The 116325-nt window shown below is 40.0% G+C and overlaps 3 protein-coding genes and 1 long non-coding RNA gene across 4 annotated transcripts; 2 read left to right on the forward strand and 2 right to left on the reverse strand.

Moving 5' to 3' along the window:
• Nucleotides 1–9561: 9561 nt before the first annotated feature.
• Nucleotides 9562–10078, reverse strand: LOC120873695 (60S ribosomal protein L32-like). The gene has a single exon (XM_040254528.1). It carries the CDS (start codon nucleotides 10028–10030, stop codon nucleotides 9623–9625), a length of 408 nt encoding a protein of 135 aa, XP_040110462.1. The 5' UTR covers nucleotides 10031–10078; the 3' UTR covers nucleotides 9562–9622.
• Nucleotides 10079–16374: 6296 nt separating this feature from the next.
• On the forward strand, nucleotides 16375–58440 carry KIF11 (kinesin family member 11). The gene is made up of 22 exons (XM_040254529.1): nucleotides 16375–16747; nucleotides 21545–21677; nucleotides 21904–22001; nucleotides 22089–22167; nucleotides 23245–23430; nucleotides 23550–23674; nucleotides 26237–26327; nucleotides 26867–27109; nucleotides 29150–29245; nucleotides 32549–32637; nucleotides 34131–34218; nucleotides 34965–35153; nucleotides 36052–36259; nucleotides 37069–37241; nucleotides 38960–39085; nucleotides 40495–40653; nucleotides 43007–43113; nucleotides 49792–50071; nucleotides 52289–52511; nucleotides 53848–53996; nucleotides 54860–54976; nucleotides 56985–58440. Exons 1-22 carry the CDS (start codon nucleotides 16671–16673, stop codon nucleotides 57114–57116), a joined length of 3168 nt encoding a protein of 1055 aa, XP_040110463.1. The 5' UTR covers nucleotides 16375–16670; the 3' UTR covers nucleotides 57117–58440.
• A 6370-nt stretch (nucleotides 58441–64810) lies between these two features.
• Nucleotides 64811–77978, reverse strand: LOC120873697. Its single transcript, XR_005723510.1, has 3 exons — nucleotides 77559–77978; nucleotides 66967–67050; nucleotides 64811–66859 (listed from the first exon to the last, which is right to left on the reverse strand). It is a non-coding gene; the product is annotated as an uncharacterized LOC120873697 (long non-coding RNA).
• Nucleotides 77979–78213: 235 nt separating this feature from the next.
• Nucleotides 78214–84163, forward strand: HHEX (hematopoietically expressed homeobox). The gene is made up of 4 exons (XM_040254530.1): nucleotides 78214–78633; nucleotides 80786–80964; nucleotides 81136–81186; nucleotides 83066–84163. The coding sequence occupies exons 1-4, from the start codon at nucleotides 78267–78269 to the stop codon at nucleotides 83282–83284; spliced, it is 816 nt and encodes a 271-aa protein (XP_040110464.1). The 5' UTR covers nucleotides 78214–78266; the 3' UTR covers nucleotides 83285–84163.
• The last annotated feature ends 32162 nt before the right edge of the window (nucleotides 84164–116325 follow it).

Raw genomic sequence — 116325 nt, forward strand, 5'->3', positions numbered from 1 at the left:
TGCTGAACCACGCAAAGACACCGGGATTCTTGGCCTCCAGAGGAGAAGAATTCAATCCAGTGCCAGAGACGAGGCTTGATTGCCCAGAGCTTTTGTGTAATAAAGTTCGGTTAAAGTATAAAGGAGATGGAAAAAGCTTCTGACATAGGCATTAGAAGGGGGCAGAAAGAATACCCCCTTGCTAGTGTTAGCAATGGAGTTATATACTCTCCAATGAATCCAAAGAATGTCTGGAGATTGTAAAGACCTCACCAGATCTACTCCCATAATTTACAATTTAAGATAACAATTAGCCAGAAGGTTTAATCCAGAGACTGTCCTCAGGCAGGATACATTATTGTTATATAATCCGCCCGAGGCCAGGGGCAGTGGCCCTGAGGAGCCACCCCTCACCCGAGGCCAGGGGCGGCGGCCTGGAGGAGCAACCCAAGGAGCAGTTGCTGCCAGGGCGTAGGAGGGTGTAGAGGAGCTATCCCACATTGAAGGTCAGGAAGGGCAGTGGTAAGGAGATACCCCTCGTCCAAGGTAAGGCACAGCGGCTGTGCTTTGCTAGAGCAGCCGTGAAGAGATACCCCATGCCCAAGGTAAGAGAAACCCAAGTAAGATGGTAGGTGTTGCAAGAGGTCATCAGAGGGCAGACACACAGAAACCATACTCACAGAAAACTAGTCAATCTAATCACACTAGGACCACAACCTTGTCTAACTCAATGAAACCAAGCCATGCCTGTGGGGCAAACCAAGACCGGCGGGTCATCCCAAGATGGGTGGGTCATGGTGGAGAGGTCTGACAGAATGTGGTCCACTGGAGAAGGGAATGGCAATCCACTTCAGTATTCTTGCCTTGAGAACCCCATGAACAATATGAAAAGGCAAAATGATAGGATACTGAAAGAGGAACTCCCCAGGTCAGTAGGTGCCCAATATGCTACTGGAGATCAGTGGAGAAATAAATTCAGAAAGAATGAAAGGATGGAGCCAAAGCAAAAACAATACCCAGCTGTGGATGTGACTGGTGATAGAAGCAAGGTCTGATGCTGTAAAGAGCAATATTGCATAGGAACCTGGAATGTCAGGTCCATGAATCAAGGCAAATTGGAAGTGGTCAGAAAGGAGATGGCAAGGGTAAACGTCGACATTCTAGGAATCAGCAAACTAAAATGGACTGGAATGGGTGAATTTAACTCAGATGACCATTATATCTACTACTGCGGGCAGGAATCCCTCAGAAGAAATGGAGTAGCCATCATGGTCAACAAAAGAGTCCAAAATGCAGTACTTGGATGCAATCTCAAAAACGACAGAATGATTTCTGTTCATTTCCAAGGCAAACCATTCAATATCACAGTAATCCAAGTCTATGCCCCAAACAGTAACGCTGAAGAAGCTGAAGTTGAACAGTTCTAGGAAGACCTACAAGATCTTTTAGAACAAACACCCAAAAAAGATGTCCTTTTCATTAAAGGGGACTGGAATGCAAAAGTAGGAAGTCAAGAAACACCTGGAGTAACAGGCAAATTTGGCCTTGGAATGCAGAATGAAGCAGGGCAAAGACTAATAGAGTTTTGCCAAGAAAATGCACTGGTCATAGCAAAAACCCTCTTCCAACAACACAAGAGAAGACTCTACACATGGACATCACCAGATGGTCAACACCAAAATCAGATTGATTATATTCTTTGCAGCCAAAGATGGAGAAGCTCTATACAGTCAACAAAGACAAGACCAGGAGCTGACTGTGGCTCAGATCATGAACTCCTTATTACCAAATTCAGACTCAAATTGAAGAAAGTAGGGAAACCGCTAGACCATTCAGGTATGACCTAAATCAAATCCCTTATGATTATACAGTGGAAGTGAGAAATAGATTTAAGGGCCTAGATTGGATAGAGTGCCTGATGAACTATGGAATGAGGTTTGTGACATTGTACAGGAGACAGGGATCAAGACCATCTGCATGGAAAAGAAATGCAAAAAAGCAAAATGGCTATCTGAGGAGGCTGTGAAAAGAACAGAGGCGAAAGCAAAGGAGAAAAGGAAAGATATAAGCATCTGAATGCAGAGTCCCAGAGAATAGCAAGGAGAGATAAGAAAGCCTTCTTCAGCGATCAATGCAAAGAAATAGAGGAAAAGAACAGAATGGGAAAGACTAGAGATCTCTTCAAGAAAATTAGAGATACCAAGGGAACATTTCATACAAAGATGGGCTCGATAAAGGACAGAAATGGTCTGGACCTAACAGAAGCAGAAGATATTAAGAAGAGGTGGCAAGAATAAACAGAAGAATTGTACAAAAAAGATCTTCACGACCCAGATAATCATGATGGTGTTATCACTAATCTAGAGCCAGACATCCTGGAATGTGAAGTCAAGTGGGCCTTGGAAAGCATCACTAAGAACAAAGCTAGTGGAGGTGATGGAATTCCAGTTGAGCTGTTTCAAATCCTGAAAGATGATGCTGTGAAAGTGCTGCACTCAATATGCCAGCTAATTTGGAAAACTCAGCAGTGGCCACAGGACTGGAAAAGTCAGTTTTCATTCCAATCCCAAAGAAAGGCAATGCCAAAGAATGCTCAAACTACCACACAATTGCACTCATCTCACAGGCTAGTAAAGTAATGCTCCAAATTCTCCAAGCCAGGCTTCAGCAATACGTGAACCATGAACTTCCAGATGTTCAAGCTGGTTTTAGAAAAGGCAGAGGAACCAGAGATCAAATTGCCAACATCCACTGGATCATGGAAAAAGCAAGAGTTCCAGAAAAACATCTATTTCTGCTTTCTTGACTATGCCAAAGCCTTTGACAGTGTGGATCACAAGAAACTGTGGACAATTCTGAAAGAGATGGGAATACCAGACCACCAGACCTGCCTCTTGAGAAATCTGTATGCAGGTCAGGAAGCAGCAGTTAGAACTGGACATGGAACAACAGACTGGTACCAAATAGAAAAAGGAGTATGTCAAGGCTGTATATTGTCACCCTGCTTATTTAACTTATATGCAGTGTACATCATGAGAAACGCTGGACTGGAAGAAACACAAGCTGGAATCAAGATTGCCGGGAGAAATATCAAAAACCTCAGATATGCAGATGACACCACCCTTATGGCAGAAAGTGAAGAGGAGCTAAAAAGCCTCTTGATGAAAGTGAAAGAGGAGAGTGAAAAAGTTGGTCTAAAGCTTAACATTCAGAAAGCGAAGATCATGGCTTCCGGTCCCATCACTTCATGGCAAATAGATGGGGAAACAGTGGAAACAGTGTCAGACTTTATTTTGGGGGGCTCCAAAATCACTGCAGATGGTGACTGCAACCATGAAATTAAAAGACACTTACTCCTTGGAAGAAAAGTTTGAGCAACCTAGATAGTATATTGAAAAGTAGAGACATTACTTTGCCGACTAAGGTCCGTCTAGTCAAGGCTATGGTTTTTCCTGTGGTCATGTATGGATGTGAGAGTTGGACTGTGAAGAAGGCTGAGCGCCCAAGAATTGATGCTTTTGAACTGTGGTATTGGAGAAGACTCTTGAGAGTCCCTTGGACTGCCAGGAGATCCAACCAGTCCATTCTGAAGGAGATCAGCCCTGGGATTTCTTTGGAAGGAATGATGCTAAAGCTGAAACTCCAGTACTTTGGCCACCTCATGCAAAGAGTTGACTCATTGGAAAAGACTCTGATGCTGGGATGGATTGGGGACAGGAGGAGAAGGGGACGACAGAGGATGAGATGGCTGGATGGCATCACTGATCGATGGACGTGAGTTTGAGTGAAATCTGGGAGTTGGTGATGGACAGGGAGGCCTGGCGTGCTGCGATTCATGGGGTCGCCAAGAGTCGGACACGACTGAGCAACTGAACTGACTGAAGGCATATAGAGTGAAAAAAAGATTTGTCCTTTCTTCCTCCTTGACAATTCTAGACCCCTCTCTCCTTGGGGACCCCTAGACTTATCAACCTGCCTAGGAAATGACTCTCTCAATAGATATATGGAGGATATACTAATGCTATTCTCTGATTTTATTTATGTTTAAAATTTTCCATCATAAAGAGTTCCGTAATGTATATTAGTCTTAAGTGCAGTAGTATGGTAATAAAATACCTAAACGCAATATGAATTTTAAAAAATGTTTATAGATCAGTGATTTATTAATTAAAAATTTGTTAAAAGTTTTCCTAAATGACTCCTCCTTGCTAGTCCTTAATGGTAAGTTTGAGTTACTTTATGTGCAGTACTTGAAATAGTAATGTAAAAATCTATGTCATATTTTTTATAGTTAAGAGTGCTCTTGATTTATCCATTTAACAAATATAGACCCAGGCTTTGCTCTAGATGTTGAGGATACCTCAGAGAAAAGATGAGCCAGGTTTCTATTCTTTTGGGGTTGATACTATACTAAGAGAGATAAACAAGTCAATGAATATTTTATATAACTATATAATGTGGTTAAAATAATGTTAGAGTAACTATGATGGATCTTCATGCTGTCAGTGGCACCCAAATAACAGTTCTGGGAGTTTCCCTCCATCATCACTACTGCCTCTCTGGGTGGAGGAAGGTAACAAAGATCTCGCCATTTATATTCAGGGGGTTTATGCATGTCCTGGGCTGTTGAGTGTACACATGGGACAGTTTAGGTGGATGCTCAACAAAAGCGCAGAGCATGGGGTTCAGGGTTTGGACTACATAGGCAGGTGCCATTGGAGAGCCAGCTTCTGTGGCCCTTTTCTTGGGCTAACTCTCCACCAGATTTTCTCTTGGGATTTGTGCATATGCGTGTGTTTTAACAGTTCCTGACCTCCATTAGCTTCTTCTTTCTACATTCCTTTCTGTCCATCCAATGTACCACTCAGGAGTTGAAAGTTGTGGAGGGGCAGTCACCTGTTTCTCCGTTTCTGCCTTGCTTCGGGTTCTTCTCAGGGCCTCCCCTTAAGAGCCTAGCTTGAAAATTACACATACTGAATATGTTTTTTCTCTTTGCATTCCCTAATTCTCTGGGACACCCTCTATCTCCAGGAAAAAATCCTGAGGTAACAGCTGATAAAGGGAAACATGAAGCATAAAATTTCAACATCTCCTTTTGCTATGTGGAGAAAGAAAGAAATGGGGTTTTGTTAGAGAGCTTAAGGGTCTCCTTTAGACAGAATAGTCTGGGGAAAGACTCTCTGAGGAAGTGGTATTCAAGTTAAGACTTGAAAGGTAAGAGGGAGCCAATTATAGGAACAGATGAGGGAAAAGACTCTAGGCAGTGTAAACATCAATCACAAAGGTTCAGGACAAGAGGGAGTCTGAAATGTTCTGGAATTTGACAGAAAGAGTACTGGAAATTTCTTTCCTTTTCTCTTCCAACTAATCTTTGCTATTGAGATGCTACTATCAGAATGCACTATAAATAGTAACCAAAATTTGGGTTTGGAGTCACTCAGTACTTAAGCATTTCAGGACTTTTTTGTTGTTCTCTTTGGCATTCATACCCCATAGACATACAATAATTAAACCTAACTTGGGGACCTTTCTGGTGGTGCAGTGATTAAGACTCCATACTTCCACTGCAGGGGCTGCAGGTAAGATCTAGTCTGCTACCAAAAAAAACACCTAACATGATTCTGGCAACCATTGAAAATGATAGCTAAAGTCAATTACTACCAAAATTATTCACTAAAGAAGAGCATAGATGTTGCTCAAGAGCCTTAAAAGGTCATACAAATAAAAATATTTATGAAGACATTTTTAGAGCTTGGAATAATAAGTTATGTTAAATAAAAATTCAGGAAGTGAAATTACGTATTTAACTATGATTTCGATTATTAAAAATATAAGTATAGATATTGGAAAAAATATTAGTAGGACTTCCCTGGTGGCTCAATGGTAAAGAATCTGCCTACCAGTGGAGGAGACAGAGGTCTGATCCCTGGTCCAGGAAGATCCCACATGCCTCGGGGCAACTGAGGCCATGCTCCACAGCTACTGAAGGGCACGCACTCTAGAGCTTGTGCTCTGCAGCAAGAGAAGCCACCGCACTGAGAAGCCCGAGCCCCACAGCTAGAGAGGCGCACCCACTCACCGCAGCTAGAGAAAAGCCCTGGTGGCAACGAAGACCCAGCATAGCACAGCCAAAAGTAAATAAATAGATATTAAAAAGGTAAGAAAATCATCATTAAAAAATACTAATAGTTATCACTAGGTAATGAGAATCTATTATACGCATATAGGAATTTAAGAAAGAACAGGAAAAAAAAATAGTAGAAATGTTCAATGAATACGTCAAAATTATTTTCCAGAACTGAAGGAAATGAGTTGCCAGACTGAAAGGATCCACCAAATGCTCAGTTCGGTGGGTGAAAACAGACACATACCAAGTCAGATTATTGCAGACTTTTAGCACGTTGAAGGGAGAGAGCTGATTATTGAGGTTCCAGAGAGAGAGAGAAAAAAAGAAGCCACCCACAAATGTTCAGGAGTTGGAATGACTTTGGACTTCTCAGCAGTAGCAGAACCTAGAAAACATTGTCTTCGAAGTCCTGGAGCAACAATGCCCTTGTCCTAATGGTGGCCCCAAAGCAGCAGAGTTCCCAGTCTTAAGAGGCAAGTTGCACAATAGACATATCAGAAGTAACTCATAAATCAAATCAAAACTTGGAGGGCTCTCCCCACGTGTTTTTTTCTGTGTGAACCCCTGGGCCTTTGCACATCCCAGAGTATGAGTTGTGTGGGGGAACTTGCAAGAGTAATCAGTTGAAGTTTCCAGGTGGAAGCAGAACTCACATTTAATGTCATTTAAATAAAATAATGTGATATTTCTTATACCACTCAAAATCATGGTTGTAAAATCATATCTGCTATCACAGTTATTAGAGTAAAATTTAAGGACATAAAAATTATAGTAATAATCATAGGTATAAACTAATTACTATGGAAAATCAGATGTTCATGAGCTGGTGGTTTATATAAAACTCTATAAGTTCTCCAGATTACTAATAACTTCCAACAGGTTTCACATAGAAAGTCCAAGATAGTAGCCAACACTTGCCATCCTTAAATTGTTCTTCAAAGAGGCCTAGCTCCCTGCTTGGAAGAAAATACAGTGAGAACAAAACACAGATTTACATTTCAATAAAATATAATTCTACACTAGGACAATAGGATCCCTATTTAATATGCTTTTCTTTATTTTGATGATAAAAGTAAAGCTCTGTGAAATGACCAAAGATACTTCTTAAAAAAGGTTTGGAAAACTATTCTTTGAGAGCAGTTTTAGTTTCACAAGAAAATTGAGAGAAAGGTCCGAGATATCCCAAACATACCCCACCCATACATGTACATGGTCTGCCCTATTATCAAACATCCCCCACAAGAGAAGTACATTTATTACAATTGATAAACCCACATTGAAACATCCTTACTACCCAAAGTCCACAGTTTACATTAGAATTCACTTTTGGTGTTAGACATCCTATGGATTTGGACAAATATAATAACATGTATCCATCATTATAGAATAATACAAAGTAGTTTCATGGCCCTAAAAATCCTCTGTGCTCTGCCTATTCATCCCTCAGTTCAGTTCAGTTGCTCAGTCATGTCCAACTCTTTGCAACTTCATGAATTGCAGCACGCAAGGCCTTCCTGTCCATCACCAACTCCTGGAGTTCACTCAAACTCACGTCCATCAAGTCAGTGATGCCATCCAGCCATCTCATCCTCTGTCGTCCCCTTCTCCTCCTGCCCCTAGTCCCTCCCAGCATCAGAGTCTTTTTCAATGAGTCAACTCTTCGCATGAGGTAGCCAAAGTACTGGAGTTTCAGCTTTAGCATCATTCCTTCCAAAGAACACCCAGGACTGATCTCCTTTAGGATGGACTGGTTGGATCTCCTTGCAGTCCAAGGGACTCTCAAGAGTCTTCTCTAACACCACAGTTCAAAAGCATCAATTCTTTGGCATTCAACTTTCTTCACAGTCCAACTCTCATATCCATACATGACCACTGGAAAAACCATAGCCTTGACTAGACGGACCTTAGTCGGCAAAGTAACGTCTCTGCTTTTTAATACGCTATCTAGGTTGGTCATAACTTTCCTTCCAAGGAGTAAGTGTCTTTTAATTTCATGGTTGCAGTCACCATCTGCAGTGATTTTGGAGCCCCCCAAAATAAAGTCTTGACACTGTTTCCCCTGTTTCTCCATCTATTTCCCATGAAGTGATGGGACCAGATGCCATGATCTTCGTTTTCTGAATGTTGAGCTTTAAACCAACTTTTTCACTCTCCACTTTCACTTTCATCAAGTGAACTTTTTAGTTCCTCTTCACTTTCTGCCATAAGAGTGGTGTCATCGGCATATTTGAGGTTATTGATATTTCTCCCGGCAATCTTGATTCCAGCTTGTGCTTCTTCCAGGCCAGCGTTTCTCATGATGTACTCTGCATTTAAGTTAAATAAGCAGAGTGACAATATACAGCCTTGACATACTCCTTTTCCTGTTTGGAACCAGTCTGTTGTTCTATGTCCAGTTCTAACTGTTGCTTCCTGACCTGCCTATAGGTTTCTCAAGAGGCAGGTCAGGTGGTCTGGTATTCCCATCTCTTTCAGAATTTTCCACAGTTTCTTGTGATTCACACAGTCAAAGGCTTTGCCATAGTCAATAAAGCAGAAATAGACGTTTTTCTGGAACTCTTGCTTTTTCCATGATCTAGCAGATGTTGGCAATTTGATCTCTGGTTCCTCTGCCTTTTCTAAAACCAGTTTGAACATCTGGAAGTTCACGGTTCATGTATTGCTGAAGCCTGGCTTGGAGAATTTGGAGCATTACTTTACTAGCCTGTGAGATGAATGCAATTGTGCGGTAGTTTGAGCATTCTTTGGCATTGCCTTTCTTTGGGATTGGAATGAAAACTGACCTTTTCCAGTCCTGTGGCCACTGCTGAGTTTTCCAAATTTGCTGGCATATTGAGTGCAGCACTTTCACAGCATCATCTTTCAGGATTTGAAATAGCTCTGCTGGAATTCCATCACCTCCACTAGCTTTGTTCATACTGATGCTTTCTACGGCCCACCTGACTTCACATTCCAGGATGTCTGGCTCTAGATGAGTGATCACACTATCGTGATTATCTTGGTCTTGAAGATCTTTTTTGTACAGTTCTTCTGTGTATTCTTGCCACCTCTTAATATCTTCTGCTTCTGTTAGGTCCAGACCATTTCTGTCCTTTATCGAGCCCATCTTTGCATGAAATGTTCCCTGGGTATCTCTAATTTTCTAGAAGAGATCTCTAGTCTCTCCCATTCTGTTCTTTTCCTCTATTTCTTTGCATTGATCACTGAGGAAGGCTTTCTTATCTCTTCTTGCTATTCTTTGGAACTCTGCATTCAGATGCTTGTATTTTTCCTTTTCTCCTTTGCTTTTCACTTCTCTTCTTTTCACAGCTATTTGTAAGGCCTCCCCAGACAGCCTTTTTGCTTTTTGCATTTCCTCCCCCAAACCCTGGCCAACACTGAGCTTTTTACTGGCTCTACAGTTTTGCCTTTCCAGAATGTCATATAGTTGGAATTATTCAGTGTGAAGCTTTTTCTTTCTTTTTTTTTCGGGTTTCATGCTTTTATTACCACAAACAAAATGTGCACACAGGCTGTCTATTCATTTTCCTCGCTGTGCAGCCTGGCATTGTGATTGGTGATTCTGATGGCCAGCTGAGCTGCTCTTTCCACAATGGCCTTGCGGTTCTTGGAGGAGACGTTGTGAGCAATCTCAGCACAGTAAGATTTGCTGCACGTCAGCAGCACCTCAAGCTCCTTGACGTTGTGGACCAGGAACTTCCGGAAGCCGCTGGGCAGCATGTGCTTGGTTTTCTTGTTGCTCCCGTAACCGATATTGGGCATCAAGATCTGGCCCTTGAATCTTCTGCTCACCCTGTTGTCAGTACCTCTGGGTTTCCGCCAGTTCCGCTTGATTTTGACATATCGGTCTGACTGATGCCGGATGAACTTCTTGGTCCTCTTTTTGACGATCTTGGGCTTCACGAGGGGTCTGAGGGCGACCATGATGCCGAGTCAGAGATGGCTGCCACCTCCGTAGGCAGCGCCAAGGAAGAGAGAGGACTGAAGCTTTTTCAAATTGGTTTCTTTCTTTTAGAAACACATTTTAAAATTTCCTGCATGTCTTCTTACGGCTTGATAGCTCATTTCTTTTTACCACTGAACAGTATTAACTTCTTTGGATATAGCAGTTATGAAAAGGACATCTTGTCAGCTTTTAAGTTCTGACAATTTTGAATAAACCTGGTATAAACATCCACTTGCAGGTTTCTGTGCAGATGTAAGTTTTCAGTGTTTTTGGGTATATACAGTCATCCATCAGTTCTCACAGGTGTTGGTCCCAGGACTCTCATGGATATAAAAATCTGTAGATGTTCACATTCTTTATACAAAGTGGTATGATATAGGTGGTCCTCCATATCAACGGGTTTCACATCCTTGGATTCAACAAACCACGGATCAAAAATCAATCTACAAGGAATTCCCTCGTGGTCCAGTGGTTAGGACTCCACTCTTTCACTGTCAGGGGATCGGATTCAGTCCTGGTTGGGGAACTAGAATCCCACCAGCTGTGTAGTGCAGCCAAAAAGACAAAAAAAAAAAACAAAAATCGATCTACATCTGTGATCCCCAACAAATTCTGATTTTGTGAAGGATGTAAGTCGATGTCTAGAGTCATAGTTTTGCCAGAAGCACATTTTGTGCTTAAAAACTAATCTCTGCAGAGAAGACGCAGAAGTACTTCTGTTTCAAATACCAAAACTCATGCTGAAGAATTTTTTTACTGAGATACAATTTACATACCATACCATTTGCCATTTAAAAGTGTATAACTTAGTGGTTTCAAGTATATTAACAAGGTTGTGCAAACATCACCACTGTCTAACTCCATAATATTTTAATCACCCTCAAAAGAAACCCGATCAGCAATCATCACTCCACTATATCCTCCTCCCTGAGACCCTGGTAACCACTAATATACCTTCTGTCTTTATGGATTTTCTTATTCTGAACATTTTGAATAAATGGAATCATAGAAAATGTGGTCTTTTGTGTCCAGCTTCTTTCACGTATCATAATCTTTTCAAGGTTTATCTGTACTGAAACATCTATCAGTACTTTATTCCTGTTTATTGTAGAATAGTAAATATTCCATTGTTTAGATGTACCACATTTAAAAAAAAATCCACTCGTCAATGGATGGACATGTGGGTTGTTTCCACCTTTTTTTTTTTTATACTATTTTGAATAACACTGCAATTGAACATTTGTGTACAGTTTTATATGGACATTTGTTTTCAAATCTACTGAATGTATACCTAGAAGTGGAATTCCTGGGTCATGCAGTAACTCTATGTGTAAAGTTTTGGGGAACTGCAAGACTGTTTTGCAAAGTGGCCACACCATTTTGCATTTCTGCCAGCAATGTATGAGGATTCCAATTTCTCTACATTCTTACACTTGTTATTATTCATTTCTAAAAAATATAGCCATCATAGTATATGTGAGGTAATAGCTCCACACTGAGATTTTGAACATATTTGTGGAACAATTACTAATTGTGGACAAAATACTGATTGTAGAACAAATATTGATTATTTTAATCAGTGAAAGAGCTTTTCAAAGCCCAACATTGTTATTTCTGAAGAGATTAGTGAGAATGTAATTAATGAATAATCATTATCTCCTACTCTGGCCATGTTTTATGACTTCTCACAAGCATCTAACTCAAGTTATACAACCCAGACAATTACACAAATATTAGATAATTATGTTTGTGATGAATATAAATAGGTTATACAGTAAAACCACTGACAGCTAGAGAGTCCCATATGGCAGCTCACAGAAAGAGAAATCTACTTTTGATAGAAAACAGACTATAGCTACATTTAATCTTATCTGGGATCTTTGTATTTGCTAACCAAAGCTCTTTAAAAAATCCATTAGAATATAAATTCAGATTCCTCATGAGCACTAAGACATTTAACAGAACAACATCAGAATAAATAAGGGACTTTTATGATATCCTTCCTGTGGTAGGTTGAATAACTATACCCCTGAAGATATTCACATCCTAATTCTTTTGAATGTCACCTTGTGAAACAAAAAGACAGAAGGAGATTTGACATAGAGGAGAAAGCATGGAAGTACTGGAGTGAGGTACCACAAGCAACAGAAAGCTAGCAGCCACCAGAAGGCTGGAAGGCACAAGAAACAGATTCTCCCTGGAAAGCCTCCAGCAAGAGTCTGGCCCTACTGACAGCTTGATTTTGACCCAGTGAAACTCTGTTCAGACTTCTGGCCTCTAGAACTGTGAAAGAATGCTTTTGTTCTAAAACCAACAAGTTTGCTGTGAATTGTTACAGCAGCTGTAGGAAGCTAATACACTCCCTCAAAAAACAAAAAAACTTGACATAAAAGTACTTAGAATCTGGAATTCTATGTATAATTTACCTAGAAATCACAAGTCAGAGTAGAATAAAAACATTTTCAGACAAGCAAGTTCTCAAAAAATTTATCTCCTCTGTACTGTTTCTCAGGAAGTTACGGGAGTAAATAAGAGAGTAAACCAAGAAAGTGTACACACATCAGATCCAGAAACATGATCTCCAATATGCTGCTCAGCATGGCCAAAACAACAGCAACAACAAAAACAACCAAGGGAAACCCTTGGATGGCAGCAGAGAGTAATCAGCTCTGTTTGAAACTGATAGATTTCTAATGTGACTGAACTAGTGGAAAGTTTTACTGAGAGGATATAGGAAGAATTAAGAAAGCAAGGAAAGCTAATCAAACAAAATTGGGCAACGATTAACTTCAGGATAGGCAAAAAGCAAAGGAAACATAATCTCGCTAGATTGAAATGCTCAGCTCTGAATAGGCATATAAGCTAAATACAGGTCTTTGATTTAAGAAAAATTATAATATTGAATGTATGGCAAAGGGAAAGCAGAGGGGATGGTAAGATTCTATCTTTTGTTAAGAGGAAGTCAATAAATAACGTTGAAAATTGATTAATCAAAAGGTAATAGTATATACAAATTCTTTATAGAAATGAAATATGTGTAAATGATACAAAAGTAGTTAAGTTGAAAGTAGTTATTTCTGACATGGAGGTCTGGGATGAGATAAGGCAGGAAAATAGCTTTGTTGTTGTTGTTGTTATAAGCCTTTTAGAAAGTATTTAACTTTTAAAATAATGTCCATGTTTTACTTTCAGAAATATAAAATTCAATTAAAAATAATTTTTACAGGATATATACAGGCTCTTGAAAGAGAAAATATCAGGACAAGCACAAGGCCAATGATATTACTTTGGTAGAATTTACGTTAACTATTCTTAAGAGTATTAAAAATAATTTCTAAACATGGGCAAATTTTCAAGAGAGAGGCATTGATTCGTCTGAGTAGGTTGAGCTCTACAGTGTAAAATAACCTGCCTAGTGTAACAAAACTCTCACAAATGTCTGTAAGACCCCAGCCATCTCCATTAGGTTTAGTCTTGAGGGCAGGAACTACAATTCAACCTATTTCTACAATGCCTGGCTCATAACAAGCAACTCAATTAGCGTATGGTGAAAATGGGGTGCAGGAACACTAACCACACGGACCACATGAATAACCGAGGTGAATTAGGCGAGGCAGATAGCAGTTAACAATCAGGGAGGGCTCAGAATGAATATAAATTTATATTGTTACTTATTAGATGTAGACTATAGAAAATATGCTAACTTGGCTTCTTTTTCATAAAATAGTGAGAAATACTAGTTTCTGCTTCAAAAAGTTGTCCTGAAGATTAAATAAGATGGTGCACACGAAGTATTTCATGGTCTGACGCATGAGAACCCTAGATAAATGTCAGCTATAACTATTACCAAATGGAGACTCTTTAACTTCATGTGTCAACTCAAGTGACTGCTAGTGTAAACACTGGTTTTGTTTTTGGCCATGCAGGGCAGCTTGTGGGAACTTAGTTCCGGGACCAGGTATCTAACCAGGCCTCAGTGGTAGAAATGCCCAGTCCCAACTATTGGACCACCAAGGAATTCCCTAAATATTGTTTAGATGTCTACCTTTTGAACTGTGGTGTTGGAGAAGACTCTTGAGAGTCCCTTGGACTGCAAGGAGATCCAACCAGTCCATCCTAAAGGAGATCAGTCCTGGGTGTTCTTTGGAAGGAATGATGCTAAAGCTGAAACTCCAGTACTTTGGCCACCTCATGCGAAGAGTTGACTCATTGGAAAAGACTCTGATGCTGGGAGGGATTGGGGGCAGGAGGAGAAGGGAATGACCGAGGATGAGACCTCTGGATGGCATCACCGACTCGATGGACATGAGTTTGGGTACACTCTGGGAGTTGGTGATGGACAGGGAGGCTTGGCGTGCTGTGATTCGCAAAGCGGGTCGCAAAGAGTTGGACATGACTGAGCGACTGAACTGAACTGAAGAAATGGCCAATGCTAGAGGGACTCTGACTCTCTGTATCCTTAGGAGCAGGAAATAATCCCTCACAGGAAAGGTGCACTCCGAGCATCTGGCAGTAAAAGGACACCCTCTGGCCAGAGACAGGTAATTCAGGCAAGAAGCCTAGTAAAACAAATCTTGTTACTTTAATTTGCTACCCAAAACCTAAACTGTTTAGATTCTTCACTAATTGAGCACTCAAAACTAAGTTTCTTTGTCTTGTCAATTTTTCACAAATTTATTGCTTCTTTGTCTAAAATTATAAGCTGCCTGCTTTGCCACTTCCTAGGTCCCATTTCTATGAGAACTCCCTCTGTTCCAATTAAAATTTAGGTTGTCTTTTTTCTCCTGTTAACCTGTATTGTGTCAATTTCATCATTAGTCCAGCAATAAGAACTCAAAATAGTTTACCTTCCCTAAAAATTTCTCCCTTCTTGACAAGGGCCGTACAGGACATTGTAAGAAGCTTGGGTTTTATCCCAAGTACAATGAAAAGCTAATATAAGGCTAAAAAGTACACAAAGAGCATGATCTGTTCTGTTCTTTAAAAGTGCCTTCCCTTTGCTAAGCAAGAGATGGGAATGGAAAAGAACATAAGTAGGGAAACCTGTTAAGGAGGTTTATTAAGGACAGTTATTCAGGGTGGAGATAAAAGAGACTTGGACTAGAGTGGCAGGCAGAAGTGATAAAACCAACAGGTCTGCATTGGACAAGGAGAACAAAGGAATCAAAAGTCTGGTGTCTAAACCAGAAAGATCAGGGTGGACGTAAGGGGGGTGAGGGTGAAGAGTTTCATTTTGGATAGGTTCATTTAGATGCTGGTGAGCCATCTAAGAGGAGATATCAGACAACTGGCTATGCAGGATAAGATGACCATTTCCATCTAAGCTGTAGATGTGTCGATTCCTTGGGGGAAGAAGGCAAGTTAATAAGCAGAGGAACACTTTAGGAGGCCTGCGAAATTTCCACCCCATCTGGCCATCATCACATCAGAAACTACAAAAATATTTAGGTTCCTGTGGGCTAAGGATGGTCCCAAAGCGAAGTTCCCAGAGCCGAGTATAGCACAGCCCCATGATTCTTTATTTCCTGGGTCTGCGACCCACATCTAATCTGGTCGAGTAACCGTAAACACTGCCAAAACGCCCAAAGTACTTCTGCGGAAGCCGGCGGTCACTGAGCGGCAGAGGAGCTGGGTAGCGTTGCCTGCCGGGAGTTGTAGGCTGACGGCCGTGGGCGTTTGCGCAACCTCCTTGAGATGCCTGTGGGATTCTGCGCCACGTAGATTGAATCTGCAACAGCTACTGCAGGACCGTGGTTGGAAAACGCAAATCTGACCTTGCTTTCTTGCTTGGAATCATTCGGCGAGGACGAGTTCTCATCAGTCAAAGAATAAATTAATAGTCCTAAAGTAGCATTCAGTTCTTTTTTCCAACCCGGGTCTCCTGCATTGTAGGCAGACACTTTACCATCTGAGCTACCAGGGAAGCTCTTTTTAGGGCTAATTATTTCCTAATTATTCTTCAAGACGATTAAAGGGGCTTGCTTCGGAACTCTCTTTTCTGTGCTTCCACAGCACTATGTTACAATTCTCTAATATCATTTACCATAACGGCTAGGTTTCCCGAGCGCTTACATGGTCGTTCTAGTCTAAATTATTTACCCTCACCAGTGAGACAGTTGCTATCAGTCCCATGCTGCAGATGAGGAAACTCTGGCCTAAAGACGTTCTGTAATTTAAGCAAGACCACGTCGAAGTGTGACACTACTCACGGGGAGTCTCCCACAAGAGTACGCGTTCCAGGGTGCCACCACGAGACCAGCTATTTACCTTCCCGCGGGCCACGGCCCGGGGGCGGGGGTCTGGTGACGACACCGCGTCCCATGGTGCTTTGCGCGCCAGCGCTGCCATTGGCCCGGCCAGTCGGCTCCTTTTTCAAATTGAGGCGCCGAGTCGTTGCTCGGTTTCCTGGGCTTCGGGCGGAGACTAGGTTTGGGATTCCAGGGCTCCGGCGGGTGCGGGGCAGACGCCGCGGTCAGTCACGGTGGCCGTGACTGGTGGATAGCAGTTTCCGCGGGCACGCCAGCACCCGGCAGGGGAGGAGAGCACCTAGGTCCGCGCCGGCCGCCCAGCCGCTCCACGCCCCACGGCGAGTCAGTGACCCGGCCTTAGGGGACAGTCATGGCGTCTCAGCCGAATTCATCGGCGAAGAAGAAGGATGAAAAGGGGAAGAACATCCAGGTGGTGGTGAGATGCAGGTAGGGCGAGCTTGCAGGGTTCCGAGCCCTGGGCTTTGCTGCCGGGCTCCTTCCTGCGCGGTCCGAGGAGAGGGATTTTGTTGGTAATTTTCTGAAGGAACCAGACCTTCCTGTTCTTAGTTTCCTGCCTTCTGTTCGAGAAAATGACACCAGGTTACTGTGAGGAGTAAATTAGTATTTTTGGTTTTTGTTTTTTTTTTCAGAAGAAAGGATATTTGTATCTGAGTTTATAGTTTAAACTGCTATTGAAGAGAAGTTCGTCGCTGTTCTTTAGTGAAAGGTGTTTTGTTTTTTTAAAATACTGTCGACAAAGATTTAGGTGTCATTATGCCACTCCTTGCAGTTGATCAGTTTGGAAACGACTGCACACCTATTAAACAGATGTTTTAGCACTTAAGTTGTTGTTACCATCCTCTCCATCATCTCGAAAAAAGTAATCATTTACCTCTTCACTTTGTTCTAGAAGCAATATTTTCTTAATCCTTAGTAAACAAATAAACATCTTTGTTTTTAAGATTTAAGTTGTAGAATGAGTTTATATTTTAAAAAATCAAGGAGACAACTGAAGTTGTGCTACATTTTCCAGTGGGTGGGTGAAGGTGTTCATTCAGCTTTCTCCTGATTAGTTTCCGCATCATTTCCCAGCTTTAAAATGCACTAGGAGTGGAAGAACATACTTGTACAATGTATTGCTTAACTAAATATTGGATTGATTTGGCTTTTTAGATGCCCTACATAGTTTGCTGGTATATGTGTATTTTGTGTCTCTGTTTTTGTTGCTGTGATATTAAAAACTACCAACTCTAGAAACTTTTTTGTAAATCCAAACGTATTCTAAAATTAAAAGGTTATTTTAAAAGTGTATTAACAAACTTTCTTAGGTTATTGCCTACACAGCTTTGGTGGCTTGAGTTGTATATATCAAAGGTAATAGCTAACTCTAAAGTAGGTGCCCGAGAAGACACTTGGTGGTAATCCGAAGTCAAGCCAATTACCAATTGCACTCTGGGGCCTCTGTTAATAGTTACTTGTCTCGAAGATTAAAAAAACCAGCTCATATTCAAATACAAACTTTTATATGATTTTGATCATTTAATTACTTCAGGCAATATTACCTTTTCTGTGTGGCTTTATTTTCTTTAATTTCATTTTTATTGTTAAAAAATCGGTCAGACCTATAAAAAATTATAAAGAATATAACAAGCCTGTATGTTTAGAAACAGAAGAATTATTACAGCTAGAATCCCACTGTATCCCTCCGCATCCCTTTCTTCTACAAGAGTTGAACATTATCCTGAATTTCATGTTTATCACCTCCATACATTTAAAGCTTTAACTTAAAAGAGATTTCTTTTATCGCTAATGAAAAGTGCTTAGTGTCCAATGTTTACAATAATTTCAGTACAAAGAGATGTTTTTCTTTTCAGATTAGCCTTTTCTTTTTCAAAGAAAAAGATTTCTGTTCTTGGTGTGGTGGTGGTGGTGGTGGTGTGTGTGTGTGTGTGTGTGTGTGTGTGTGTGTGTGTGCTCAGTTGTGTCCTAATCTTTGCGACCCCATTGTCTGTAGCCCACCAGGCTCCTCTATTCATGGGATTTCCCAGGCTAGAATCCTGGAGTGGGTTGCCTTTTCCTTCTCTAGGGGATCTTCCTGACCCAGGTATTGAACCTGTGTCTCTGCTGTCTCCTGCCTTGGCAGGTGGATTCTTTACCACTGCTCCACCTGGGAAGCCCAATGTGTCCTTGCTGCTGCTGCTGCTGCTAAGTCGATTCAGTCATGTCCGACTTGGTGCAACCCCATAGACAGCATGCCCACCAGGCGCCGCCCCCCCCCCCCCCCATTCCTGGGATTCTCCAGGCAAGAACACTGGAGTGGGTTACCATTTCCTAACTTTACTAAATAACTTATGCTCTTGAGGGTTATCAAATCTTTTCTCACAGGGCCCAGATAGTAAATATTTTAGGCTTTTCAGATTACATGTGGTTTCTGTCATATAATCTTGTCTGATTTTTTTCCCCCCAGTTTTAAACTTTTAATGGCAACAGTTTTTGATAACCTAAGAGATCAACCTGAGGGGTTCCTTAGTAGCTCAGTTGGTAAAGAATCTGCCTACAAGGCAGGAGACCTGGGTTTGATCCCTGGGTCTGGAAGATCCTCTGGAGAAGGAAATGGCAACCCAGCCCAGTATTCTTGCCTGGAGAATCTCATGGACAGAGGAGCCTGGCAGGCTATAGTCCGTGGGGTCGCAAGAGTTGGACACGACTTAGCAACTAAACCACCAAGAGATCAGCAAAATTTTAAGAGAGATGACTTCAGTTTTTGATTACAATGAATGCAATCTTTATGATAACCTAAGAAATCAGCAAAATTTTAAGAGATGACTTCATTTTTTGATTACAATGAATACAATCTTCATGATGTTCTTTACTTGTACAGTAGCTATATGAATATTTATGGAGTGAATGAATGAATTTAGTGGACAGGACTGTTTTTTTTAATCCTCAGTCTTTCTTTACCATTTTGGTTGTTTGAATTTTAATATGACTGTAGTGAAAGCATTAGTGTTAGTCGCTCAGTTGTGTATGACTCTTCGCGGCTGTATAGACTGTAGCCCGCCAGGCCCCTCTGTTCATGGAAATCTCCCAGCAAGAATACTCTAGTGAGTAGCCATTCCCTTCTTCAGGGTATCTTCCCCACCCAGAAATTGAACCCGGGTCTCCTGCATTGCAGGCAGATTCTTTACTGTCTGTACCACCAGGGAAGGCCAACTACAGTTGATGGTTTTGCTGGTGTCATCAGCAGCAACCTTGCAATTTCTAATTAAAGAAGTCTGGATAGGAAAATAGTTGGTTGACAGTACTCTTTATTGCAGTATAAGCAGTCCCTAAAGCTCCTTTGTGAAAGCTTTGATAACTTTTAGGAATGTGTGATTTGTGGGAATTTCTACTACTTTCCGAAAACAACTTGAATGGTATTCATTTGGTAACTTAATCACACATCCAGACAAGAGATTAGACCAATTGGAAAAGCTTTAACCACAGGAGAGCAATTCTGCATACTGTGACTTTTGTGCATTGTTAGGTTTCAGTACATTTAACAAATGATAGCAGGACAAGATAGTACTTGGAAGTTACTGAGTTAGATTTCTCAGGATCACAAATGTGGTTTTCAAACATGGGGGTGGGGCATGCCAGAGGACTTTGAGGTATCCTTAACATAAATAGCGGTTTGGTTAGTCTAGTGATGAGGGGAAAGATAACTTCCCTATTTGGCATTTCCTGTCACAGTATGTGATAATGAATGGGAAAAGTGAACTCAGGGCAAGAATACCTCTCCCTTTGGCTCAGATTTGTGTTAAGTATGTCAGTATCTTATGGATGCTACTCTGTGGACTGTGGTTCTTTTTAGCTTTCCTTTCTGTTCCCCTAAGGATGACATTTATTAAGCAGTGTAATATAACAGATATTATTAATATTTCAGTGTCTGCTAAGCAGAGTAGTAGATGCTTGGGAAACAGTAAATTACGTAGGACTTGTTTCCCTACATTTTGAGGTTGGTACTATTACCAACCTTTAAATTTTCAAATGAGACAGACACAAAGGGTTCCATTGCCCAGGCAGACTGGATGAAGAGTCCTCATTCTACTGTAATGCCCAAGGAGGCATTTATCTTACTTCACATGGAGTCTTTCCCATCAGGCCTCCTCTGTCCTGCTCTGTCCTAATCAAGGCCCCATTAAGTTTCTGCTGTAAGTTCCTACAGCACCTTTTACTTTTACTAAACATCATCTCTCTTACAATCACTTGTTTTATGTTCCCCTCTGGACCTCAGTGTCTTGAGGAAAAACTGAATTAACACGTGTGAAACACTTGGAACTGTGAGTACCTGGCATGTAGTAAGTGCTCTATATATTAGTCATTATTTTAATCTATTTTTATTTTGTGCCAGTTATCCCTTGGCAGGTTAATATTTTGGATGCAAATTTGGCATGTTCTTTCTAATACATCATAACCTAACTTGGCCGGATTCCAGGAACAGTGGAAATAAAATTCTGAAAAATAAGTTTCACCTTTTTTACAAATTCTCTTAGCGTCTACTCCGAGAACCTGTCAGAATTGTACATATCTTTCAAAGCTTTTTAAACTAATTTTATTTCTGGCGGTTGAAACCCTTAAAATTCTGCTGTCTGCATTAGCAGTGTCATTTAGGCCCCATTTAATCTCTGTCACCAACAGTGTGGTTAAAACTTCCCATTGTTCTTGTCTGAGATATTAACAAAAATGTCATCAGTAACCTGATAACTAAGAGTTCTTAATTCTTAAGTGAACTTACTTACAAAACAGACTCACAGACTTAGAGAACGAACTTAGGGTTGCTGGGGAGAAGGGATAGTTAGGGAGTTGGGGATCGACATGGACACACTGCTATATTTAAAATGGATAACCACAAAAACATAGGACTCTGCTTAATGTTAAGTGGCAGCCTGGATAGGAGAGGAGTTTGGTGGAGAACGGATACATTTATATGTATGGCTGCGGAGAAGGCGATGGCACCCCACTCCAGTACTCTTGCCTGGAAAATCCCATGGGTGGAGGAGCCTGGTGGGCTGCTGTCTATGGATGGGGTCGCACAGAGTCGGACACGACTGAAGCGACTTAGCAGCATATGTATGGCTGAGTCCCTTAGCTGTTTACCTGAAACTATAACAACAGTTTTAATTGGTTATATATACCCCAATACAAAATAAAAAGTAAAAAAAAAAAAAGTTCTTGAATAACCTTGTGTGTTTCATTTTACAGACCATTTAATTTGGCAGAGCGGAAAGCTAACGCCCATTCGGTAGTAGAATGTGATCATGTGCGGAAAGAAGTTAGCATTCGAACTGGAGGACTGGCGGACAAAAGCTCAAGGAAAACATACACTTTTGATATGGTACTTACTTCCTAAAGTGCTGCTACTTCTTATTATCCACTAATGTAAAATTATCCTAGTATGTATATTTTCTGTAGGTTCTGGTGTAGTTAGAAATTTCAGTTGATCCTTTGAGTTGTCAAATGGTTTCTAGTGGGCTGGATAAGTTAATATATTAAAAACAATTATTAAGGAAATTTTGAATTTTTTTTTTTTTTTCAAGAAATGCCTTTTGTTTTTTGGCTAGGTTTTTGGAGCAAATACTAAACAAATTGACGTTTACCGAAGCGTTGTTTGTCCAATTCTGGATGAAGTTATTATGGGCTATAATTGCACTATTTTTGCGTGAGTGAAACACTTTTCAAATTGATGAAAAGTTTTAGATGCATGTAATCATTTATTTTTGCTTAACACTTCTGTTAATTTTGACAGATATGGCCAAACCGGCACTGGAAAAACCTTTACAATGGAAGGTGAAAGGTCCCCTAATGAAGAGTATACTTGGGAGGAGGTATTTATTGTTTATATCAGACTTCTGTCTCTAAAGTGGCTCAAGTGCAGCTGAATAAAACTTGGTTGGATGCCTCTGTCTGAAATAGATCAGAGTACCATGTCAAATGTGAATTTAGGATGAACTACTAGTATAATGATATTAAAGTGTATGTAATGGCTTCTGTTTAAGAAACAAAGTCTTCCTGGGAGAGAGAGGAGCAATTCATATGGTACAGTTAGATGATGAGAGAAGGGTCTCTTTGGGACAGAGAGTTGGAGCAGATTATTGTGGGAAAGTGGAATGTGAGTAGGACTGGAAGAGGAGGGCTTTGCAGTGAGGGAGTGAGTCTTGTAAAGTTAGCACAACCACAGGAGCAGTTTGGTACTTTATTAATGATGACTTTGAGTATGAAATTAAGGTCACTGTATTGCTGAAGATTATAGAAAGCACATAGTACATTTCACAAAGAAATGTGTTTAAACCTAAATGAGTTTAATGACTGATATTTTCCAAATTACCAACATTTAGGTAAATCCTTTCTTCTAGTGGTTGGGGCATTAACTTACTTTATGCATGGGTAATAGTGTTATGGAATTGTAATCATAGAAAATATGGACTAGGCTTAAAGCACAGTTTCAAAATTTAGAGTCATAAGTTTTATTAAGGATAATTAGATATTTGAGAAACAACTTTGTTTTATGTCAGAATTAGGGAATATACTGTTAGATGAGCCACTTTTCTGATTAAAAGAATGGTACTATGTTCTCATGAGAAAAGTTGGAGAGGATTATTGAACTTGGCTTTATAAGGAACTTGATTCGGTTGGTTTCTATATAATGCTCAGGCATGAACTAGCTGACTGGAATGACAGATTTGTGGAAGGTGTAAGGAAGAATAATTGCTATTGAACAGATTGTTGTAAATGGCTTATAAATGATTTGGCTTCTCTAACATTAGTTTATTTAAAATTTTTTTTAAACCTGTTTTGACATATTTATGTTTAAATGTATTATAAAGGAGGCCCTTGTTATATATGTCTTTTAACTATTGCAGTAAATGGTATTCTTTAAGTCTTTATTAATATTATAATTTCAGGATCCTTTGGCTGGTATAATTCCACGTACTCTTCATCAAATTTTTGAGAAACTTACTGATAATGGTACTGAATTTTCAGTGAAAGTGTCGCTATTGGAAATCTATAATGAAGAGCTCTTTGATCTCCTTAATCCGTCTTCTGATGTTTCTGAGAGACTGCAGATGTTTGATGATCCTCGTAACAAGGTAACTTGAGTCTTTGACAGTGAAATGTCTCCAAATGTTAATGTGTGATATTTTGAGAAATATATATATATGTTTTCTTTTTAACCAATTTAATGGGTGCTCTTCTGATATTTGGTCAGAGGGGAGTGATAATCAAAGGTTTAGAGGAAATTACAGTACACAACAAGGATGAAGTCTATCAAATTTTGGAGAAGGGGGCAGCGAAAAGGACAACCGCAGCAACTTTGATGAACGCCTACTCTAGGTAAGAAAGCCCTTGTTTCCCCCGCTGCTTCATTTTGTTTTCAAGAGGAATATCCAAACTTGGGAAATCAGATTGGGGCGTGTCAAGGGAGGTGAGTCACACACCTAGATTGTGTGCTGGATTGCTTGCCTTAGCAGTTGGCTTGAGGTTTATAAGGAGAGCACCAAGATTGGGAGAATGTTGAAAGGAGGACAAAGACAAGTTGAACTTGAGCAGAATTATTGTTTTTTTAAGTAGATTTCTTTTCCCAAATGAAATTATACATGGGAGCCCTGATTAAAATGTGGCTGGGGTAGTTGATTTGGCAGTGGGATACTCAGGGGGCTTACCTCCTCAGCCTTCAGGAGACTTGCCCTGAGTACTTTTCTGGAGCCCCTAAGGATACTTGGAATACAGTTTGAAAATCCCTTATTTGAGTAAAGATTAGAAGAAAACCAAATGGCCTGTTTTTTTTTCCCCCCAGCTTAATCGAGGTATAAAGGGCAAAATTTTTTATTTTTTTAGGTTGTACAACATGACTTCTTTCTTCTCAGATGGCTTCACTTTAATGTAGGAAGACACATGATCACTAACAGAATACACATGATCACTAATACAGGCTTTCAAGGGGAGAAAGTCATATTTGATAGTATCCCTTATAAGATGAATCCCAGATTCTACAAATGCACTTTACCAAATCGGAGGTGATTTTTTTTTTTGCTTGTCTTTGAAGGAAACAACAGAATGTAGTTGAAAGAGTTGTAGATTAGGAGTTAGGTATTTGTGCTTAGTTCCAGTTCTGCAGTTAACTAAATATGTTACTTCAGGTAGTTAAACTTACCTGAATATCATTTTCCCTGAACTGCAAAATTACTTTGAGGTCTTGCTCTCTTATAGTTGCTCTCTTATAGTCGGACATTCTACAGTATGTTATAGCAATTATAATTGTAGCTCTATATAAATATGTGTGTATTTAAAGAAAGAAGAAAAATAGCATAACATGAAAGTAATCAGTATCATGGAATTATGAGTGATTTTATAATTTAAATTAAATTTCCTATAATAGCTTTCCATTAAAAATGGAGTTATAAACAAATCATAGAATGAAGTTTCCATTTGAATTAAATGTTTGCTTTATAACTTAACTTGATTTAGACTTTGGAAGAATGAATTTAAGAAAATTTCTTTCTCTAAATACTTTTCTCTGAAATATAAAATTCCCATTATTCTGTATATTTGAATAATTTAAAATTCCCTAATTTTCACTGAAGACTGGAGTAAAGATATCTTCTTATCAATGTATGTGATAAAGAAAAGAAACGTGATTCAGTTTTCCAAAATCAGAATTGACTTTTATGCTTAACAGCATTAATTCTATTATCTTGAATTCAGTTCAGTTCAGTTCAGTTCAATCGCTCAGTTGTGTCCGACTCTTTGCGACCCCATGAATCACAGCATGCCAGGCCTCCCTGTCCATCACCAACTCCCGAAGCTTACTCAAACTCATGTCCACCGAGTTGGTGATACCATCCAGCCATCTCATCCTCTGTTGTTCCCTTCTCCTCTTGCCCCCAATCCCTCCCAGCATCACAGTTTTTTCCAATGAGTCAACTGTTTACCTGAGGTGGCCAAAGTATTGGAGTTTCAGCTTCAGCATCAATCCCTCCAATGAACACCCAGGACTGATCTCCTGGGCAAATAATGGCAGGAAAACATGAGATTATATTTTATAATTCAAATCTATAGTTTATATTTTTCCCTGTGTCCCTCCCCTTTTCTGTTATTTAAAATAACTTAAATAATTTTGTAAAAATGACATGAAAAGTACAAATGAGAAAATTAGAAATTACTATATTCCAAAAAAAAGGAAATTACTATATTCCAACCATCAATGACATTAACAAACATAATGTTCTTCATCAGATATTGATACAGAAAGGAATGCTGTCTTTGGTTATCTGTATTGTTTTTATATCACTAAGATAAAAGTTGAGTGTCAGTATACAGCATAAGAAGGACTTTGGAAAACCTTGTAGTCTAGCAGTGATGACTTGTGGTGTTTCAGTGAACACTGCTATTTACTATTTGTGCTGTTCAGAGGAAGGACCTACCTGTCTCTGGTGACCTTCTCGAGGCAAAGCAATGTACTTTTAAGATAGTTGACGCTGAGGGGAAGTGATCTGGTAGCTTGCCTGATGCTGTTTGAGTTTAAGGTAATGATATTTCAAGTGGTTCTTATAAATAGATCAATTGCAAGCCGTCTTTTCTGACACACCAGGCAGCTGTTCAAACACTATTCCACATCCAGCTTTCAGAGGTGCCTGAGGATTCTAAGTCATTTAAGCTGTTTTCAGGTAGCTTATTATTGGTTTCCTCTGTGCAAGCAGCAGGAGGAAGAAAGCCAAAACCTAGCATCATTCTATCTATCCACTGTCTTCCAAAATCTTACTGATATCCTGTCTGATACTATCTTTCTCTACCCTGGTGGATGTAGATCTTTCTTTGCTGTTTCATTAGGTTATAGAAAGAAAACAAATAATGTTTTGCATTATAATGATTGGGCAACTTGGTCTTGTTTTCCAGTCGATCCCACTCAGTTTTCTCTGTTACCATACATATGAAAGAAACTACAGTTGATGGAGAGGAGCTTGTTAAAATTGGAAAGTTGAACTTGGTAAGCATCAACTGTAGTACCACTGTTCATTCCTTCAGGTTCTCTTTTTTTTGTAGTTCGTTGAGGTATAATTGACAAAATTATGTATTTAAAATGTACAGTGCAGCAAGATGTCCTTTGCCATGGCTGAATAACATTCGAGTGTGTGTGTGTGTGTGTGCACGCACGCATGCACATCATGTCACGTCTTTATTCATCCGTCAGTGGGGAGTTAGGCTGTTTCCATGCCTTGTTTATCATTAACAGTGCAGTGAACGTGGGAGTGCAGACGTTTCTTTGAGAGAGTGATTTCATTTTCTTTGCATACATACCCAGAAGTGGGATTGTTAGGTCAGACGGTAGTTCTATAGAGCAGTTTGAAAATTGTGTATTTAGAGACAGTACTTTTGTAGTCACTGGGTTATTGGTTTTGTAGTGGGTTGTTACTTACAGAAAATTATTTTACTGGCTATTTAATATCTTTATGTACAATATGAGAATGAAAGTCTTCTATTCCAAATCCATAGACTGAGGACTTATTTTTATTTTTAAAATTCAAGGTTGATCTTGCAGGCAGTGAGAACATTGGCCGTTCTGGAGCGGTTGACAAGAGAGCCCGGGAAGCTGGAAATATCAATCAGTCCCTGTTGACTCTGGGAAGGGTTATTACTGCTCTTGTAGAAAGAACACCTCATGTTCCTTATCGAGAATCTAAACTGACTAGAATCCTCCAGGACTCTCTTGGGGGACGTACAAGAACATCTATCATTGCAACAGTTTCTCCTGCATCTCTCAATCTGGAGGTAAGGTCTTAACTATCACTTTTTTTGGCTGTGCAGCGTGGCTTGTGGGATCTTAGTTTTCGACAAGGGATTGAACCTGGGCCCTCAGCAGTGAAAATTTGGAGTTCTAAACACTAGACTGCCGGAGAATTCCCTAACTACCATGTATAATATTTTTAGAGTTCACTAATTGGCTTCATTCATTCTATACTACAGTAAAAATAATCTAGACATTGTATGTGGTGGACACACAGAGGAGAACACCACTGAAAAATTGTCTTTCTCCTTCCTGGCAGTTTTCAATCTTAAAAAGCTAGTTACTTAGTTGTATTTTTCCAGTCTTCAAAGATAAGTGCTGTGGTCATTAGCAGTGGGTGGTTTAATTGAGGCCTTAGAAGTGGGTTAAGGGAATACTAGTGCTTTAGAGGCTGCTTAGAGATCACTAAAGATGGGGCTGGATGTGGGGGTACAGGTAGGAAAACCAAGAGAAACAACAAAGATGGTAAAGTCTACTTTAATTTTACTGGATTATCCTCTTTAAATGGAATTAGAAAAGCTTTTATAAGGTCTCTTAACTTCTCTTTCATTTTAAAACCTATTTTTGTTGAGAAATGATTTGTATACTATAAAATTCATCCATTGAAAGTATATAATTAGGTGATTTTACTATATTCCTTGAGCTATGCAACTGTCACCAGAATCTAAACATTTTTATCCTAGAAGGAAACTCTGTAACCTATTAGCAGTCACTCCCCATCAGTTTCCATTTCTAGCCCTAGGTCACTATTAATCTACTTTCTTTAATCTATACCTTTGCCTATTCTGAATATTTTATATAAATGGAATCACACAATAAGTGTTCTTTTGTGACTGGCTTCTTTTATTTAGGATAATGTTTTCAGTGTTCACCCATGTTGCAGCAAGTATCAGAACTCATTCCTTTTTGTGGGTGAATAATATGGATATAGTCCATATTATTTTGTTTATTCATCAGTTGATGAAATTCATTGAGGTTTTTTCTTTAATAGAGCTTAATAGCCTCTTGATGAAAGTGAAACTGGAGAGTGAAAAAGTTGGCTTAAAGCTCAACATTCAGAAAACGAAGATCATGGCATCCGGTCCCATCACTTCATGGGAAATAGATGGGGAAACAGTGGAAACAGTGTCAGACTTTATTTTGGGGGGCTCCAAAATCACTGCAGATGGTGACTGCAGCCATGAAATTAAAAGACGCTTACTCTTTGGAAGAAAAGTTATGACCAACCTAGATAGCATATTAAAAAGCAGAGACATTACTTTGCCAACAAAGGTCTGTTAGTCAAGGCTATGGTTTTTCCAGTGGTCATGTATGGATGTGAAGTTGGTCTGTGAAGAAGGCTGAGCACCGAAGAATTGATGCTTTTGAACTGTGGTGTTGGAGAAGATTCTTGAGAGTCCCTTGGACTGCAAGGAGATGCAACCAGTCCATTCTGAAGGAGATTAACCCTGGGATTTCTTTGGAAGGAATGATGCTAAAGCTGAAACTCGAGTACTTTGGCCACCTCATGCGAAGAGTTGACTCATTGGAAAAGACTCTGATGCTGGGAGGGATTGGGGGCAGGAGGAGAAGGGGACGACCGAGGATGAGACGGCTGGATGGCATCACGGACTCGATGGACGTGAGTCTGAGTGAACTCCGGGAGTTGGTGATGGACAGGGAGGCCTGGCATGCTGCGATTCATGGGGTCGCAAAGAGTCAGACACAACTGAGCGACTGAACTGACTGAAGACTAAAGCAAAAAATTATTAGATTAAATGATATTAAAGTTAAAGACCCTGAAACTTGAAGAGTAAAAAATAAGGATGTTTTAAACAGTTCTCTGTTTTATTTATTTACTTAATTGGAGTATAGTTGCTTCAAGAATGTTCCTTGTTTTTAAAGGTTGGGTATAGTAGTATTAATGGGTAAATGTTTATATTAGATATAACCAAAAATTATTATGTTATTGTATAGTACATTTTAGGTAACAGAAATACATTATTCTCATATCTTCAGTAATTGGCCTTTTCTTTTCATCACAGGAAACTCTGAGTACATTGGAATATGCTCATAGAGCAAAGAACATACTCAATAAGCCTGAGGTTAACCAGAAACTCACCAAGAAAGCTCTGATTAAGGTAATTGTGAATTTTTTATGGAGTAATATAAATTTGTTTGACAAATGTGAAAATGAGGAACTGAAATAGATAATTGTTTTTAAAAATTTATTAAATTGCCTTTGATAAGGCTTTTCATTTAATGGCTTGAACTAAATGCCCTGTGTGTTAAAATGCTTTTTCTAATACTAACAGATGATCTTACAAGCTCTATCCAGTCAGTAAAATTTAAGTGTATAATGGTACTTCAATACAGTTTTAATTAGCATTTCCTTAATGAATAGTGATATTCAGCATCTTTTCACATGCTTATTATCCATATGTATATCTTCATTTGTGAAATGTCTATTTAAATTGCCAGTTTTTAATTGGGTTATCTTTTTATAAAGTTGTAAAGGATTGTTCATATTTTCTAGATACTGTCATTTATGAAATAATTTGTAAATATTTCCTCCCAGTCTGGCTTGTCTTTTCCTTTTATTGGTAGTGGGTTTTTTTTGTTTCTGTTGAGACAACTGTAGATTCACATGCAGTTGAAAGAAGTAATACAGAGAGATCCTTTGTACATTTTATTAAATTATATAGTAAAATCACTGTAGGGACACCGTTAATAGCAATTCATTGGTCTTACTCCTCAATTTTCCTGGTACTCATGTGTGTGTGTTTAGTTAGTTCTATACAGTTTTGTTATGTGTAGGTTCATGGAGCCACTACCACAGTCAAGATACTGAACAGTCCCATCTCAGCAAGGATTCCTCATTGCCCTTTTATAATCACTTCCTTCCCATTCTGACCTCCTGTCCCTAATCTTTGTTATCCAATGATCTGTTCTCTATTTCTAAACCTTTGTCATTTTAAGAGTGTTATTGAATGGAATCATACAGTATCTAAACTTTTGGGGATTGTTTTTATCACTCAGCATAATTCCCTGGAGGTTAACCTGAGTGGTGCATATTAATAGATCTTTACTTTTTAATGCTGAGGAATATTCCATGGTATGTATATACCACCCGCCTGCAGTGTAGAAGTCCCCAATTCAATTCATGTGTCAGGAAGATCCCCTGGAGAAGGGATAGGCTACCTACTCCAGTATTCTTGGGCTTCCCTGGTGGCTCAGACTAAAGAATTCACCTGAAATGTGGGAGACCTGGGTTCGATACCTGGGTCTAAAATAAAATGAATGCTTATAAAAGAGCATGGCTTTTAAAAAAATAATGAATATAAAAATCACTGTCGTTTTTCTCAGATCCTGACAATTTTGACACCCTTTATCAAGAGACGTTTGCTCATATAAGCTTCCTTTTAAACAGTCTGATTCCAAGAGTTATTATAAAGCTACAGTAATTAAAACTGTGGTATTAGTGAGGGACAGACATAAATCAATGCAACAGAATAAAAAGCCCAGCCAGGAAGATCCCCTGGAGGAGGGCATGGCAACCTACTCTAGTATTCTTGCCTGGAGAATCCCCAAGGACAGAGGAGCCTGGAGGGCTAAGGTCCATGGGGTAGCAAAGAGTCAGATACAACTGAGCGACTGAGCACCTCACAGCACGGCACCTGTATACACCGCACAGCATGGCACATGTATACACCACACGTAGCTTGCTGTCAGATTCACCTGTGAAAGACATATGGGCTGATTTCTGTTTTTCACAATTGAAAATAAAACTGCTTTGATCATATTTGTTTATAGTAATTTGTGTACATGTAAACTTTCATTTTTCTGAGATAATTGCCCAAGAGTATAATTGTTGTGTTGTATGGTAATTGAATATAAGTTTTCTTTTTTTTTCTTAAGGAACTGCCAAGTTGTTTTCCAAAATGGCTGGGCTTTCTATTCTGTTGCATTGATTTATGTCTGTCCCTCACTAATACCACAGTTTTAATTACTGTAGCTTTATAATAACTCTTGGAATCAGACTGTTTAAAAGGAAGCTTATATGAGCAAACGTCTCTTGATAAAGGGTGTCAAAATTGTCAGGATCTGAGAAAAACGACAGTGATTTTTATATTCATTATTTTTTAAAGGCCATGCTCTTTTATAAGCATTCATTTTATTTTAGACAGCTGAATTTTTGAACCCTATTGCTATTATTAAATCTAAAAATATTTAACGGTAATTTATTATGATAAAATATTTAGTCATTGTTTAAAATTCCAGTTGTTTTAAATAGACATTCACATCTATAAACAATAGGATTTTGGTTTCAGCCCCAACCCCCAATTCCTTACAAGTTTTTGTTCTCACACATTGGCTAGAATTGCCATTTGTTTTTGTTTAGTCACCAAGCCTTGTCCAGCCCTGTTGTACTCCATGGACTGTTGCACACTAGACTCCCCATGGGATTTCCCAAGCAAGGATACTGGAGTGGGTTGCCATTTCCTTCTCCATCAGTGTAGACTTTTAATATTTTGTTTTGGATCCAAATAAGGTTTGCCATAAATTAGTAGTTGGAATTTGAGGCTTGATAGAGGCAGGTTTTATCTTATTTATATATTTTTGGCCAAAATACTTGATAAGTGGTGGTATATTCTCCCACTCGGAAGCACATAATATCTGGTTCTTTCCCTTTTTTTGGTAAGGGATTGATTATAGTCAAATGACCTGATCCACTAGTTCTTCTTTAAGGGTTGCAAAACAATAATTTTTGAATTGTTCTTCCTTAGTTGACTGCTGGACTAACTCTGTAAAGAGGAACATTCCCTCAGCTCCCCAAGGCTGTAGTTCATATAGGAAAGACAGGACAAATGGTTGATTCATTTCCTTTGACAGTTTGGAGAATAATGGGTTGGTTTCCCAACTTTCTTAACATCATTATAAACTCATGGATTTAGAATATTTGTGCTAACAATTGTAGTTAACAGCCTCACTGATGCTCAGATTGTTCCTTCTCTGGCCATTGGGTACCTTTTCAGTGGGTTCCTGAGTCTTTTTGGTTGGCCTAAGCTTCCTTCGCTTCCTTCCTATTTTGTTTTACAAGCTGTTCCAGGTTCATCTTGAATGTTTCTTGCCCCAGTCCTGGAGTCAGACACTTCCCTAAGAAACCCTGGTTCCTTTTCGTGTGAGATGAGATTTGGAGACCAACCTGGCTACTGGGGGTTGTTTTTTTCTTCAGAAGCCTGTATTTTTTATAATGAATGAAAGCTATTGACTTTATTCTAACCATATTAATATTAAATGAAAAGTAAGGTTGTGACTTTTTAATCACATATTTTTATGCTTTAAAAAAGATAAGAGGACTACTTTGTTTTATTATAAATCTTCCCCAAACTGAATGAAAAAAAAGTGAAGTGCTAAAATGACACAACGTTCTTCTTGCATAGGAATATACAGAAGAGATAGAGCGTCTGAAACGGGATCTTGCTGCAGCTCGTGAAAAAAATGGAGTGTACATTTCTGAAGAAAATTTTAGGTAAGCCCTTGGTTATGGAAATTAATTTCTAAGAATGTACAGTATAGGGAGTGTAGTCAGAGTATTGTACTACCTTTGTGTGGTGACAGTTGATAACTAGACTTATTGTGGTGATCATTTTGTAATGTATGAGTATCAAATCACTATGTTGTACACCCAAAACTGATGTAATATTGTAAGTCAATTATACTTCAATTAAAAATTATTTACCTAAACTATATCATTCATTTAATAACAATGTTGCATTCCTCTTGTACATTTAATATAGGAAAGCATTTCAAATAGCTCATCTACTTTGAAGAGCTATTTCCAGTAAAGAACTGATACAGTTATCAAAAGACTGTTAGAATGAACTCTCTTCTTATACCACCTCAACTTTATCTTTTCCTTTAATCAATATCTCTAGCAAATAGTTTGAGGAAATCTACATTCTTAAAATTCTTTGTCATTTAAGCACAACGTGGAATAGGAAATGGTTGGTAGTTATGAAGGAACTAGAAGAATGCAAACGATAGCACTCGCTTCTGACACTCGCTAATCTCAAGAAATCAGAGAGGCTCATTAAAGCAGACCAGAATTGTCTGGTGCAAAACGACAGTAGTTCTAAAGCTGAGAAGCGTGCTCTAGAGAAGAATCTGGAGAAGGCAATGGCAACCCACTCTAGTACTCTTGCCTGGAAAATCCCATGGACAGAGGAGCCTGGGAGACTACAGTCCATGGGGTCTCGAAGAGCCGGACACGACTGAGTGACTTCACTTTCACTTTTCACTTTCATGCATTGGAGAAGGAAATGGCAACCCACTCCAGTATTCTTGCCTGGAGAATCCCATGGACGGGGGAGCCTGGTGGGCTGCTGCCTATGGGGTCGCACAGAGTCGGACACGACTGACGCAACTTAGCAGCAGCAGCAGAGAAGAATCGTCTATCTCATGAGGACTTTTGTGGTGGTGTGACAGTGGAATGTGTGTTGGGGTGTGTACTGGGGTCTGTGTGCTGGGGGCAGGAGGTTTAATTGCTCTGTATACGTACTTTAGTTTTCCAGGTTTTAGCCCCTTACCCCTTCCTCCTGTGAGACTGATGCTTTCACACCACCAGCCTCTGCGGGACTCTGCCTGTCTTGTTTACTATTCTTCGTATTCCTCATTATAGACACCTAGCACCCCTACCTCTCCTGTATGTAGGTTAGTGTCCTCTGTCACCTTTGTAGCTTCTCAAATTTTATATACATACATGTTTTTTTCCCCTGTAATCGTTAGGGATTCTCAGTTTCAAAATGGAGAAAACAAGAAAAACAGTCTGTTTATAAACCTAAGACAAAGAATATATTTGTTTTTTGCACTTTGTATCTGTTGCTTATTGATACTTAGGCGTCATTATCATGATAGTGATAAATAGTAGACATGATATGTAACTGCCTCATTTGTGTTAGAGTAAATTTTATAGGCATTAGGAAACAATATTCACTGTTAAAATCCTTTTAAATTTTATTTTAGAGCTATGAGTGGAAAACTAACTGTTCAAGAGGAACAAATTGTAGAACTGGTTGAAAAAATTGCTGCTGTTGAGGAAGAGCTAAATAGGGTAAGCATTCAAAACTGTATTGACTGTCATGTAAAAAGCAAATATTAAAAAGCAATTTCAGGATGTGAGGCACCTGATATTTTTTCTTCAAGATTTTTTTTCTTGCTGACTTCTAAACTAAAATTAAGTTGTATCATAGTTTTTTTTTTATTATCATTAATGATAATGAAGAAGTGAGTCTTCTTTGAAGAAGTTATTCTATTTGACACATACTAATGCAGCATTTTAAGAAATTAATTGGATTGTGTAATTTAATATGAAAGCTGTATAGTGAATGCTGATACATTTTCATCAACATGTTTATCAGATGACACAAGGCAGATGTTGGGAGAAACCAGATGTTAAATAACTAAGGTTGAAAGACCTGACCCTTCAGTGCCACTCTCACACTGGCAGTGTTGAAAGGAATCTGAAGAATTAACACATTTCATTAGACCTGTTACTTGTTTTTGTTTGGTTGGCTGTGCCCCACGATTTGCGGAATCGTAATTCCCTGACCAGGGATCAAACCTGTGCCCATAGCACTGGACACGCAGAGTCCTAACCACTGCACCACCAGTGCTAGGAGTAGTTACAGGAAGACACCAGTTACCAATGAAATGTTCTAACCTACCTGGACTTGATACAACTTTTATATGGAAATAATTTGTTTGGTTCTTTTAGTATTATGAACTAGCCAGGTGTGTCAACGACCAGTTTGGCATTTTTAAATTCTAAAACAAAAATGTTTCATGTGTTATATGTAGGTTACAGAGTTGTTTATGGATAGTAAAAATGAACTTAACCAGTGCAAATCTGACCTGCAAAGTAAGACACAGGAACTTGAAACCACTCAAAGACATTTGCAGGAAACTAAATTACAGCTTGTTGAAGAAGAATTTATCACCTCGGCTTTGGAAAGTACTGAGGAGAGACTTCATGATGCTGCCAGCAGGGTTTGTCTTTTGTTTTTATTTGAAGTTGTGTTAAAGAAGTTAAAGAATGGGTAGAAGTAACTTTCTTAGCATAAGCTAAGAAATTGTGAAATTCTGTTTATTCACTCCAAATGATACCTCTGTCCATTTAAGAAGCATTATTTTACTATTTTGTCTAGATTTTCTTCACTGGAGATGCTTATTTAAGAAAAATCTATTCCTTAAGTTTTGAAAATAGAACCTGACTTGAATATACTTTGTGAATGTTTAGAATAATGGTGTCGTACTGCTTTAACCTGTGGTCATGGTTGAGACTAGTCATCAAGAATTTAGTATCTTCTAATGATGGACGATGTTGAAAGTACTCACTTTTTTATTAGATGTATCCTTTGGAAATTAGTAACACATGAAAGTGAAAGTCACTCAGTTATGTCCAACTCTTTGCCACCCCATGGACTATACGGTTCATGGAATTTTCCAGGCCAGAATACTGGAGTGAGTAGCCTTTTCCTTCTCCAGGGGATCTTCCCAACCCAAGGACTGAACCCAGGTCTCCCGCATTGCAGGCAGATTCTTCACCAACTGAGCCACAAGGGAAGCCCAATAATACTGGAGTGGGTAGCCTATCCCTTCTTTAGCGGATCTTCCTGACCCAGGAATTGAACCAGGGTCTGCTGCCTTAGTAACACATATTGGGGAAACATTTGTGAGGGAGCATAATTATTAAAATTGATTGGCAAAATCAGTTTTCCTAGATGGCTAGCGGAGGAGAAATAAACATTGGCATGAATTTAAAAATTTCTGATACTATATATAAAATATACTAGTTCTTTTTAGAAGTCTTTAATGAAGATATTTTCATTAGATTGCTTTTGTCATATCCATCTTATCAACACTTATTTTTAAAAATCATGTATAGTTGCTTAACACAGTTGAAGAAACTACGAAAGATGTATTTGGTCTCCATTCTAAACTGGATCGTAAGAAGGCAGTTGATCAGCATAACGCAGAAGCTCAAGATGTTTTTGGCAAAAACTTGAATAGTCTGTTTAATAACATGGAAGAATTAATTAAAGATGGCAGCACAAAGCAAAAGGCCATGCTAGAAGTTCACAAGACCTTGTTTGGTAAGTACAAACATTTCTCTTTTTTTGAAATTGAAGATAGTTGCTTTACAGAATTTTGTTGGTTTCTGCCAAACATCAACATGAATGAGCCATAGGTATACGTATGTCCCCTTCCTCTTGAACCTCCCTCCTTTCTCCCTCCCCATTCCACCCCTGAGTCATAGCAAATTCCCATTGGCTATCTATTTTTACATATGGTAGTATGTTTCCATGTTACTCTCCATACATCTCACCCTCTCCTTCTTCCCCCCACCCATGTCCATATGTCCTCTACATCTGTGTCTCCTCTGCTGCCTTGCAAATAATTTCATCAGTAAGTTCAAGCATTTCTTATTCCAGTCTTACTGTGTTTAGTGTGAGACTAATTTCAAAACTGATATTAAATTATTATTTTCACTATAGAAAATTTGGAAGATGCAGACATGAAAAATTTAAAAGGTCACTTAGAGTCTAGTTACTCTAAGCTAACCACTAAAAAATTTATTTATTGATTTCTAGTTTCTCTTCTTTAACCTTTTTTATCTACAGTAATACTATGTATTTTAGTTAGAGATTAATTTTTAGATTATTCTGATTTTTACACTAAGTTACAACTTCAGGTCTGATATACTTACAGATGTGCCCAGTGCTTCTGGAATACTATAGAACATAACTTACATTTAAAATAATTCCATGCTTATGTAGTGAGTCAATTATTTTAAGCTTATTTGTTACAAATTTCCACAACAGGGATATAAATTTTGCCAAGATTGTATTTGTGTTTAAATGTATTTATGTCTAGATTTACATCTTTTTTCTTTTTGGTATAGGTAACTTGCTGACTTCCAGTGTCTCTGCATTAGACACTATTACTGCAATGGCACTTGGATCTCTCACGTTGATTCCAGAAAATGTGTCTACACTTGTTTCTCAGATTTCTAATATGATATTGAAAGAACAGTCGTTAGCAGCAGAAAGTAAAACTGTACTTCAGGAACTGATTGTTAGTAAATCTTTTTTACATTTGATAAGTCTCCAAAAGCAACGTTAACTGCTCTTCTTTCATCTTAAGCTTTACTAGACACAGTGGTAAATAGATTACTTTAATAGAGTAGGTTTATATTTTTAAAGACAGGTCTCGTCACTGTTTTTTTCCTCCTAGAAAGATTAATTTCCAATAGCATATATATAACCTTTGAAACTTTTTTCACTTATATTCTGTAACATAGAGTGTAGGAGTTCATATGCCTTTTGAAAGAGTTGTAAGTTTAGCTCCACGTGAATTCAGGGGACCTATGACTTGTTAGCTGGCTCAGAAATTGGTCAGTTATCCTTTTCTTAAGGGTCCTGGAATAGTCATGCTAATAATGTTACACCGACCCAACCTGAAGGGTATATTAAGTAGTTAATTTTAAAACTACAGAAATGCAGAAAAATGTGTAAGAAAAATGACTTATAGAATTTGGGGAACATATATAACAATTTGTGGGGTCCAATATGTGTAATCAAGTCCTTCCGGCCTGTAACTGTGAGGCTTTTCCCCATAATTCTCTAGAAGCCAGTCATCTAATTACACAATGTTGTTTACCTTCTCCATACTTGATTTCTTTATACCCTTCATTTTGTAATTGTATCATTTGTCTAGGACGTTCTTGGCCATATAACTTACTTTGTTTTTTCCCTCTGTATAGGCTCTCTGGCTCCCTTTTTGAGTTTAACAATATTTGTTGAACATTTTCCAAGTAAATACTGCTCATGTTAGCCAACATTCTGCCTAAATTCAGTGCTTGCATGACATTGTTAGGTAGATTTCTTTGGTCACCCAAATTTGACAAAGTTAAAAGATGCTCACTGGTACTTACTTTTTGGGACTTTTTTTTTAATTGGAGTATAATTGCTTTACAATGTTTTGTTAGTTTCTGCTGTATGAAAATTGATTCACTCACTAAATAAATGGTAGTCTCTGTTTATTGATATCTTCCTACCAAGTCATAAGCAAGCTTGAGTCTGAAGAGGTAATTGCTGTTGCCACAGAATGAGTTGAAATTAGTATGATAGCTCTTCTTTCCAAAGGAAACCAGTACTCTTAAGCATTTACTAATTATTTCATTACAGTTCTTCATTCTTCCCCTAGTAATAGGAGCTTAGTTCAGAATTTTTTTCTTCTTATAAAAATTTCTAATCTACAATACTTTCTAATTTTTGTATATACCTTGACAAGAACCAGAACCATGACAAGTTCTTATCCAGTAGAATGTAAGTCACCAGTTCTTCAAACTTAATGCCTCCAACCCAAAGCCTACTTTTCAAGGCTATTTGGTTTCAGCCCTTTTGACTTAGTAACCTAAAGTTGTTTGAAATTTGTTTGAGATATAATTGTAGGTGTTTTTTCCTTTCTTTGTTTACATTGCTGAAATTTTATCAAATGACTGTCATTTTCCTCTCTTCTGAATTCTTTGGACTTATGTTACAGTAGACTATTAAGAATTTATTGTACATAAAGTGACCATTTCTTAATTCCTATATGCAGGATTAAGTGATTTATGATGAGTAGAAACTCTAGTAATAGGCTCCGTAGGCTATAAAAAAGAGAACAGACACTTAGGATTTTAATATACATGTGTTTAGTTAACAGTGTATTTAAGATATCATTTAACTATCCAGATTTATGGAAGTGAAAATATCCTTTTTAAAGAGTTGTATATTTATTTTTAAAACCAGAATGTACTTAAGACTGAGCTCCTCAGTTCACTGGGAACAGTTTTATCCCCCACTGTGGCATCTATACTGGAAATCAATAGTCAACTGAAGAATATTTTCAAGACTTTGTCGATTGTGGCTAATAAGGTAACGAATATTCTTATTATCTCATATTGTTAAGAAAGAAACTCCACATGAATTCAAGGGACTCAGGACTTGTTAGTTGAGAAGTGTTTACATGCAGAATCCGTGGGTTACGAGAAGCAATCTGGAGGAGGGAGGAAGAGAGGATGCTGTGATCAGGATGCTGACCATTGATGTGGTCTGCAGAATCATGGCTAAGAAGAACGAGAGGAAATGATCTTCAAGCATCATAGCATACATAGCGGTCTGTCATATGGTGTGTGTGCATATGTGGTTATACATACATATGTATGCATACCTACCTAAATATGGACAATAAAATACCTCTGCGTGCATGCCAAGTCACCTTCAGTCATGTCTGAGTCTTGGCGAACCTATGGACTGTAGCCCACCAGGCTCCTCTGTCAGTGGGATTCTCCAGGCAAGAATACTGGAGTGGGTTGCCATGCCCTCCTCCAGGGGATCTTCCTGACCCAGGGATCGAACCCACATCTTCTGCATTATCAGTTGGGTTCTTTATGACTAGGGCCACCTGGGAAGCCCCAAAATACCTCTCCTCCTCCTCCTCCTCCTCCTAAATCGCTTCAGTCGTGTCTGACTCTGCGACCCCATAGACGGCAGCCCACCAGGCTCCCCCATCCCTGGGATTCTCCAGGCAAGAACACTGGAGTGGGTTGCCATTTCCTTCTCCAGTGTGTGAAAGTGAAAAGTGAAAGTGAAGTTGCTCAGTTGTGTCCAACTCTTAGCAACCCCATGGACTGCAGCCTACCAGGCTCCTCCGTCCATGGGATTTTCCAGGCAAGAGTACTGAAGTGGGGTGCCATTGCCTTCTAGATGTGTTTAAAAATGGTAACAATCACCTCTCAGAGGTGGGAGTGGGACTGGGGTCCTAGGGGCTGGGGGGGAAAGGAAGGGACTTTTCTCTGCAATACTGTTTTCTACCTTTTCTATTTTATATGTATTCAAAAAAGTAAAAATAAAAAATAAACTTAGAACATTACAAAAAAACAATTTTATTTTTTTGGCTATGCTCTGTCTTTGTTACTTCAAGGACCTTTTCTCTAGTTGCGGTGAGCAGGGGCACTCTTGAGTTGTGGTGTGTGGACTTCTCATCGTGGGGCCTTCTCTTACTTTGGAGCACAGGCTCTAGGGTGCATGGGCTTCGGTTGCTGCTGCATGTTGGCTCTGTAGTTGCGCTTCTGGGCTCTAGAGCACAGGCTCAAGAGTGGCTTGTAGGCTTAGTTGCTCCGCAGCTTGTGGAATCTTCCTGGATCAGGGATCGAATCTGTGTCTTCCTTCATTGGCAGGTGGATTCTTTACCACTGAGCCACCAGGGAAGCCCCTAGGACTTTTTTTTTTTTTTAATTTAAGAAAAGAAAAATTTAAGAAAAAAATTTTTTTTTCTTTTTAAGATAGAAGATCAGAAGAAGGAAATAGATGGCTTTCTTGGTACATTGTGTAACAATCTACATGAACTAAAAGAAAATACAGTTTCTTCCTTGGCTGAATCACAGAAGCTGTGTGAAAACTTAACTGAAGACATGAAGAAAACAAAGAAAATCCAATCACAGGTATATAGGTGATTTGAGTGTAAAAAGAAAGCTTTATGATCTTTAGATCCCTGTTACAGACTGAATGCTATATAACTAAATTAGAAACCTGAAAATACTGTCAGCACTTTTGCTTATAACAGTAATTAATGTGAAATAAGAGTGCGTCTCTCGATCAGTTAATATTTGATGATTTGCTGCATTCAGAGTGCAGTGAGACAAGACAGTCCTTTCTTCACATCAAGAAGAAAGATGAAGGTGCAGAAATATTGCACTGGGAGTACAATTAGAAGAAAATGATTAGAACATTTAAAGTGAACTTGTATCTACATTATAACCCAGGTAACTCTAGTGGTTCCATCAGCACAGTGGCTGTAGTAGTGGCAGAAGGAAACAAAGCTTAGCAGGAGAGGAGAGCCAGAGAAGGGACAGGGAAAGCTATAGGCTGCAATAGATTTATGAACTCAGCCAAGAATGGTGGTGGCAGAGCCTAGCTGCCTCAAAGAAGACACGTTTTAGACAATACTTACGTGTATGGGCAGAAAAACTTGAGAACTATATTTGTGACTAATTCTGTAACAGTTTAGTTTCTGTTCTGTGGAAAGTGTAAAGCATTCCAACAGAGGGTTTTAATGTAGATTTTATTTTTTTGCACCTATTCTGTTGATTGCTAAATGTAATAGTCTGATCATGACACTGAATAAATGTGTCTTTTTAAAGACAGTCTACTCTGAAGCCATTTTGGTAAACTACCCCAACATTGTGAAGTCAGATTTCCTTCAGGGTGATGCTGGGTTCCGAATTTATTTACAGCCTGCTTGGGTGGGGAAGCCCTTTTCTTCAGAAAGCTTGGTGTAGTTGAACTAACAGTTACTGTGTTATGACCTGGCGTTCACAGCTAAAAAGGTCACCCAAGCAAAGTCATAGAGTTTTTAGGTTACTAATATGATTGTTGGCACATCCTATGCAATATATCTAACTTGAATTATGGTGCCATGTAAAGTTCTAGATGGGAATGAAGCTTGTGAATCATCCATTATCATGTGTAATCATTTAATAACCTGTTGAGAGAATTCTTTGGTGTATAGTGCTTAGGACACCATGCTTTTACTGTTTTGGCCCGGGATCAATCCCTGGCCAGGGAACTAAGATCCCACAAGCTGCGCACTGTGAGCAAAGAAACCAAACCAACCAAAACAGAAACACCCCTCTTGGATGGAATGGAAAAAAAATTATAGCAACTTTAAAATGAGATTGCTTCCCTAATTGATAAGCATAAAACTTTTCATACAAAATGTTAATATCGAAATTAGTACAAGTAATAGTTAACATTTCTTGAGTAACTCACTATGTATTTATTCCTCCCACCAGTATAGATACAGGTTCAATTACTAGCTCAGTTTTCTAATGAGGAAACTGAGTCCTTGGGAACCTCTGACAATATTTAGATCCCCTTATAGCTATGGTGGTGATTATACTGCCTGAAAGGAATCCATTTTTGGAGGAGCTTTTCTATATGTTTCTAGAACATATTGTTGAAATTTGAAATTGCAGCAATTTCTTATATCTCTTCATAGAGTGTTTGCCTTAAACCTGTCTAGATCTTTTTAGGTATGTATTCTGAGGAACACCTATGATGTGAGAAGTATTTTAGCATGAGTGACTTGACTTCCTTGGCTTAAAAGAAGCAGGTTTACTAACTGAGCTGTTTCTTAGATATTCTAGAACTTAAGGTTAGCACTGACAAACCTGTTTACATGTAGATAAATCTAATGCCTGCATTTCCCTCTACTTTGAGATTAGCAGAAATACTGACATTTTATTCAAAATCAGTGTGTTAAATGTGTATTGTCAGCTGCTGTGTTATTCAAAGATGTGTGTCAAGATGCCACAGATGAGAAAATGATAAGCTCCTTTAACATTAAAATGATCCAACTAGGTTCTATAGAATGTTTCAGCTATATTAGTTGACAGTATTTTTGGACTGCTTGACCTATTAGATTTTCAGCATTACTTTTCCTTCTAGTAAGTAGTGTTACCGGTTAAGAAGCAACTATGTGTATCTGTCAGAATGGTTCTTTTTGGTATATTTGGTTAGTTCTGAAGTACACTGAAAGTAACTTGTTACTTATAGTTAAAATAGCTTGCTAATTTAAAACTTTGCTAATTATTTAGTTATTTTTAAAATGCCTGTAATATGATTATTCCTTTAACATCACTTCTGTGGCCTTCCCCTGTCAGAGAGGTAGAGTTAAAGATCTCTTGTCAGGAATGGTATCATTCTCACCTATGGGAAAATACTTTATATCAGTATGGAGTAAAAAGTTTAACCATTATAATTTCAATCTTTTCCCTCCCTGCACCTTTCTTACAGGAACTTTACCAGTTAATCAATCTTTGGGAGGAGAGATACTGTGATTTGGAGGAAAAGTGTAAAAACATCCAGAAACCACTTAGCAGTGTTCAAGAAAATACAGAGCAGTAAGCTGTTTTTAAATTTGCTTTAGCTTTTCTCTACCTGAAATTAGTTCTGAATAAAAAGTTTAAATGGTACAAATAACTATCAACCCATTTTCTCATATATTTTATTATGTTCATTTTATCATCATTTCCTCTCTCCCCCTTTCTCTGTAATAGTATATAGTATATTAAATAATTATATAATATTATATAGTATGTTAAAGTGATGTGAAGTGAAAGTTGCTCAGTCGTGTCTGACTCTTTGTGACCCCACCAGGCTTCTCTGTCCATAAAATTCTCCAGGCCAGAATACTGGAGTGAGTAGCTGTTCCCTTTTGCAGGGGATCTTCCCAACCCAGGGATCAAACCCAGGTCTCCCACATTGCAGGTGGAGTCTTTACCAGCTGAGCCACCAGGGAAGCCCATATAGTTAGTATGTTGTATTATATACTATTGCTGTAGATGAACATTCTTTTGAATGACAGTGGATACAGATATATATATATTATATGATATATAATATATATTATATATCATATATATATCTGTATATATATTATATATCATATAATATATATATATATATCTAATATTCTGAGTAAGTTACGGTCTTTGTAATCTCCACTTTCCCTCAAATACTTCAGTGTATATCCTAAAAACATAAGATACCATCTTATATAATAATTATTTTATTTAAAAATTTTTAAAATTTTATTGGAATATAGTTGATTTACAATGTTGTGTTAGTTTCAAGTATACAGCAAAGTGAATCAGTTAAACATGTACATATATCCCATTTCTTTTTAGAGTCTTTTCCCATGTATAGTATTACAGAATATTAACTAGAATTCCCTGTGTATACAGTAGGTTCTTATTAGTTATCTATTGTAACAATTATTTTAAATTAAAAGTTAATATTGAGAACTACTGTTATCTAATATACATACCTAATTCAAATTTTGCCAATTCTCTCACTAATGTTTTTTATAAGAAAAAAATAAAAAAATATTTTCCTCCTGGTTCAGGATTTAATTCAGAATCACACATTGTGTTTAATTGTCACGTCTCTTTGAGTCTCCTTTAATCTGGAGCAGTTGCTTAGTCTTTGTCTTTCATGGCCTTTTCTTTTTCCATGAGCACAGAATATATTTAGTAGAGTGTCCCTTATTTGGGGTGGCCTTCATGGTTAGTTGGAGTTGTCAAGAATAACACAAAAGTAGTGTGTTCTTAGTGCATCTCAGATATCAAGAGGTTAAACTTTGATAATTTGGGTATAGTGTTGTCCTCTAGATTTCTCCCCTGTAAAGTTCCTTTGCAATTAATAAAGAACTTAAGGAGAGATACTTTGAAACTATGTAAGTATCCTGTTCTTCTTAGAATCCATTGATATGTATGTCTGAAATAATTATGGTAGTGGTTGTCAAATGATCTTTTTCTAATCCCATCATTACTTCTACATGTGTTAGCTGGCATTCTACTGAGGAAGAGCTTTCCCTTTGCCGTTTATTCTTACTCATTTATGTTATCATGTACTCATGGATTCTTTTATCCTCTGGGTTATAATCCACTATTTTTTTTATTTTGATGCTCAAATTATCTCAGGTTTTTGTTTTGTTGTTATCTTTTTTTTTTTTTGGCTGTGCAGCATGGCATGTCAGATCTTAGTTCCCTGAAGAGGGATCAAACCTGTGTGCCCTCCAGTAGAAGTGTGGAGCCCTAACTGCTGGGCAGCCAGGGAGCTCCCTGTCCCAGTTTTGACTAGTGAGAGCCTCTTCAAGTTGTCTTCTGTGTCCTTTTGATATGATCTGTCTTTTTTGAGGGGTCGCCAAGAATCAGACACAACTGAGCAACTAACAGACAAGACACATAGCATCTTGTATTTCTCAGCTCCAGCTCTAAAATCATAGTCATAGAAACCAAGATCTGGGCACTAGATGTTCTTACTGCTGCTGGGGTGTCATTCTTCTAAGGCTTCTCAGGTGGACATAGATGGAAATATATGTGTGACTGTGTGCATATATGTGCACATAAGTATCTTTTCAGTCCATATTTGTGCTGCTTTTTCAGCCTGTGAGAAACTTGGCTTTCATCCACAATATATTTACATATTTGCTCAATTTTAGAATACACATTAAGTAATTTAACAATTTCTAACTCATATTCATGATGAAATATATATTTACTAATTAGAGCAAGGTTTGGCAAACTATGACTCGGCTGGGTGCCTGCTACTGCAGATAATTTTATCGACATATCCATGTTTGTTTATTCCATCTGCCAGTTTGTTTGTGTTGCCTTTGGCTGTATTTAGCTGCTTTTGTACCGCAAAGAATATATCAAAGACTACTTGTAAGCCTAAAATATTTGCTATCTGGATTTTAAAGAAAAAGTTTGCTGATTCCTGCATTAGTGTGTAATGTTACTTTATAGTTCACTGCTTGCCAGTCTCATATCCTTATCATATAGCTCAATCAGACTTATGTTTTCTTTTAGAAGTTTTATAATATTATGTAAGATTTAAATCCATGAGTTTTTTTTTTTTTTTTTTTTTTTAATTTGGCCATACCACGTGCCTTGCAGTAATTTAGTTCCCTGACCAGGGATCAAATCTGAGTCTTTGGCAGTGAAAGTACCAAGTCCTAACCATTGGACTGCCAGGGAATTCCTCATGATCTGGTTTTTAATTTTTTGTGTAAGGTGTGGGGTTTGTCAAGATTTTTGCCTGTAGATATTATAAACTCACAAGGATAAAAATATTCTGATATTTACCCCTATTTTTGCCCACTAAATTGTTCCTTCCTGAAGTTTCAAGCTTCTTCTGTTTGGAGAACTTCCTTTAGTCTTTAGGGTAGGTCTGCTGCCCACAAATGCTGTTTTGCTTTGTCTGACAATATCTTGATTTTCTTTTCATTCCTGAACAGTATTTTCACTGGCTATAGAATTCAGGGTTGACAAGTCTTTTCTTTCCACACCTGGAATATGTTGTTTCATTTCCTTTTGGTCTCCAAGAGATGAGAAATCCACAGTTACTCAAATCTTGTTCATGTATGGCCAGTGTCTCTGTACCTGCTTTCAAGATATTTTCTTTGTCCTTAGTTTTTAAACGCTTGATTATATTGTATTCGCTTATGTATTTCTTTGATTTAATCATCTTTGGGTTTGCTCAGCGTCTTGAAGGTAGCACTAGTGGTAAAGAACTGGTAAGAGATGTGGGTTTGATCCCTGGGTCAGGAACATCCCTTGGAAGAGGGCATGGCAACCCACTTCAGTATTCTTGCTTGGAGAATCCCACCGACAGGAGCCTGGTGCGCTGTGGTCCGTGGGACTGCAAAGTTGGACACGACTGAAGCAACTTAGCAGCAGCTTCTTGAATCTGTAGACTTATGTCTTTCACCATACTTTGAAAAAACCAAGACTGATCGATTGATTTTTTTGGCCTTGGCACACAGCTTGTGGGATCTTAGTTCTCCAACCAGGGATTGAACCTCAGGCCATGGCAGCACCAAGTCCTAACCATTTGACTACCAGGGAACTCCCTCCATTATGTCTTTTAACATTTTTCAGCACTGTATTTTTTCTACTTTGATTCTAGAACTTTGATGACACAAATGTTCAGTTTTGTTTTTTTTTTTACTGTGGTCCCATAATTCTCTGAGACTACAGATATATAGTCTATTTTCTCTTTGATAAGATTAAGTAAATTCTATAACCTGTCTTTATGCTCACTGACCCTTCTTTTGTCCTGTTTAATTTACTGTTGAACCCATTCAGTGAGATGTTTTATTTCAATTACTGCTTTTTTTCAGTTTTATAATTTCCTTTTACTTCTTTTTAAAAATCTCTTCTATTTCTTTGTTAAGATTCTCTTTCTCTATTTTCTAGATATATTTTAATTGCTCATTGAAAACATTTTTATCATGGTTGATTAAAATCCTTATGAAATTGTTCCAACATTGGAATTATCTCAGTGTTAGTACCTGTTGTCTTGACTCACTCAAGGTGTGATTGTCCAGAGCGGTTTTCAGTTGCTTCCTGAACATTTTGTTTATTATGTTAGGTGATTCAGAACCCTACTTAAATCTTTTTTAAGTGGGAAGGTTTTTGGCCCACCTTTTGGGGCTGTGACTCCAATAACGGTTTAAGTTTCAGAGCCCCAGTAGTTCTGCTGTGGCATGCTTCGTTCCTGTGCTGCCTGTGTGAGAAAAATCTGTATTCTGATTTTTATAAATAGTGTTCTGAACTTGTCATTTAGGACAATTGGTAGTTATTCAGGTCACCTATATCATTACTGAGTTTCTGTTTACTTGTTCTACTAATAAAGGGGTATTGAAATAGATTTTAATTGTAGATTTGTCTATTTTTCTTCTCAGTTCTGTCAGGTTTTTGTCTCATATAAGTGATGCTCTGTTGTAGATACATACACAGTAGGGTTGGTATATCTTGGAGGATTTACCTTTTATCATTATGTATTAATAGAGTCCCTTTTTATCTGTGATAATTTTCGTTGTTCTAAAGTCTACTTGGTCTGAAATTAATTCAAAATCTTCTGGCTCAGATGGTAGAGTTTGCCTACAGTGCAGGAGACCTGGGTTCAATTCCTGGGTCAGGAAGATCCCCTGAAAAGGAAGTGGCTACCTCTCCAGTATTCTTGCCTGGAAGATCCCATGGACGGAGGAGCCTGGCAGGCTACAGTCTGTGGGGTTGCAAAGAGTCACACAGGACTGAGCAACTTCACTTTCACTTTCAATACAAAAAACGTCAGCTTTCCATTGACTGCTATTTGCATAATATAGCTTTCTCATCTCTTTACTTTTGAAGTAAATCTTTATATTTAAAGTGGCTTTCTTATAGACAGCATATAATTGGGTCTTGCTTAATTTTTTTTTAATCAAATCTAACGATGTATGGCTTTTATCTGGTGTGATTAGACCATTCTCATTTAAATATTGGTATGGTTGGATTAAAACCTACCATTTTGACATTTTCTGTTTGTTGCATCGTTTGTGCTTTGTTTTCATTTTTTCCTTTCTTAATTTAAGTCAAGCATGTTTATGTTTTCATTTTATCTCCCATTGACTTGTCATTTATGCTTTTAAAATTACTTTTAAAAACTGGTTTTCCTAAGATTAATAATGTATATATTGTAAAATAATTTTAATCCACCTCCAGATAGTTTGCTGTTTCATGTATAATGAAAAGCCTTAACAGTATATTCCCAATTCCTCCTTCCTATTTGATATGCATTGTTTTCATGTATTTTACTCATACATATGCTATATTTACCCAGTACATTGTTCCTCTGCTTTATCTGTTTTCTTTCTTAATATGGCTTCTAGAAATTTTTTAATTGTGTATATGACTCATATTTCTATTGAATGATGCAGCTCTAGAATTCTGGATGTCACCTCTCCTACTACTAACTCCTGTCATCAGTTTTTCAGTTCTGTTGTTGGTCCTGTTCATTGTATGTTCCATTCTGATTTCCATTTTCTAGATTCTGAATCTAGGAATCATCTCCCCACTTTTTATTTCTAGGGGGTTGTGATTCCTTGAGGGGATGGATATATCAATGGATATGTCAACAACCTGCAAGCTTACCACTTAATTCTCTTTCCCTTTTTCAATTATTTCCACTTTATCTGTAGCTGAACTTTGGTTTTGGGCACATTTGCTTCCCCACTTGATTGCTCACATGGTGTACCATTAGTGGTGAAAGTGAAGTCACTCAGTCGTGTCTGACCCTTAGTGACCCCATAGACTGCAGCCTACCAGGCTCCTCCATCCATGGGATTTTCCAGGCAAGAGTACTGGAGTGGGTTGCCAAAGGGTAATCTTCATTCCCCAAAGTTTAATTCTGCTCCTATGATATGACTTTGAATGCTATTGATATTACAGGGAACTTTAAGGAGAGAAGGATGCCATTGATGAATTTTAAATATATTTTTTAATATTAGTTTGTATCAGCATTATGTTACATTGCACTATATGTACTATATGTATAATTTGTCACACCTCAATATACTTGTCTTTTAATTATTAGAAAGCTTTATAATTGACTTTGTTCTATATTTTGTGTCATAGTCAAGGCAAAGCTGCTTAAGAACAGAATGACTTAACTGATTGTGGACAGTTTAGGGACTGTAAACTAGAGGCTGCAGGCAATAGGAGATGTTCTTAAGTAACGTAATTCAGTTGTTGTTTAGTTGCTAAAGTTGTGTCCAGCCTTTTTGCAACCCCTGGGACTATAGCCCACCAGGCTTCTGTGTCTATGGGATTTTCCAGGTAAGAATACTGGAGTGGGTTGCCATTTTCTTCTCTAGGGGATCCTTCCAACCCAGGGATTGAACCCTCATCTCCTGCACTGCAGGTGGATTCTTTACCACTGAGCAACCTGGAAGGAGTAAAACAGTTAGGCAGAGTTCGTTTTAATAACCATGTAGTTAATATTCTAAGAGGTGTGAAGTAAAGTGTCACATCTGGAAAAGGGCTGAAAAAAGTTTTATAAGAAAAGAGATATTTTCAAAAGTCATTTAGTCACAGATTAATATCAGTCTGCTGTGAAAAGACAAGAACTTGAACTCTAGAATAAGACTATTTAGGTTTGAATATTCCATTTTTGAGCTGTCTGATCCTGGGCAAGTTATGTATCCTTTGAGTCTAAATTTTTCATTTTAACAGTGTTATTTTCTTTTCCTATAGGAAATCTAAAGATATAATTAGCAAAACAACTTCTCACAGTGAAAAATTTTGTGCTGATTTTGATGATTTGTCAGAGGAACTCAGACATTTTAACCAAGAAGGTACAAAATTGGTTGAAGAGTCTAAGAAACACTGTGATAAACTCAGTAGCAACCTTGAAATAATTTCTAAAGAGACCGAACAGAGATGCGAGGCTCTGAACACAAGCACACTTTGTTTTTCTGAACAGTGGGCATCTTGGTTAAGTAAAAGGCAAGAGGAACTTCAGAATTTATTGAAGGTAATTACTTTGTAACTGGAACCTCCCTTGGGGAGAACAGTGATAATCAGAAAATTTTATATTCTTGGCTACGAATCGGCTTCAAAACACATGCTAAAGTATAATGAATAACTTAAAATTGTAAGGATAACAGTTGGTATGCTTATACATGATCTTGTTTCACATATACGTTTCCTAGATCTCTTAACATTTGTCTGATCTGTCCTATATCTATCTTTGGTTTTTGATTTGTTAGTTACTTCAGTTTAGAGCATGCTGTCTTTTGGTATATAATACTTTTCACTTATAAATGATTTTTACTTTTGTCCAGGTACATTCAAACCTGTTATTGCTTTAAGTATTTAGGATATTGTTCTGGTTACTCAGAAGATATCTGATAGGTTTGTGGGTTTGCTTGAACTTAACATTTGCATGAACCCTTTGTGCCTTGGTTTTTCTTCTGTGCAATGAAAGGATTTCACTACTATTCTTAGAAATTAGGTAAAAGAACTTAAGTGTTTTAAGCCATATAGCCTATTTTCACAAAAAGGAACTATGACTAGCAGAAAAATAGGTAATTTCAGGTTTGGAGCAGGAAATATACCAGATGAGCCTATAGATCTTGTCATACTAGAAAGTAAAGATGCTGTTAAAGATTAATGGAACTGTCTCAAAAAGACTTAGGAGCCAACCTGAGACACTCCCTTATTTAGAGGTGGTACAATTTGAGCATCATGAGCAATAATTGCTACAGTGGATTAAGATATATCAAATATGTTAAAATTGATAAATTCATAAAAATTTCATTAGTCTCCTTTGCATCATGCTAGGGAAGCAGTAAATTATTCTAAGAAGTGGTAAATGAAGGGAAACAATTGAAAGGTCATCTGTCTTTCCTGAAAGAACTCTGTCTTGGTTTAGCAGGGTAATGGATGATGAAAAGTGTTTCAAAGAAGAATTCCAGCTAGTAAAAGGCAGAAGAAATGATAGGATATCACCATCTTGCAAAACCCCTAGTGAAATAATCCTTGTGGACATTAGTGACTGCATACACCATCTGAGCAAAAGTTGATGAGAGATCTTTATAACTAAGAAGGTGACCATACTCAAACACACTGGTTGATTTTTTTCCGTGCAGCTTGTGAGATTTTAGTTTCCCAACCAGGGATTGAACTTTGGCCCTTGGCAGTGAAAGCACAGCATCCTAACCACTGGACGACCAGGGAATTCCCCACACCAATTAATCTTAACGTGAGAGACACAACCAGGCATTATGTACTTTCAGTACCACCTATGAAATATTCTTGCCAGAAAGTTAAAACCTGGTCTAGATCAAGCCTTTAGATCTAACTAATTTGTAGAAGATACAGAGGACAAATGAACATGTGAAAATAACAGAGGTGCAATTGAACATATCTAATAACTGAGATACTCAGTAGAGCACAGATACCTGGTTTCTTCAATGAAATTTTCTTTCAAAGCAGAAAGTATGGATAACCTATATCAAAAGAGAGTTCAGACCTAGAGGGCCTTAAGCCCTGGTTTGCCTCGGATAGCCCTTGTTTATATTTATTGCACTGGGGTAATTATCATTAATGGCCCTTTTTACTCTTAGAATATCTCAGTTTTGATGAGAAATTATATAATCACTTACTTAAGACATATCAACCAAATCTAATGATGAATTCTGATTCAGACAAGTCTGAAAAACATGAGAGAACTCGTGGAATTTAAACACAGACTAGACATTTGATGTAAAGAAAGGAATGCTAAAGTTTTTAGATGTGCGTTCAGTTCAGTTCAGTTGCTCAGTCATGTCTGACTCTTTGGGACCACAGCACGCCAGGGCTCCCTGTCCATCACCAACTCCTGAAGTTTACCAAAACTCATGTCCCTTGAGTCAGTGATGCCATTTAGATGTGAGAGTGGTCTTAAAAGTTCTTAACTCTTGGAGAAGTACACGATGTAAAAGGATAAAATGATACAGAAATTGCTTCAGAAATGTCTTGATGGAGAGCAGGAGTAACTGGCCAGTCTTAATTGACCTATATCCCATGTAGTAATAAACGGTGAGGCTGGGTAGTAAATATAAAGGGGTTATTAGTATTACTATTTATACTTTTATGTGTGTTTCTAAAACCTTTGTTATGGAAAATTTCAAGGTAAGAAGTTAAAATGTTGCATAAAGCACTGGCAACTTTGATCTTAGTAATAAAATCTCATTTGCATCATTTACAGGTTGTAAACCAAGGCTGTGAGACTTCAAGTTTAGAGATTACTGAACAATTAAGTGGGCATAAAGCAGCTAATGAGAACCAGCAAAACTTTTTTCTCAGTCAGATAACTACTGATGAAGAAGAACTAATGACACGAAGTCAAGAACTTAATAAAACCGTAAAAATAGGTTTGACTAAGCTTAACTGCTTTCTACAACAGGATCTGAAACTGGATATCCCAACAGGTACTTTTAAAGGGAAATTGAATTTAAAAATTTTTGAAGTTGAATTCAACAGTATACAGTGCTAGTTGTTCCTAGAAACTAGGTCCTGCCATTCCCTGACACAGATTTACCATCTCACTCTGATTAATTCAAATATGGAAAAACTGGAATCCTAAAGTAGCTTTAATCAAGCATTAGATGATATACATGGCATATACTCCCAGATAGTTGGGCAATCATAATTCAGTAAAAGTTTACAAACATTCAGGCAACTGGCTTTATTAAGAGAGCACATTTTAGAAATGTGCTAAAGAGAGCACAAAAAGAAAGCCTACCATCTATCTAGCAGTTTATAAAAGGACATTTTAATACCAAAAATGGAAGAATGTAATTAAATAAATCTAGTTTAATGCAAGGTTTACCACATGGTACATTTTTTATGTGTACCTCTCCTTTTGTCATGGACCGTTTAGATCGGCATTCAGGAATTACCATTTTGGGAGGTCAGAGCCGTATAAGCTATAATGTATTCAGGGAGGCCTTCATGAAAGAAGGTGTAACAAAGTGTTTAACACAGGATGAATAATTGAGTTATTCATTAGGCTGTGGTAGTGGTGACACTCTGTAAATTGACTAAAAATCATTGAGTGTATTTTGTGGTATGTAAATTATACTTTAAAGCAGTTTTTTTTTTTTTAAGCAGTTATAAAAGGAGATGGCACTAAAGGATGCCAGCTAATTTTTTTTCCCCAAGACTCTTGATATTTATTATCCATTTTTCAATGAAATCAGAAATATAAATGTTAAGTGAAAAGGCCAGTGCCCATGTAAATTATGAGAACATGAATTAGTATAAAGAAATGTTAACTGGTTAATATTTACTTTCCACCAAATTTACAGTAAAATGATTCTTCCTATCTAACTGGTCATGCTGAGAAAATTGTGTCTTGTTCCAGTAATGTTGCCGTCTTTTTCAGAACACTCTGAATCCTTTTAAAGCCTACAATACGTCTGTAGGTGGAAAATTTCATGTTTTGGCATAGGTTGGATCTTGCAATTGGTTGAGTTGTCAATTTAGGAAAAATTTTAAGCAACATATGCCTGACAGATAACAAAATTGATTCTCATATGTGGCAGTGGTTATATTTTTGGAAGACAAAGACTTACTGGGAAGTATAAGTTTTAACATTAAAAAAAATGCTGGGAGAGAAGTTCAAGAGGGAGGGGACATATGTATAACTATGACTGATTCATGTTGATGTATGGCAGAAACCAAGACAATATTATAAAACAATTATTTTTCAATTAAACAGAAAACCTTACTCATTTCAATTTTTACCACTTATGTCCACTAAAGGTACAACCCCACAGAGGAAAAATTACGTATACCCATCAACACTGGTGAGAACCCAGCCACGTGAACAGCTCCTTGATCAGTTGAAAATGAAACAGCCTGAGCTGTTAACAACGCTAAACTGTTCAGAAAACAACAAAGAGACTAGTCAGGTAAAATTTATTTTAGGCATCATAATTTTAGAATTCTCCCATAAACTTTTTTTAAAATGTACCTTTATTTATTTATTGCATTACTTATTTTGGCTGTGCTAGGTCTTCGTTGCCACATGAGGGCTCTCTCTAGTTGTGACAGTCAGAGGCTACTCTCTAGTTGTGGGGGCATCTCTTGTCACAGGCCAGGCTTTAGGTGTATGGTCTTCAAGAGTTGGGGCACGTGGGCTTAGTTGCTCCTTGGCGCGTAGGGTCTTCTTGAGCCAGGGAGCCACCCGCTGTCCCTGCACTGCAAGTCAGACCCCTAGCCACTGGGCCGCCAGGGGAGCCCTAGACAGTGTTGATGTTGCGTTTATTGTGCGCTCGACGTTGTTCTGAGCACTTTCCACATATATTTACTTAGTTAGTTCTCTCAGCAACTCCATACGGTGAATGCTAGTACTATCCCCTGCTTAACAGGTGAGGAAACTAAGAATTACCTTGTCCCAAATACAAGGATGGAGCTGGAAGTAGAATGTAGAGAATCTCCACAATTTGTGCATTTAACTATAGTAATTATAGAAAAGTTGGGAAATTGGAAAGTAACAAAGAAAGTAAAAAAGTAAACTATAATCTCTTTATTCTGAGATTATCACATTTAACACTTTATTATAGGTACTTTTCTATGTGAAAACATAACAGGAATTATTTTTATTATATTGTAGAATTTCTAATTTTGTTGAGGTTTAACTTTTAAGTAATGGACATTGTGTTATTTTTCAAAGAAAACTGCCTTGTGTGAAGATTTTTTTTAACCCCACCCCCACCATGTGAAGATTTTTAAGCCCTGGGAATTTATCAATTCATCTAGCTTCTTATTTTAGGACTTGGATGAAGAAAATGCGGTTCTGGTGCTCACTGTTGAAGAACCTCTAACTCAGGAACCATCTGTAGATACTAGTTTGGATTGTTCATCAAGTGGTGGGGTTCCATTTTTCCAGGTACCTGATTGTATCTTGTTAATTAACTCTTCCACATCTAATGTAAATCTGTCATTTGCTATTGGGTATAAAGGCATTGCTCTTGATGGATGGAACAGAAAAGTATTTTAGTCATTCCTTTGGGACAGCTTGTTAACTTTTCTGGTTTAAAGAATTTACACAAGTATGATAATTGATTAGGGTTTTTTTGGTAGGAAAAATAAATGCAAAATTTGACTTATTCCCATCCTTGGCTGGTAATCTTCTGTTGTTATTCTTACCCCTTTTCTACTTGATACTAAAAGCAGTCATTTCTTTCTTCTCTCTACCTTTGACATGGATGTCCTGGAGCCTATCTCTGCCCACAGTCAGACTTTGAAGGCTAAGATGTTTAAATTGAGACTGAATGCCTCTCTGGTTTAATGACTAAGTCTCCTGCCTGAGGCTTTTCTCCTATTAACTATTCCCCGAGGTAGCCTGCACTTCTCACCTGCCTTGATCTTGAGCATTTACATCCTGTGCCCTCTCCTTCCCCCTTTTCACCACTTTTGGGAGTATGACACTCTAAACTGTCTAATCTTTCTCTCTCATTTAAAGGCATAAGCCTCGACAGTCTGTGAAGTAATAATTTCCTTACATAGGATGTTAATGTCTACATTTTATGTCATAGTTGAAGTGTTGCTTCTGATGTGTCTATGCTTCCACCATGATCTAAAGATTCTCCATTCCTATTAAGCTATTAAATTAAGCTATTAGGTTCCTATTAACCTATTAATCTGAGCTATTCTAGCTCAGATTCTATTAAATTCCCCTCTCTCTGCATCAAGGCAATTTTATCCTTCAAATTTTCCTACCTTTTGCTTTCTTCTTTACTATTAAAAAACACTAGATATATTTCTATTTTTCAACCCTCTCTTCTATCTTATAAAATTAAGAAAAGAGGGAAAGTTAAGAGAACTTTAGTGGCTGGTTAATCCCTATTTGAAAATTCTTTCATTAGTACAGCATATGATATTCTGAAAGCTAGGCTGAGTGGTTCAGTTATGGCAGGGAAGTTCCTACAGTGCCAGAAAAGACTTGGGATTAGATTTTAGACCTTTAGCTAAAGTCCAGAAATTATTTTTTTCTCTGATATCTATCTGATTTGGGGAAGTTTTCTAGGTTAGGAACTGTAAAGTTGCTTTACAATTTGTCTAAGAATTGATGAGTGGGTTTATAAGAAAAGTCATCAGTTACCTAAAGCTCTCTAAGGGCAAGTACAAGGATTCCAATGAAGTATTCCCAATGAGAAACATGAAATAACTTTTTTAAAAGATAAAATATAGGTTAAATAAAAAGTATCTTGAGATAGCCTATAGATCTATGCTTAAAATAGAATTACCTCTTTTGGGGGGGCAGGGAGGGCTGCATCTTGCAGCCCTTGGGATCTTAGTTCCCTGACCAGGTATTGAACCCTGGCCCTTGCAGTGAAAGCACAGAGTCCTAACCCCTGGACTTCCAGGGAACTCCCAGAATTGCCATTTTTGTACAATAGCCCATCTTTGTTTCCCTAGAGCAAGATTGCTAGCAGCAGCACTATTGACATTTTGAGCTGACTAATTCTTTGTTGTGGTGACCTGTCCTGTGTATTATGTGGTATTCATTAGCAGCTTCCCTGGCTTCTATCCACTGAAAGTAGTACCCCTCTAGGTTTAACAACCAAAAATGTCCTCAGACGTAAGCAAATGTCCCAAGAGGCAAAAATCTCCCTGTTGATAGCCATGGCCCTACAGTAAAATCTGTAATTATTTTTTTGGAAAACCATACAGGAAATTAAATTTCTTTCTCAAACACACCCCCCACTTGGTGATAGAAGGCATTCATTTCTACTTTCCAGGCAAAGTGTTGCCTCAAATTTGTGCTGAGTATTTCTAAAGTTTTCCACACCTAATTTCTTCCCTATAACCCAGAGAATTTTGAAAATAGAATATGATTAATATGTGTCACATGTTACTTTATATTGACTTAATTTTCTCCCTTAAATCCACAGCATAAAAAATCACATGGAAAAGACAAAGAAAACAGAGGCACTAATCCATTGGAGAAGTCTAAAGTAGAAGAAATCATAGAGCAATCTGTTACGAAGAGCAGATTACCTCTACGAGCCCAGAACAATGTTTAGTTAACTTGAGGATTGGTAATTTTACTTTTTAAGGAAAATGAAAAATAAAACCTGTAACCCCAGAATTTGAGCCTTGTGTGTAGATTAAAAATGAGTAGAAAATATCAAGGCAGTACTGTAAATGTAGTTGAATTTACTGTCTACCTATTTTTCTGTCATTGCTATAGCTCCCTCTATGTTAAGTTGGATTTCATTTGGGATTTGCATGGAGTAAATATGTATTTCTAGCTTTTGATATAAAATAGCTCTTTCAGAACAAATAAAAAATGTTTTCTTGTATATTACTAAATAGCAGATAGATAGATGCTGCAGTGTTCTTTTAGGCTTGAACTTATATAGGTAAATATCACCAGCACTTGGTCTTAGGAAGGCCATATCCTTTCTTTTCTTTCTGTGATTGAATTATGTTTATCTTTCCTTGCCTCCTTCCCTAGACTTTTTTATTCTGCCTTCTCAGCTCACTTTCTCCCTTTTTATTTGTCACCAAACCATTTGTAGAACTAGAAAATGGTATCTATCCATTATTATTATGAGATAGCCAGAGTTTTATCTAGAAATCTTTGACACTTTTCTATGGTTATCTTTAAAATCACTGTCAACAGTAAACATAACCCTGGAAATATCCCATCAATATTTTTGTTTCCCCCTAGATGTGAAAAAGCATTTCATTCCTTTATGAGGCCTAACATATTAGCCCCTACAGAGTTCACAAAAAGCCATTCTGCCGGACTATAGATTGCTATTATGGGAGAAAAACCCTGAGTTCTGATTAGTGGTTGTGTGACCCCGTTTTAAGGCCTATGTCTTATACAAAAGGTCACGCTGATTTAAGGGCTTTTTGAAGCTATTGATTATGAGTGTAATTTATATTCTTTTGTTTACTTGGTGAAACTTTTTGTTGTTCTTTGTATATAATAAAATATGTGTGTATATATTTTTCTCTACTGAAATCTTAACCCTTAATTGAAGGTCCCTGATATTTTTTTGATCTAGCAGCCAAATTTCTGGAAGTTGGGATGTTTCAGCATGAAGAACCAGAGCACTTAGAATATATGCAAAGAATAAATTTGTGTCCACATCAAGTTAAGTGTAGAAATTCAGAGTTTGATTTTGATAACTAAGTAAAACCAAGCCCTGTTGGAGAATTAGAAAACGTGCTACTTCAAGGAACTCAATTTGCCTTGCAGAGTATCAATTATCTTAATAAAAATGATCATATAATTTCTCTGCAAAATCAGATGTCAATACAAGCTATGAATAATATCTAATAAAAATAAGTTACCTTTGGTAAATCCATGATTAATAAATTTGATCTCTACATTAACTTGCTTGTCTCATTATTTCTTATTTTGCAGTGGATATGTTTACAGAGTTAAGCAAGTTGTATTAAAATCCCTAAAATAAACTTCCGCCCAGGTACCAGCAAGGAAGAAAGCCCTTGGTAAACATCCCAGCTTTCAGTTGCACTCCACGGGGCTACACCTTAGTGTGAGATGAGTGAGAAACAGGTTGGCCCTCACAGGGCCTGAAGTCCAGCTTTAAGCCATCTCATTCCCAAACTGTTTTAAGGTTATCTAGGAATGCTAATGCAGCTGGTTGAACAGCCTGCGGCTGCTGCTAAGTCACTTCAGTAGTGTCTGACTCTATGCGACCCCATAGACGGCAGCCCACCAGGCTCCCCCGTCCCTGGGATTCTCCAGGCAAGAACACTGGAGTGGGTTGCCATTTCCTTCTCCAGTGCATGAAAGTGAAAAGTGAAAGTGAAGTCGCCAAAATAAATCAGAATTTTAACATCTAGACCCTTAAATTAACTTGGTACATTTTAATATACATTGTGAAGCACTCAAAAAGTAACCCTCAGCAAAAACAGAGTAGGTAGCTTCGAGGACCCATCATTCCTCCTCAGAGATGAAAACATTCAGAAATAATTTTGTCATAACTTGGAAAAATAGAAGTTTATAGAACCAAGCAAATGTTGCATCAGGAACAAAGTAACCTAAATATTAGGAAAGCCTTTTGTGTTTTACTCGCCCTTGCTCCATCCCCCTTCCCAGTCTTGAAGACAGGCAGAAGCCCATGGTTCTCAGAGTGGGACCTCGTTCCCTGGTCCTGAAGAAGCTTAGGCAGTTTTAATCTCAAAAAGTTGTTGAAACCTGTTTAGGCCAACATGAAGGACTGAAGCAAGGCCTTTGTTTCAGCTAACTCTGAACTCAGGTTGAAAAATGGTAGCTGTTTCTTGAAAATATTGTAAGCAAATGACCTGCTGCCACGTTTGGCAGACGATTACAGTTGAGGTAAATAAAGATGTGCCCAAAGCCTGAGAGGAAATAATGGGAGAGAATTTCCGAGGGAAATCAGGCTATTCAAAAACAACAGTATACTAGGGAAGTTAGAAAGCCATCTATGTTTAGGGCAAGTTGCATGCTTAGAGAAGACCTGAGAAGACCTAAGTGTTCACTGCTGGCTGAACTCTGGGCTCAGCACAAGTAGGAAGTGAAGGCTAAGCAGATTTAAAAATGATCTAGCTAAGCACTAAAGGAGTGCTCCAATATAGCCACTCTACAAAGACTGGGAGGAGGTTTTTCCCCCTTTTGTTTTCTTTTAATTCTTGTCTTGTATATATTTTTGCCATAGGCATTCAAGGAAATCTGTTAATACTAGGTGAATATAAGCAAAAAAGTCTTCAAAGAAAAGTCAAGTGAGACTTTACAGAAAAAGTTGAGAAAAGCCACTAAACTGCTACAGCCCACAGCAATGAACAAAGACAAACCATGAGGCATGAAGAATCTGATTGCCAAACTTGCCATAATATTCAAATGTTCAGTTTTCAACAAAAAACGGAGTCTTGCAAAGTATGGCTCATTCGCAGAAGAAATTAACAAACTTGCTGAGGGAACATAAACCTTGGACTTTCAATCAACTGTCTCAAATATGCTCACAGAGCTAAAGGAATCCAGTAAGTTGTCTCAACAAATAGAGAATATCAGTGAAGGAACTGTAAAAAGGAACCATACAAATCTGGAGCTGAAAAGTAACTGAAGTGAAAAAAATCACGAGGCTTCCAATAGTATATATGAACAGGCAACTGAAAGCCAGTGAACTTGAAGCTAAGTCAGTTGAAATTGTCCAGTTGGAGAATCAGGAGGGGAAAAGAATGAAGGACAAATAGAATTTAAGAGACCTGTAGAGCATAATGAAACAACATTTGCAAAAAGGAGGTACCAGAAGGATAGAGAAAGAAAGGAGCAGAAAGAATACTTGAAGAAATAATGGCTGAAAACTTCTCAGATTTGCTAAAACACTCAAAGCTGCATATCCAAGATACTCAACAAGTCCAAACAGTATAAACTCAAGAGATCCACAAGACACATAACTGAACTGTTAAAACTGAAGACAGAATCTTGAAAGCAGCAAGAGTGTAGTCTTCAGGAAAATGCAAATTAAAACCACAGTTAGATATCACTTCACATCCACAAGAATAGCTGTAGTAAAAACAAAATAACAAAAACAACAAAAATAACTTCCCTGTTGGTCCAGTGGCTAAGACTCTGCACTTTCACCACAGGGGGCCCCAGGTTTGATCCCTGGTTGGGGAACCCAAGATACTGCCTGATGCACAGTGTGGCTCAAAACAAAAAATAACAAGTGCTGGTGAAGATAGTGGAAACCCTCATATACTGCTTGTGGGAATGAAAACTGTCAGCCACTGTTTAAAAAGAGCTTGGTGGTTCCTAAACAAGATAAACGTAGAATTACCATTTGACCCAGCAAATCTACCCCTAGATAGAGAAGAGAAAAAATCCAAGAGAAGAGAAAAAACTTATCCACACACATCTGTACACAGATGTTCATGTTGGCACCGCTGCTGCTGCTAAGTCGCTTCAGTCGTGTCCTACCCTATGCAACCCCATAGACGGCAGCCCACCAGGCTCCCCCGTCCCTGGGATTCTCAAGGCAAGAACACTGGAGTGAGTTGCCATTTCCTTCTTCAATGCATGAAAGTGAAAAAAATGCTATAAACAATACAACATAAAATGGATAAAATACATACAATGGATTATTAGCCATAAAAATAATGAAGTGCTGATACCTGCTACTGTGTGGATAAACCTTGAAAAAAATGCTAAGTGAAAGAAGTCAGATGCCAAAATTCATATATTGTATGTTTACATTTGTATGAAATATCCAGGATAGGTAAATTCATAGAAGCAGATTGGTGGATGCCAAGGTTGTTTTGAGTTGGGAGAAAGGGAGTGATTGCTTAATGAGTGTGGACTTTTATGATGTTGGAAATGTGTTGGAACCAGGTAGATGTGGTGGTTGTACAACACTGTGAATATACTAAATGCCATGGAATTATTTTTTTTTAACTAAAAGTTTTGAGGTGTAATTGGCACATATTAGTTTAATTGTACAACAATTTGAAATTTGTATACATTGTAAAATCACCACAATAATTCTCATATTCATTTTATGTGATTTTGACCTAAAAAGCCTTTCAAAATATAAATTGAGTCCTATCATGTATTAAAGAAGTACTTGAATCATAAAGGTATTAACATTGTAGGTAGAACTGATTAGCAGATAGTAAAATGTTCTTAAAGAAACATGACAATTTAAACATATGTTGTATACATTGTGTGCCCATAAAACACAGCTGTTTACGGTCCTTTAAAAATAATTGGGCTTCCCTGGTGACTCAAACGGTAAAGAATCTGCCTGCAATTCAGGAGACCCAGGTTTGATCCCTGAGTCGGGAAGATCCCCTGGAAAAGGGAATGGCAACCCACTCCAGTGTTCTCACTTGAAGAATTCCATGGACAGAGGAGCCTAGCGGGCTACAGTCCATGGGGTTACAAAGAGTTGGACACAACTGAAAGAGTTGGCCGTGACTTAGCAACTAACACTTTCACTTTCAAAAAATAATCCAGAATACAAAGAGTAAAAGTGAAAGTCACTCAGTCGTGTCTGACTCTTTGCGAGTCTATACAGCCCATGGAATTCTCCAGGCCAGAATACCCAGGTATCGAACCCAGGTCTCCCACATTGCAGGTGGATTCTTTACCAGCTGAGCTGTAAGGAAAGCCCACGACTACTGGAGTGGGTAGCATAGCCCTTATCCAGGGGATCCTCCTGACCCAGGAATCGAACCGGGGTCTCTGCCATTGCAGGCAGATTCTTTATCAACTGAGCTATGAGGGAAGCCCAATATACAAAGAGACCAAACATCAACAGGAAAGACAACAGAAACCAATTAGAGAAACTAAAGCTAATGGAGTTGCCAAACAAGATAATTTAAACATTAAACATTTAAAGAATTTATACACAATGAAATATTTTGGATGAAAATTATTTTACAAAGAATCGATAGAAATTCTAGAGCTGAAAAAATATGATAAATTATGAACACGGAATGGGTTTAGTTGTGAACAGACCTCGTTAAGAGAGTTTTTAGAAGTAGATGATAGGGACTTCCCTGATGGTCCAATGGCTGGGACTTGGTGCTCCCAGTGCAGGTGGTCTGGGTTTGATCCCTGGTCAGGGAATTAGATCCAATATGTTGGAGAAGGCAATGGCAACCCACTCCAGTACTCTTGCCTGGAGGAGCCTGGTGGGCTTCAGTCCATGGGGTCTCGAAGAGTCAGACACGGCTGAGCGACTTCACTCACTTTTTGCTTTCATGCACTGGAGAAGGAAATGGAAACCCATTCTAGTGTTCTTGCCTGGAGAATCCCAGGGACAGGGGAGCCTGGTGGGCTTCCGTCTCTGGGGTCGCACAGAGTCAGACACGACTGAAGCGACTTAGCAGCAGTAGCAGCAGCATGCTGCAGCTAAGACCCAGTGCAGCCAAATAAATACATACTTAAAAAAAAGTGGATGATAGGTTGGAAGAAAATCATTACACTGAAGCATAGCAAGACAAGAGGATAAGAAACATGAAAGAAACAGGACATGGTGAAGAGATTAAACATGTACATAATTAGTGCCTCACAAGGAAGAAGAGAGAACGGGGCTGAATCTTTATAATCCTGAACAGGACAAAGGCAAAATCCCACCTAGGTACACCACAGGCAAACTGCTAAAGGATAAATGAAATAAGGAAATAAAGACAATAGAGATAATTAAACTGCTGAAACAAAATAACTGATTGCCACCACAGTGAAAATATTTTTTTAGGGATGATGGTGCATTAAAGCCATTTTATGTGTCTAAGAAATGATAATTGATTTCTGTCATCACCAATCTGGCACTAAAGGAAACACTCAAGGGCGTTCTTTAGGCAAAAAGAAAATGGTGTCAAATGGCCTCTCAGAGATGTAGGAAAGAATAAAGAACAATAAAAAATATAAATGCATAAGAAAGGTAAATCATCACTGTAAAACAATAACACTGTTTCATGAGTCTAAAATATATATGGAATTAAAACCCTCAAGAATAACACATAAGATGGAAGAAAGGAAGAATTAAACAAAGATTCTTTGATTATCGGGGAGGTAGTAAAGATTCTAATATTAGACTTTGATAAGTAAAGTCTAAGGAAAATTAAATTTGAATATATTCTATCATTCGATAAATTTTTTTTTGTAAATGTCAGTACGGCCAAGTTGATTGATAGGGTTGCAGGTCTCCTATAACATTACTAATCTTCTGTGTAGTTCTGTTAATTAAAATGTTAAAGTCTCAGAAATTCTCTGGTGGTCCAGTGGTTAAGATTCTGTGCTTTCACTGCCAAGAGCCCAGATTTGATACCTGGTCAGGGAACTAAGATTCCACAAGCACTTAATGCAGCACCCCCCGCCCGACCACCTGCAAAAAAAAAAAAAAAAAATGTTGAACTATCTAACTGTAAATTTTAAAATTTCTCCTTTCAGTTCTTTCTTTTTACTTCTAGCACTTGAGCTATGAAAGTGAAAGTTGCTCAGCTGTGTCCGACTCTTTGCGACCCGATGGACTATACAGTCCATGGAATTCTCCAGGCCAGAATACTGAAGTGAGTAGCCTTTCCCTTCTCCAGGGGATATTCCCAACCCAGGGATCGAATCCAGGTCTCCCACATTGTAGGTGGATTCTTTACCAGCTGAGCCACTTGCGCTGTGAAGTACATATATATTTAGAATTGTTACACTTCTTGATGAATCAACACCTTTATCAGTATTGTCCCTTTTTATTCTTGGTGACATTCCTTAAAGTGAAAGAGTTAGTCCCTTCAGTCATGTCTGACTCTTTGCGACCCTACGGAATGTAGCCCATGGCTCCTCTGCCCGTGGGATTCTCCAGGCAAGAATATTGGAGTGGGTTACCATGCCTCCCTCCAGGGGCTCTTCCCAACCCAGGGATCGAACCCACGTCTGTTATGTCTCCTACATTGCCACCTGGAAAGCCCAGTGGGGTGGGCAGTCTTTCCCTTCTCCAGGGGATCTTCTGACACAGGGATCGAACCCAGGTCTCCGGAATTGCAGGCAGATTCTTTACTATCTGAGCCATCAAGGAAGCCCATTCCTTATTCTATATTAATGTAGATACTCTAGCTTTATTTCCTTTGTAAAAGATTAATTAATTTAAAAATTGAGTTATAGTTGATTTATAACTCCAGCTTTCTCTTTCTTAATGTTTGTAGACTTTTTGATGATGGCCATTCTGTTCAGTGTGAGGTGATACTTTACTGTAGTTTGATTTGCATTTCTTTAATATGTTTTTTTTTTCTACCTCCTTTAGAAATGTTTTTATGAGTCCATTTTATCTCCATTAAAACTTTTGTTTAGTTTTTCCCAAAGGCTTACTATCTATCTATCTATCTATATATATATATATATATATAGAACTAATCATAGTCTGCCCTCAAAAAATTATACTGAATCATATATAGCTTCAGAACCTAACAGCACACTTCTAATTATTCTCTCTCATCTTTTCTGTGTTTTTCATTTTACTCTTATATTTGCAATAAAACCACAATCCATTGTTACTGTATTTCATCTTGAAAGATAATTATCTTTGGAGAGATTAAAAATAAGAGAAAGAATGTCTTTCTATTTTCATTTTAACCATTTCCAGAGATCTTATTTTTTGTAGATCTGTCTTTATGTATGATACCATATTCTCTAATATACTCTTGTTGAAGAGCTTCCTTTAATATTTCTTACAGTATAGGACTGCTGGTAATGAATTCTGTCACTTTTGTTTTCTAAAATATTCTGTCTTCATTTTGGAAGATATTTCATCGTGTGTGTAATTCTGGGCTGGCAGTTACTTTCTTTCAGCACATTAAAGATGTCACTGCATGTCCTCTGGTTTGCACAGTTTCTATTAAGAAGCCTAATGTGCAGTTCTTATCTTTGTTCTTCTGCATTTAATGTCTTCTTTCTCTGGCTGCCTTCAAAGTTTTCTCTTTAACTTTGGTTTTCAGTGGTTGGATTAGGGTGGGAGCTAGGTTGCTAGAGAGCTTTTCTCAATGTTCTTTCTCCACCCTCAGCTATCAGCCTTCCCTGTGTGCCTGAACCGGTGAAGGGTTTCTGAGCACTTCTGCCATGGGAAGGTGCTACTCTCTTTTCTCATTCTTGGGTCTCGCTGGCCTGAAGCTGGGGCTTGGGAAGGGTTTTCTGCTGTCCAGGTCCAGCCTTCGTCTTAGCAGGCCATGTGTCCTGGGTCTTGGGGGAGTTGGGCTTTCTCAGTGATCCTGTCCCTCTCTGGGGTAGCCAAACTCTGCTGGGAACTTTGGCAGGTTCTTTGCAGAAGAGTTTCCTGCCCTTCCTCTATGAGTAAAAAAAATTTTTTTAAACCTTGATCACTAGGCTTTCCATGTGGCCTTAGTGGTAAAGAACCCGCCTGCCAATGCAGGAGCTAGCAGTAAATTCCTGGATTCGGAAGATCCCTGGATGGCAACTCACTCCAGTATCCTTGCCTGGAGAATCCCATGGAGAGCAGAGCCTGGAAGACTACAGTCCATAGGGTCGCAAAGAGTGGGACACGACTGAAGCGACTTAGCACCCATGCCCAGCAGTCTTTACATGTATCCCTAGGAGCCACAAGTATTGCTGCCTTTCTCCCTGTGGCTTTGGTCTGTAAGAAAGAAGTCTCTGGACAGAGCTTCATGCCTGTTTTTGTAGTAGTGGCTGCTTCCTTTTCCAAGCCTGCATCACAAATAGAGGCTTCTTCTGATCTCCTCCCTGGGTTTCTGTTTTTCTTGAGCACCTGTAAAGTCTGTGAAGAGCCTGGTAGTGGGTGCAAATTCCCATTTTGTCTGCAGCTCCCAGGGGTTCTATACTTTCATACTAGCTTACATTAAACCTTTGTCAATTTGTTAAATGTTTTAGCTGAATTCCTCTTACTTGCTTGCATGATATCTGGTGTCTCCTTCTCCCAGGTCAGCTATCACTCTTCCCTGTCTCTCAATAGGAAATCCTTTTTTCTCAAAGTGCTTGGCTGGCCTGAGACCTCAGCTCTCTAACTGGTGCAGAAGTTATGATTGTGTTTGTCTAGATTTTTTCTTGTTAGAGTGACAACAATGGTCTTTATAACTTTCTGCATCCTAGGTGGGAGCGAAATCAATATAGTCTCCTGTTAACATCTTCTAACTTGTTAGATAAATAGTGGGACTGATTTCAAGAGAGATTCCCTTTTCAAATGTGTGCCTGTTTTGTTCCCATTTGACTCTTCTTATTTATTATTTCTTCTGGCTCCTTACCAGCCAAATCTTTCTCAGTCTTTATGATAACCTCCCATGCCTTCAAAGATACTTCCCCCTGTGTGTTTGAAAAAGCATATAAGAATTAGATCCTATTAAGGTTAATCTAATCTCCATGTTGAAAAGCTTTTATTTTGAAGGAAACTGAAAACCTTGCTGCTGTACCTTGGGTGGTAAATTATCTGCAGGAACAAGTGGCTTTCATTCAATAGAAGCTTCAGTAGCACATTTCATTTGGTACTTTTTCCCCTAAAGAGGAAGAGAAAGAAGAGAAACTGATAAAAACTATTTCATAGATATGCTATGAAAAATATTATTTTAAATGGCTGTTACTTTCTCACTGAATTATAGATCATGTGGTTGGATAACTCAGAATTAGAAGAATTAACCAGTTAGCACCATGCTCAAAATAAATTTGATTTCTACACTACGAGTTAGAAGAGCACCAGTTAGAAGAACAAGAACAGGGACTTCCCTGATGGTCCAGTGGTTAAGAATCTGCTTTGCAGTTCAGGAGATGTGGGTTTGATCCTTGGCAAGGGAGCTAAGGTCTCACATGTTGTGTGGTGCCATCAAAAAATGAAAAAAAGAATAGCAAAAACAAAATCAAGCTAAACTTTTAAAATCACTCTGATTTTTCTTTTTATCAAAGGGAATAGACCATGAATTAATGAAACTAATAAGCTTTTCTTGAAGTTTCTATAAAGAAAAATAATGTGCCTGTTTTCTATCCTTTGTATGAAAAAGTATCTTTGATTATTTAAAACAAAATATTGGATAATTAAAATGTAATCAAAACACTTTAAATATATGGAGTTTCAAGTTAAGTGAAAGTCACTTAGTCATGTCCAGCTCTTTGCGACCCCAAGGACTGTAGCTTGCCAGGCTCCTCTGTCCACAGATTTCCCCAGGCAAGAATACTGGAGTGGGTTGCATTCCTCTCTTCAGGGGATCTTTCCGACCCAGGAATCAAACCTGAGTCTCCCACACTGCAGGCAGATTCTTTACCATCTGAGCCACCAGGAAAGCCCATTATTTCAAAGCCCAGGGTTTGAAATAATCTAGTGCAATTATTGCAATTTTTAAAATAAAAGGTAATAGAGTAGAAATCAAATTTGAGCTAACTGGTTAATAATTCTGTATATACTAGATCTATGTATGTACTTATGTACTGAGCATAATAGACAATATATACTTGCTTATACATTTAGATTTAATGAAATAACTTGCCCTCCTTTTTTCTTTTGAGGAGACTTCCTGTTTTTCACTTAAATGTTCCAGATCACTCAGGAATGGTTGCACACCTAGGGAATAAAGTAATAGTTACGGACTTGTTTAAAAACAGTACTTGCACCTGCTACAGTTGCTTAACCGAATAGAGCCACAGAAAGATCTTGTTTAAGAATCATTTCTGATATTAAATCCTTGCTTTGCTCTTCATTAGCTCTGTGCCTTTAGACAAGTTGTTTGATTCTCTGGGCCTAATACCTCATCCATAACATGGAGTTGTTACCTATCTGCTGGACTATCAAAAGGTAGCAAAGTTTCTTGGGTTTCCAGCCTTAGAGGGATAATAAGGTGGAAAATAATGAGCCTAGAGTCATTTGTTTTTTTTAATGTTTCCTTTTTTTGTCTGTGCTGGGCCTGCGTTGCTGGGCAGGCTTTTCTCTAGTTGCAGTGCATGAGCTTCTCATTGAGGTGGCTTCTCTTGTTGTGGAGCACAGGTTCTAGGGCCCTCGGCCTTCAGCAGTCATGGCACCCAGGCTCTAGAGAACAGGCTCAGTAGCATGGGCTCAGTGGTGCATGGGCTTAGTTCCTTCGCAGCTTGGGGTATCTTCCCAGATCAGGGATTGAACTCGTGTTTCCTACACTGGCAGGGGATTCTCGTCCACTGAGCCACCAGGGAAGCCCGAGTCTATAGTCATTTGGTGGCTGGTTTTCCATCAGCTTCAAGGCTGGACCTCCACGTGTGACAACCTCCTGCTCTACTTCCACAGTGAGTGTTCCCGAAGACCACGAATGAGAAGGATCTCACAAACTCTGCTCGGTGCCACGAGCCACCACGTTTAGGAGATGCTGCTTTTCATCTTGACCTACAGCTGCTGCACCATTGCTACTGCCCTTGTGACTGCTGCTCTTGTCCATATTCCTTGTCTTCATTCCCTCTAAATATTCTCGACTATCCAGATGGTCACCTCCTTACTGAGAGAGAAAGAATAGGTTTGTCCTCCCTCAGTTCAATTCAGTCGCTCAGTCGTGTCCGACTCTTCACGACCCCATGAACCACAGCACGCGAGGCCTCCCTGTCCATCACAAACTCCCGGAGTCCACCCAAACCCATGTCTATTGAATTGGTGATGCCATCCAACCATCTCATCCTCTGTTGTCCCCTTCTCCTCCTGCTGTCAATCTTTCCCAGCATCAGAGTCTTTTCCAATGAGTCAACTCTTCGCATGAGGTGGCCAAAGTATTGGAGTTTCAGCTTTAGCATCAGTCCTTCCAATGAACACCCAGGACTAATCTCCTTTAGGATGGACTGGTTGGATCTCCTTGCAGTCCAAGGGACTCTCAAGAGTCTTACTCCAACACCATAGTTCAAAAGCATCAATTCTTCAGCACTCAGCTTTCTTTATAGTCCAACTCTCACATCCATACATGACCACAGGAAAAACCATAGCCTTGACTAGACAGATCTTTGTTGACAAAGTAATGTCTCTGCTTTTTAATATGCTGTCTAGGTTGGTCATAACTTTCCTTCCAAAGAGTAAGCATCTTTTAATATCATGGCTGCAATCACCATTTGCAGCGATTTGGGAGCCCCCCAAAATAAAGTCAGCCACTTAAAGCAGTTTCCACTGCTTCCCCATCTATTTGCCATGAAGTGATGGGACCAGATGCCATGATCTTCGTTTTCTGAATGTTGAGCTTTAAGCCAACTTTTTCACTCTCCTCTTTCACTTTCATCAAGAGGCTTTTTAGCTCCTCTTCACTTTCTGCCGTAAGGGTGGTGTCATCTGCATATCTGAGGTTATTGATATTTCTCCCAGCAATCTTGATTCCAGCTTGTGCTTCTTCCAGCCCAGCATTTCTCATGATGTACTCTGCATATGAGTTAAATAAGCAGGGTGACAATATACAGCCTTGACGTACTCCTTTTCCTATTTGGAACCAGTCTGTTGTTCCATGTCCAGTTCTAATTGTTGCTTCCTGATCTGCATATAGGTTTCTCAAGAGGCAGGTCAGGTGGTCTGGTATTCCCATCTCTTTCAGAATTTTCCACAGTTTATTGTGATCCACACAGTCAAAGGCTTTGGCATAGTCAATAAAGGAGAAATAGAAGTTTTTCTGGAACTCTCTTGCTTTTTCGATGATCCAGAGGATGTTGGCAATTTGATCTCTGGCTCCTCTGCTTGTTCTCCCTAGAAACCCAGAAAACCCGTTTTGTACTCAGGGTTGGGCTATCAGCCTGTCAAACGCTGTTTTCTCCTAGAAGTTCTGGAGTGATGTTCAGTGACCCATATTTCATGACGCCATCCTGGGGCCAGGGACAGTGACGGGTGCTGACTGGAGACAGGGATGACCAAGATAGAGCTTCTGCACTTTAGGAACCATTAGTCTTCTCCAGTCTTGGGGACTATATCCTATTTCATTAAGTTCAGTACCCCAAATCAACCTGGCATTCATGTTCATTTCTTCTTTTATACTACTTCCACTTCTTATTTTTATTATTTATTTATTTTTGGCCCTGCTGCACAGCATACAGGATCTTACTTCCAAACCTGTGCCCACTTTAGTGGAAGTATGGAATCCTAACCCACTGGACTGCCAGGGAGTTCCCTTACATTACTTCCACTTCAATCATTCCATCCCTCTTCTCTTTTCTTCTCTCTTCCCTGTCTCCAACACGACTCTTTTCGTTTTAGCTTAAGTGGCTGAGTGATACAAGGTTCTAATAACCAGGATCCTGAACTCAGAAGAGGAACAAATCAACATGATCTTTCCTCAACTAGCAACAATTGAGGAAATATATAGCCCTGCCTCTGTTATCAATTCCCTTTTTCTTCAACATAAGCCATGCAAATAGTATTTTGCATAATTTATGAGGTTAAAAATTAATCAACCAAAAATTGCTTGTGTTCACTGAGGGAGAAGGAAAGATGGGCTAAACTAAGTTCTTCACTGCTTAGTGTTTGCACTAGGCAATATTTATTCTACTCCTTTCAGACAGAAGGCGGTTGAGAACGCACCAGGTCAGAGTTGCTTCAGCTGTCTCCAACTCTTTGCAACCCTATGGACTGTGGCCCATCAGGCTCCTCCATCCATGGGATTCTCCAGCCAAGAATACTGGAGTGGGTTGCCATGCCCTCCTTCAAGGGATCGTCCAAACCCAGGGATCGAACCCATGTCTCCTGAACTGGCAGCTGAGTTCTTCACCCCTAGTGCCACCTGGGAAGCCCCAAAATGGTTAAGAAACTTATCAAAGTTCACAGTAAAAATGGCAGAGCTTGAATTAAAAAATTACGTTTGTTTGACTCCATTCACCCTTTCAAAAATATCTATTGAGCACCTACTACATGCCAGACACAGTTTCAGGAACTGCGTTGTTCACAGTTCAAAAAGTACAAAAGTACAGCCTAAAGCCATTTCCAGCCTCATTCTTACTCCCACGCCTATGTCTGCACCACCATGCAGTTGCCTTCGAAGCTACTGATGTTACCGGTTTCTTGGGACCTATAACTTCAGGCAGGAATTTCCCTTTTAGGTCAAACCTTGGCATAATCGATATTCCCCACCTCTCCTAATAGTCTCAGACTTCTTTGATGAGTTGTGTGAAACAACTCAGTATTTCAGGCCCATTTCACAGCTGGGGGAAAAAAAAGTGTCCTTGGGAAGCCAGATTATGTTTTATCTGAGATGAGGTCGTTGCCAAGCAAGAGAATGAGTACCTGTAGGCAGCTCACAGTTTCTTGACCATGAGGCACTTAATTTTCCAGGAGGTCATCCACCCCAGCTCTCAGTGATCCTCATACTTAGGATTTCCAAAATGTTTCCACTTCACCTCTCTGAACTGAAGATTTCTCTAAGACCCCTCACAGTCCTGCTGAATAAGATCTGCATCTCCTTTGCGGTCTGGGAATCATGAAATTTGTTGCCTTTTCCTTGTCTCAGAAAATAATCTTTGGAGTATTCCTTAGAGTTAAGGACAGTGGAATTTTGTGCCCATATCTCAAATGATTTCATGAGAATTTAAAAAATCAGAACCAGAGTCTGAAATGGTTTTAACTTTTTCTTTGGATTATTTGGTTCCTTGGTAATAAACTTCCTCTTTCTCTCTCTTGTAGGGTGTGATTAGAAAGAAGTACACCTGCCTGGTGAAAGATTGCAAATGAAGGCATACAGGGCCAGGGGTGAAGGTTGGCACACTGAACAGAGAGGGCCCATGGTCCACACAGCATGAGTCCTGGTTCATCACTTCTGGTTCTTTCTCCAGGACTACTGCCTGGGAGCTTAGCTGAATATTTACAAGTTTGGATTACATGTCAAACTGTCACTTCTGATATTATTGCTCTTGTTAAAATTATTATAGTGTATGTTACTGACTTTCATGTGACACTCTTTCATCAAAAAAAAAATAATGTAACACCATTATTTCTACTTAGAAATAATTTAACACCATTATATCTACTTAGATATAATTCACACCATATAATGCACCCATTAAATATTTTCTTTTCTGGATATTCTCAAAGTTTTATAACTATCACTACAGTAACTTCTCAGAGAAGGCAATGGCAACCCACTCCAGTACTCTTGCCTAGAAAATCCCATGGATGATGGAGGAGCCTGGTAGGCTACAGTCCATGGGGTCACAAAGAGTCGGACACGACTGAGCGACTTCCCTTTCACTTTTCACTTTCATGCATTGAAGAAGGAAATGGCAACCCACTCCAGTGTTCTTGCCTGGAGAATCCCAGGGACAGGGGAGCCTGGTAGGCTGCTGTCTATGGGGTCACACAGGGTTGAACACAACTGAAGCAACTTAGCAGCAGCAGCAGCTTCATTTACCTCCAACTTCCTTAGCCCTAGGCAACCACTAATCTACTTTCTGCCTGTACAGATTTGCCTTTTGTGGACATGTCATAAATGTGGCCTTTTGTGTCTGGCTTCTTTCACTTAGCAAAATGTTTCAGTTCATCCACGTTGTAGCATCCATCAGTACATCATTCCCTTTTAATACCAAATAATATTCCATTGCTTGACGTACATTTATTCATCCATCAGTATGTGGACATTTGGGGTGTTTCTTTTTGGCTGTCATGAATATTTCTACTGTGAACATTTGTGTACAAGTTTTTGTATGGACAAACATTTTCATTTCTTGGGTGTATACCTAGGAGTGGAATTCCTGGGTCCTACAGTAACTGTTTAACCTTTTCAGGAACTCCCAGGTTGTTTTCCACGGCTGTGGCTTCATTTTACACAGCCACAGCTTCATTTTACACAGCCACCAGCAGTGTATAGGGTTCTAAATCTATACATTCTTACCGTTATTTTTTTTTTAAAGAAATTACTATAGCTATCCTACTGGGTATAAAGTGGTGTCTAATTGTGGTTTTCATTTGCATTTCCCTGATGACCAATGATATCGAACATTTTTTCACATGCTTATTGACCATTTGTGTATCTTCTTTGGAGAAACGTTTATTCAGATCTTTTGCCCATTTAAAAAATAGTGTTCTCTGTCTTTTTTGTTATTGAATTCTTCATCATTATTTAAATGGAGCAAATAAATATCATAAGCTCCACCCAAAGCTCAATGGTTGGTAAAATTTATCCACATTATGGTGTTATGTAAAGTACGTGATAGTATGTGAAATGTGACCGCCACTGAAGCACCGTCGTGATGACTGTTGCCTGTGTATTCCAGAGCTCTGATCCCATTCATGACAAGGACAAAATATTTCTTTTGATCATAGTAGCATCTTGTAAGTCAGTAAAACCCTAAAACACTAATTAGTTAGATATTGTCAAATTTTAAATAAAATATAATACAATGACTGAATATGTGATTTACTAAATGATTTAGTCATTCCAATGGCTGAAGATAATTAAACTTTTAGTATAAGCAAAAACAAGATTACATTGTTATACAAAATCCATTCATGCTCTCAAGGTATAGTTAATTTGAAGTTTTACTTCTATGTACATTTAACTATTGAAAATAAGTTGCAAAAATTTTACGAAAGCTGTTATTAGATAAACTAGAGGTAAGAACCACCTTCTCTTCGTACAAAGTTTGGTATCTCACACAATAGTAGTGACTAAAATAAATGGTGCCAAAATTTTGGAGTCTTTTTAAATTCAGAATATAATTAAAATCTCATGTAGCTTTATTGGTTTTAGTATCCAGCAGAGAAAAAATATTGAAACTCCAAGAGATTTTGAATTAAATAGCTACAACAGTTTTGTTTTATTGGTTCTGACTGGGAGAAAAAAAATTATAAGGACAACTTTGGAAAAATCTAGTTCTTTTAGAGCCCCAAATGACTTTTAAAACAATAAAACAAACTATAAAACCTACACAAGTGATATTAAAAATTATGTAGTTCAATGAATGTGACATTCACAAATGTGGTTGTAATTTTTTTTTAACTATAGTGAAATGAACATGGATCTGAAGACTGGATTTAGAAGAGGTGGTGTTATATAGCTTAACAGAATTAAGTGCTTCAATTTGCTGGTTAGGATTATGTAGCTGAGTTGGAATGTATACCAATGCTTTATAAGATCTCCATTACCTCACAGGATCTGTGGCTAAATCAGAGAAAGGAATGATGCTTCCTTTTCCTATATTAGTGATTATTTCCCTAGTATTTTATTTATTTATTTTTTTCCCCTAGTATTTTAATATTTATTTTTGGAATGCTAGTAGACTTCGATCTTTTTGGCTTGTGGCTGAGTCATGTACAGAATAAACTATAAACTCATACTATTTATGAAGATGGAGAATGAAGGCTCACTAGTGATTTACTGTAAGGGCATTAAATGAATTGGAATAATAATCTCAATTATGTGCTAGGTAGAAGGGGCAGGAAAAAGGAGAAAAACAAAGATGAGGGAGAAAAGTTTTGTGACAAAATAATAATCACAGTCACCTGGTTAGTTTCCTGAGGTCCCAATCTTTGAAGACTCAACATAACTTCTGAAGTCCTTTAACATAACCACTGTTCTTTTTTTTGTCCCCAAATCCAATCTCTGTCTTTGGTACAGAAGAACATACCCCTCATGCCACAGTCTCCCAGCACCTGCCTGAATTCTCCATCGCTTTGTGAGGAGAATTATGACTTGGGGGTGGGGGGCACACAACATCAAACCAGACCCCAGAGAGACCAGTGATTTGCAAATGGCCCTCCACAGATGGTTTCCAGGAGGTATGCACTACCTAAACTTGTATGCAGATTTAACAAATAATTCAAATAATTTTACCTTTTAAAAAGACTTGAGAGAGTGTTTTCATTTTTAAATAAAAATCATACTTTTTAAGTTTTTATATTCAAAAAGGTCAAACTTACAGAGAAGCTGAAACTAGTACAATGAACATCTGTATGATCTTCACTTAAATTCACAAATGAATAATTTTTCAATTTGGTTTATCTCCATCTTTACATATACATATATGTACATATGTTTGTGTATCAATTTGAAAGTAACTTGCAGGTTTCATGACTTTTCACACCCCAGTACCTTAGCTTGTACCTCCCAGAATAAGGATATTTCAACCTGTGATACCAATATCACATCTAAAACAGTGAACACTAATGATCCTTCATTCTCCATCTTCATAAATAGTATGAGTTTGTAGTTTATTCTGTACATGACTCAGCCACAAGCCAAAAAGATCGAAGTCTACTAGCATTCCAAAAATAAATATTAAAATACTAGGGAAACAATCACTAATATAGGAAAAGGAAGCATCATTCCTTTCTCTGATTTAGCCACAGATCCTGTGAGGTGACAGAGATCTTATAAGGCATTGGTATAACATTCCAACTCAGCTACATAATCCTAATTGTATGTCACCTAACATACAATTCCTATTCAGTTTTTGCCCATTATCCTCCTAAATGTCTTTCATAGCTTAAAAAATTCAGAATCCAGTCAATCTGGGGTGACACTGTGAGACCCTGTGAAAATCCTCATCCTTAACAATGTTTCCCTGAATGATTTTGGTGTCCAGTGATTCCTGAACGAATTATTACTTTTCTGATTTTTATCACTTGTTAGCTAGCATTCTTCCAGTTTTACCATCTACCATCCCTTTCTGTCTCTCTTTGAGTATCACTATAGGCAGTGATACTATGAACTCTTTTAATCCATAGTTTCGATGCTTTAATGACCCCAAATTTGGCCAATGGAAGACCCTTCAAGCTGGTTCCTGTTTTCTTTCTGTGGTTTTTGGTACCAGATGCCTGGAGCTCACCTTGTATTTTCCTGCCCCAACCTAGAATCAGCCACTCCTTCAAGGACCTACTTATATACATCCACACGGTTCCATTCTCCAATTCCAAACTGTCACAAAGCGTACAGTACATTCTCCCTCCAACCCTACCTCTCTCTTCATAGACAGCCAATGTTGCTAGGTTTTTGTGTATCCTCTAGAGATAGTTTCTATAATAATAGAGCAAAGATGCAGATAAATATTCTTCTGTCAACTTCTTAACTGAAGTGATAGCATATTATCACTTTGTATTATCACTTTATCATATTGTAGCTCTTGTCTGTCATCAGATTTTGAAAGATACCTAGGATCCCAATCCCAAAAGATTAGAAACCTTTAGGCTAAATGCTAAATTTCAGATAAGAAAAACTCAGGGACGGTGACTTGAAAAGCTGTACTGAGAACACTCAAATACTATACTCTCTGGACTTGAAATGTTAGTTCCCCTCCAGGTTCCTAGACACCTACTCATTTTTCAAACATCACTTCCTTGGGGAACCCTTTCCCTTCCTTAATTCATCTCCCTCCCCCAAGGAGATGTCCTCTCTTACAAGGTTCCTGGTCATCGCGCACTTCTAGCGCATATGTAAGTCACTGTGTTAAAATTTGTTTCCTGCCGCTGCGAGGACTGGACCCACATCTGTTCTGTTCACTGCTGGCATACAGTAGTTGCTCACACACACACACACACAGTTTGGACTGAGACTCGAACTCAAGCCATCCGGCTTCCAGCCCACTCTGCCTAGTGCTGTCCCGCTGCAGTCGGAGAAATAATCCCAAGATGTAAATAAAAACTCTTAATAGAAAAAGCCGGGAAGTTGGTGTTTTTTTGTTTTTTTTTTTTCCCTTCTAATTCCACGACTGACGGAGGACCTTAGCAGAAACCGCTCACCGCGAGGTGTGACGACCGCGGGAGGGCGTCAATCAAGAAAATGCCCCCTTGCCCCGCAGGCGAGTGGAGCTGCACAGAGCCGAGGCCACACCGGGTAGCGTCGCCGCTTCAATAGAAAACACGTGCAAAACGGGAAAGCGGGACTGCGCGCAGCTGCTATCCCCCAGGACCTGGGGACCAGGGGACATGGAGCAGCCCACATGGGATCGGAGAAGACTGCACAGCTCCCGCCAGGCGCCGCAGGACCCCGACCTTCCCTTGATTCCTGCCCGAAGGGACGTCGGTCTACCAGCGTCCCCGGGACCCCCGAATGACATGGGCTAGAGAGGCCTGAGTCCGGAGCACCTGATGTCTAATCGTCCTTACCCACAGGGATGCAGGCAAGGGCCGTGGCTCTCTCTCCCTGGAGCTCCCCCAGGAACCCAGGGCACTCTCCCGCTACGAGCACTCCGGAGACGCCCGGGGCCACGGCCAGTGCTACCGTTACTCCAGGGAGCGCGCCGACAAGGGAGGGTGCTCTCAGGCCGGGGAAGGAGCGGCCCGACCAGTGGCGTCCACGCCTGCGGGGCCCGAGTCCTGTAGCCCCTTGCTCGGGCCGGCTGCCGCCACCGCGGGCCCGTGCCTAGACCAGTGCCCTCGAGTTTCGGCGGAGATGCCTCCCCGCCGAAGCTAGGGCTGCCTGACTCCGCCTTGCAGGCAGCTATTGGCCTCGCGCCTCGCTCGACGGACGCGGCACTGGGCTTCCGTCGAGGGCGTCCCGGGCCAGGGTGCTTGGAGTCCCGAGCGTCGGCGGCGGCTGGACACCCGGGCGCCGGGGGCTCAGAGGCGGCGAGCAAGCGAGCGTGTCCCGGGGGCGGAGAGCTCGGCCGGCGGGGGCGGGCCAAGGGTGGGGGCGGGAGGCGGCTCCCGGGGCTCCGCGCCATTGGCCGCAGGGCCTGGCGGCAGGAAGGGGCCAGAGAGCGCGGCCCCACCCCGCGGCCGGCGGAGCCTATCGCCGGGAGCGCGGAGCGCGGATAAATGTAGCGCCGCGGCGCGGGCCGGCAGCTCTCCGAGGGGCCGGAGCGCGGCGCAGCCATGCAGTACCCGCACCCCGGGCCGGCGACGGCGGCGGGCGCCGTGGGGGTGCCGCTGTACGCGCCCACGCCGCTGCTGCAGCCAGCGCACCCGACGCCGTTCTACATCGAGGACATCCTGGGTCGCGGGCCCGCCGCGCCCACCCCCACGCCCACGCTGCCGTCCCCCAACTCCTCCTTCACCAGCCTCGTGTCCTCCTACCGGGCCCCGGTATACGAGCCCACGCCGATCCACCCCGCCTTCTCGCACCACTCCGCCGCCGCGCTGGCCGCCGCCTACGGACCTGGCGGCTTCGGGGGCCCTCTGTACCCCTTCCCGCGGTCGGTGAACGACTACACGCACGCCCTGCTCCGCCACGACCCCCTGGGTAAGGCCGCCGGGGTCATGGCGGGGCCGAGCCGGGACAGCGGTGAGGAAGGCGCCACCCGGCAGGTGGCAGCGCCCTGGAGGCGGCGGGGGCGGAGGGGGAGGCAATAGAAAGTTGTGGCAAAAGCGATTGAAAAGCGGCTGCCGGGCGTGCGCGGGGGACCGGAGGCGCGGGCCCCGGCGGCGCGCAGCCCAGACTGACCGCACCATGACTCAGATTGGTTTTCCTGCACCTTGCAGGCGTCGGGGCGCGCGGGCCAGAGCCAGACCGCCGGCGCTGCCGCGGGGGCCGGCGGCCGAAGGAGCCCTGGGGGCGCTTGTCTTCCGGGGGTTGGGAGGCTCCCTTAGCTGGAGGGACCGGGAAGGCAGTGCCAAGGTGCCCCGGGCCGCTCCCCCTGCCCCTGAGCGGCAGGGATAGCTGTCGGGCCCCGGGTGGTTACGGGGCTGGACCTGGTTCAACAAGCTTGTGCAGTGAAAGAGCCTGACCCTTTCCGTTCATACAGGAAATCTTGAGTTCTCGATAGGAGTAAATCTGGTTTCAGAAGCTGTTAAGTGTTTTCCTGGCTGCATGAAGCAGACCCTTCCCCCGGAGTAGTGCACGCTGCTGATTATTTTATCGACATCCTCAATACAGACAAATTCAGGAAACACTCGACTTCTGATAGCCGGGATCCGTTTTTCTGATATTGTTCATTTCCTCTGTGTGGGATGTGACTTTATGGCAGCTAAAATAACCAGTTGCTTCCTTTTTTTTTTTTTTTTTTGAGGCTGTTTTGCACCAGTCTGAATCCTGACGTAAGCAAAATCTCGCAAAAAAAAAAAAAAAAACATTGCCCCCTTTCAAAGCGTTTAGCGCAGACCTGCAGACCGACGGACAGACGGACTGACTGACCCACCCGTCTTTGGAGTAGGGAGGGCAGCGCTGACACGTTGGCCGAACGAAGTTTGCGGGACTTATCCCCTCAGTGCGCGCCCTAAGAAATGAGCCACCTGTGATCCGCGCCCGGTGGCCCTTGGGGCCTCCGGGCTTCTGAAGCCTCCGGTACAGAAAACGCGACTCCTTGCTTTGGCCCACCAGACTTTTCCGTCTACTGTCTGTTATTGGCAGCTTCTGTAGGCACCCTGGAGATAACTGACATTTTAATTAATTAGTTAATTAGTGTTAGCATTGGTGTGGGCCCCTCGCTCAGTTCTCCACCTTCCTTTCTCATCGCTCTAGAGACTTTCGGGGGAATTATATTTTAGTGTTGGGTGGTTTTTTTTTTTTAAGTTATTGTGTTTTTTATTCCATCCTCGAAGGTATGATGCTGCAGGCCCGGTGTGGCTCTGTTCGCCTGCTGGGGCCGGAGGGAGACCCTCGGCCCGGCAAGCCTGGGGGCAAACGTTTTCACAGAGCGCGCCCTGGGTTTCCTCGGGACTAAGCAGGAGGAAGCAAAGGGTTTTTCGAGATAGACCAACAGGAAACACATTGACGGAAATGTTGCCATAGCCCACGGGGTGGCTTTAACTGGCCGCCCCCGCCGGCCGGGTGTGAAATCAGAGGGGGGCCTGCGCCCTCCGGCCAGGATTGGAAGCCTCACTGACACCCGTCGCCCGAGCCGGAGGGCTTTCCTGGTTGCCAGGTCGCCGGCCCCTGGCAGCGACGCTTTGGCTAGGGTGACAGACCCTCTCCCCCCAACATAAAGCACACACGGGTCTTTGGAAAGTTTGGTTCCCCAGGGGAGAGGACCCCTCTGCAGGTCTTCTAGGCTAATAAAGTTAGTTGTGTATACATTCTGAGAGCGACTGGTTAAAGAGGTTATGGTATTTTTTAAGCTCAGCCTGTAGTCGATGTTCTTTGGGGGATCAAATTGATTGTATCTGGCTCTGGGTGTGATGGGTGTGTGGGTCTGTGGGCATATGAAGGTGATCTTCGTGCGTATGCAGTGTGGGTGTGTGCCTTTGGATGTTCCTGTGTCTCCGGGTGTGATGTGTATTAGTGGGAGCCTGCTGGGTCCGTGGCTCAACAGGTTTATGTGAATGTGTCTGACTGAGTGCCCAGCAGCCTCCCTTCCCCTTGTCACCCCCCCCCACCCCCCCAACAGTGCGGGCTGGTCTACGGGTGGGCCAGGCTGCTTCAGGGCCGCTTCTAACCAAGATGCTCTGGCCCGCAGGCAAACCCCTGCTCTGGAGCCCTTTCTTGCAGAGACCTCTGCATAAAAGGAAAGGAGGCCAGGTGAGGTTCTCCAATGACCAGACCATCGAGCTGGAGAAGAAGTTTGAGACCCAGAAGTACCTCTCCCCGCCCGAGAGGAAGCGGCTGGCCAAGATGCTGCAGCTTAGCGAGAGGCAGGTGAGTCGCCTCGCGGGCCGCGGGCCGGGGAGTCTCCTGGGGCCGGGGTCTCGGGGCAGAAGGGAGACAGTGAGCCCACCGGCCGCTGTTTGCCTCCTGAACTTCTCCTCGCCTTCCCAGGTCCCTCGGGATGCTGGACTTGTGGCAAGTTTTCTTTCTGTCTTTCTGTAGGTCAAAACCTGGTTTCAGAATCGACGGGCTAAATGGAGAAGACTAAAACAGGTATTAAAATGGTTCTGTTTCTATGGAAATAAATATTTTTATCATGTTATCTCAATGCGGGGCCTGTTGTAGGTTGTATGCAAAAGTTATTTGAGGGACTATTTAACCTCTTCACCTTGATTAAAAAGGCAAATAGTCCTGCTGAAATTCAGGATGAGTTGTTCAGGCGGCAGTAATGCTAAAAGCACCTAATGCAGCTCCTATATCAATTATGCTTGGGTTTTCACACACTGGCTAGTAAAACTCCCAGCTAATTGTTTTATAAACCCCATATGTTGTTTATCTAATTAACGCAGGAAAGATAAAGTAATTGACAGTAAATGACTTAAGCAGTTATCTTTGGGAGAAAATTGTTTCTTTTATTTACACAGCCATAATAAAACCAGGCAGAGCTCAAGGGTAAATATAAGGAAATAAACACCTTTAAGTCTTGTTTGCACTGTTTTTTAGAAGAATTAAATATCAAAGAGTTTAACAATTATTTTCCTTCTAATTCTAGCTCTTAAAATGAATATAAAAACAGCAAGAGACTACCCAAGCCTGTTTGAAAAGTAGCTTAAACTTTCTAACAGTCTTTCTTCCAGTGACCTTGTTACGTAATATGTGATAAAAAGTAAAGGCTAATTCAGTTTTTAAAGAAGCTCTGTTGACTTAGAGCTAAAGATTTGTTTTTGATGTTCTAATCTGATATTTTCTCCTAAGTTATCTGACAAATGCTGAAGTTTTCACTTACCAGTTTATATAGCTTATAATAAATAAATTTTTTTGAAATGAATAGGGAAATGGAAAGCAGTTTGCATTTTCAAATTTAGCAATCATAATTTTTTCATTAAAAACAATAATGTTACAAAAAACACTTTAAAACAAAATAAAATTCCCATAATTTCATTATTCTAACACAATTTTTAAAATTTCGAGTTTCCTCTCAATATCTGAGCCTTGTAACTTACCACATAGTTATAAGCTTGGTAAATCTATTATTCTATAGTCTTGTTTTAGGGGAAAAAAACTTCAGTGGTATATCATAGTTTTCCATAGTATTTATGTGCATTTTAGACAAAAACAGGATTAAAAATTTATTAACTTATTTAGTTCTTGGTCAAAGGTAGTTTATCAAGGACTTTAAAAATAGTCATTCCTGTGTAATAAGGGAATATTTTCAAGAAATTTCCTCCAGATTTTAAGTAAATTATAGTTATTTCCCTTTTCAATTGGCAACATTCTTCCAATTCTGCATTTTTCTTAGCCATGATTGTAACTTGCTGTACATATTTATGTGTGTATATGTTTGTAAACTTAGTCCAGAAAATGCATAAAAAACAATTCAGTCTAATAATTTTGGAACGTTATCCTTAATGCATTATTTAGCATTCATATTTTTTAAGTGTCTATGCATTATTTAGCATTCATATTTTTTAAGTGTCTAAAAAGTTATTAAACTTACCTAAAGTTATCTAAAATTATTAAACTGAATTGTTTTTTATGCATTTTCTTCAAGGTTTAAATATTTGAAGAATAAATATAGTGTATATCTGTAGTGATCTGATTTCTTTTTCTTCCTAAACTTTTAAGAACCTTGATACCATAGGTCTGGGCTGGAGTTAAGTATTCGTTTGACATGATACATTTACAGTTATATTTGTGGTTAGTTGTTTTTATCTGCCAAGAAGAGTATAATTGTTCTCTGATACGACAGGAAGTTCACCTTCCAAGTGAGAAAGAAGCATAAATATGTATTTTCTGAATAAAAATATTATACCTGAAAGCACTTGATAAAAATTGAAAAAGATGATGGAAGATGAAAAAACATTTGATTTATATCTCTCATTTCTCCATATTTCGTCATCCGACCAATCTCCATTTCATCCTCTTCTTTTAGGAGAACCCTCAAAACAATAAAAAAGAAGAACTAGAAAGTTTGGACAGTTCTTGCGACCAGAGGCAAGACTTGCCTAGTGAACAGAATAAAGGTGCTTTGGATAGCTCTCAGTGTTCACCCTCCCCTGTCTCCCAGGAAGACCTTGAATCAGAGATTTCAGAGGATTCTGATCAGGAAGTGGACATCGAGGGTGATAAAGGCTATTTTAATGCTGGATGATGACCACTGACATTGGTGTGTTTGGAAAACTGGGATTTGCTACAGGAAATCTCCTTGGATGAACCTGAAAACTGTATGACAGAGAGAATCAATTTTCTGGTATTTCTGGAAATCTAAAATATTTGGTGCACTGACTAAATAACAAACTCACATTGAAACCTTATTTTTGACTTAAATAGTTTTATATACCGATTTTAGATTGTATGATAAAGGGACTCTTCCCTGATTAAATTCACCCCCTTTTTTAAAAAAATTGTTTTTTCTATTTATAAAAAATAATTTTGAACTTTTTGGTTAAATTTTTAAGTTACAACTTTAAAGATTTTAATAGCTTCTTGAATGACTTTTCTATAATCGGTTTCTACATCCTACTGAATGGAAAAGCAAAGGAGCATCCCAGATCCAGAGGTGTGCCTTGGAAAGGGGGCCCACAATTCAGGCAGCCTTGGAATATTTTAAAGAAAATGTTACTTACTTATACATTACATTCTTATAGTATTGCCTTAAATCCAAAGCGGTCTCTGAGTTCTTGTCTGGGGGATGTATGTATCTTTTTGTCAGAAAGATATACACAGTTGATAATCTTTAAATGCTTGTTTTGCGCTATCACTTAGTACCTGTTTGACCAAGGTGTTAAGGGGATAGTACAGTCCAGTTCAAGCAGAGAAACTGACTCATCAGTGACCAGATTTAATCACAGATGAACTAGAAGTAGCAGGTTAATTAAATGTAAGTAGATTGTAGATATGTTTTATATTAATGTTTATAATGTGTGTATATATAATTGTTCACTGTAAAAAAAAAATGGCCAAAATGGTTTTTTTTTTAAATGAGTAACTTGTCTATAAAATAAATACGTTCGTGGGACGACTGACCTCGTTGAACCTCTCATTCTTGGATTTGAACAAACCTACCCCTTATCTTACAGCGCCTGGGGTGCTTGGCTGGGCGCTGGGGCTGGGGCTGGGGCGGGGTCGGGTGCAGGGGCGTCTGGGGCGTCTGGCGGTGTGTCTCTCGGCTTCTGGCGTCTCGGGAAGGCGGTTTCAGGGCGGCGACCGGTGGCGAGCACCTGGAAGGTAGATGGCCTTTCCCACATCTGGGTTCGCTGGGGGCTGAGTGTGAGTGTGTGTGTGTGTGTGAGTGCGAGTGTGTCTGGAGCAGCGGGGAAGGCCCGCTGCGGACCCGAGCCCTGGACGCGCCAGGCGGCAGGAAGAGGAGCTGCGCCGCCGCCGCCGCAGCGCAGCACCATCGATTCACCTTGGCGCTCGGGCCGGCTTGGCTCGCGGGGCCGGCGGGGCCGCCGTCCTTGACCCGCCTGAGTCAACATGCGTCATCCCTTGGCGGCCGAGTCCAGGTTGGGGGTCCGCTTAGAGGGCTGGGGGCCCTGGCCGGTAGGCGGGATGGGGGGAAAGCAGGGTGTGCCAAGACAGCGGTTCTCCCTCTTCAGTGAGCTTCAGAAACTCCTGCGGACCTTGTTGGGGCTCGTTGCCCACCCCATCCCCAGACTTTCTGATTTGAGTAGGTCTCGGATAGGTCAGGGAATTTGCCCTCTAACAAGTAGCCAGGTGTGTCCAAGCTGCTGGTCAGGGGTTCTAAGGCACTTGTGTGGAAGAAGCAGGTGAAACCCGTGATCCCCGCCTCGCCCTTTCTCCTCCCCTCCTCCCGACAGTTCCTGCCCTTGAGGGAGCAGGAGGCTGGCAGCTTTGAGGAGCAGGGAAAAGGAAGATGGGAGGCATTTCGATGGTGGAGAAGGGAGCAGGGCTGAAGAAGAGGTATTGTGAGCTGGGGAGGAAGGAAGTGCTGAGCTGAGGGTGGGTATGGGGCCGAGAAGAAGGTGGGCAGAGGTTTCTGACTGGCCAGGTACTGCCAGTTCAGCTGCTTGCCTAACTGAGCCACCAGGTTCCTGACATTCCAGGAAAATGATGAGCAGAGATCTGTGAGGGGAGAGGCCAGAAATCTCTTCCTCTAGCCTGATCCTCCTTGGAGGTCTCTAATTTTTACGGACTTGGATGCCTCTGGCCTGAGGTCCTGTGAAGGAGTGACTCTGCCCCTGGCCTGGCTTGACCAGGGCTGTGGCCCCCCAGACATGAGCACTCAGGTGAAGAGAGTGAAAAAGTCAGTGCATTTAGGATGTTACACCTTCTTGCCTCCTGAGGTTGCAGGAAGGCCCTTGGAATTACCTGTGAATTTTAATTTCTGAGAAAATTTGTTCTGGGTTCTGAAGCAGACAAGTGTGCATTGGCCTGGAAGCTTAAGGATTTCGGTGGGAGATTTAGTTCTTGGCCTCAGTTTCTTCATCTGTTGAATGAAGATGGTCTAGTTGACCTACATGACCTCTACCAGCCCTTCCTCACCCTCCCAATTCCCAACTCAGTTCTCAGTGTTGGAGTCCAGATAAGACATCCAGCCAGAGGGTCTCCTTTCTCCTCAGCAGTCAGGTTCCAGGCTCCCTGACCCTGCCTGACAGGTTTCATCAAAGTTTCAAAGGTCATAGTCTCATTTGAAAAGAGGACTGACTGTATCAGAGTTTGGGGAGAACAGGAGGCTTGTGGGCCTAATATTGAATTAAAGCAGTCCTGAAATCTGTGTGTGTGTGTGTGTTTCGCTCCTGGAGATAACCTCTGGTTAATGTTTATTCTTGAGAATAACTATCATGACTATCAAGCTGAGAAATAAAGGCTTATGTATTGATTGACACTAGAAAAATTGAGAAGTGAAGCTCATTTTAAAGTAGACAATCTCTGACACCAGGCCGTTTTCCAATTTAAAGTTATTCCCAGTTCTCTGAAGGTTGCTCCTATTCTAAGTATGTCTTTAACAGTCCAGAGTGTGTTACGTGAAGGAAGTACAGTATTCTCAGGACACAAGTTGGCATTAACTATTTTCTAAAGTGTCCCACTGCAGATTGCCAGTGAATATTTACAAATTCTTCCTACAATCCAGGCATTTTTCATTTGTTTGTCTTTTGGCTATTTCATGTTGAAGCAGCATGTATGACCTTTACAGCACAACTCCTGTCTTGTTTTTAACTCTTTTTATCAGGAGATTCAACTTGAAAACGGTTATCATTTAGCAGAAAGACAAACAGAAAAGCACATTTTGTAAGCAAAACGTTAATGATTGGAAGAATTGCCCTAATTTCATCATGACAGTGTGTGATTAATCCCCTGGGTCATGTACTTATACTTTAAGTTATTCAGTTCGTCAGTCTTTGATATTCAGAACCCTTCCTAACTTAATAGGATATTGATTTTGTTGGATGATGTACTTTGACTCTTTAAACAACATCACTTTTAGGGATGACTAGCTTGCTGTGTAGTATTTTATTTAGAGAACTGTTGCATAAGGTTTCTTTTTCTTACTTTTTATGGTTTTCTCAGGGTGAAAGCTGATAAGACATCTTGTGGGAAAAGAGGAAACCATCTCTGATAGTGAAAGTACCTATTCTCTTTCAACACTTCTGGCAACCTTTTTTTTGGTGTGGTTTCATTGCTGTGAATATTCATTTTAGTTAATGGGGGCAGGGCAGAGATTTAAGAAAATGTATCTAAACCTGGGGGAAATGCATTTAGCTGGGGACAGAACACACTTACCAAAATTCTCAATTCAGTTATACTGCCTTGTAGAAGGTGGCAGGAACTCAAAAACTGACACTTTTGATTTTTTTTTTTTTAATCTAATGATCAATGATCCTCTAAATCTGTGACTGGAGGTGATATTTATGTGAATTCTGACAACATGGGACATAATTTGGAAAACCACACAATCACTCAGGATGCTTCTAATTAGTTAGGAGTTCAGTATCTTGTAGTAAAAACAACCAGATATTGTACTAACGTTTACACGTCATCTCTTTGGGTTTCATGAAATTCCAGCTGGAATCTCTCTAACCTGATTTTTATCCCTTGATACGTTTTTGTTGATACTGTTGTTGAATCCAAATGAGAAACACTTTGGAAATTCCTCGCACCTACCAAAATATCTGACATCTAAACTCTACAGAGCCGATGTAGTCTACCCCTTCAGATGTAGCTGTAGGGAACCCTTCTCAGGAATCTTACCCAAGCGGGTAAGAGCAGGAATTGAAGTAAGGCAGTCGAATCCCCTCCACCTCCCTTGCTGGCTGGGGGCCTTGGGCTGAATTTGCAGCCTCAGTTCCTCGGGAAGGTGAGCGGCTCACCTGAGCGGAGGCATCAGTACCTGGCACACTGGGCGTCAGGTGTCCGCCAGAAAAGCTAGAAAGCCCCCACTGAGTCTCTTCTTTTGAGGCAGCTCTTTGATTCGCAGTTGCAGGCGGGAAACCTCTTGAGTCGGATGTACACAAATCTCTCCAGACAATAGAGAGGGCCGCAGGGAGGAGACCTTGGGGCTGGCAAAGGCATTTCCTGTCTGCGAAGGATCTTGACTTTGGCGCATCCGGCGATAGCTAAGAGGTTTTCGAAGCGTCCGAACGCTTTCTCGTGTGTGTGGCTACTTCTAAAAAAAATCACTACCAATTTCAAGCGATTTTCAGATGACAGCTAATAAGATCATTTCTCACTTAAAAAATATTTTTTTAATTATTTTTTTTCTAATTTGGAAGAGTTTGGTATCATTCACAATCTTAAAAATTAAAAAATCTCAGCACTCCACAACACTAGGACAAGAAAGGATTCACGGTATCCCCATCCTCGCCCCGGTCCCCCAGCCACCATTCGTAGATACTTGAACCGAGAAATGCCTGTTCAGTTTGTCTCCATTAAACTTGTTTACAGTTCACTTTTACAGTTTGTGTCCTCTACCCCTTCTCATCTCTCCACCTCCACTTCTTTTTATTTATTCCCTCTTCCTCCATCTCAAGATTACCCTTCCTCATTCAGTTTATTTCCCCATTAACAGAAAATTATCAGTCTAAATTCTTCAGACCTCACAGTCAGGGCTAAGATTCTTTTCCAATACAGAAAAGATAAGCTTTCAGGTGGAAATCCTGAGTTTTACAGCAACATTGCCAGAGTCCTAATACATTGCCCTCATCCCTCCAAGGACAGATGTTTTAATTCAGCTTTTTTTTTTTTTTTAAGCCAGGAAAATTCATAATTAGTGATGATAATAATCAAAAAATGATAATACTTGTGTCCTCAGGGGTCAAGCATTTGTGCACTAGGGGAGGGTGGGTGGGCAGTGGAGCTGCCCAGGAGATGGTGCAAGAAGGCGTAGGCACAGGATGCCCTGGCAGAGGCTTCTAGAGGTTCTAACGCAGAGAAAAGTAAATGGAGGTAGTGAATATGCTTTCACGCTACTCTCTCCGTTTGTCCCACTCTCTCCTTCCTGCGCCTGGGTCCATAAGTCTGTTCTCTCTCTTCATCTCCATTGCTGCGGGCAAATAGATTCATCAGTACCATCTTTCCAGATTCCCTGTATATGCTTAATATACGATGTTTGTTTTTCTCACTTACTTCACTCTGTATACTAGGCTCTAGGCTCATCCATCTTAATAGATAGCCAGTAGGAATTTGCCATATGACTCAGGGACCTCAAACCAGAGCTCTGTGACAACGTAGAAGGGTGGGATGGGGTGGGAGGTGGAAGGGAGTGTCAACAGGGAGGGGACATCTGTATATCTAATGGCTGATTCATGTTGATGTATGGCAGAAGCCAATACAATGTTGTAAAGCAATTATCCTTCAATTAAAAATCAATGAATTTAAAAAAAAGTAAATGGAGGGCTGGTCTAGGGGGAGAGAGAATTATGTTCATAGATTTGGAAGGGAAGGAGGTCAGGGAATAAGTAAGACTAAATCTTTGGAGGTGTTTGGGTTCCAGCATTTTGGAAAAGGGATTGTGGACTGCATTCTCCCCTTCCAGTCACACAAATCTCTTTGCTTTTGCACTTTGTTCCATCGGGAACTCTCCTTGCTCAGATTGTCTCCTGGCTGGTTCCCTCACCTCCCTCAGGCTTGGCCTTCCCTGGCCTTCTATTTAAAATCACAACTCCCTCTTCCCTATTCCCCTCTCACAATTTCCTGTTCTCTATTTCCCTTATTACAAATGGGTATAATATTTTAACTTATTTATTTATCACTTACTTGTTTCTCATTGAGATGGTATTACCACAAGCATAGGAATTTTTGTGTTTTGTCTGCTGCTATTGATCTGCAGCCTGACACATAATAGGTGCTCCATAGTAAGTGCCCAATGATTGAACGAATGAATGAACATATGCTGAGTGCTTACTATGCATTAAATATTATAGGACGCCTTCACATATTTTATATCATTTAATTCTCACAAAGATCCTCTGAGGTGGATGCTATTGTTCCTCTGTTTTCCTGATGAGGAAACTGTCACCGAGAAGTTAAGCCCAAGACCTCAATTACTATACCAATCAGTGATGTAATGTGAACTTCCTCATTTAATCTGTTGTGCCTCGGACAAGAAAATGGCAACCCACTCCAGTATTCTTGTCTGGGAAATCCCCTGGGCAGAGGAGCCTGGCAATATACAGTCCATGGGGTCGCAAGAGTTGGACATGATTTAGTGATTAAACAACAACAAAGTTGGTATCACTTCTAGCCCCAGGCAGTTACAGTGTGTACTTTCTTCACTTCTTCACCCTTGAGAAGCTATCAAGCCAAGTCTAATTCTAGCTGTAAGAAGATAGTTGAGAGTTTTCATTTATTTTAATCTTTTTGCCTTAATTCAAGTCCAGCATTAATTCTGGAAGGGATTACCACACAGTATATGGGATGTGCAGTTTCTGTGTCTGTAGCATGTTCTTCTGTTACACAAGAAGCTAATAAACTGAAGCACCTTCTAGTTTTCTGGGGAAATGAGTATTGTAAAATACACTGTATATTTTTGAAAATGGTAAACAAAAATCTACCCCTGGCCCATATTATTTGGTGTTCCCGTTGTAGTACCTGTTTAGTATCATTATATTTCTCCCCTGATGCATGTCCCCCAAGGGCCCCCAAACGTAGAGCAGCTCAACGGCTTACTATGGGGCCCCCAACATCTAGCACTGGGTTTTTCATGCAGTAAGCTTTTGTAAATATTGTACTACAGAATGAAAGTGAAAACCATGTGCCCTCCCCAACGGAAAGGAGAGACATTGCCCCCCTCCCCAAGCCTTGCACACTCATTCTATTTCCTATTCCTTGGCCATAAGAAGCATAGCTTCCCTGGATGGCTCCAGGCACACAGCAGAAAGACAGTGAGGGCTGCAAGTACAGGAGAGAGTCTTTGCTGGGCTTGGTCGTGGGTGGGGGGAGGACATGTTTAGGTCTGTTTAGTGCTTTAAACAAGCACTGAAAGAAGATATTCACCATGTTACCAACATGAATTTTAAGAGGAAGTGCTTCTGTGGGTTTATATTGGCCATCCTTCCCTTAGATTTGGTGATTTCATTTCAATTTCCAATTCACACTTCTCAGTTTCAATCAAGAGTTTCATTTAAAATGTACCTCGTTTACTGAAAAATGAGACTATTTGAGGGTAGTCTGTTATTGCTACTGTTTTTTATCAGCATCATCCATTTAGCAAATGGAAGCAAGAAATGCAAATGTTTTTAAATGTTTTCTTAAAGTAGTTCATGACTTGCAAAGAAACAAATGTAGAAGGAACATAAAATATGTTTGCTTCATATTCTGTTTCAAGGTTTTAGCTTTCCTTAGCTGCTTCTGGAATCTGCATTGCTACAGACTTTCCATTAATTGTACATTGGGCAGACTTATTCAATAAATGTTTAAAAAATGGCCTTTGAGTGCAGGTTTAGAGGTCTAGAGGAAGTGGTTTCTTAGACACCTGCCTCCCATATATTGAGTTGATGGTATGTAGGTGGAAGGGAGTGAGACAGTTATAATGATGTATGGTGCTTCTGATTAGTTAATTGAAGGTAAAATTTTTAGCTTCACCAAGCAATTACCTGATCTCGTTAAGGTCTTTAAAATCACCCAAATGTGACTTTGCCTGAAGCAGCTGCCCCTTGTTTAGATGTTATTTCAGGCATTAAGAAAAACACAATCACAATGTTAATGGTAACCAGAGAATTTAAGTCTGCAATTTCTGGAAAATATATTGTTCTGAATTTTGGTCATTATTCATTATTATCTGAACATGGAACATTAAAATATATTTACATTTGTAGGGTGTTTTACTTTTCAAAAAGTTAAAAAGTATCATGTTTATAAACTATGCTTTTTTAAACTAATGAAAAATTTTTATTTTTAACTAAAAATTTTTTTTCTTTAAAATTTTTACTCTTTGGCCGTGCCATGCAGCATGTTGGATCTTAGTTCCCTGACCAGGGATTGAACCCATGTCTCCTGCATTGGATATGCAGAGTCTTAATCACTGGACCTCCAGGGAAGTCCCTATGCTATTTTAAATACTTCATCTGAACTTAAAAATTGAATTGCAAAGTTTGCAAACACTTAAAAACAATGATGCTGTTCACATATTATAGCTAGACACTTATTTTTCCAAAGACACAATCCATTTGTAATACCAAGACTCCTAGGTACTTGGAAGGAAAGAAGCAGAGACACCAGGGGCATTGTCAAGAAACAATGACAGCAAATCTTTGCATATCAGGAGGGCTGGGAATATTAGTGACTAAGCTACGACTACCTGTTTTTCCACTCAGGGAAGTTAAACTAAAAAAAATTGTTTTTTCTAAAAACAACTTTCCAGGATTAATTTATGTTTTTACACATGGTTGTTCATGATAAGAAAGCTAATAACAAGTCCAACGAGCAAAGAAGAACCTCAAATTTATTTTAATTCTGGACATAGAGTCTCTCAGTAGTTATAATATTTTTACAAATAACTGACTAAGGCAGACCTGTTTATAGAACTGCCCCCACCAACGCCCTCTTCTCATTTTCATTCAGGGCCTCCTGTGCCCACTTCATCCCTCAACGTAGTATGATTTGAACGACGATTAAAGTGTCCTGAACAAAGGCCAACATCTGGCATCCCACGCCCAGAACTATCACCTCTTGCTCACCACTTCCCTCCCATCTCCCCTGGCATCACGCAGGTGACTCCACCTCTGCCAGGGCCATGGCTGGCCAGCTCTCCTCCTTCCTCTGACCCTGTCTTTCCTCCCTTTGCTCCCCCTTCTCTTTCTTTTGTTTTATTGGGAACCAAAAGTTGAGGAGAGTCAGATTGGTTCAGTGAAGTGCCTCTTAAAGAAAAAGGAAAATTATTAAAAAAAAAGAAAAGAAAAAGGAAAATTATAGTTCTTGAAGTGAAAATTAGGGAAAGTGCTGGAAAATGCCTTGGGATCTTCATAGACCCCTTCTACCATTATCTGAGTAGTTTTTATTCAACTTTGCTTTCAGTTTTTATTACTGGAATTGTGACAGTTTTGTTTTCTACCATCTGCCTTGTAGATAAGGGCTATTCTCCAGTTACATAAGGATTAAATAGGCTTCAGGGGACTGCACCAGGATATGACCTTTTTAAAGTCTATCATCTGAATGCACATTAATTTTTCTTGGTTATGAAAGCCATCCATTCTCAATGTGAAGTAAATGAAAAATAAAGTGTACAGAAGAAAAAGAATTGTCACTTGTGATCCCACCATTTAGGGATTCAAGTCTATGGAAACTCTAGGACAATTTCTTCAGTCGTTTTCCCCACTAGTTTATACGCTTCATAATTTTAAATTTTGACATCTTTCATCTTAAAATTATTTTTGAATGGTTAAAAATGTAAATAGTAGAAAAGGTAATATGGTCAAAAGTAAGTGTCTCTCCTTTTTCTCTTTCTCCCTGCCCCGGCCATCTAGTTGACTATCAGAGGCAATTTCTTCATGATCTCCTTGGTGGTCTTTTGGCAATGGTATATATTTTTATACAAACACATTTGTAAAGTAGCTACTCCTTTGTCTCAGTACAAATCTTACTGTTCATTCTTTTCTAGATCTTTCTTTTTTCCACAGTGAAAGATCTTAAATATTGTCCTATATCAATATACATAGACCTTTTCTTTTTCTTTACTTTTTTTTGGCTGGTTGGATTATATTTCATTTTATGTCTGAATCCTAACTGATTTGATGTACCATTAAGTTGTTTTCAGCCTTTTGCTCTTACATACAATGCTACAATAAATATCTTGCATGCATAGAATTTCTGCTCTAAATTACCTAGGACAAATTTCTAGTGTATAGCATTGCTGAGTTGTGTGATGTGCACTTTTTGCCTGCATAGTTATGCCAATTCACTATCGTAAATGTGATTATACTGGGCATTCCTGTGTCTAAAATATTTTATGTAAATATAAGTGTTTTCTTTTATAGATGTCATCTTAATGATTGTGTAATAGAGTATATGTTTTTGTGGTGATGTCATATTTCTTAGGAGAAGGCAATGGCAACCCACTCCAGTACTCTCGCCAGGAAAATCCCATGGACGGAGGAGCCTGGTAAGCTGCAGTCCATGGGGTCACAAAGAGTTGGACACGACTGAGAAACTTCACTTTCACTTTTCACTTTCATGCATTGGAGAAGGAAATGGCAACCCACTTTAGTGTCCTTGCCTGGAGAATCCCAGGGACTGTGGAGCCTGGTGGGCTGACGTCTATGGGGTCGCACAGAGTCGGACACGACTGAAGTGACTTAGCAGCAGCAACAGCAGCATATTTCTTAATTCTTTTGTTTTGGGGTTGTGTAACATTGTTTTGTTGTTATAACATTTTCCAAGTTGAGCTCAATTTACATCCATTTCAGTTTAATTCATTCTAGAGCATGTTCATAGACAGGATGAATATTTGATAAATATTGTGAAATTGTTTCCTGGGAAAGTTCTATTAATTTACATCAGTGGAGAACAAGGCTCATTTCACCACACCTTCACCAATGGGGGAGTGCTTTTTTCTTATTTTTAAGTACAGGACGAGAATGGTAGATTAATTTTATGTTTTTCAGTATTAAAAATTAAATTATTTTGTATGCTATTTATTTCCTTTTCTTCTTTAGCATAGTCTTTGCAGTTTAGTCCTTTTCTTATGGATTTACTCGAACTCTTTATGTTGAAGGATGAGACTTTTTGTCTCATTTATTACAGAAATGTTTCTGTTTCTAAAATACATGCTTGTAATTTTGATGTGAAAAATTTTGTGTAGTCAAATATAGCAGTATCTTCTTTATGATTTCTTTTATTTCACTTAAACTTAGAAAGTCTTTCCTCATTCAGAGAGCAAATAAGCATCCAAGTAAAATAAAAAATTTTCCCTAAGGCTCTTCCTTTCCATCCTTCCCCCACCCCCCTTTCTTTCGACATTGAATTCTTTTTTAAATTTTTAATTATTTTTTATTTTTAAAAAATTATGTATTGCTTTGACTGTGCTGAGTCTCTGTTACTGCAGAGGCTTTTCTCTAGTTGCAGAGAGTGGGGGCTGCCATTCAGTTGCGGTGCACAGGCTTCTCCTTGCGGTGGCTTCTCTTGTATTGCACCACAGGCTCTAGGGTGCATGGGGTTCAGTAGTTGTGGCTCCTGGGTTCTAGAGCACAGACTCAGTAGCTGTGGCCCACGGGCTTAGTTGCTCCATGGCATGTAGGATCCTCCTGGATCACGGATCGAAACTGTGTCTCCTGCATTGAGGATTCTTTACCATTGAACCACCAGGTAAACCCTTTACATTGAATTCTTAATCTACTTGTTTATTTTGTCCTACAATATGAGATGTAGATGACACCACCCTTATGGCAGAAAGTGAAGACGAACTCAAAAGCCTCTTGATGAAAGTGAAAGAGCAGAGTGAAAAAGTTGGCTTAAAGCTCAACATTCAGAAAACTAAAATCATGGCATCTGGTCCCATCACTTCATGGGAAATAGATGGGGAAGCAGTGGAAACAATGTCAGACTTTATATTTTGGGGCTCCAAAATCACTGCAGATGGTGATTGCAGCCATGAAATTAAGAGACGCTTTCTCCTTGGAAGGAAAGCTATGACCAACCTAGATAGCATATTGAAAAGCAGAGACATTACTTTGCCAACAAAGGTCCATCTAGTCAAGGCTATGGTTTTTCCAGTGGTCATGTATGGATGTGAGAGCTGGACTGTGAAGAAAGCTGAGCGCCGAAGAATTGATGCTTTTGAACTGTGGTGTTGGAAAAGACTCTTGAGAGTCCCTTGGACTGCAAGGAGATCCAACCAGTCCATCCTAAAGGAGATCAGTCCTGGGTGTTCATTGGAAAGACTGATGCTAAAGCTGAAACTCCAATACTTTGGCCACCTCATGCGAAGAGTTGACTCATTGGAAACAACTCTGATGCTGGGAGGGATTGGGGGCAGGAGGAGAAGGGGACAACAGAGGATGAGATGGCTGGATGGCATCACCGACTCAATGGATATGAGTTTGAGTGAACTCCGGGAGTTGGTAATGGACAGGGAGGCCTGGCGTGCTGCAATTCATGGGGTCACAAAGAGTCGGACACGACTGAGCGACTGAACTGAACTGAACAATATGAGATGAGGCTGGAGAAGGGAATGACAACCCATGCCAGTATTCTTGCCTGGAAAATTTCATGGACAGAGAAGCCTGGTGGGTTACTGTCCATGGGGTTGCACAGAGTCGGGCACAACTGAGTAACTAACACTAACTATGAGATGAGGAACCAAATTAAAAATTTCCCTCAAATATCTAACCAATATTCAGTAATAATTCATTCAATAATCCTCGCTTTGGGGCCCTTTTCCTATATTAAATAACTAAAAATATGTTGGTTTCTGGACTAATACAGTGTTCTTACAATTTCATTTCTGTACTTCATGTATCTGTGGCTGGCCATAGGGAATAGAACTTGCATTTTGCAGCAGAAGGAAGAGATCTCTTACTCATCCTCACATATAGTCAGCTTTCTATTTCCAAGGTGTGGGCCAACTTTTGAATAGACAATAGCTAGCATTCAATTCCGGAGAAGGCAATGGCACCCCTCTCCAGTACTCTTGCCTGGAAAATCCCATGGATGGAGGAGCCTGGTGGACTGCAGTCCATGGGGTCTCGAAGAGTCGGACACGACTGAGCAACTTCACTTTCACTTTTCACTTTCATGCACTGGAGAAGGAAATGGCAACCCACTCCAGTGTTCTCGCCTGGAGAATCCCAGGGAGCGGGGAGCCTGGTGGGCTGCCGTCTTTGGGGTCGCACAGAGTTGGACACGACTGAAGGGACTTAGCAGCAGCAGCAGCATTCAAATGAATCTAGGTCTTCCTGCTCATTACCATTATACCACAGATGAAAGGACTGTCAGAACGTACAAAGCACCAGATTGAAGAAGCCTGGAATTAGGAATCTTTATGTGTCTCACCATCTGAATCCTCTGACGTGGAAGAGCTGAAGCCCTGCTTACCAGTCCACTCATATTTTAAATTATACTATTTCAGTGTTGTATTGGGCAAAACCTTAGATTAAAAAAAAATAGCTAACACTTACTGCAGGGTTATATTTTTTTCCATTTTTTCTAATCATCATTAATGTTCTCAGTAAAGTTAAATATTTTCTAGATATAATTCATACTCAAATTTTTATTGAGACAAACGATACATACCATGAAGTTAATCTTTATAGAGTGAACAATTCAGTGCCATTTAGTACATTCCCAGTGTTTTATAACCACCATCTTTATTCTGTTCCAAACCATTTTTATTTTTCTGAAATAAAACTCTGTACCCATTAAGCAAGCACTTATTCTCCCTTTCCCCCTGACCCTGGTACCCACTAGTCTGCTTTCTGTCTCTATGGGTTTATCTGTTGTAGGTATTTCACATAAATAGAATAATACAATATGTAGTCTTTTTGTCTAGCCTCTGAAACGTTAGCATAACATTTCTGAGGATTATCTGTGTTGTAACATATATCAATATGCCATTCCTTTTTGTGGCTAAATAATATTTCTTTGTATATACTGCAATTTGTTTATAGTTGTCGGTTAATAGATGTTTGGGTTGTCTCTACCTGTTGGTTATTGTGAACGGTGCTACTATGAACATGTGTATTCATGTGTTTGAGTACTTGCTTGTAATTCTTTGGGGTATATATGTAGGAGTGGAATTTCTATGTCATATGGTAATTCTATAATTATTTGAGGAACTGCCAAAATGTTTACCATAGTGGCTGCACCGTTTTATATTCCCATCAGCGATGTATAAGGATTCTAATTCCTCCATCTTCACCAGTACTTGTTATTTTCCTTTTTTGTTTTTTTATTATAACCATCTTTGTGGTGTGCAGTGGCGTCTTGTGGTTTTGATTTGCATTTCTCTAATGACTGATGATGCTGAGCATCTTTTTATGTGCTTGTTTGTAATTTATATATTTTCTTTGGATAAAATGTCTATTCAAGTCCTTTTCCCATAAATTGGGTTGTTTGTCTTTTTGTTGTTGAGTTGTGTTCTTTACATATTCTGGATGAACTAATTATGCCATTTACTAGAGCTTTTTACCAGATATATGGTTTGCAGATGTTTTCTCCCATTCTGTGGGCTGTCTTTTAATTTTCTTGATAATGTCCTATGTACAGAAAAATTTCTTAGACTTTAATGAAGTCAAATATGTTTTTTTCTTTTGTTGCTCATGCTTTTGATGTCATATCTAAAAATTCATTGCCAAATCCAACGTTATAAAGATTTATCCCTATGTTTACCTTAAGAGTTTTATGGTTTTAGCTCTAATATCTTAGTCATTAATGTTTTCAGTTAATTTTTGTATGTGGTGTGAGGAAGGTGTTCAACTTCATTCTGTTGTAGGTAGATACCTAGTTTTTCTGGCACCACTTGTTGAAAAAATTATTCTTTCCCCATTGAATGGTCTTGGCACCTCCATGGAAGAGCAATTGGCCATAGGTGTATGGGTATATTTCTGAGCTCTCAATTCTATTCCATTGTTCTATGTCTGTCCTTATGCTAGTATCACACTGTTTTGGTAACTGTAGCTTTGTGCTAAGTTTTGAAAATGGTAAATGTGATTCTTCCAACTTTTTTCTTTTTTTTCATTATCGTTTTGGCTGAGAGTTTGTTATATGCCGGATGCTACTATAAACTTTAGCACACATTCTGTTATGTAATTTGTGACAACTTTGTAGTGTAAATATTAATATCCACATTTTTCAGGTTAAGTGATTTGGCCAAGGTTACAGATTTGGTGGTAGTTATAGGATTAAAACTAAAATGAACTCCAGAGCCTACTTTCTTAAGGACTACACATGCTGTTTCTGCCAAAGATGAAAGATCACTGTAACTTAGTGACACTGTTTTCTTTAGGTAAAAGGCTAGAAATCTGTCTGTCCTATGAACATTTCTCATTTGGTAACTCACAATCAGGCTAACCTGGCTATATGGAACAGATATACTGAAATCCATTATTATTTTTTACATTTAGTAATTAATTTTTAAGGTTTGTGACTGCTCAGACAGTTTTGCATCTTCCTCTGTCTTCCTCTTTTTGTGATCTTATTTTTTCAGATGGATGTTGTGAGGTTATTTTCTATTTTGAGAAAATTACACAAATCTGATTTATTACCACAACAGCTCAGAAGTGGTTCCTGTTCAAACCCTTCCACACTGTCAGTACTTAAGATTCTGCCATTCTCCTTCACAGGACAGGAAATTATTGAGTATGGGTGATACTCAGTAATGTGTTTTGAACTGAACTGCTGTTGAAAAAATATCAGCCTCCTTAGATGTGTCAAAGCAAATATGAAGATTTTGCCATCATATATGGGTATGACATTGAAAGCAAATACACAAAGCATACTGTATTGGCAGGCTGTTTCTATGTCTTTGATGTAATATTTATTTATTATTTACATTCACTAAGATTATTCACTCTTTGCCATATACATCTGTGTTTTGACAATACACTATTGTATAAGCACTAGCACACAGGATAGAGAACAGTTACATCACCCCCCAAAATTCCCTCCTCCTCCCGCCCCACTTCTCACCCCCAGTCCCTGGTATCCACTAATTTGTTCTCTGTTTGTATAGTTTTTCCTTTTCTAGAATGTCATATAAATGGAATCATATAGTGTGTTGCCTTTTGAGTGCAGCTTATTTCATTTAGCATAATGCAGTTTTGATTCATCCATGTTCTTAACTTTTAGAAATAGTTAGCTTCTCTTACTGCTGAGTAATATTCCATGGTATGGATGTCCCATATCCATTTACCACCTGAAGGATGTTTGGATTGTTTCCAGTTTGGGGAAATTACAAGTAAAGCTTCTATAAACAGTTCACGTAAAAGTGTTTGTGTGATTGTAAATTTAATTGTGGAGTTACATAACAAATGTGAGTTTAACTTAATGAGAAATTGCCAAACTGGTTTTCACTTTCTTAGAGCTGTTGTAACAAATTACCACAAACTTGATGGTTTAAAACAACAGAAATGGGTTATTTCACAGTTCTGGAGCCTAGACATCTGAAATTGGTTGGCAGGGCCATACTCCTTTTGAAGACGCTAGGGGAGAATCCTTCTTTGCCTCTTCCTAGATCTGATGGCTCCTAGATCTGATTCCCTGGCTTTCAGCTACGTCTCTTCAATCTGTCTTAGTCCTTCCTATCATCTTCTTCTCTCATGTGTCTTTCTGTGTCCTCTCCTCTGTTTTCAAGAGGGCCCACTCTAATCAATTATTGCTGGGAAAAATTGAAGGCAAAAGGTAACAGAGGATGAGACAGTTAGTATCACCAACTCAATGGACATGAGTTTGAGCAAACTCTGGGAGATAATGAAGGACAGGGGTCACAAAGAGTTGTACATAACTTAGCAACTGAACCACAACAACTGATCAGTTATGACCACATCTTAGCTAATTTTATCTACGAAGACCCTACTCAAATAAGGTCACACTCTGAGGTTCAGAGTGAATGTGAATTTTGGCGGGTGGAGGAAGAAACACTTATTCAGTCCACCATAGTGGCTATGTCATGGTGCATCCCACCTGCAGTCTGTGAGCATTCCTGTTGCTTCCAGTCCTTACCAACACTTATTATTGTAAAAAAAAAAAAAAAGTTAAGAGCCATTATAATAGTGTGCTGTCTCATTGTGGCTTGAATATGGATTTCTGTCATGACTAATAATGTTGAACATCTTTTCATGTACTTATTTTCCATTTGTATATCTTCTTTGGTGAAGTGTCAATTCAAATCTTTTTCCCATTTTAAATGCTTTGCTTTTTCTGTATTGAGCTTTGAAGATTCTTTATATATTCTGGATATAAATCCTTCATCATCATGCAAATATTTTTCCCAGGTTGTGGCTTGTCTTTTCATTTTCTTAACAGTATTTTTTCATAGAACAGAATTTTAGAATTTTGATAAAGTCCAATTTATCAATTTTTTTCTTTTATGGCTTACAATTTAAATATTGTATCTAAGAACTCTGCCTAATTCGAGGTCACAAAGTCTTTCTCTTGATGTGTGTTTGAAGCAATAAAGATTTTTAAAGGGACTTCCTTGGTGGTCCAGTGGTTAAGCCTCCAGGCTTCCACTGCAGGGGACATGGGTTTGATCCCTGGTCAGGGAACTAAGATCCAACATGCAGTGCAATGTGGGCAGAAAAAAAAATTTTTTTAATTGAAGTGTGGTTTATTCAAACTGCCATCCTAACTTCTGCTATAGAGCAAAGTGACTCACTCACATTCTTTTTTCATACTCCTCTCCATTATGGTTTATCACAGGATATTGAATACAGTTCCCTGCACTACACAGTAGGACCTGGATGTTTATTATCTCATATATACTGTCTTGCATCTGCTAATCCCTAACTTTTGATCGTTCTTTTCTCCACCCATCTCTCTTGACAACCACGTCTGTTCCCTATGTCGGTGAGTCTGTTTCTACTTTGTGGATATGTTCTTTTGTGTCACATTTTAGATTCCATATATGTGACATACTATGATATTTATCTTTCTCTTTCTGACTTACTTTGCCTGGCATGACAATCATGTTCATCCATGTTGTTGCAAATGGCACCATTTCATTCATTTTTATAGTTGGGTAATATATGGTTCCAAATAGGAAAAGGAGTACATCAAGGCTGTATATTGTCACCCTCCTTATTTAACTTCTATGCACAGTACATCATGAGAAACGCTGGGCTGGAAGAAGCACAAGCTGGAATCAAGATTGCCAGGAGAAATATCAATAACCTCAGATATGCAGATGACACCACCCTTATGGCAGAAAGTGAAGAAGAATTTAAAAGGCTCTTGATGAAAGTGAAAGAGGAGAGTGAAAAAGTTGGCTTAAAGCTCAACATTCAGAAAACGAAGATCATGGCATCCGGTCCCATCACTTCATGGGAAATAGATGGGGAAACAGTGGAAACAGTGTCAGACTTTATATTTTGGGGCTCCAAAATCACTGCAGATGGTGACTGAGGCCATGAAATTAAGACACTTTCTCCTTGGAAGGAAAGTTATGACCAACCTAGACAGCATATTGAAAAGCAGAGACATTGCTTTGCCAAAAAAGGTCTGTCTAGTCAAGGCTATGGTTTTTCCAGTGGTCATGTATGGATGTGAGAGTTGGACTGTGAAGAAAGCTGAGTGCCGAAGAATTGATGCTTTTGAAGTGTGGTGTTGGAGAAGACTCTTGAGAGTCCCTTGGACTGCAAGGAGATCCAACCAGTCCATCCTAAAGGAGATCAGTCCTGGGTGTTCATTGGAAGGACTGATGCTAAAGCTGAAACTCCAATACTTTGGCCACCTCATGCGAAGAGTTGACTCATTGGAAAAGACTCTGATGCTGGGAGGGATTGGGGGCAGGAGGTGATGGGGACAACAGAGGATGAGATGGCTGGATGGCATTACCAACTCAATGGACATGAGTTTGAGTAAACTCCGGGAGTTGGTGATGGACAGGGAGGCCTGGCGTGCTGCAATTCATGGGGTTGCAAAGAGTTGGACATGACTGAGCGACTGAACTGAACTGAACTGAATATCCCATTGTATATATGTACCACATCTTCTTTATCCATTCATCTGTCTATAGACATTTAGGTTGTGAAATAGTAAAGATTCCATTTGGTCTAATACCAAGTTGATTTGAGAAAAAATGCTTGAGTTTACTCAATATTATAAAGAGATTAATTCAGTTAAATTAATTGATGGTTTAGCATTCAAACAATGTCTTCATGACTCCATCATTATTTTTCAACTCTTGTTTCCTCTAAACATAGAGGCTTCCATCTCAGGCAGTCTTTCTTCATGGTCAGAGACTCTAGGTTTAGTGACTTCAGGGGATAGAAATAGTTCTGTTCCCCAACAGTTCCATCAAAAGTCCTGGGACTTTCTCTCACTGGACTGCCTTGGTGAACATGCATTTATCTCTGAAGTTACCATAGCCTGGAGATGGAATAGCCATCTATGTTGGTCTTGTCCCTGCCCTTAGAGGGAGGGATAGAGAGAGGTCAGCCCCACCTGAGTCACAAGGATTGAGAGTGGTTAAATGAATTTCTAGTAGAAAACTAGGCAGATGTGAACAGAAAAGGGGTAACCAGATGATTGTCAAGTAAAAATGACTTTCCACTACAACTGAGAAAATGCCCTTTGTAACTTGCTTTGGACTAAATTGTGTCCTCTCCCCCCAATTTCTGTTTTGAAGCTCTTACCCCTAATGTGATAGTATTTGAAGATGGGGTCTTTGGGAGATAAATATGTGTAGATAAGGTTATAAGAATAGGGCCCTCGTGATGGGATTACTGACCTTAGAAGAAGGGACATCAGAGAGTTAGCTCTCTGTCTCTGCTCTCTCTGCCATGTGAGGGCACTGCATAAAGAGGGCCACCTGCAGATCAGGAAGAGGGCTCTCATCAGAGCCTGACCACACTGGCACCTGATCTCACACTTCTGGCTGCCAGAATTGTGAGAAAATAGTATCTGTTGTTTAAGCCACCCAGTCTATGGTATTTTTATTATGGCAGTGCTAGCAGACTAATACTCTTTATCAGTTTCCAACACTTGCTGTAATCAAAGCAACAGCTAGCCTTCATCGATTGCTTTCCCTGTGCCAGACACTGTGGCCTGTTTTCTCAACAATTCTCTGGGGAAGATACTATTACTCTCATCCTTATATTACATAAGGAAACTAAAGTTCAGTGACCTTGGATAATGTGCCCATGGCTGTGAGATGGTAGCCATGGATCCCAAGCCAGGTCCGTCTGACCTCAGAGCCCAGCCTAGTAACCACCGTGTTGTTGCTGTTCAGGTGATAAGTCGTGTCCGACTCCTTGCGACCCCAGGAACTGCAGCACACCAGGCTTCCCTGTCCTTCACTGTCTCCTGGAGTTTGCTCAAACTCATGTCCACTGAGTCAGTGATGCCATCTAACCACTTCAATCTTCTGCTGTCCCCTTCTACTTCTGTCCTTGATCTTTCCCAGCATCAGGGTCTTTCTAATGAGTCAGCTCTTCATATCAGGTGACCAAAGTATTGGAGCTTCAGCTTCAGCACCAGTTCTTCCAATGAATATTGATTTCCTTTAGGAACCACTCTGTACCACTTTGTACCTCTGTATACCACTATGTAACCACTTTAGTAACCACTATGATATACTGTTATCTCTCTCCAGCCTCCCAACCAGCCAGTCTGTCCTCTTCTACCCTGAGTGACCCTTTCACTGACATGAAAAAATTGACCAGGGCAGTGATTTTTCAACATTTCAGTCCCAGTGACAGATGAACTCCGCCTCCTGCTAAGTTCTGGATTCAGAGCACAGACAGGTTTCTTGCCCTTTCCCTCATAGCAACTAAACTCTGCTTTGAATTAGTGGGGGATCTTGGGCCCAGCAGATTTCTGCTTTGACTCAGACACAAGACTCTCTCTCGCCCCTCCTCCAGGAGCAGACAAGCATCACTTTGTCCTCCAAACTAGGGCTTGGAGAATGAATGGACTTCTCTAGGTACTCCTGGTCTCCCCTCAAACCTTGGCAGATACTGTAGGACTGGACCACCAAGAAAAAGGATCTTTCAGGTCCACTGTCTGCTTCCAGTCTTTCTCATGGGCACCAAGTGGACACTAAAGGAAGAGATGACAAGCGGGCAGGAATTTCTCTTGTGTCTGGAGTGCTTAGAGATGCTTGACTGTCATGCTAGCCCACACTCAGCCTTGAAGAATTTTTCTTCTTACCCAGTTTTATGATCATTGATTCTTCCCATTCTTTGCTGTGAGAAAGAGCTGATATGTCTTTTCTCTCCTCAGAGGGGTTTGTTATCCTTTGGAATTCAGTTACCTTGGTTGTTTTGCAGCTCCATTCTCTGGTGGACTGAAAATTTTTAGTATTGTAGCTTATGCCTTTTGTTGTTATGGGAGCAGCATTCTCTAGAAGCTTTCTAACTGAGAAGTAGAAATTCTCAGTTCCAAGCTTAGAAAAGTCGTTTCCAAAACAATTGTGAGAAAAATACCAGCCACACAGAGTGTGGATGTGGGGAAGAAAAGATTCTGAGATCAAATAAGCTTGCAAACTTTAGAGTGTCTTATTCTCTTTTGGATATTTACATGGCCCATTAACATCTTAAAGGCTCTGAAAAGTCCTGAAGAATAAAGAAGTAAATTTAATCTTATTTAGCAAAGCATCCTTAACATTTGTTTGGTCTGAGAACACTTCGCTTGTTAGCACTCATTATTTTCCTTAGAATGACTATTCTGTGAACATAACTTGGAAAATGGTGGCTTAGATATTCATACTTGATTCTCTGGAAACCTGGAACCCCAGTAGAAAGCAGAGTCCCTTCAAGGTAGTGCCAGAGTCCTTGTGGGTATTCCTAAAACCAAAAGCCGTCCTGACAGGGTGCTGAGTGGTGTTGAGGCCCTCAGAATCGGTCTCTGTGATAGTGTCCGATCTTGTGTGCTATGACTTCAGAGGGATACCTGAATATATGAAACCCAAAGTCAAAATCAGTGTCTGAAAGTCTATAGATCATTCCTCTGGCTCTCCTGAAGAGTCTGACACACCCTATTTCACTATCTAAAACCAATCATAAATCTCTCCCTGGACCCTGTATTTATACAACTTGTCCTGTTGGCTTCTAGTCACCATCCCCACTGTGCTGGGGGTACACCCTGAATATGCAGCTGCTATGATATAGTAGGGCTGGCTGGGAGTCTATTTTATGGACCCTTGTGCTAGTTTGAAATGAAATCTTTAGCCTTAATTTACACACATTAGTTTTTTGACCCTGGTCTGTCCTATAGATTTGAGAGTCCCTGCTCTCCACCTCTCAGTTATATTATCATTCTTTGAAGTAGCCTAGACATCTGTTGTTCCCATCTCCATGCATCCCTTTTGATTCTCCCCTTGGGGCCCCAACTCACTCCCTTTGAAGAATTAACCCGCCTCCATTCCTTATTCAGGTGGTGGCAATTGGTAATTGCTGGCAAGGACTGGGATTTAAACCCAAGGAGTCTGACTCCAAAATCTACTTCCATAATATTACACTATCCTGCTTCCTAGTTCTGGAGTATATCACTTTTCACTTATATGGCATTTACTTTTTGTTACTCTGAGTAGTGAAATTACCTTCTATTATAGAGTTTCTTCCTAGCTGTTTGCATAGCTTCATGTAAGACATATTGAAGTTAAGATTATTTTAAAAATAGGTAAAAGTTCTCATTTCATAATGGGGAAATCATTTTTTATTAGTTCTGGCAATGACACAAATTAGTTCTTTTTGAAAAATAATGATGTTTACTCTGAAACCTTTGGTCCTTTTTATTCCTTAGTCACTTGGCCACGTGGCCATGAGTGATAATTAGGGAAGCTAACAGCTTTTTCAGGATACTAGCCTAATTACCCTAGAACTATCAACCATGAATCAAGAAGTCTATCATGACTTCATTGTTCTCTACACAAGTTATATGGTCCCCTATTTCTTTCATGCCTGTGTCCGTCTCTCCGTCTAAAATGATATTTAACTAAGTAATCAGGGATATTAACTATTCACAGCCCAGGCAGGTGTGGGCAAATAACCCCTGCAATAATAATCCATTGGCAGCCTCAGAAATGGCTGGCTGTGAGTAAGCACACAGCACTTAGTCTGGTCCTTCTTATGTGTTTGTGGATACATTTGCAATTTCATGCACAGTTTTAAATGTTAAGCATTAATTGGAAATGGGCACTGAAGCATCAATAGAGTCTACATTTTGCCCTTTTTAATGAAAACGCTAGATATAGATTTAATGCAAAATTAAACATTCAGCTCACTATGTTCTACTCCAGCAAATTAGCCAGTGTTTGTCATCTTTTTAAAAACCGGGAGTTTCATGCCTCATTTCCCATGGTTTCGTTAGGGACAGATAGAAAGCTGATAAACAGTCCATTTGTTCTCTTACAGTAGCTCCCAGCCACACCACTGCAGTCAAGCTTCAGTGCTCACTGCCTTTACAAACCCTGTTGTGAGTTGAAGTGGCTGCTTTTGAACATTTGACTGAAGCAGAGCCTTGGTGAGAGGAAGGGACAGAGGAACTTTCTCAGAGGAACACAGACTTGGCTTTGTTCGACAGTGGCCTCTGGGTTGTGAGTTCTGAAATGACTCAGTGAACCCAAAAGGGAACAGAGCATCAGTGAGCCCCTCCTGTGTGCTGTTCTAGATTTTTGTATCCATTAGCCCCACAACAATCAGCACAGCCCCAAGAGATCCATGCGACTACCTCCACCCAGCCAGATGAGGAAACCAGGGCCCAGAGGTGAAGCTGAGCAGCTAGTAAGTGGATTTGAAACCACTCACTACATCACACTATGTCACAGCGAAGGACTGCACTTCCTTGTCTCTACCAGTAGTACATTATTTGTCCTTCAAGGAGGTTACCTAAGCCACCTCCTCCAGGAAGTCATTGCTTATTGCCTACTTGTTGACTACCCTTCTTAGTGTATTTTTATTGCACTTTATCTGTGCTTCCAATGTAGCACTTAGGACTTTCTACCTTTGATAGGATGAATTGAATACCTGTCTGACTCTCTGTGAGAGGAAGGGCTAGCTCTCAGATCACCTTTGTAAACACCATGGGACCATGCCTATCAAAGATACTCAATAATTATGTCCATTGAAATGTTTATAAAGTAGATGGATTTTAACATCTCAAATCCTGTTTCCAGAATTATGAGAAACACTATGGGGAAGGGGCAGGTCCTGTGGGAAATCTGCCTTGATCTGAATCCCAGCTGAACGACCTAAGGCAAGTCACAGAGCTTCTCTGAATTTCAGGTTCCTTGGAATATAAAATAAGAATAATGATAGTTCAGTTCAGTCGCTCAGTCATGTCCGACTCTTGGTGACCCCATGAATTGCTGCACGCCAGGCCTCCCTGTCCATCACCATCCCCTGGAGTTCACTCAGACTCAGGTCCATCAAGTCCGTGATGCCATCCAGCCATCTCATCCTCAGTCGTTCCCATCTCCTCCTGCCCCCAATCCCTCCCAGCATCAAAGTCTTTTCCAATGAGTCAACTCTTCACATGAGGTGGCCAAAGTACTGGAGCTTCAGCTTTAGCATCATTCCTTCCAAAGAAATCCCAGGGCTGATCTCCTTCAGAATGGACTGGTTGGATCTCCTTGCAGTCCAAGGGACTCTCAAGAGTCTTCTCCAACACCACACTTCAAAAGCATCAATTCTTCGGCGCTCAGCCTTCTTCACAGTCCAACTCTCACATCCATACATGACCACAGGAAAAACCATAGCCTTAGTCGGCAAAGTAATGTCTCTGCTTTTGAGTATGCTATCTAGGTTGGTCATAACTTTTCTTCCAAGGAGTAAGCGTCTTTTAATTTCATGGCTGCAGTCACCATCTGCAGTGATTTTGGAGCCCAAAAATATAAAGTCTGACACTTTCTACTGTTTCCCCATCTATTTCCCATGAAGTGATGGGACCAGATGCCATGATCTTCGTTTTCTGAATGTTGAGCTTTAAGCCAACTTTTTCGCTCTCCTCTTTCACTTTCATCAAGAGGTTTTTTAGCTCCTCTTCACTTTCTGCCATAAGGGTGGTGTCACCTGCATATCCGAGGTTATTGAAATTTTCCTGGCAATCTTGATTCCAGCTTGTGTTCCTCCAGTCCAGCGTTTCTCATGATGTACTCTGCATAGAAGTTAAATAAGCAGGGTGACAATATACAGCCTTGACGTACCCCTTTTCCTATTTGGAACCAGTCTGTTGTTCCCTGTCCAGTTCTAACTGTTGCTTCCTGACCTGCATATAGGTTTCTCAAGAGGCAGGTCAGGTGGTCTGGTATCCCCATCTCTTTCAGAATTCTCCACAGTTTATTGTGATCCACACAGTCAAAGGTTTGGCATAGTCAATAAAGCAGAAATAGATGTTTTTCTGGAACTCTCTTGCTTTTTCCATGATCCAGCGGATGTGGGCAATTTGATCTCTGGTTCCTCTGCCTTTTCTGAAACCAATAATGATAGTACCTGCTTCAAAATGTTGTTGGCAAATTTCAATAAAATATGGCATGTATAGTGCTTGGTGCAAGTGCCTGGTATACAGAAAATGTTATTATTTTTCTGAAAACTGAAGATTTTACAGCATAGCAAGAAACTATGTGGCACTTGATTTGTCCACAATTTTAAAATCTAAAAGAAAGGGGGTTGGATTGCGTGATGATGGAACTGACAGACCTGAAGGACCATTTGATAAAGACCAACCAGATAAGATATGAAAAGAGAAATGATTACAAAGTCCCAGGTTTTGGCAGGCCTTGGATTCATCATGTGCTTGGACCCAACCATGTACTCCAGTTGCAGTCCAGGATATAAGCCTAAGACTTATGTAGGAAAGAAGTATAGAATATATGTAGAATGGTTTCTGACAATGACTTTCCACTGAGATCAGTTCAGTTCAGTTCAGTTGCTCAGTTGTGTCTGATTCTTTGTGATCCCATGAACCACAGCACGCCAGGCCTCCCTGTCCATCACCAACTCCCGGAGTCCACCCAAACCCATGTCCATTGAGTTGGTGATGCCATCCAACCATCTCATCCTCTGTCATCCACTTCTCCTCCTGCCCTCAATCTTTCCCAGCATCCGGGTCTTTTCCAATGAGCCAGCTCTTCGGATGAGGTGGCCAAAGTATTGGAGTTTCAGCTTCAACATCAGTCCTTCCAATGAACACCCAGGACTGATCTCTTTCAGGATGGACTGGTTGGATCTCCTTGCAGTCCAAGGAACTTTTAAGAGTCTTCTCCAACACCACAGTTCAGAAGCATCAATTCTTCTGCACTCAGCTTTCTTTACAGACCAACTCTCACATCCATACATGACCACTGGAAAAACCATAGCCTTGACTAGACGGACCTTTGTTGGCAAAGTAATGTCTCTGCTTTCTAATATGCTGTCTAGGTTGGACATAACTTTCCTTCCAAGGAATAAGCATCTTTTAACTTCATGGCTGCAATCACCATCTGCAGTGATTTTGGAGCCCCAAAAAATAAAGTCAGCCCCTATTACCACTGTTTCCCCATCTATTTGCCATGAAGTGATGGGACTGGATGTCATGATCTTAGTTTTCTGAATGTTGAGCTTTAAGCCAACTTTTTCACTCTCCTCTTTCACTTTCATCAAGAGGCTCTTTAGTTCTTTTTCACTTTCTGCCATAAGGGTGGTATCATCTGCATATCTGAGGTGATTGATATTTCTCCCAACAATCTTGATTCCAGCTTGTGCTTCCTCCAGCCCAGTGTTTCTCATGATGTACTCTTCATATAAGTTAAATAAATGTCATATTTTCCAAACCTACCTAATCATTTATACCAGAGGGACTGGCAAAGAGAGAAATGCTCACAATTCAGAGAGCTAGTTCGATCAACCAGGGCACCATTTTGTCCTTGTTTGGGAAGTTAACTAACGAAATGACTCACCTGCTTGCCTGTGTAACACAGTTTGACTCAGGGTGATCCTTTCAACATCTCTTTGAGGTTGAATCTTCTCATAGATAAACACAGGTCAAAATACAGACACCTCCTCTCTGTTTCCCTCCCTGGGCCTCAGTTTCCCATTTGGTAAGTGACCAGACAGCCTCTCAGCCCCTTCTGTGGCCAGCCTTCCATTGCTCTGCCCTGCTTGGGATGCTGTGAAGTCAGTTCAGCAATATTGCCCAAGCTTTTGGGGACTTCCTGACCCCTGGCTCTGCTGGATACCAACCGATTAGATGAGCTGATGGATACAAAGGGAAAAACTTTCTCCCCCAGCAGGAGGACAGCTGCCTGACCAGGGTTTCTCCTGAGTGACTCCTCAGAAAGGGGAGAGTGGGGCCAGCTGGTGATGGCTGTGTCTCCCTTCCTTTCCTGGCCATCTGATCTCTGTTTGCATGTAACAGCTCTCCCTTTGGGCAGCAAGCAAGTGGCAGGGGGGCCCAGAAGACATCTAACGAAAGACATTTTCTAAAACAAACAGACACCTTCCAGGACTCTTGTCCCAACACAGCAGCCCCACTCTCATGGAACTCTAGAAGCAGCCCACTGTGAAGGGAAGAGAAGGGGAGGAGGTCTTGCAGCCTAGACTCTTTGGCTCCAACTGGCTGGAAAAGTCAACAGCCTTCAACAGAGTTTCCCAAGCCCCGTGTGTGCCAGCAGCAACAGCACCTGAGGAGGTTGTTGTAAGATAAATTTGTGGGCTGTAGACTAGAACTCTCTGATTCAGTAGGTGAACGGTGGGCCTGCACATATTATTTTTAACAAACTTCCCAGGGGGTTCTTGTGCACAATTGGGCTTGGGAATCCTGTTGGTTTAGGTCATGGGGGAATAGGGAAGATTAGGGGAGTCTGGTTGGCAAAACACATCAGCTCCGCCCATGCCCCAGTGGCGTGGGCAATTTTTAGCATCCCAGCTGCTTCTAGCTGTGCCTGTGGGTGAGTTAACATCTCAGAGCCTTAGTTATCACATCTCTAATATGAGAATCATGGCAATGACCCCAGAGTATTAATGTGAAGGTTAAATAGACAGTATCTACCGAGCAGTTGGTGGAGGGCTTGGCAGAGTGAGCACTTAGGAAGTGTTAGTTGTTGATATTGTTACTGTGTTATAACTTCTGAAAGAAGCTTGACTGTTCTCTGATTTGGGCATCATGAATTCACCTTATTCCAAAGAGTCTTCTATAAATTAAAAAAATAATAATCTTACTGATTTATTTATTTTTGATTGTGCTGGGTCTCTGTTGCTGCGTGGACTTTTTCGTTGCGGTGAGCAGGGGCTCCTGTCTAGGGGCAGTGCTCAGGCTTCTCATTGTTATGCTTCTCTTGCTGCAGAGCATGGCTCTGGGGTGTGTGGGCGCCATACTTGTGGCTCCTGGGCTCTAGAGCACAGGCTCAATTGTGGCCCATGGGCTTCGTTGCTCCTCAGGATGTAGGATCTTCCCAGACCAATGATGGAATCCGTGTCTCCTGCATTGGCAGGTGGGTTCTTTACCCCTGGAGACACCAGGGAAACCCTCAAAGAGTCTTTATGACAGGCCAGTACATTTTATACTGACTTTAAATAAATAAATAAAAGGAAAAAGGAGCAGCTAGATTTTGAGTGGGGCCTGAGACTTCTGAAAAGGCCGAGGGAGGTGCAGGCAGACAGCTGGAGGACTGTGGGCTGTGGGTAGAGGGGAAAGAGTGCTGAGTGGGAGTCAGGAGACTTGGTTCTAGGCTTGGCCCTGAGCACATGTCAGATCTCGGTTAAATCATGTGACCACCCCGGCCTCCTTTTTTTCCCCTCACTTGTACAGTGGAACTGCCTTGGAAGACATCTAAGGTCTTGTTCTCTAAACAATTTACCCCAGAGACCCCTGAGGAGTCACATTTCCAACACTTTTTACAAAAACAGCTTGTGGAATTAGGCTAAAAAACATCAATATTTGTTCAGTTGCATACATGGTTGTTAGAGTATTCCTTACATTTCTTGTGCTTTTGAAATATTTAACAACAACAAGCTAAGCTATTATTTGCAAATGCCAGCTGATTGGTTCACATTAATCCCAGCCAGCATGACTCTGATCAAAATGGGGAAGCAGGCAAGATGGCATTCAGTGGCCCTCCAGATTGTGACGGCTCCTCAATTCCTGTTGGGATTTCGCCTCTACACCCTACTCTACTTGTTTTCAAGTTCTTCAGCCATCTGGAGCCTCCCTTCCTCAAGGACTTGTTTTTCCAGGGCTCCCAGTCTCACTGTGGGACTGACCTGAGGTTATGAAGGCCTGATGTGATCTAATTTCAATTCCTGCTTCTATTTGTAAGCCAAACAGCATGCATGTCAGACCCATGCTTGTGAGGCTGGCGAGGGCGTTTTATTGGAGGATGAAAGGCATACATTGCCCCTTGAACTCTGATCTGGGCACCAAACAGATTTTTCCCATTTGATTTCAACCCAAATGATGCATCTTGGACTGAAAAGCTAATATTTTTCTCTTAAAGTGATTTACATTTAACAATGAAACCTTTTGCCACAGGTGGTTACATCCTATACTTCAGAGCTCTGGACTCTTGCAGAGGGTCTTCTAATCAGACTCCTGGTTCTATCCTGGCCTGAACCAGCCCAAGCCAGCCGCTCCCTTGTTAGCTTTAGATGTCTTGCATTTTCTCTCAGGGCTCTTCTCCAAGTCTCTTGGACCTTTACACCTTGCCTCATCTGCCATTCATTCAAGTCTGTGCCGAGGCAAATTTTGCCCATTGAAGACCCTCCCAGGGTAAGGGTCTTTCTCACCCCTGCCTCCAAATATTTCCGATGAAGGCTGACTGTGTAGCCTCTCAGAGGCTCCATTTCCTCATCTGCAAATCGAGGGAAAATAATAATCCTAGCTGCAAGGATTAAATGATCCAGTGGTGAGAAAGTACCTTGCACATGGCCATAATAAATGACCAATAAGCAGTACCAACCCTCGTTAGCCATCAAGACATTAAGTCTTAGTGCCAGCTACTTTCAAACCCTCAGCTCTTAAGCCACCCCTTTAGTCCTTCCGCACACATTCGCTGACTGTAACAAATGCCAACAAGTGATCGGTTTATTTAAACTTCTGGTCAGTGATGGTTGATTGTCTGGAATGCCATTTGTGTTTGCATGGTACCTCTCAGATCTCAATTAGCCACCAAAGTTGAGTAGCTAGAAAAGGAGTGTGATTGGAGGGCATGCCATAGTTTCCCAACTGAGAGGCTCAAGGCTTCCTGGGGAGACCTTTGTTTTTCTCCTTCAGTGGACGTGTGTAGAGGGGCAGCTTCTAAGAAGGGATATGGCCCCTTTTCAAGGGGCTTTGGAGTGGCTGAGTCCTCCTGCCTACTAGGCAATATATTCACAATATATTCAGTTCCTTTATGTGGTCCTTTCTTATACTAGACTCTTGGAAGCTGGCTCATCCTCTTATAAAAGGACGCTGAGTAGAGTCATACAGTAAAGGGAGGTAAACATTCTTTTAAACTAATTTATCAATTTAACGCAGCATAGAGGTGTTGGGTTACCAGGGTCAACAGCCAGCAGTCACATTCCTCAGTTGTTTGATTGGTGAAATGCATTAACAAACAGCCAGTAAAACTCTTTCTGATTAATCATGTTGATAAGTTTTTTTTTTTTTGTAATGTGCTACTAGTTTTTTAATGTAATCTGCTTGGACAGCAGCCATTCTGGTGAAGTGTCTTGACTTATCTAAAGAAGCCTTGATGAGAAGGCTACCAGGCCCGGAATTTTATTGTGATATCATGTAATCATTAACTGCCTTCCTGCATATTTGCTTCCTTTCTTGAAACGAAGGGAGGGTTTGTAGAGTAAGGGCAACAGGTAAGCAAGGATGAGCCCCAGCAATGAAAGGAAAGGGGGATGCTCTGATGAGCTGAACCTGAAAACACTGACTTACCCTCAGGAATAAAAATATTTGAAAATACTAGTAAGAACTTCAGTGAGCACTCATCTTTTAAAGGTAAAGGAAGACAAGTCTGCTTTTCTCTCAAGAAGTGGAAATCTCGATCTGGGTTTTTCCACCTCAGTACTGTTGACATTTTGGGTTGGAAAATTCTTTGTTGTGGAAGCTGTCCTGTGAATTGTGGGATGTTTAGCCTCTACCTACTAGGTGCCAGTAGCTGTCCCCTCATTCCTTTTTGGCAATCAAAAAGGTCTTCAGGCATTACCCAATGTCCCCTGGGGGACAAAACTGCCCTTAGTTAAGAGCCATTGTCCTAGATGTACAATTTGAAAATTTCAAGTAACCTATTATGACTCTGCTGACCTCATTTCATCATATTGTTTAAGGCACAGTGAAACACTGACTTCTTCTCCCTTTTTCACCTGGACTGTTCCTTCGTCTGTTCTCTGTCCACTAAGGCCTTCAGTCTACATTGTCTCCTCCTCCTGCACCCCTTTCCTCTTCTTCCTCCTCCTTCTTCCACACACAGAACCCTGCACTGAGCAACTGTCCAGTAACATGCCAAATAACCAGGGAATTCTTTCTCCCCCCAGGTTTGTGAAGCCTCGGAGGCAATTGGGATAAAAATCCCCCCAATTATTCAGAGATAAAATGAATATTCTTTCATTAAAAATAGGCCATCTAAATGGTAGCAATTTAAATGGGTTGAGAGGCTGCAGAAGTAAGTGGTAAAATTGCTGAAATTAAACATAATTCACTACTATTAAGTGCTTACTAGGTACCACATACACTACCTTATTTAACTCAGATGTTGTTCCCATTTTGCAGATGAGGAAATAGAGGTTTAGTGAAGTGATTTGTTCAAGTTACTTGAACCGGAGCTGAACCAGCAAGCAGGAGGGTTTGAACCCAGGCAGACTGACTCTGGGGCGGGTACTCGGCCCCTCGTCATACAGCTGCAACCCCAGACAGGTGAAGGATCACTGATCGGGGCTGGGGACCAGGCGGAGGGGTGACTTTTCAGGAGTTGTAAGAACAACTTGGCTGATTCTAGAGGCCCCAGCTTTCAGTGTCTGGGCCTATGCAAATAATGAAGTGAATGTGGTCCCATTTCTTTGTTTCCATCTGTCTTAGTGAAACTGCCTCTGCTTAGCGGTGTGGAGTATTGCTTTCCCAGTTTAGAAAGTTAATTTAAAAATGCAGCTGAAGTGAAGAATATGGTTCAAGAGAGTGCCCAGCTAGCAGGTGTTAGGTGAATAGGGTGGGGGCAGGGAACGCTGGGTTGGAGAATCGAGAAATAAGTTGAACCTTTGACCCTTGAAGAATGTGAGAAAAAAGAAAAGAAAGTATACCCGTAGGTCCAGAACCTTGGCAGTACCTATCCCTGGACCTGGCCTAAAAAGTCTGTTTTTGCTCATTTTGTAGTTCTGATAGAAAAGCACAAAGAGGTAGTTGTAGTTTCCAGTGTCTTGGGGGTAAGATTGTATGCAAACATTGAAAAAGATATCCCCACGCCCTTGTATACTACAGAAGTAAACATGTTTACTGAAGAAAAATTAGAAACAAGAGAGAAAAATGTAAAAATAGCCAACAATCCCATCACATAGCAGAATCCACTGTTCACATACTGTGAACCATACTCTTGCAGGTTGCAAAGTCTTCAAGTGAGTTGTAATCAAATGATGGAATGAACAAGATGGGAAGGAGGGAGGAAAAGAGAGGCCATGGTAAATGCCAGAGTTAACTGAATCAACCCTCTTGTATCAGTGATGGGCCTGCTTTAATAAGCCTGCAGGGAGCAGAATGTCAGCTCCTAAGTTTACCACTTACTACCGGCATCATCTCTGCCTCGCTCTAAAGACTCTGCTCATGCCTGGAGCAAAGCCCCTCGAGGACCTTTGATAACCCTGCATCCCCTACAGAGGCTGCTCCAGGAGCCAGTCATCCGTGCGTGCATTCCTGAACATGCTTACCTGGCTGTCTCTCCTGAGTAGTGCTTCAAGAACCACAGCCTGAAAAGACTCTCTAAACTCTAGGCTTCTTGCTAGAAATTACCCGTCCTGGGCCTTCTGACAGGCTGCACCACTGGAAGGCCTGAGGAGAGATAAAGTCACAGCATCATCGGAAAGCTCCTGTTTGGTCTGAAATCTGCCGACAGCCTGTCTTCCACTCCATTGCCATGTGACCCGATGCTGTGTGTCTGTGTGTGTGTGATGCTGTGTGTCTGTGTGTGTG

The sequence above is a fragment of the Oryx dammah genome, unplaced genomic scaffold (genome assembly GCF_014754425.2).
Source record: "Oryx dammah isolate SB20612 unplaced genomic scaffold, SCBI_Odam_1.1 HiC_scaffold_14, whole genome shotgun sequence".
Lineage (NCBI taxonomy): Eukaryota > Metazoa > Chordata > Mammalia > Artiodactyla > Bovidae > Oryx > Oryx dammah.

Bases quoted from the DNA above. Each gene is read 5' to 3' on its own strand.
- LOC120873695 (XM_040254528.1), bottom strand. From the start codon at position 10,030: ATGGTCGCCCTCAGACCCCTCGTGAAGCCCAAGATCGTCAAAAAGAGG.
- KIF11 (XM_040254529.1), top strand. From the start codon at position 16,671: ATGGCGTCTCAGCCGAATTCATCGGCGAAGAAGAAGGATGAAAAGGGG. The intron at 39,086-40,494 runs GTAACGAATATT...TTTCTTTTTAAG, and splicing joins TGTCGATTGTGGCTAATAAG to ATAGAAGATCAGAAGAAGGA. The intron at 43,114-49,791 runs GTAAGCTGTTTT...CTTTTCCTATAG, and splicing joins GTTCAAGAAAATACAGAGCA to GAAATCTAAAGATATAATTA.
- HHEX (XM_040254530.1), top strand. From the start codon at position 78,267: ATGCAGTACCCGCACCCCGGGCCGGCGACGGCGGCGGGCGCCGTGGGG. The intron at 78,634-80,785 runs GTAAGGCCGCCG...TCTGGCCCGCAG, and splicing joins GCTCCGCCACGACCCCCTGG to GCAAACCCCTGCTCTGGAGC. The intron at 80,965-81,135 runs GTGAGTCGCCTC...GTCTTTCTGTAG, and splicing joins TGCAGCTTAGCGAGAGGCAG to GTCAAAACCTGGTTTCAGAA.